The sequence below is a fragment of the Ceratotherium simum genome, chromosome 10 (assembly GCF_057802395.1).
Source record: "Ceratotherium simum simum isolate JZ-2026a chromosome 10, ASM5780239v1, whole genome shotgun sequence".
Lineage (NCBI taxonomy): Eukaryota > Metazoa > Chordata > Mammalia > Perissodactyla > Rhinocerotidae > Ceratotherium > Ceratotherium simum.
The window spans coordinates 6,384,331-6,528,509 of NC_141909.1; the positions used below are offsets into that span (position 1 = coordinate 6,384,331).

The window sequence follows — 144,179 nt, forward strand, 5'->3', positions numbered from 1 at the left end:
TCCCTAACTCATTCTACGAAGCCAACATTACCCTGATACCAAAACCAGAGAAGGACAACACAAAAAAAGAAAATTACAGGCCAATATCACTGATGAACATCGATGCAAAAATCCTCGACAAAATACTAGCAAATCACATACAACAATACGTTAAAAAGGTTATACACCATGATCAAGTGGGATTTATTCCAGGTATGCAGGGATGGTTCAACATTCGCAAATCAATCAACGTAATACACCACATTAATAAAATGAAGAATAAAAATCACATGATCATCTCAATAGATGCAGAGAAAGCATTTGACAAGACACAGTATCCATTTATGATAAAAACGCTGAATAAAATGGGTATAGAAGGAAAGTACCTCAACATAATGAAGGCCATATATGACAAACCCACAGCTAATATCATCCTCAATGGTGAAAAACTGAAAGCTATCCCTCTAAGAACAGGAACCAGACAAGGATGCCCACTCTCACCACTCCTATTTAACATAGTACTGGAAGTCCTAGCCAGAGCAATCAGGCAAGAAAAAGAAATAAAAGGGATCCAAATTGGAAAAGAAGAAGTGAAACTCTCACTATTTGCAGATGACATGATTTTATATATAGAAAACCCTAAAGAATCCACCAGAAAACTTTTAGAATAATAAATGAACATGGTAAAGTTGCAGGATACAAAATCAACATACAAAAATCAGTTGCATTTCTATACACTAACAACGAAGTAGCAGAAAGAGAAATTAAGAATACAACCCCATTTACAATTGCAACAAAAAGAATAAAATACCTAGGAATAAACTTAACCAAAGAGGTGAAAGATCTGTACACCGAAAACTATAAAACATTGCTGAAAGATATTGAAGAAGACACAAAGAAATGGAAAGCTATTCTGTGCTCTTGGATTGGAAGAATTAACATAGTTAAGATGTCCATACTTCCTAAAGCAATCTATAGATTCAATGCAATCCCTATCAAAGTTCCAACAACATTTTTCACAGAAATAGAACAAAGAATCCTAAAATTCATATGGAACAACAAAAGACCCCAAATAGCTAAAGGAATCCTGAGAAAAAAGAACAAAGCTGGAGGTATCACACTCCCTGATTTCAAAATATACTACAAAGCTATAGTAACCAAAACAGCATGGTACTGGCACAAAAACAGACACACAGATCAATGGAATAGAATCGAAAGCCCAGAAATAAACCCACACATCTATGGACAGCTAATCTTTGACAGAGGAGCCAAGAATATACAATGGAGAAAAGAAAGTCTCTTCAACAAATGGTGTTGGGAAAACTGGATAGCCACATGCAAAAAAATGAAAGTAGACCCTTCCCTTACACCATACACAAAAATTAACTCCAAGTGGATTAAAGACTTGAATGTAAGACCTGAAACTATGAAACTTCTAGAAGAAAACATAGGCAGTATGCTCTTCAACATCAGTCTTAGCAACATATTTTCAAGCTCCATCTCTGACCGGGCAAGAGAAACAATAGAAAAAATAAACAAATGGGACTACATCAAACTAAAAAGCTTCTGCTCAGCAAAGGAAACCATCAACAAAACGAAAAGACAACCTAAAAATTGGGAGAAGATATTTGAAAACCATACATCTGATAAGGGCTTAATCTCCAAAATATATAAAGAACTCATGCATCTCAACAACAAAAAAACTAACAACCCAATTAAAAATGGACAAAAGACCTGAACAGATATTTCTCGAAAGAAGATATAGAGACGGCCAACAGACACATGAAAAGATGTTCAAAATCATTAACTATCAGGGAAATGCAAATCAAAACTACAATGATATATCACCTTATGCCCGTCCGAATGGCTATAATTAACAAGACAGGAAACAATATGTGTTGGAGAGGATGTGGAGAGAAGGGAACTCTCATACACTGCTGGTGGGAGTGCACAACTGGTGCAGCCACTATGGAAAACAGTATGGAGATTCCTCAAAAATTCAAGGATAGAACTACCATATGACCCAGCTATTCCACTGTTGGGTATTTATCCAAAGAACTTGAAAACACCAATGTGTAAAGGTACATGCACCCCTGTGTTCATTGCAGCATTATTCACAATAGCCAAGACTTGGAAGCAACCTAAGTGCCCATCAAGGGAGGAATGGATAAAGATGTGGTATATATACACAATGGAATACTACTCAGCCATAAGAAAGGATGAAATCCAGCCATTTGTGACAACATGGATGGACGTTGAGGGTATTATGCAAAGTGAAATAAGTCAGAAGGAGAAGGTCAAATACCGTATGTTTTCCTTTATTAAATAGTAGATAATTACAACAATAAACAAACACATAGAGATTGGATTGGTGGTTACCAGAGGGGAAGGGGGAAGGGAGGAGGGTGAAAGGGGTAATTCGGCACATGTGTGTGGTGATGGGTTGTAATTAGTATTTTGGTGGTGAACATGATGTAGTCTATGCAGAAATAGAAGTATAATGATGTACACCTGAAATTTATACAATGTTATAAACCAATGTTACTGCAATAAACAAAAAATTTTAAAAAAAATTATTTCACTCATTTAACACCCGACACTAAGTTATTGAACTTTAAAAAAAAAAGGGTTCATCTTCACTAGTAATCAAAAACATACAAAGCAATGGAAAAGGAAAAAACCATTTTTGTCAACCAGTTTGAAAATATGAAAAAGATAATACCCGGTGTGGTTCACAGTCAAATGAAGTGAGCACTTTCATGTGCAGCCGGTGAGAAGGCAAAACTTTTGCAGGGCGACCTGGCCAGTGCCTCAGGAGTCTTTACAAATGCACTCCCTATGCCTCAGTCACTTCACTTCTAGAAATCTACACCAAGGAAATAAACTGGCAAACATATAAGTATTTAACTACACTTAGCTCCACTACATTTTTTTAAATAGTAAAAAATTATAAACAGTATAAACGCCCAAGCAGCCTAAATAAGGGATTTGTTAAATAAATTGTGGTACATTTGTAATTTCTTTGCAACCATTAAGAATAATTATATAGGTGTGTATTATTGACACAAATGATACCCACATATATTTTATATATAAAGAAAGGTTGCAAAACAATATAGTTTCTATTTTAGTTAAAAACCATATTTATGTATTTTCTAAACGGAAATAGATACTCTAGGTACTATCTGTGCAACTCATGTAAATCTAAAATTATTTCAAAATAAAACTGCTAAAGAAAAAAACTGATTTGTTAAGGACTTCTGTTTGCTAAAAGAGCATATGAACTCCATAAAGTTAAATTTTAGATCAGTACATAAATATGCAGAGTGGACTTTGAGACCATCAAAGGTAGGACGAATGTAAAACTGCAGTACCTGTAATCTGGGGGCAGCCCCTGCCTAATAAAAACACACGTAACTGCCTCCCACTCTCTTCTAAAGCCACCTTCTTATAAAGTCGGGTGAAACAAATACACCTCACCTTTTTATATAGAAATGAGATAAAACAAAACAAAAATTGAAAAGCAGGACACAAGTTCTAGCTGGACAGAAAATACCTTTACTTAAAGTAAAACAACAATCCTAGGCACCATGTCCTAATGCCAGAGAATTAGGCTGCGGGTGCAGAAGACAGGGCCTGATAAGGTCAGAGGGGAGGTCATGGAGAGGGCAGGCTTGAGCCTGACTTAAATCACAGGTCAATAATAGGAGGAAAGTGTGAAAATATATTTCAATTAAGACACGTATTAAGAAAATGAAATTGTGGATAGTGAGTTTAGGAAAAATTAGGAGACCAATTGAAATGAAAAGAATGCTCTTGTAGAAGAGCTGTGAGAGATAAGGGTGGAAATGTTTAGACATCACACACACACTCAGACGCACACACACCCTACACACATACACACAACACACACACCATACACAACACACATACAACATACACACACATTCACATACACACACAACATACACAACACACATACAACATATACAGCATACTCACACACATTCATGCATACATACTCCTACACACACACACAACATACACAACACACATACAACATACACAGCATACTCACACACATTCATGCATACATACCCTACACACACACTAATATACACAACATACACAACACACATACAACATACACAGTATACTCACACATTCACACACACACACCCCTACACACAGAACATACATACAACATACACAGCATACTCACACACATTCACTCACACATACCCTACACACACAACATATACAACATACATACTACACACAATATACACAACACACATACAACATACACAACACACAGACATACCACAACACACAGACACATACAATACACATGCACACCACACACACCACATACACATAAAACACACACAACACACACACAATCCACACAGCACACAATATACACACATCATGTACGTAAAATGAGAGTAAACGCTTAATTCCTTGATCCAAAACAAGTTATATTATGGACAAAATTACATTTAGTTGTAATGTAACTTAATTTATTCATATTTATGGAGACAAAATATTTGTCTCCATCTGTCATGTTTCCGCCCTGTCCCTCCCTCCGCTGGCTTCGCCTCCTGCAGAATCTGGCGGGCTGGGTGCCTGGTGGTGGAGAGTGAACGAGGCAACCAGCGATGCAACTGTTCTATACTCAGACTTGCAGCATTTCCCTCTCCTTTCAGCCCAGGCCTGTCAGTCTGCTACCACACCTGCAGCTCCCGCTGGCTCGCTTCTTCGTGTTATCCTCTTCTAGGAATGTCTAGATTCCAGGTCCCGCCCCTCTCCTCACTCAGCTGGGTACCATTTTGCTTCCACTTTCCAGCTTGTAAAAACATTCTGAATTCATCACTCAACTGACATTGTGTCTTCTATTAATTTTGTCTTTGTGTTTATTGTTTATACTTTTGGATTAAAATTACTTTTCTGTCATTCTATTAGGGTTTGGGCAGGGGATGGAGATAGTTAATTACCTGTGTTTACTCTGTGTTTAAATGAAAGTCCCTATAAAAGTTATGATTGTGGAAATGAGAAAGCGGTCTGGATAACAGTGATGATTAAACCTTATTCTCTCTCATCTGAGATAAAGTTTTGCTTTTAATCCAACCTCTAAGTTTTTCAAAATAAATGCACACAAAAGAACACACAGGCACACACCTCCACCCCCACACCCACACACAGCAGGGCTTCTGAGACCAACCAAGGAGCATCACATTTAAAATAAAACCATCGCAGGCTCTTGGCTGTAGGAGTGCTCAGCATGATATACAGCCTGTTTAGGCAAAAATAATAATAACTTTTCCCACAGATATAAATTGACTCTAAGCATGCATGACTTTGCATTTCAATCCTGTTGCTATTGGGTAGAACCAACTTTTATGAAACAAACTTAAACAATGAAAAGAAAAGTCAGTTATTTAAAAATGAGCTGGAGTTTCTACTCATCCAAACAAATAAGAAAATCATAGACTTAAATTTCTGGATAGCATCTGTTTTTCTCCAGCCTTCAGACAGCTAGCACACAAGTGAATCTTTAAAGCAGTATTTCCTGCCATGCGCCAGGCTTTTAAAGGATGAGGAGAAGATTGTCAGTTTTCACAGGCTGCTGATGCTAACATAAATTCCAATACATTGTGCCTTTCTCGCAAACCACCAATCCCAGCCTCCAGCCCCTCTGCAAACACACATCCCATTCAGCAATATGAGAAAGAAGGTATTGACGAGCCAGTAGAATTGGTTTTAGTGGTGCTGCTGATAGGAAATTTAAACGCTCTTTTTTAAAGGCAGGATTGGTATGAGAAGGGGTGTTACAAAGATAGTGTCCAGGAAGCTGAATTAAAAAACACACTAATTATTTTTGAAAAGACAATGAACTTGAACAAGAACTCCGGGATCCTCCAACTCTAGCCCCAAAATGGCACTCCCCAGGTAGAATGGCTTCTGAGGCCAGGGGCCTTGTTGTCTTTGTCACTGCTTTGTCTACAGGATCTAGCACAGGGCAGACACATACATCTTTGTGGAATGAATAAATAGAATTATTAAAGGAAAATAGTTCAATAACAATCCTGTATATGTACTCTGGATTATTGTGCAACATTAAAAAAAATGAGTTAAGTGTATACGTACTGAAAAGCAAAAACTCTAAGACATATGGTTGTCTTTTAAAAAATAAAATAGGGGCTGGCCCCGTGGCATAGTGGTTAAGTTTGAGAGTTCTGCTTCAGCGGCTCAGGGTTCGAAGGTTCAGATCCCGGGAGTGGACTACACACCGCTTATCAAGCCATGCTATGGCAGGCATCCCACATATAAAGTAGAGGAAGATGGGCACGGATGTTAGCCCAGGGCCGATCTTCCTCAGCAAAAAGAGGAGGATAGGCAACAGACGTTAGCTCAGGGCTAATCTTCCTCACAAAAAAGAGAGAAAATTAAACAAAATAATATATTTGATAAGTATAGGAAAAAAGTCTAGAAGCATATGCAACAAATAGAATAGATGTTATTTCTGGGAAAGAGAATGGCTAAGGAAGACTTTGTTTTATCCATATTATATGAATATTTATTTTCAACAAGAGCATATTCATGTATTACTTGGGTAGATAAAAAATAAAACAAATGTTTCCGATTGCCAACTGATGTTTTTATGTTTTGTGTACTTGTGGTAAATTTTCATCTCTTTTATTCCTCTTTTAAATGTCCTGTTTAATTTTCATTTTTTTAATTTAAAATTTTAAATTAATTTTTAGAAATTCCTATTTTTCCTATAGATACTATTATTTTTACTGTAACAACATCTTTTTTTTAAGTTATAATCTTATAAAATAACACACATAAACAAATACACACACTTAACAAAAATTGAACCAAGCTATTTTTCAACCTGCATATTTTTTTCTAAACATTGGATCTTTTGATATAAGTATTATACATCTATATCAGTATTCATAATGACTTCATTTTATTCCTTTGTACAGATGTATTATAATCCTACAACCCCTTTAAATTTTGGATATTTATGCTATATTCCAATTTTTTACTGTTACAAACAGTAATCCTAAGAAGTATAAATTTGAGTTTGATTTGTTTGCATTTTTAAAAAAGCTTTAGTAGTGCCAGTTACTATCCAGAAAAGTTGTACTAATTTAAACTTGTATGTGTAGGAATGCATTTTACTCTACTAAGAGAAGGATTGACTTTAGTGTTTAAAAAAAATCTTCATTATACGATAAGAGAAAAATAGAATCATATTGTTTTAACACACAATTCTTTAATTATAAGTGAAAAATGTTAATATTTGTCTTTATTTCTTTAGTGAAGTGCCTGTTCATGCCATTTGCCTACTGGGACATTCATTTTTCTTATTGATTTATAAGCTCTCTTTATATATTAAGGCTCTTTGGTCTTTGTAGCATACATTGAAATCTTTTTTACCAGGTCATTTAACTTTAAACATTGTTTCTAAAATTTTGTCATAGGACACTTTAAGTTCTTATTTATTAAAATTTAGTAATCTTTTCTCTTATTGCTTTTTCCTTGGAGTCATGTTTAAACAATCACCCAAAATATATACGTAAGAAAATATAAATTCTTAAAGCAATAATATAGTTTTGTTTTTTACCCTTAAATATTTAAAATATGAATAAAAAGGAAAATGTGTACCAGAGTATGCAAAACATAACAAAATGAATTCAAAACATAAGTTTAAAACTTTAATTCATCTGGAATTTATATCTGTATTTATTTATATGCATAAGGGTAGGAAATGAAATTTATTTTTCCCCAAATTGTTAGTTAACTAATTATCCCAATACCAATAAATATCAATTATTTATCCACTGTAACGTAATACCACCTCCATTATATACTAAATTTTTATATAAACTTGGGTTTGTTTCTGAATTTTCATTCATTCATTCATTTATTCATTCAACCAATCTTTATTGAGCAAATACTATGTTCTAGGCACTGTTTTAGGCACAAGGGACACAGCACTAAATGAGATGGACGAGACCCCTGCCTTTTGTAGCTTTTGTTCAAGTAGTAGGCACAGACAATGACTGAACTGCGAGAAGCAGGAAGAAGAGAAGCAATGCAAAGTAAAGCAGTAGAGTGACCATACAGAGGGCAGGAGAGCTATTTCAGCAAAGTGGTCACAGTACGCCTATTTGAGTAGACACCAAAAAGAAGCAAAAGGAATATGAGTAATGCAAGAGTCCCATATGTAATGAGGAAATAAACTTGTGAAATTCTGGGGGTAGAGGAACAGCAAGTGCAAAGACCCTGGGGCAGGGACGGGTTTGGTATTGTGGGGGGGGGGGGGAGCAAAAAGGCCAAAGCAGCTGAGCTGAAATAAATGATCAGAGGTTCAGAAATTTAGACGCGGCTCTTTGCAGGTCAGGGATGAAGATTCTTTAGCTAGGGAGTGTGATCTGATTTACAGTCCTTAAATGAGCACCTTTGCAGCTCTGTGGAGAACTGACATAGTGAGACAGGGATAGGACCAGGGAGGCCAGCAAAGAAGCACCTGGAGTCATCTAGGAGAGACTAAGGTGGGAGTTACCAAGACGGTGAGAAGGGACTGGATTCAGGCGATGGAGCTAAGTTAGAGCTTACAGGACTTGGTGATTTATTGGACATAAAAAAAAGGAAGGAATTTGGAGATGACCTAAGTAACTGAGGTGATAAAAACTGGGGATGTAGAAAGTTCCAGTAAGGAACATCAAGAGTTTTGTTTTGAACATGTTAAGGTTGAAATTCTTGACTATCCAAGTGGTTGGACCTCAGGGGAAGGTTCAGGCTGGAAATACCAGTTTGGGCGCGTCATTCGCACTCAGGTGGTATTCGGTGCCTGGAAGATCTCCTGGGGAAAGGGTGTAAATCAAGATGATCAGAGGGCCCCAGGGAAGAGGAGGAGAATGCAGAGGAATGACCAGTGAGGGAGCACGGGGAGTGGTGCCCTGAGACCAAGAGAGGGAAGTGTTTTAAGAAGGAAGGAAGGATCTGCTCTGTCAAAGCTGCCGAGGGGTAAGATGAGGACTGCAAATGGACTGTGGGGCTTGGTGAGCTGGAGGTCGTTGAGGAGCAGGGCTCTAGCTGAGGAGAGTAAGTGGGAAAGAGAATAGGTCTGAAGACATAGAAACAGTGAAAACAGAAATAAGTGTTTGGAGAACTGCTTGGAGAGTGTGTAGAATCAGGGAGCTTGGCTTTTCTTTCTTTACTGGGAGCTAATTCAGCATGTTTGCACACTGATAAACTAACCCAGGAGCAAGAAAAAATGACCCACGCAGATGATAGGGGACAAAGGCAGGAACCAGAGGGGACAGGATCCGGGCCCAATGCAGTGGTTGAGTGCTGTTCGGGGCAAGGACAGTTCTTCCATTTCTATTCCAACCCAGCCATCTGTCTCTCCCAACCTTGGCCTAAATCCACTTAGTTCTAGAAATCTATGACAGATTGTAATGTCTGACAAAGTAAGGGATATATTGCTGACGTTATTTTTAATTCTTATTTTAAAAAATTATCATGATTATTTTATCACATATATATTTCCAGTTAACCTAAGTTTTTAGCATCAAGTTCATTTCATTTGAACTGATAATACTTTCATATCCCTCAATATTCAAAAGTTACAAAAAGCATACAATGGGAAAAAAAATCTCCCTTTTGCTAGTATCTCCCAAACACGTATTTCCCCCACCTGGAGGCCCACAATGTCACCATTTCCTGAACATTCTTTCAGAAATAGTTTATGCATATATGAACACATTGATATTTCTTCTTTCTTTTCTCCTTTTTAGACAATTACTGACACACAGTTCTGCCTTTGCTTTTTTCACTTAAAATATATCAGAGATTATTTGGTATCAGTAACTAAGGAACATTCTCATTCTTAAAAAAGAATTCTAAGGAAAAAGTCTCTATGAAAAAACACCTCATAAGAGAAACACAAGAATGCAAGTAAGAAATGGCAAGACAAGACAAAACGAACATAAAAGGAAAAATCATACAGAAATGAAGATAAATTGGAAGGTGAACAAGGGAAAAGAGATACTGTTGAAAACGCAGTAAGAGAAATAGAAGATAGAAATGAGAAAAGTGAATAATGGAAATTAAAAGTTTAAAAGGATTAGAGAGAAGATAAAAGATATAAAAAACTATAAAGGAAAACAACGTACACAAATAACAATAATAATAACAATAATAATGAAACATAACATAGATTTAAACACATAATTTTTAAAAAAAACTTCCCTGACGAGAATATGTGATTCTAAATGAGAAAAGCACACACTATGTCTGAGAAACTGATCAGAATCTTCAACACAGATGCATATTCTAGTCAAGTTATCTGCCCTCAAAGATAAAGAAAGACTTCTTTGGGAAAGTAGGCAAAAAGATCAGCCTGACTTCTTTTTTGTGTGTGCATGTGAGGAAGTTCAGCTCTGAGCTAACATCCATGCTAATCCTCCTCTTTTTGCTGAGGAAGACCGGCTCTGAGCTAACATCTATTGCCAATCCTCCTCCTTTTTGTTCCCCAAAGCCCCAGTAGATAGTTGTATGTCATAGCTGCACATCCTTCTAGTTGCTGTACGTGGGATGCCTCCTTGGCATGGCGGGAGAAGTGGTGTGTCGGTGTGCGCCCAGGATCCGAACCCAGGCCGCCAGTAGCGGAGCGCGCGCACTTAACCGCTAAGCCACGGGCCGGCCCCAGCCTCAGCCTGACTTCTGATTTCTTCACAGCAATGGTCAACACCAGAAGACAATGGAGCAGTAACTCTAAGATTAAAAACAAACAAACAGCAACAACAAAAACCCTCACGACCCAAGGATTTTATATGCACTCAAGCTGTCCTTCAAATACAAAGGTGACAGAGAGTTTTGAAGCTGCATGAACTCAGTGACCATAACTCCCATGAGACATCCTTGAGGAACTCTCAAAGAATGAATTTCAATCACAACCACCACGGAAGGTCTGGCTCTAAAGGTACTGCGATGATGAAGGGTACAGAGACTAATGTAAACACCATATGCGCTGATGATTTAGAGATGACACAACTAATGAATAGACTGGGGAAGAAAACGGAAGGTAGAGCCAATCCATTGATTGCTGGGAGTGTGATGGTGTGATTTAAAGCTGACACATCGGGTAAGAGAAGTGCAAACCAATGACACTGCTCAAATGTAAATACTGAGAAATATATTATTACTGATTAAAATCAGGTTATAGAAGGAAAAAAGAGAGGGGAAGATTCCAATGCCATCATTGTCATCTAAAAACTAAAGGAGTAAAAGTGTGTGTAATATTATACCTATACCTATATAAAAAGTAGCCAATAAAATGAGAATACAAAAAGCAAAGAAAATAGATTATATAGTGAAAGACTTTTTTTAAATACCCTAAAAACTGAAATACAACATAAAGTAATGTGACAGAGCTAATACCAAACATATCTGTTAATCGTTAAATGAAAATAGGATTAAATCATTTATTGAAAGAGAAAGATCTTCAGATTTTATCACAAAGCAAAATCCACCTCTTTGCCATGCACAAGACACACACCCCATAAAAGTGATTCCGTTCACATGAAAATAAAAAGATGGGCAAAGTACAACTAAGGGAATACAAACAAAAAGAAAGCTGTGGTCCTGATATTAAAATCAGACGGAGTAGAATTCTGGCCCCAAACCATTAAAAGTGACATGAAAGGCATTTTAAAACGCACTAAAAACCCAGCAGCAATATTCACAAATAAATTGTAGGAGAGACAAGGAGAAATAGACACAACCCACTAGAAGGAAGAGATTTTAATTTACCTGTAAGTAAATGACAAATTCACAGGACAAAAATAGATAAGTATCAATAGCCAAAAGACACAGGAATATCAATAAATTAGGGAAAAAATATTTTCAGTCATGTCCAAGACAAAGGACTGAGCTTCCTGACGTAAATGAGTTCCTAGAAATTGAGGAGAAAAACAAAAACTTAATAAAGCAAAAAAGAAAGAAAACACACGCAAAGGACACCGACTGTTCACAGAAAAACTAATGTGAATAACAATTAAACATATGAAAAAATGCTCAACTTCCATCCAAAATAAGAAAAATAGTTAATAAAACTATCCTGAGATACACAGTTTCTCAACAAACAGAAAAGCAAAAAGCCCCCAAGTTTAAAGCATACTGTGCAGCAGAGGCTGCTGGTTCTTAAACCGGCCCCCTGTAGATGGAGGGCAAGGAGAGACTGAAGATAGAGGCGTCCACTCCGGGTTGGTAGGTAGCAGGTATAACAAGCAAGGGGGCTTACATACGAGGCTGTCTTGGGTGGCTGCAAAATGAGTAGATCTCTACACCCAGATGCTGGAATATTAAAAGTTTACATAGAGACCTTAACTGGGTTCTGTCACGTATCCAGTACAGACAGTCTCAACAACACCTTGCTCTCTCAAGCCGTCCTTGAAACGGCTGCTGGTGTGGGAATGGTGGGTAGAAGGTACATTCAAAGGACAGGGGAGGAGGTGAGGAGCCTCTGATTGCCCAGGTCCAGCTCAAGGGTCAATCAGCAGTCAGTTCTGTTGATGACGCCTCCCCGAACAAAGGTATTCTCTTACAGAGCTTGTAGAGTGAACTTCAGAGGATGAACAAAAACAGTGTTCCAAGTGGAAGATGCCAAGTTGGCAAATCTGAAGGGATTTTAGAGTTGTGTGGTGAAGAATAATGAGCAGGTCCCAGCAGTTCACGAGTGTAGCAAAAGTTTCCTTGACAGGAAGAAAAATGGAAAGGGTATGTCATTAGTGTCGTGAGACTTAGCAAATAAAAATACAGGTTACCCAGTTAAATTTGAATTTCAAATAAACAACAAAATTTTTTAGTATAAACATGTCACATGCAATAAGTATGTTCTATGCAGTATTTGTGACATACTCCCAATAGGTCTAGTTAGAGTTTTGTGGCAATGTACTTCACATAGGACTTCAGTTGGTCAGGTCAGACACTCCACCCCCACCCTCCACCCCTCCCACCTCCTGACTGCTTTCTATTGTGATAACCACACCAAATTTGCTTCTGATGCTCAATAGCCTTGATCCTGGGCTATTCTACTGGAGGCTGAGAAGGTGGCCATCACAGTGAGGTGGTAGGCCTGGGCAGACCCCCTCAAAAGGTATCTAAAGAAATACTGAGGCTAGGGTTGCTGTGAGCGTGGAGAGCAAATGAGTCAAAGAAATGGCAACTAGCAGTTGTAATAAACGGTAGCTACATCTATTAGTAATCACAAGAGGAAGAACTAGAATGGAAGGATTGAGATCAGATGTGTTTCTGCTTCATTCTGCCCTAGACAGCTAAAAGTGGCATAATAGCTTCATCTCAGATAAATGTCAGCTGTAAAATTCAAACTAGAACCTCTAACATTTTGATTCATACAATTACAGGAAGACCCATAAAATCAGAGCTCTGCAAAGGAGCTGTGGAACCCACCTAGTGCAGCCTTTCATCCTGTAGTTGAAGAAAGTGAGGACTAGAGAGGTGCACTCTCTTACTCAAAATCAAACAGAAACTCGACAGTATCTTCCAACTAGAATGCAGCACCATTTTAATTACACGTTACGTGAAACATTTATTCATGAAGGTATTGTGATAATTTTTACACACTCTGCATATTCTTTGAACTCTCATGGAGAGTTCCAGCTCTCACCAAGAAGTGGTATCTAAGGCTCCTCCCATTAAATCTGGGCTTAAGTTAGTGACTCACTTGTAACCAATAGAATGTAGCAGAAGTAAGTGACACAGCTTCTGAAGGTACATGAGAAAAGGCAAGAGAGCTTCTGCCTCTCTCATTCTCTTGGGTCACTCACATTTGGAGCACTGAGCTGCCATGAGGCTGCCACATTGTGAGGAAGCCCAAGCCACATGAAGAGGCCACATGTAGGTGATACAGCTGATAGCCTCAGCTGAGGTTCCAGGCAAAGGCCAGCCTCAACTGCCAGACATGTGCAGCCCCTGGCCATTGAGTCATGGATCTCCTTCTGCCTTCTGCCATTGAGTCTTCCTAGCTGAGCCCCCAGACATTGTGGAGCAGAGACTAGCCACTCTCACCACCCTGTCTGAATTCCTGACCCGTGGAATCTCAGAGCATAATAAAACGGTTGTTTTATGCCACTAAGTTTTGGGATGATTTGTTATGCAGCAGCAGGAATATGAACACCATTTTTTTCCCTATTACTAAGGACCTTTAAGTGGGGAACAAAGAGGAAAAATTCATTCCTAGTCTATTTTATCTTCACTCAAAGCCAACTAAAGCCAAAATACGGTATTTGATTTGAGAAGAGAAATGAAATAAAACCTGGTTCTGAATTTTAACTTTCTGCAGCACAGATTCTTTGAGGAATAAATATAAGGCAATCCCAAGAGGTTTTTCTTTTTCAAATGTCACGAGACTTTCATATGATAAACACTTGCTCAGCAATACAGTTCCCAAGCAAATATATAGGCAGTTCACCACATGTATACAAGATTTTTTCCTGTGAAGAAAATTTTTTTTGTTGAGTAATACAGCTTTACTTTTAAAAGTATTTAAAAACAAAGCAAACATGGGGCTTCTCTGCTCTAACGTACAACATGGTTGATTTACTTTCATAATGTAAACACTTTTTTTCTCTAATTTTCTTAAGCCAGGTAAACAACAAAGTGGGATGAGGGCTTGTGTTGGTGTAAAGTGCTCTCAGCAGCCACTGACTGTGCTTGATGACAATCCAGCAAGGCAGACAGACACATTCAGAAACATGGAAAACCTAGGAACTGTGTTAAGTGTTTCCACTAGTTTCCTAGGGCTGCCATAACAAATCACCTCAAACTTGGATGCTGAAAACAACAGAATTTTATCTCACAGTTACGGAGGCTAGAAGTCCTCAATCAAGGTTTTGGCAGGGTCACATTCTCTCTAACGGCTCTAGGGGAGAATCCTTCCCCGCCTTTCCCAGCCTCCGGTGGTGGCCGGCAACCCTGGGCATTCCTTGGCTGGAAGCTGCATCACTCCCATCTCTGCTGAGTCTTCACACGGCCTTCTCCTCTCTGTGCGTCTGTGTCACACTCCTCTTCTTATAAGGACACCAGTCATATTGGATTTAGGGCCCTCTACTCCAGTATGACCTCATCTTAACATGATTATATCTGTAAAGACCCTATTTACAAACAAGGTCACATTCACAGGTATCAGGGGTTAGGACTCAAACACATGTTTTGGGGGGACGCGATTCAACTCACAACAGTGTCCTAAATAAAGGACTATAGCTGTGGGGAAGACAAGGTAACTAACTGCAGGGCATCCTTTGTTACTTCCTTTGTAGTCTGAAGAACCTGGATTTAAATACTGACTAGCTGTGAAGCTGTGCAAAAGCCATTTCACCTCTCCAGTCTCAGAGTACTTATCTGTAAGTGGGGATTAATTGAGACACGAGTGGCCACAGACCTAAGCGTCATCTCGTGAAAACGCTGAAAACTCAGGCCCCACCCTATACCAACTGAGCCAGAATTTGCATTTAAGAGACCTTGCATTTTAGCCAGATCTCTAGATGATTCAGGCCCACATTAAAATTTGAGGCACACTTAGCAAAGTTCTTGGAGCATAATAATTTGCCATTAAACGCTAATCCTCCCTAACCATAAATACCACAAAAGCACTTAAAACAGCTGAGTTTATATTTAGTTTAATAACTGTGGACTAAAATGAAAGAGAGAAGGGAGGAGAGTAGGCCTTTTTTTTTTTTTTTTGGTGAGGAAGATTGGCCCTGAGCTAACGTCTGTGCCAATCTTCCTCTATTTTGTATGTGGAATGCCACCACAGCACGGCCTGATGAGCAATGTGTGGGTCCACACCCGGGATCCAAACCTGCGAACCCTGGGCTGCCAAAGTGGAGCGAGCAAACTTAATCACTACACCACCAGGACAGCCCCAGAGTAGACCATTCTTAAACTGCTTCATCCAAAAAGAAATTGGTTATCTAGCAATAGGCTGGTAGTAAGACACTAACTTTTGGGACTCTCCTGAATATCTCCACTTGTTTTTTTTTTTTAATTTAAGGAAAGATTGCTCATAGTAAATGGGGAAAAGAAATCCAGAAAGGGGACACAGCTCAGACACATTTTTTAAGATTTTATTATCTGAAAGAAACAGGTGAATTCAGAGATATACTAGTGTGTGATTCTTGTTGGAATTTTTTAGAAAATTAAATGTAAAAACAAACCAAAACAAAGATATGGAAGTCATATCTCGCCCCCTCAGAACAAGAAAAAAGCTCCACAAACTGAAAATCAATGACTGTTCTTAGATCTATTAGAGAAATGAGTCACAGGATAAACCACCACCCTAAAAACTGAAGAAACAGATGAATACAGACAATATAGACCAGCTTTCCTGAAGCAGAAGCCACCAGAGCCAGGAACAGGTAGGAGCACGTAAGTGGTACCTTCAACAAATTGCTGGAAGCTGAGGGTAGACTAACTTGAGAATTAAAAACTCCCAGGGGCCCAGTCTAAGCAAGGATCCCCTGCATTTTCATGGGTTTTCCCCCAGCACTCCCACCAGGCTCTCACAGTGAAGAGAGAATAAAAATCCCCTCGTGTTTGGCTGGGGTTGGGGAGTAGCCATTTTGAAATACATCACAACAAATGCCAGCAAGAAACAAGACTTCACTAGTGCCTTATCTAACCTGGGGTAAGGGACATCAGCCAACTCCAGCCCCCTCTAGCCATCGTATCTCATTGGAGGGGAAGGAAAAGGAGCTGAGAAATTCTTAGGAAGGTCACAGCCCAGGGGTACTCATTGAAACACTGAGACCTAATTATAGTCATGCACCACTTAACAACAGGAATATATTCTGAGAAATGCATCATTAGGCAGTTTCATCTGTGCGAACATCATAGAGTGCACTTACACAAACCTAGATAGTATAGCCTACTGCACACCTAGGCTATATGGTACTAATCTTATGGGACCGCAGTCACAGATGTGGTCCGTCATTGACTGAAACATTGTTATGCGGCACATGACTGTATCAGATTATAGAATGATTCCCCTTCCCAACACCTTACCACCAGATTAATAGGCCTCCTGTATAATAACAGGGGATTACAGCTAAAAGAACTGCAAGGCCCTCACTCTATTTAAAAAGGAGTTCCTAGAGAAACCCAAAGACAATGGGGAGACAAAAACAAGGACACCAGAGGAAATTGAAGACTCTGACACGTAAAGCTACAGTAAACAGTGAAAACAGCATAACTCCTAGCCAGATAAACATAAAACCTCATACCAAACGCCTATCTACCTCAGTTCCTATTACCCAATACAGCATGTCTGGCTTTTAATAAAAAGTTACACGGCATGCCAAAAAGCAAGAAAAAACACCATCTCAAGAGACAAAGCAAGCATCAGAACCAGACCCAGATATGGTAGAGATTTGGGAATTATCAGATTGGGAATTTACAATAACTATGATCAAGATGCTAAGCACCCTAACGGAAAGAGTAGACCATATGCAAGCAGAGAGATGGAGACTCTAAGAAGAACTCAAAGGAAATCTTAGAAGTCAAAAACATTGTAACAGAAATGAAGACTGTTTTTAATGGGCTCATTAGTAGACTGTACAAGGCTGAAGACTGAAGCAGGGAGCTTGAAGATACCTCAATAGAAACCTCCCAAACTGAAATGCAAAGAGAAAAAAGAATGAAAAAAAACTGAACAGAATATCCAAGAACTGTGGGACAATTACAAAGGTGTGATACAAGCTAATGGGAATTCTAGAAGGAGAAGAGAGAGAAAGAAGCAGAAGAAATATTTGAAATAATAATGTCTAAGCCTTTTCCAAAATTATTGACAGAAATTAAACCATATCCAAGAACCTCAAAAAATACAAAGCATGATAAATACTAAAAAGTGTATACCTAGGCGTATCATACTCAAACTGTAGAAAACCAAAGAAAAGAGAAAATCTTGAAAGAAGCCAGAGGAAAAAAGACATCTTACCTACAGAGGAACAGGGGTAAGCATTACACCAGACCTGTGCAAGCAAAAAGAGAGTGGGGTGAAACATTCAGTTTTGGAAGAAAAAAAAATCCACCAACTTAGAATTTTGTACCCTGCCAAATTATCCTTTAAAAGTAAAGGAGAAATCGGGGTCAGCCCAGTAGCATAGCAGTTAAGTTCGTGAGCTCTGCTTCGGCGGCCTGGGGTTTGCATGTTCGGGTGTGGACTGACACACTGCTTGTCAAAGCCATGTTGTGGTGGCGTCCTGTATAAAGTAGAGGAAGATGGGCATGGATGTTAGCCCAGGGCCAGTCTTCCTCAGCAAAAAGAGGAGGATTGGCAACGGATGTTAGCTCAGGGCTAATGCTCACAAAAAAATGTAAAGGAGAAATAAAAACTTTTTCAGATAAACAAAAACTGAGAGAATTTGTCACCAGTAGACCTGCTTTGCAAGAAATGTGAAAAGAAGTTCTTCAGAGGGAAGGAAAAGGGTAAAGGTGAGAGACTCAGATCAACATAAAGAAAGGAATAGAGTCAGAGAAGGAATAAGTGAAGACGCAGGTCGTCCTTGGAAGCCCTTACAGCAGGCAGTGTTGAATGTTACCTGAACGCCATGCTCCTGAGAAACAGCGAAGACTAAGAAATCTCCCACCCTTTGTGTTCTGGGAAATGGCTTACTGCAAGGAACTCCTCTTCCCCAAATCACTAGATAAGACTCACAGGAGCCCCCCCTTGATTACCTAGGACAAGGCCACACACAGACCCTCCAAATTCCCATTCTTTGCCTCATAAATGAGCTGAACGATTTTGTCCCCACTGATCAATGGGAACAAAATGCATGTTAATCAGACTTTGGTTAAGCTTCTCTCCCGCCCCAGGTACCTAAACTTTGGGCCACCTCAGCCTGAGCCAGTAGACGGCCCCTCCTGGGTACAGGCTGACCTCTGAGTAAAACATTCTCTGATCTACATCCGACCATGCCCCCTCTCACCCCACTCCCCACACTGGGTCTTTCTAGCCTTATTTACTCCTCTCTACAAAAGGAAACCCCTTTTTGCCTAACTCTGGACACGCCTGCAGATCTTATGGATGTGACATTCTCCCTATTTCCATAGTCCCCCGCCCCCTATTGCAATAGGCTTCCTTCTCCCCACCCCACCCCCAACCCCTTGCAATAATTCTTTTGAATAAAGTGTCTCCTTACTATGTCCAGATATGCTTCTCATTTGACACTAAATTTGGCTTTCCGCTTTGGACTGGCTCCACGTGAGAGCCTGCCAAGCTCACACTCCCATCTCACAGAGATCAGCTCTAGTCACCGCCTAGTCTGAGCGAGTTTCCGGAAGGGCTTCCTCTGCCTTTCTGTGCTCACAGCACCAAGACCTTTTACTGCCTTGCTCTCCAGAAAAGACATAGATCTCTGCATTTGTTGCTGCTGGGTCTATCTGTATGTACTTATCTCAGGCTGAAAAGACTTTTTTCTGCTTTCTGAGTAAAGGATTCCCTTTCTGTTTCTTAGACAAACATTGGATTTTTTTCTTTTTCTTTTTTTTTTGCACAGAGACACATTTACGATTTTACAATTAACCTTGCCTAGCATAGGGCCTCCTGACAATAGTTTTAGATGGAGAATTGAAGTAATATTTGTCTTAGAAAAAAAGGCTATATGTTTTGTATAGAACTGAACATTTTGAATTGATTCAAAAGATAGTTTTTGGAGGCTAGAGTTTTACTGATTTTATTGCCAAAGCTGTGATGAAATCTGTTTACTCTATGTTCAAATTATGTAATATTCTCTAATTTTGAATTGTCTAAAGCAGTTTTAAAAGAAGCTATGTTAAGGTTGCTAGGGGAAACTAGACAGCACATCCATGTTTATTTAGCCATTCAGATTGTTTTGTTGAATGCTTCCCATGTGCAAGGTACTAGGCCCAAGATGAGCATACAGCAGTGAACAAATCAGACATGGTCCCCCCTTGAAGAGCTCACTTTTTCAGAAGAGAGATGGATATTAAATAACTAATTAACATTTTTTAAAAAATTGCAAATATGAAAAGTGCTGCCAAGGACAACTAATCTGCCAAATGGTAAGGAATTGAGTAGGGTAGGGAGGGCTGGCTATCAATAGGGTCTCAAAGAGTCCAGGGAAAATTTAGGGAGATGATCTTCTGAGAAACAACAAAGAAAACTGATCAGCAGATAAGTGAGATTGGTACCCAGTGCCCAAGGGCTCCATCTGTACTTTAAGTGTAAGTATAAATCTATGAGCAACTAGCACAGTATTTTGCACAAACCAGGCACTCAATAATTGTGACCCGAACAAATGCTGCTTCATTAACATGTTACAGAATACATCTCAAATTCTGAAAAGTTGGCAAAAAAAGGTTGAGGATTAGTAATTTAAGAATTAGGAGGAAAGATATATTCAGGAAACTCGGTGGTGTTTTTTACACTAGAAGATTGTTCTTCAGAATAATCTGTTTTTGAATGATCTGTCATTTATATATGGCTATTGTAATTATTCAAAGAGGAACTGAGGAAACACTTTTATTGGGAGAAGGGAATGGAGGATGGGAGGCAACTGGAAATTTAAACAGTCTAAAAACTATGTACTAGATGTACTAGAGATATTAATGCCTTGCTAAATATTGCAAAGATTTTCTTCCAAAGTCTTGTCTTTTATTTACAAAGACAAATAAATTAACCTATTCATTTACACCAGTGTTTCTCAAACTGTGGTTGGTGGAATGCCTACAGGAGAATCACATGGGGTGCTTGTAAAAAACGGAGATTCTGGGGCCCAAGTACTGTATAAGAATCTCTGGGAATGGGACACAGGATTTTGTATTTAAAACAAATCTCCAGGTGGTAGAACAACTGCTCCATAGTCTCTTATTTTTATGTCTTACATGATTATAAAAAATTACTTGCTTTTGAATATATTTAGATTTCAATCCATCTTAAATTTATTTTTGTTCCTGTTATGATGCAAAGATCTAAATTAACTGTATTTTATTTTAATTTTTTTCCTCTTTTTTTTTTTTTCTGAGGAAGATTTGCCCTGAGCAAACATCTCTGCCAATCTTCCTCTATTTTGTATGTGGGTTGCCACCACAGCATGGCTTGATCAGTGCCGAGGTCCGCACTCGGGATCTGAAGCCACTGCAGCAGAGCACATGGAGCTTTAATCACTTGGCTGGCCTCTGTATTTTAATGTCTTCATTTTAATTAAGACAGCAGCATTTATTAATAAACCATTATTTTTCCGCTAAATTAAAGCATCATCCTTATCATGTATCATTTTGCAGAGTTTCTCACATTCCTGTACTTTTTAAAAGAAACTTCCCTTTATTCTTTTTCTAAAATATCATACGCTTATTATAAAGAACTCATGAGGGCCGGCCCTGTGGCTTAGCGGTTAAGTGCGCGCGCTCTGATGCTGGCGGCCCGGGTTCGGATCCCGGGAGCGCCCCGAGGCACCACTTCTCCGTCCAACGCGAGGCCGAGTCCCACGTACAGCAACTAGAAGGATGTGAACCTATGACGTACAACTATCTACTGGGGCTTTGGGGGGAAAAAACTGAATAAATAAAATCTTTAAAAAAAAAAAAAAAAAAAAAAAAAAAGAACTCATGACATGCAGAAAAATACTAAGGAAAAGTTTTTTAAAAATCCAACGTGTAAGTAAGTTGAGTGAACTTATTTGGAAATAGAGTCTTTGCAAATGTAATTAAGTTAAGATGAGGTCATACTTGATTGGGGGGTCCTAATTCAATCATTGGTGTCCTTATAAGAAGAGGACAGATGCACAATGAATGGGATGTGAAGACAGAGACAGAGAGTGGGAGCCAAGGAGTGCCAAGGATTGCCAGCAACCACCAGAAGCTAAAAGAGAGGCATGGAACAGATTCTCCCTTAGAACCTCCAAAAGAACCAACCTTGCCAATATCTTGATTTTGGACTTCTGGACCTCAGAACTGTAAGTAAATAAGTTTCTGTTGTTTTATACCACCAGTTTGTGGTGCTCTAGGAAACCAATATGCCAACTAATTAGAAATAACTATCTTTAACATTAGATGGGCATCCTTTCACGTGTGTGTCTGTGTGTCTGTGTGTGTATGTATACATATATTAGACTGACAGAAATATTTCTGGAATAATTGGGTAATTCTATACATCCTACAGTATTAGATGTTTTTTTACTTGAATGTATCTGAAGAAAAATAATAGGTCTATCCTTCTATTCCACTGATTATTTTCCTGTGTCTGTGCTAATACCTTGATGTTTATTTTATTTCATTTTTTTATAGGGCAAACCCTTACTACTCTTCTTTCTCAAGGGTTTCCTGATAATTCACAAGTATGTGATCTTCCATACAAAATTTTAAATTATGTAGTTAGTTCTAACACATCCCCAAGAGAATTTGGGACTCTGATGGGAATTGTGCTAATTTTATAATTTGACTTGGGAAGAATTGGCATATTTTTGATACCAACTTCTCATCCAAAGATACTGAATGTTTTTCATCTACTCAGGTCTTTCTGCCTTTCAGCAAAGGTTGAGAGATTTCCTCATTAAGATCTTACAACTTGTTAAAGTTTATTCCTAAGTATTTTATAGTTTTTGTTGTCATTGAACATAGCTTTTCTGGCCAGGGCTTGGTGGGGTTTACAGGTGATGTGCAAGGGCTTTTCACCATAGGTACACACCCGTGCTCTGCCACCTGCTACCTGTGTGACCCAGGCAACTTCTTTACCCTCTGGACCTCAGCGTCCCCGTCCCGAAAATCAGAATCGAACACCAGTTAATAAACGCAAAGCGCTTAGAACAACGCCCGGCCCCTGAAGCCCTGTATTAGGCATTGGCTTCCATTTATCAAAGCCTGCTGCACACTTGATCTCCTGTAAGTCTCACAAGCACCTCACGAAGCGTAGGTAGTAGCTCCACTGCACGAATCAGGAAGCTCAGCCCAGGGAGGCAAGTGATCTGCCCAGGGTCACTCTGATACAATTTAGGGCTGCCTCACAAAACCAGCTCCCAGAAAATAATGCAGTCAGTTCGTGCCGAGGCATGATTTCATTCGCATCAGAACGTGACAGGTTCATTCTTACGGTGTCGGCAAGGTTCATCCTTATGATGTTGGCATTTCACAAGATAGCAAGAGCGTACTACAGCAGACGCGAAGGACTTCGGCTCCCGCGCGTCAGGCTGGGGGCGGGGGGGGGAGTTGGCGGAAGGAGCCGAGCGCGCTCGGAAACGTTCGCCCCTCCTTCGGCAACAATCGTCTGGGGGCGGGGCGCGAGCCACGGCGCGTTTCGCGCGGGGCATTGTGGGAAGGTCGGCCGGTGCAGCCGCGGCTGCCATCTTAGCAACTCCTGCCGTTGCGGCCTTTTCGTGGAGGCAGCCTTCGTGGCGGCCCTCGGCCTCAGGGAGCGGTAGAAAGTCAGCGGCCTGACGGCTTTCCTTCCCCCGGCCTCGACAGGACGGTCAGCCCGCGTCCGGAGGCGGAGGCGAGGGGAGCCGGGCGCGTGTGGAGCCTGAGGCCAGCGGTTAGTCCCAGCGTCGCCCGGAAGGATGGGCCGGTCTCGGAGCCGGAGCTCGTCCCGCTCCAAACACACCAAGAGCAGCAAACACAACAAGAAGCGGAGCCGGTCCCGGTCGCGGTCCCGGGACAAGGAGCGTGTGCGCAAGCGCTCCAAATCCCGGGAAAGTAAACGGAACCGGCGGCGGGAGTCGCGGTCCCGCTCGCGGTCCACCAACACGGCCGTGTCCCGGCGCGAGCGGGAGCGGGAGCGCGCCTCGTCCCCGCCCGACCGCATCGACATCTTCGGGCGCACGGTCAGCAAGCGCAGCAGCCTGGACGAGAAGCAGAAGCGCGAGGAGGAGGAGAAGAAAGCCGAGTTCGAGCGGCAGCGAAAAATGTGAGCGCCGCGGGGGGAGCGGCAGCCGGAGGGGGAGGTGGCCGGGCCGGGGGGTGGGGAGTGGGAGATGGCGGGGGGATGCGGCGCCTGGGGGGCAGGGGGACGGGGAGGTGGAGGCGTCGCAGGAACCTGCCCGAGAGCCTGCAGCCCTGGCACGTGGGAAGCCTGAGGCGGGACAGACCCCCGAGTTGGTTGGGAAGGAACACAGTGGGGCTGAGGTAGGAAAGGCTTACAGGGAGAAAGCGATTTTGGCGCGAGAGAGGAGGAGAGTGCCGGAAGTGGGGGGCGGGGTTCCGAGTGGGGTTGGTGAGCCGCGTCGGCCCGAGGAGCCAGCTATCCTGAAGATGTGGGCAGAGAGCGTGTGCTGGCCGCTGGAGAAGAGCAGAAAATTAACCCGTGGGATGCGAGTCGCTGCTGGCCAGAGCGCTCGTGGATTGCAGCTTAAATTTGGGACAGGGCTTCTCGGCAATAAGACACTTTAGGTGGTCCAACAGTACACCCCACAAAAATGCGTTTCACTTTAGTGTAGTCCTCTTGTTAAAGATGTCGCGGTCACTTTTATTTTCTCGGGACTGTTCGGTTTTGGTTTTTGTTTTTTGAGGTGTAAAAATGCGCAAACCTTAAGTGTACAGTACGCTGAATTTTGATGCTCGGATTCACCTGCGTAGCTGCCATCCTAATCAAAGCGTACTCTTTTTTACTTTCTATTAATTTTGGTGTACATTCTTCTGTAGCAAACTTCGCTGCAATTCTCTTATTCGTTTCTCCTTGTAGTGTTCTTGTTTAGAAAACACTTGACTATTTGCTTTTATTTTTGCATTGCTCACATACAGAACTTTTATGTAGGGAAAATCAGTCACAGTAAGGTTCTGACTTGAAATACCGTTTGGGTAAAATTTATTTCTGAAAAGGAGTCACCTCTTAATTAAGTATTTGCATCTGAGAATAGGTGCAAATAATCCCAAGGTAATGAACCTTTGGTTTTAAAATGTAGGATTTTGTTTTGGTTTAAGACCATGGTACTCTGATGCTCTGTTCGTTTCCCACAGCCATGTTGAAAGGTCAAGTTAGACAGATGTGCTAACTCTCCCTATTTAACCAACCTTCTTCCTTAGTACTTCATTGCATGTTTAGAAAGTGCTCACGAGGCAGAAAGTAACTGAATTTAGAATTTTCCTGAGACAAATTTGTGTGTACTGAATTGTCTAGGGGTTTTTAATTTTTCTGCATTTGGGTTGGTATTATGTAGATTTTCCAGCAGCGCTTGTTTCTAAAAGAAAAGTTATTAAGAGGTGGGGGACTGGAGCACTAACTATAATGTTACAGAGGAAGCAGTACCTGGAGAACTATTTTGCTGCATTCCTTTAAAACGTGCACCACGCTTTCATTTTTCTTTTACTTCTTAGAACTCTCAGTGGTGTATATATATAAAAACCAAGTATAAGTAATTGTTTCACCGCAAACCTTGATTTTCCGGAACAAGATTCTTAACTGTAAAGGTTTAGCTCAGAAATAAGTATCAACAGATGAACATTTTTAAAAATTCCATAAGAAGACATCTCTGAGATAATTTTTCCGTTTGAAAACAAAGGAGACCTCCAAAGAGTAATGATTTGCCATTCACTAAAAGCTAAGACTTGTAGGAAAAGTGAAAGGAAACTTGGTATGCGAAGAGAAGCTTTTAGCAAGCTACACATGAATGGCAGAGAAGAAATCCAGGGATGAAATGAGAAAATAGAGCAGCTGTATAGTTCCAACTTGATAGAAGAACTAAACTATCATTAACATTTGTGAAGGGAGGAGAGAGCAGAGCTAGTAGCCACCTGTATACTGAGTTCCTGTGTGTCATGTAATAGGCACTATTTAATATGTTCTAATGCCTTGGAAATAATGCGAAGGAAACAGTGGAAAGACCTTGGTTTTGGAGCCTTGGGAATGGGCAGAAGTAGTCGTCTGTCTACAAATCCCTGTTGGTTAGTTCATTCATTTATCTAATATTTATTGAGCATTTAATAAGTGCCAGGCACTATGCTGGGTGCTGTTAATATGATTGACCCCTCTCCAAAATCTTTTCTAGCTTGAAGACAGCTAGGTAGGTAGGAAAGTAATAATGCAGTGTGGTAAATCCTGTGATAGTCATGTGACTGTAAACAGGAAACACCCTAGAAGGGTAAACACCTTAGATCTTGGAAGGAGTGAGTGGCAGGTAAAAATGAGACTGTCAAGCTTGGCGTGGGAGGATACATGTGGACCAAAGGAGAGAGTCCCCTCCACCGCTGCCAGAATAACGGGAGAGGGGCAGAGTGGTCTTCAAGTGGAGTAAAAAGGTGAACGTTGACTGGAACATGCAGTTCCATAAGTACTAAAGTCAGGTGACTGGGGAGGTAAATAGAGGCTGGAAATCATGAGAACGGTCTGGTATGCCATATTAAAGAGCCTGGATTTCATTCTGAAAACAGGCAAGATTTTAAGCAGGTAAATGGCATGGGGCCTTTTAAAAAAAAAAAAAAACGGGGCTGGCCCGGGTGGCGTAGCAGTTAAGTCCTTACATTCCACTTCTGTGGCCTGGGGTTCGCCTGGTTTGGATCCTGGCTGCGGGCGGACCTACTCACTGCTCATGAGGCCGTGCTGAGGCGGTGTCCCACATAGAACTAGAAGGACCTACAACTAGGGTATACAACTGTGTACTGGGGCTTTGGGGAGAAAAAAAGAAGAGGAAGATTGGCAACAGATGTTAGCTCAGGGCCAATCTTCCTCAAAAAAAAAAAATCACTGACTGCTGTAAGTCCACACAGTAGTGAGGGAGCAGGTGTTGGAATGGAAAATGGGACGGATTTAAGAAACATTTAGGGCAAATAAAATTGGTTGTGAAACAGAAGACATTAATGTTGGCTCTTATGTTTATATTGTGGCTATTGCATCTCAACCACCAAATGTTTTAAGTAAATACGGTGTCAGACACTGGTTAAAATGTCAGAAATGGGGTGGATGGGGAAGAGGGAAAAATCAAGGGGAGTTTCCTCTTGGCACTGCGACTGTGGGCACTAGTTTTTGGATATAGCGAGTTTATCCAGGGTTGACATGGGGGAATGAAGCCTAGGGAAAACCTTGAGAGTAGATAGAATGACTCAAGAAGAGTGTGGAGGGAGAAGAGCAGTTAGTTCATGGACTGAAGGAACCTTAGGGGATGTTTGTATTTATAGTTGGACAGAGGAAGACAAGCACATGGTGGAAGCAAAGTAAGGAGTACCAGAAGAATGCAGAGTGTACCTTCAAGAGGTCCAGTGTAAAATGGAGAGAGACAGGAAAGTTAGAATCTTCTTTTGGGCCTAACCAATTAGAAAGTCTGTGGTAAGACTGGAAACCAGATTGCTTTGCCATTCGCAATTCCGAGGGTTTGAATAAATCACCTGCCTGTGAGCTTGATTCCTTTCTTTCTTTTTTTTTTGTGAGGAAGATCAGCCTTGAGCTAACATCCATGCCAGTCCTCCTCTCTCTTTTTTTTTTTTTTTTTTTGCTGAGGAAGACCAGCCCTGAGCTAACATCTATTGCCAATCCTCCTCCTTTTTTTCCTTTTTTCTCCCCAAAGCCCCAGTAGATAGTTGTATGTTGTAGTTGCACATCCTTCTAGTTGCTGTATGTGGGATGCCGCCTCAGCATGGCTGGACAAGTGGTGCATCGGTGGGCACCCAGGATCTGAACCCGGGCCGCCAGTAGCGGAGCTCACGCACTTTACCGCTAAGCCACGGGGCCGGCCCTGAGCTTGATTTCTTATCTGTGAAATGGAGGTAAATGTCTTGCTTATTGTGAAGGTTAGAAATAGTGCATTTTAAGTATCTAGACTATGCTTGGCATATAATGGGCCTCAATAAATAATGTTATTTAATTTATATACGTGCATCCAGATTGAGCCTGGTGAATTTAGGAAGTGATCTTACAATGCAGTAAAAGACACACCTTAAAATTTTTTTTCTCATTTTTGATTAGCTACTTCACATGGTTCAAAATTCAGTTCAGAAGTTCTCCTTCTCCTCTTTGTGTCCCAGCCATTCAGTGTTTTTCCCTCTCTCCCCTCCCCTGCACCCTTATTATCATTTTCATATGTATTCTTTTGAGATGCTTTATGCATGTTGTATTAACTGTTGAAAAAAAGGGGGAGCTAAAAATGACTTGGAGCAAATCAGAAAAATGTTAATGGCGTGGTAACTTACTGTAGCCTGTGATATTAAGGTTCACATATAGTTAACACTTCACATATAGTTAAGTGTTCAACTGCAGATCGAGAGCCTTCTGAATTAGAGTATCTAAACTGAACTGGAATCTATATGAGTGATTCTTAGAAGAATGAAAAGCTCATTGTGAGAGCAAAGGGCAGCTTTTATGAGCAACTTCAGTATATGGAACTGTGTATTTCAGGCAGAGGAGGTGAGGGTTTTGAGACAGAACATTAGGGCCTGAGATCTAGCTGATGTTGATAAGAATTTTATAAATTTTTAATGCTTTTTTTTGGTAGTTAAATCCTTGTGCATGGCTTTGCCTCTCACATTGGTCCTGGAGAAGCAATGTAGGGTAGGATAGTACTTAAGGTCATTAGCTTTGGAGTCTACCTATGTTGAGATTCACCTCTCAGCAACATGGAGTGACCCAGAGCCCAGCTAGTAAACTGCTTAGCCTCAGAGATGTAAATGATGACATGGTGTGTAAAGCTATCGGCACAGTATTTGGTACCTGTTCAGCGCTGTGCTGAGTAAATGCTACTTGCTGACATTATGAAGCGATTCCGGAAAGTAAGCTCCTAGGGTTGAGTTCATACGTTTTGAAGACATTTAAAAGTAATATTGCCAGTTGTTCTTTACAAAGTGCTGCTCGTTTACAGTGCTGTATTGCTGTTTTGTTTTAATAGTTGCCCTTTTAGAGTTGATTGTGACTAGGGTCACGATCAAATGCCTGGGAGCATGGAGAAAATGAGGACCTAATGTTATACCATTTCCACTGAAAAACTTGAAGATTTTGATTCAGCTCTTTCATCAGTGGCACAGGTTCTTGGCATGGGAATGGATTCAGCAGAGGTGCCTGAAGATTAGAGATAAAAGAACATCAAGACAGTGGCAACTCCTTTGGCGAAAGTTTTAAGGAGTGGATAGGCAATGATACTAGATGATACATCTTTTGTAAGATACTAATGACCAAAAGTGTTTGTGGTTTTGTTTTTGTTTTCAGTGCCTCTTCTGAAAGTTAGCCTAATAGCTGCTTTATCATTGATTATGGTAATAAATTTGTCATCAGTAAGGATGAATTCATGCTTAATTCAGTTGTACATGTGCCCATTGGTTTTCTGAATTCAGTGTGTGTAGGTAGGGGAATTAAAGCAATATTGAGCTTTAACTTTTTCAACACTGGATCTAAAAATTGATTAAAAATTTTTTTCTGATTACTGAGGTAGCAATGTTAACCTTAGCAAAAATAACAGCAGCAACAGAAATTATATTCTTGATAATACTTGTAGGGGAACAGTTCTGCTCTGGCGCCCTGACCTTGTCTGTCTCCACATAGGACACAGCAAGGCTTAATTACAGTCATGGTGGATGCCCTGTGGTTCCTCCAGGAACAAAGGGAGATAAGCAGCCTAGTGAGAAACTCTACTAGGCCATTTCTCTTCTGGTTTCAGCTGAGCTTGGGACTTTCCACTTGCCCTCCCCTTCTGAGCTATAAAAATGCTGAGCTGTAGTCAGAATTGACTCCTTAGCAGCAGAGCAGCCCGCCGCCTGTGCCTCTACTGCCTGTCATCTGGCTCCTCTGTTTGGTGTCCGTCAGTGGGAGCAGAGACATAGGGAGCTGACACCATGCTGATCTGGCTTTTGTTGTAAGTAATAAACTAAATTGGTTGAGGCTCGCTTTCTCCTTACTGACTGAATCTATGGAAATGTGGCCCCATTAGCCGTTGTGCTATTGCTGTTACTTAGGAACTGCTTGACAAAAACCCTGAATATATATCAAGTCTCTTCCACCTTTACCAAATTCCTCGGTTAATTTGGCAACTTTTCTACTGATAAGCTAACCTAAAGCTTTGTCCTGTTCTTTTTCCTCTTTTTTACTTTGTGTGGAAAGTTTTAATTGGAACTATTTACAGTCTTTCAAGAGTTAAATTTTATCATTTTTGAAATTTTAAAATAAAGTTTCTTTTTAGGCTTCTCTGCATTTACTAATTTCTTAAGAACCAATTAGCAAAAGTATATGTGTGGTTGTATATACTTTTAAAACTTTGTATTATAAAAGCTTTCTAGTTTATACAAAAGTAGAGAGAGTATCATAATCCTAACATACCCATCATCCTGGTTCTATCTCTTATTTCTCTCTTTCTCTTTGGATGAAGTAGAGAAACAAAATTTTTATATTTGATGTATAGTTTAGTTTCCATTGAAATTGCTCCTGATTTCCTTTAGATATTCCTGATGATTCATTTTTCATGTTGGGGTAGGTATCTGTTCTCTTTTACTGAGCTGCTATAGATAAAGGCTTATTGAAACTACGCTAATACTGAATTTTACTGGAAGTTAAAAAAGAAAAGGAGCGTAGTTAGAGTATGTGTTAGGCTTTCATTTCTTTTTTTTAAATAAAAATCACCTAGGGGCCGGCCCAGTGGCATAGTGGTTAAGTTCGCATGCTCCTCTTTGGCGGCCTGGGGTTCACAGGTTTGGATCCCGGGTGCGGACCTAGGCACTGCATTATCAAGCCATGCTGTGGCTGGCGTCCTACATGTAAAGTAGAAGAAGAGGGACACAGATGTTAGCTCAGGGCTAATCTTCCTCATAAAAAAAAACAAAAAAAATCAATAATTTTGTGTTGGGGAGGAAATAGTTAAGAAACAAGCAACAGTCTTCAGAATGGGTATTGCAGATATCTAGAACCTAAAAGAAATTATGCTTTCTCAAGTAGCTACTATCTCCTTGACAGAAAAATGTAGAGATATAAATGCAGAAACTGAAGTGAATCAAAATGTTAAAGATAGATAGGTGTTAGTATGTTATCACTGTGAATAAGTAACAGGAGTTGAGAATGAAAGCACTTGAGTGGGAATTGAATCTTCCCCCAAAAAAGAGTTGAATTGAAGTAGATTGGGGTGTTTAAAGGTCACTTAGAAACTGTAAAGTCTTTACTAAACAGAAAAATTGAATGACTGTCTGATACATATGTATGAGTCATCAAAAGATATAAAGGTTACAGGTTTTATTTAATTTTGTGGGTTGTGAAAAAATTGAAGCATTAATAAATTCACCTCTTAGGATTTAGATATACTTCCAGAGCCTCTGAATTTGTTCATTCAGCACAAATTATCATCTCAAATAGTGCTGTTCAATAGAAATATAATGTGAGCCACATATGTAATTTAAAATTTTCTAGTAGCCACATTAAAAAGAAACCAGTAAAGTTAACTTAATATAGTCCCAGTCTATCTCAAAATATTGTCATTTTAACATGTAATCAAATAAAAATATTTGAGATTTTTTTATATTTTCTCTTCATACTAATCTTCAGTTCAGACTAGACACATGTGACTAGCGGCTATCATATTTAATATCAGTGGTATAAAATGTGCAGGATTTCCACTATAGTCCCTTGATAAATGTCAGTATTTTCAGCACAGAATTTCACTTTGAGTAAATAATTTGGTTTATAATATCTGAATGGAATTAAAATAATTAAATTAAAACAGTGTCACGCTTTATTGAACTTGTTATTAGAATTGATAATAAAAATATATTTTCATCAACTTTCTTATCTCTAGAAGAGCTTTTAATTGAAAATCAATTAACAAAAGGAAGAAAAGTTACAGTAAAGGGTATAAAATTCAGAACCTCAATAAATTGGTCTGTATTCTCACTAAAAGCTAACTGGTATTGCCTTGGCGGTCTTAATCTCTTTTGAGTCTGTATTTATTCTGACTTCACTTGGGGGGAGTGGGGAAGAATGAATTTAGCAGGTCTAAATTGCTTGCTACGTAATAGTTTCTACTGACTTCTCTGTAGCTCAAGCTTTAGACTGAGTGGAATAGCACGTGAGCAAACTACATATTTAACAGCTTGTTCTTTCCTTACGAAGTTGATAACAAAAGTAGATTTCCTTTTTCATATTTACAGTTCCTAAATTAAAACTAATGAATTAAGCTCTTTGTATATACTAGTCTTTTTGTATTTAGAAAGTGACAGAGGGAACACAACAGATGATTTTATATTTATTTGAATTTCTCTATCACTTAACATCTTGGTATCCGTCATTTCCTTGAATGTTACATTAAAATGAATTGTAAACTCTTAGAAATATGTAATCAGGCTCAGTGTTTTACAGACTTTTAACTAGTTTTATTTCAATTCTTGGGTTTATTTCTTATACTGTCTAAATCATTTTTTCCACTTTGTTTGCTAGTCGGCAGCAGGAAATAGAAGAAAAACTCATCGAGGAAGAAACAGCACGAAGAGTAGAAGAATTGGTGGCAAAAAGGGTAGAGGAAGAATTGGAGAAGAGGAAGGATGAAATTGAACGAGAAGTTCTCCGAAGGGTGGAGGAAGCCAAGCGCATCATGGAAAAGCAGTTGCTCGAAGAACTCGAGCGACAGAGACAAGCTGAGCTTGCAGCACAAAAAGCCAGAGAGGTAACGCTCGGTCGTTTGGAAAGTAGAGACAGTCCATGGCAAAACTTTCAGTGTCGGGTGTGCCTCCTGCTCAGTTCAGAAAGAGATGGAATACACACTAATTCCTTTCTCATCTAAACTTAACATTGCTGCGAAAGTTAATTTTTTAGCCTATTCAGAAGTGCTGACTGATATTTAAAAGTTATTTTCATAAAACATATTCAAGGATACTTTTTGATTTAATGGAACTGGCTTACATATTTGAGAAGTGTTTGAAACTTTTGCCATGGCTGCAGGACTTACATTCTTTTTTGGGAGGGTTGGGGGACACAGGGAGTGGTAAAGGGGAAAGGTTAAAAATCCACTTGTGGTTATGTATTCTTCTTTTCTGTTTATCACTCTTACTACCTAGACTGTGAGAGGCTTTTTGCCTTCAGTCAGATTAAAAAGAGCAGGGCCTAACATTGAGTGACAGCACCTGCTTTTGATAAATAGGTTTTCTTGCTCTTCTTTTTTTTCCTTCTTTTACCCCTTACCCCCTACCCCAAATCGTGCTTCGACACAATGGACTAATTCTAGCATTCTGATCATAAGGCCCTCCATTTTCCTAATGTGTTTTAAGGACTCTTTTTAGGAAAAATGTCCAGATTATTCATCCACTTTTTTAGTATCTACTAACAACTCCTTTTTTTCTCTAGAGAGTTATGAAGGAACAGGTTGTCCTTGTCTGGAGTCAAGCTAAACACATGATTTGTTTTATCAGCAGCTGGAGCAGAAGTTGAAAATGTCTTTCTGTGAGACAGTAATTTGCTACTGAAGCTTTATGGCTTATTTGCACTAATTACTCCAGGATCCTAAAACTTGTTGAAAGTCACTGAAACAAACACTCAAGGCAAATTACTTTACAATATTGAGTGTCCCTCAACATAGTTTGCATAATGAGTATGAATTCCGTTGATGTGTACCATAGGAAATCCTGTCATTATATTTTCTTGAACTTAAATATTTGACTCAAAATATATGACTCATTGTCATTTTTAATCTTGGCATTATTGTGGACAAGTTGACATCATATTAAATCTCTCTGTTTTCCAGTAAGCTTAGCTTTTCAAATGCATTTTCCCTTGTGCTGTCTTTAACTAGATATACATGTCTATATTTGGTAGATATCATAGACTATGCAATTGAATGTATGAAATTTTTATATATATCTGTGCTTTTAATGAAGATATTTTTGGAGTAATAGTGCTGTCTTGTAGCGAGTTATTAATCATAGGAAGATTTTTTTCTCTTCATTTGCTTTTTGTTTCGTATTAACAATTTTGTTTTTCACACGGACACAACCCTCTGACAGTCTTTCCAAATATTAAAATCATTTGAATATGTATGCTGTGATCTGAACACTGCCCAAACCATCAAGCAATCTTCATATAGTTTGCATTATAAAATCTCATTAAATTCTCCAAGAAAAATAAATTACAGAATTTTATTTCCTGACCATGCACCCCCTGGATTCCTGAATTTCAGTTCAGACTGTAGATGACAAGATAAGCTGCCTTTAGAAATTGTCAACATCTGAATGTTAAGTCCATTTTCCCCATGGAAGAAGCCCTTAGTTCCATGAAGTATGGATTACCATTTGTATTTTTCACTAACAGTAAATGTATTTTTCTTATTAATTGTTTGCCTTAGGAATGATGAATTACATTTTTTGTTCCTTCTTACCATAAACATCTGCATTCCTCAGCTCAGCCTTCCTTGTATGTTGTTTCTTTATAAATGGTTGAGCTGCTGATGCAGGTATTGCCAAGCTAACAGTACAAATCATTTTAAAGAGGAAGCTGGCGCGTATGGCAGCCGAGGAGCACACTCTGCAGGACACTGGACAAGACAGTAAATATTCAACTTTTAATGCTGATTAAAGGAGTATAGGTAAAGAATACGTAGGTATACATAATTGGTGAGACAAATATTCACTTTATTTATATTTTATATATTATTTTTTTAATTTGGTAAATACTATCCAGTTTGTAGTTGTCCTTGTTGATTTGTGTGATATTAAAGTATTAGTAATAATTACCAGGAAACTATCATTAGGGAGGGTTTAGTCGGTTGCTGTTTGGACTGGGAGGGATGATTTAAATTTAGTGCTAGAAACAAATTTTAGTGGCTGCACAGTTTATCGTTTGTCAGACAGAAGGTAGCTATAAAGCTACCCTGTGAGTCAGATCAAAAAAGTTCAGAGGAAGATTAGTAAATATTTATCAATAAAAATAAACATTTTATTTTTCTAACATCTTAACATATCCTCCCCTTTAGGAGGAAGAACGTGCAAAACGTGAGGAGCTAGAGCGAATACTGGAAGAAAATAATCGAAAAATTGCAGAAGCACAAGCCAAACTGGTATGTATAAAGCATGCATGAAAAATATTTTGTATTTGCTTTATTTTTTTCAAATTCTGTGGAATGATTTTATGCTCTGTAACTGACTTATTTTTTAGAGTTTTCAGGGTTATTTTAAGAGATTTGAGGCAAGAGTAGGAATAGTTGACTAGATTTTAGCTACTGTCTTCCAGAGAAATCTATTTGGGGACAATCCAGAAATTATAATTAATCTGGAGAAAATTCCAAAGTTTGCAGTGGTTTAAAACAGGTTTCCTGGGGGAAATTGTACTATCCCCCTCTCCAGTTTTTTCTCTCCTAACCTCATTCACACTTCTCCTATGCCTAAAAAACAAATAAAAACAAAAGCTTGGTGGGGGCTGGCCCCGTGGCTTAGCAGTTAAGTGCGCGCGCTCCACTACTGGCGGCCCGGGTTCGGATCCGGGCACGCACCGACACACCACTTCTCAGGCCATGCTGAGGCCGCATCCCACATACAGCAACTAGAAGGATGTGCAACTATGACATACAACTATCTACTGGGGCTTTGAGGGAAAAAAAGGAAAAAAGGAGGAGGATTGGTAATAGATGTTAGCTCAGAGCCGGTCTTCCTCAGCAAAAAGAGGAGGATTAGTACGGATGTTAGCTCAGGGCTGATTTTCCTCACAAAAAAAAAAAAAAAAAAAAGCTTGGAGGTATTTAAACCAACTAATACTTAGCATTTCACTTTGTAGTAGTTGCCTTATTACCAATTACTAGGCGGAATAAATAGGTAGTATATATTTGATAGTAAGTGTACCAAATTAATAAATACTTTTTCTTGTTCCAAGTTTATAATATAACAAGGAATACAGAGACTTGAATAATTGCGATATGATACAGAGATGTAAAAGGTAATACAGGGCAATTTTTAAATTTTAACAAAGAAGCCAATATAGGAATATTGAAGTAATTTTTTAATAATAGAAAAAAATCTGTATCACTTCTATTTTTTCTTTCAATTCTGTTTTTTAGTACTTCTCTATTTTTTTTAAGCACCTAACTAGCATTTAAAGTGGAATAAAACTTTTGGTTTTTTCACTTAAGAATGTGAGTATATTTTGAAGCGATCTCAGTATGATGAAGAAGAAAACCAGAACTAAAGGACTATGGATATAAATAATCCAAAAAACAGAGGAGGATAGTTAGGTGTTATGAGGAAAAACTTCCTTTTCCCCATGAATGTGGCATATAGGAATTCTCCTTCAAAGTAAGAATATAAATCCGAGATGGAAGGAAATTTACTTAAGATCAATGGTGAATAGTGGTGTTTAGTGCCCAGGAATGAAGACATGACCTAGGAGAGACTCTTGGTTGTAGATATCTAAAAAAGCTTTGTTTAGTTAGAAATGTGTTGAGAATAAAACAACCATAGGAAGACATTTGCTACTAAATCATACTGTTGACTGAGGAAGAAAAGCAAGTTGTACACTCCACTTAAGTGTTTAGAAAAAACAAATTCTATGACTGTGTTTATAAAGGCATGTAAAAAGACCTGGGAGGGTCTAAGTAATTGGATCCCGTTGACAGTAGGGGTGAAGGAGAACCATAAATATTGTGTCCTGCAGTTGATAAGAAGGTAAAAAGTTAAAACTGTGGGGCGGTTGGTTCTAGAGCAGGATCTCTTAAAAGATAATGTGCCCCAGATAAGAGCCGATACTGGAACTATCCTAAGGAACTTAGTGAGCTTGACATAATGAATTCTTAATTATCACTGTCGCTATTGTGAAGTCCATAATGGAAGGGGAAGACTTAATCCTGCTTTCCCAATGAAAAGATCTTAAAATCTGCCTAGGTAGAAAAAGTGGTATGAATGTGAACTGGACAAGTAGTCATTTTAAGATATATCACTACATGCTCATTAATAAGTATGTGATAATGCTTTTTTAGTCATTCCATGTAAGGAGAATATCTCAGTGCAGGTAGGAGGAAGTAAGATGGAAAGTGAATCTTAATTTGAGTTTTGAAGTTTGAGCTTTGAAAGGTAAATACGGCCTGGTTTGTAAGGCATGGATATTTCCAGAAGAGAGGAACAGTATAATTGGTATTTAAAACATTGAAGCAAAATTATCAGGCAGGTGGGAAGGAATCCTCTTAAGACATGATAAGAGATTGGATAGTGAGTTCAGTTTGTGGGTGGCCTGGAATGCCAAGTTGTGACTCCTACAGCAAAACTCCTCAACTTGGTATGCCTTGCCAAGATCTTGATCCCTTCTAACCTTGGGGTGGCTGGCTGGGTGCTTAGGGATAACTTGGCTGCCTTATATTTCTCTAGCAGCCTTCTTTGTTTACCCACATGAATCATAAAAATATAACTTTCTTTGCATCATTACTGGGAAAAGATTAGCAAGCATATTCTAGAGCAGTGCTCCTCAAGTGGTGGTAATTGGCCAGTATTTTTGTCTTTTAATCCCAGTTTGTCTCAGACCTCTCCTTTTGCAAAATACATTTAAAGTGAATTATTAGAAAAATGAGGTCAAATTGCTATGTAAAAGCTTCTAAAACACTTATTCTTGGTTTCTACATATCTTGTAGATCAGTTACAGTTGGCAGACTGTCACTGGTTTATGGACTGTACTTAGACTAGCGCTGTTCTAAAACGTTTGAGTTTGGCCTGACAAACAGTATTCTGACACTATTTTGACTGTTATCACTAAAACTTCCTGGAAAAGATGTCTTAGGGGAAAAGAGGCTTGAATTTGAGAAAATTTGGTAAGAATTTGGACGTAACTTATTTGCTTCTTGTGTTCAATAAAGTTGGAAGCATAAGAAATTATTGTTGATGTTGGAGAAAATTAATTTTTATTTGGTTTTGTTGGTAGTCACAGGCTTTCAAGGAAACGGAATATATAGGAGACAAAAAAATGTTATTGTATAAAGATACAACGCGCATATTGAGGTTTCTTTCATTTTTGTTGTCTTTTCCTCTTCCTCTCAATTTTGAACACAGTTCTTTAGTCCTTATACACGTGCATTAGGAAATACTACCTGGAGTATATTGAAAGTCCCATTAAAATAATAGATATTTAAGAAAGAAAGGGGAGTATAATAGAGTGGTGCAGACAACATGGGACTTTTCCTGGCTATGTCAGTAGTGGTAGTTTAACTTGTTATGGTTCTGTTTGCTTCATGACGTAACAAATATGCTAGAAATGTGGACCAGTTCATTGTTCTATATAAAGCAAGAAGAATGGGATGCATTCTTGCATTTATAGAAAGTGAGAGAGGAAGAGAGAAGGGCCAAGCTTAGGAGCTAACTATTCACATAATCTCTACTGAGAAACTATTTTGTATAAAAAACAATTTTGAGATAAAAATAGACAGGACATTAAGTTCTTTTAAAGAATTGAATGTATTAATTGTAGAGACAAGGACAACTGCAAGAAAAGTTAACTAATAATATGGAAATATTTGGTAAATGGTATGGACAGTGTGAGATAATTGACCCACCTGGCGTGGCCTGGGAACCTTCCTGGAACAGATATCCCTGAGCTGGGCCTTGATGGATAATTAGAAATTGAATTTAGGATGGGGACAAGAGTGTGAAGAAATGAAGTAGGGCAAAGGCCTTTCAGGAAGTAAAGTTACAATAAAGGCAACAATGTGGGATCTCTCAGGATAGTGGGGAAAGTAGTAGTAATTGTCGTAGTAAACCCGCTTTATGTGTGGTAAGAAGTTTGTGTGATAAGTAATGGGAGATGAGGTTTTGAAAGACAGGTTGCAAAAGAAAGTACCCTGGGGGAGATTTTTTAAATGTAACCGTGAAAGAATAATACAACGATCTCTTACAAATCAATAAAGAAGACCAACTCCCTAGTAGGAAAAAAAATAAATAAATAAACGAGTGAGAAATGTACAAGAGGTAATTCACAGAAGTAGAGCAAAAAGTAGCTGTGATAAATTCCTGAAGATATATTCCAGCTTGAAGGAAATGCCCCTCTCTTTTCTTTTTCTCTAATAAGAAATACCAAATTAGAAAAGAGTTTTTCCTTTCATTAGTACCAAGTGTTGGCAAGGATATACTGGGAAGAGACCCTTTCTTTATATGGTGATCCCAGGAGTTTAAGTGGGTATGGCCATTTTAGAAAATAACAGTAAATTGGTAAATATCAGGAACCTTAAATTAGTTCTGCTTCTAAGAATTTGTCTTGGGGAAACTGAATCGGATACAAATAAATTTACATGCAAAAATGTTCTTCTCATATTATTTATAATAGTGAAAACTGCCCGGATTTTTAGATAAATTATAACACATGCATACAGTGGATTTTTCTGTAGTCAAAAAGTATTTGATAATACAGGGGAAAACAGCTAAATAGAAAACTTCTATGTACATTATGATTGTGCTAATTTGCAAAGTATATTTGCACATTTTAATAGACAGCAAAATATGCCAAAGTGCTAAGAATAGTTATCTCTAATTAGTAGACTTATATGGACATTTATACTTTTGTCTAGTTTCTACATTTTCTGCAAGTAATGTATACCACTCTTATAATCACATAAAAATAATTAGTAAAAAAAGTAAATTTGAGCCAAACTTTAAGTAGGTCCTTGTGGCAGAAATTCAAAGCTTGGTTCCACTAATGAGTATAATAGGAATGCATTAGCTTAGCCACATGGGCTCTCTCATATCTGAAAATAATGTTAAGTGCTCTAGACCAAGGGTATTTTTTGCTTGTCTCAATTCCAAATTGTTTGTCAAGATATTTGATTTTGTCTGTCCATAAGGAGGCAAAAAAAATTAACCAACAGATACTTGATTTATAAAATTAAACAAGAATTAATCCCAGTGTGGCTCAGCTCGACTTGGCTTGGCTTTTTGGCAGATTAGTTCCTAGTTCTTGGGTTAGTAGTGGCAGTGCACAACTGTCTTTAAATATTTGAAAGGCTGTTGTTAACACAGTGGAGAATTTTAATTTTCCTTAAAATGGTAAAGGTAGTATTTAAAAATTTTTAAAATTCTTCTTCTCTATAATTTTTTTATGATGTACTTGGGAGAAACCCAGATATTATTCTGAAATGTATATGAATCTTATTTATTTAGAAAGGAAAACAGGCTAAGAAAGGTGGTAGGTGTTGCTGAAATGTTCTTCCAGGAGGTTATATCAGTAGGAAAAATGACCCTCAAACTGTCCCCTGGTGAGGATGGTAGTAAAATGGAACCTGGTTAGTTAATGTGGATGTAAACACCTAAACTGTAGTAAGAGTTAGGCTGACAGTTTCTAATAAAATTATAAACATGCTGATAAGAAGAATGACAAATTAATTTTAATTGGGGGATGTTCTTTGAAGTTTTAAAATATATGCAAATTATTTGTTCTAGATCTACAGGATATTTCTTCTCTTCAATATTGACATAGTTTTCCCCTTACCCCTTGCGAAATAGGGAAATTTACTGTGTTAATCATACTATAGCACTGAACCTCACCATTTTGAGACATGAAAAAATAGTACCATGTTTGAGAGTTGAGTATATATGAAATGTGTTCCACATACAGTTGGCCCTTCGTTTCCACAAGATCTGCGTCTTTGGATACAGAGGTCCAACTGAGTGGCTTGAGCATCCTCAGATTTTGGTATCGGAGAGGGGTCTTGGAACCAGGTCCCTAGTGATACCAAGTGACGACTGTACTTAAGTTTAAAGTAAATCAGATCTCACTTTGCAGTTAAGAGGTAGCTCTGAAAAGAGTTCTTAGAAAAATGTAAGCAAGTGTTTTTTAATGAGTTGATGTGGGAGGCTTAAAAATACCCCCACCACCAAAAAAGATATCCATGTTCTAATCCCTGGAACCATGGCAAAAAAAAGAGCTTTGCAGATGTGATTATGTTAAGGATCTTGAGATGAGGAGTTTATCCTGGATTATCCACTGTGCCCTACATGCCATTACATGTATCCTTATAAGAGGAAGGCAGAGGGAGATTATTTTACCACACAACACACACAGGAGAAGCTGAAGTCAGCAGAGAGCGATTTGAAGATACTGGCTTTGAAGATTGGAGTGATGTGCTCAGAAGACAAATCCTGGCAGCCACCAGGAGCTGGAAGAAACAAGGACTGGACTCTGCCCTAGAGCCTCCAAAGGGAGGGAGCACAGCCGTGCTGACACCTTAATATTAGTCCAGTGGTACTGATTTTGGATTTCTGGCCCCCAGAATAATTTTGTGTTGTTTTGAGCTACCAAGTTTCTGGTAATTTGTTACATAGAAATATGGAAGTGATTTTGGAATTGGACAGTGGGTAGAGGCTGGAAGGATGTTGAGGCACATGATAGAAAATGCCTACATTACTTTAAAAAGACTCTTCATAGAAATATGGACTTTAAAGGTGCTTCTGGTTAGAGCTGAGAAGCAAGTTCAGAACATGTTATTGGAAACTGGAGGAAGGGAGGTCCTTGTTAATAGAGTGGTAGAAAACCCAGCTGAATTGCGTTGTACAGTTGTGTTGAAGGCAGAACTTATAAGTGGTGAACTTGCATATTTAGCTGAAGATATTTCTAAGTATTGAAGGTGCAGTCTAGTTTCTTCTTGATGTTTGTAGTAAAATGCTAGAAGAGAAAAATTGAGCAAAGAACTGATAAGTAAAAAAGAACAAACACTTGATGTTTGGGCACAATTTCGGCTTATCTAGGTTGTAGAAGATGCTGAAATTAGGAGGTTCACTGTTAAAAAACTTTCTCTGGAAGGAAGGCCAAGGGTATGACTGGACAACCTTTTGCTAGTGCTGAAGAGATTGTGCCTGTGACTCATAGGTTCCCTCAGCCATTTTACAAAAGCCAGGATTAGGTGAGATTATCCAGGAAAAATCTGTGGAGGAGCCTCTTATCTAACAGCCTGACATACATGGGAGACCCACAGTGTTTTTGAGGATGTTATATTAGCAGAAACACTGCCAATTCGGACTGAAAGGGACAGAGAAAACGTAATGATGGAAGGCTGTCAGGCTCCCAGTTGACTCCATTCATATAGGAAAAGGTGATATGAAGACAGAATGGAGAGAGATTTGAAGATACTGGCCTTGAAGGTTGGAGTGATGTGTCTACAAGCCAAGAAACCCTGGGAGCTGTCAGAAGCTGGAAGCAGCAAGGAACAGATTATCTCCTGGAACCTCCAGAATGAAGGTGGCCCTGTTAGCACCTTGATTTTGTTTCAGTGATACTGATTTTGACTTCTTGCCTTCAGAATAGAATATGTTTTTGTTGTTTTATGCTATCCAGTTTGTAGTAATTTGTTACAGTGGCTACCGGAAGTTTAACCTAGTTGGAAAGAGAATGGGGGCATTTATAGTAGAGTGAGCTTACATAAGTAAAAACAGCACAATACTTAGGATAGCTAATAGTGATATATTTACATATTTTAAGAGACAGAAAAATATGGTATGGCACCAAATGTGAATGTCAATTAACTGTTTAGTTTGAAATGGTGGGAAAGTTAGGATTTTCAATCACTGAGAGATTTGTTCCCAATTGGTAAGGTAAAAAGCTGATTTAAGATGTTAATATATTCTAGACAACAATTAAAAAAAAAATTTCTGGACATGAACGTATTGACATTGTATAAGGTGTTGAAGGATGGAGACTGAAAACAAGAAAGCCACTGAAGGCCAAACAGAAGATGAGGGCTTGAGTTGGTGTGGTGGCAGTAGGTACTGTAAAGAGAGACTAGATAAACTTGGTGAGTGGTAAGGGTATACAGAGGGAGGAAGAGGGAGAAAAGGGGAAAGAAAGTCTGTGTAGGACCCAGAGAAGACCTGATGTAATCATGCTGACGGCCAAGGAGCACCAGGCATTTAAGGAAAACTTCCACAAAAAGGAATGAATGACCAAGACAAGCAAAAGAATTCACCTGAAAGAAAAGAGAGAATTTAGAGTACAGAAAATTAAAAGAACCATGTCTAGATGAGTACAGATTTTTTTGAAATTTTGGGACATGAATGATAAAATCTTGAAGGTATCAGATTTCTCTTTTGCCAGTATTACAGAGGAGTCTCTCCAGAGCTATATTCTGTATGAAGCTCAACTATCATCAGTTCTTTCTTGAAGCAGTTGTCTCCACTTTATATTGGATCTCAGGAATTAACTAATGTTGAAGTTTCAAAAACATATTGAAGGTTAGAAAGAGAACAAAAGGGGAATTAAAATGAGAAGAAAAAGGGCTAGAGGGAGTGGGGTGGTGGTATGAATTCTCTTTAGATGGTAGCTAATGATATCTCATATCTCGTAATGATAGTATATACCCTAAGGAGGTAACTATCAGAATAACTAAATTGCCATAAGCCCCTGGGGAGTAGGGAGGATTGCTTTTTTTAATCCTTCTGTTATTTTTTTTAACCTTATATATGAATAACTTGAGAAAATTTTACTAATGTATAGTTTGCTAAGGGTCAGAGCTAATTACGTCAGATTTCTTTTTAATAGTTTATTATTCGTTGTTTGCCTAAAGTGGGATATATATAATACTTGTTATGGGAGGGAAGAGGAATCAAAGAGTTAAAATTACACATGGCAGAGTGGAACAGGGGTGTGTATCCTGGAACGTTAAAATGCAGAAATCCACATTTCTGAGTAGTGGCATGATTCCTAATTGTAATGTTTTTCATTCTTTCCTATCATTTCTATGATCACTCCTGATAAAAGAGATTTCTATCTTCGCTTTTTTTTTTATTTTGTAAAATTTCATATCTATTTCAAGTAGAGAGTAGTAGATTTCAGTATCCCTATTTGCTAAAGAGATTGCTGCTAATGATCATCTTGATCTACAATTATAAACAGTGTAAAAAGGAGAATACTTTGAAAAGAGTAATTTAAAAAAAAGGCAGGAGGACCTCTAGGCAAAGGAGGGTGGGACAGAAGATAAGAAAGAGGGATGAAAAGGCTCTTCTTCTATAATGGTATATTTTGCTTTTGTGTATTTCATCTCACTAATCACTCTTTCAATTGGGTGCAGGATTGAAAGCCACCTGTGTGAGACAGAGCACAGTCCTGGATGTAATGGCTAGGAAGGCCCACCCTCATGTAATGGCTCCAGTATTGTGCGTGTTAGCTTTCTCTGGCCTGCCTGAGGTCCTCCATGTAATCCTTGTAGGAGAGTTCAGTATTGTTTATCTGTACGGATACACATGCACATACACTCCCCCTGTTGAGAATAATGCTTTCTTTTGTATAAATTTGAAACAAAAGAAGAGGGGAGAGGAACGATGGATGTCCTCTGGCAAGTGGGGTCATCAGGAAGGAAGCAGCATGTCAGGCAGTTACGGCAGAAGGTGGTTAGGGTTTAGAAGAATACTTAGAAAGTTAGGTATAGGGTCATACCACACTCATAGATGGGCAGAAAACCAATTTTTCATCACTTGAGAGCCACTATTTTAAAATGAACCGGCTTTGGTTTTTGCTCGACTGGTTTTTTTTTTTTGCCAAGCTGTAATTGAATAACATTTATCCTTAGTTTAAAGCTATAATAGAACAAAATACAAATATTTATGTGTAAAGACAGGAAATTCACTTGCTCAATTCATTTTTAAAATCATTCCATTATCATGTACTTCTAATAGGCGCTATATGCTTAGCACTAGGGATAACACTGTTAGCTATAGTTCCAGAGAAATTACAGCTTCCCCTCTACACACATACACACTTTTATATCTTATGTTTGTAGACTTGAATGAAACTGGAACTTTTCTTTTTCTTTACCCAATCTAAAGGTAATTTCAGTGCAGTAGAATTAGTATTTTCTGTCTGTGAAGGATGTTACTTTAAATATCTTGTTTGCTTTTAATTTTTTGATTAGGTATTGTGATCACATGATTTAAATTTTTTTTAAAGAAAAATAAACAGTGAAGTCTCTCTACCTTTTTCTCCCATCCACCTACCTCCCATCCGCGTCTCCAAAAGGTCTATTCAATTATGGTTTTTGTTTATTTTTCCAGAGTTTAAAATGCATATTGAGGCAGATACAAATACCTTTATTTTTATTCTCCCTTTTTTTGCAGAAAAGTAGGGTACAATACATACTATTTGATACTTTGCTTTTCTCACTTAATAGTATAACTTAGAGATTTTTCCATTTTGGTATATAGGGATTCCTATCTTTTTGTTTTTGTTTTTTTTTAAATAGCTACACAGTATTCTGTTTTATAGTTCTTCCATAATTTATTTAATAGTTCCAAATTGGTGAATATATGGGGTTTTCTATTCTTTTACAAACTATGTTGCAATAAATAACCTTGTTCAGTTTTTTCATGTGTGCAAGTATATTTTTAGGATAAATTCCAGAAAGTTAAATTGCTGGCTAAAGTAGTATGAAGATGTAATTTTGGTAGATAGTGCTGGAGTACTCTTTATAGGATAGCATTTGGTATTATACTTTTGAATTTCTGTTAATATGATAAGGTAAAAAAATGTTATTTCTGTAATTTTAATTACATTTATGGGTTGAGGTTGTGATGTTCAAACCTTTCACTCCCTGGGGTTCTAATCTGCTTGCCTGGGGGCTGAGTTACAACCTTAGGGGAAAATGAGTCTGGGTGTTTATAATGGCAAGCACACGCACACACACTAAGAGTCTTTACTATACGTTGATTCAGTTGCACATACCAAGCTGTGTGATGATGATTTGAAATGGATTTTGATGTATAGGTAGGATTTCAGTAGGAAGAAAGAATGGCATGTGAGCAAAGGAGAGAGGGAGGCAAGATAGAAAGAAAGGAAAATTTAAGAGAGAAAAGTAGAAACAAAGTTGAGCCAGATTATAGAAAGTCTTAGAAAGTATGCTAATGTGGCAAGTTAAGCCCTATTCTGTGCGCAGTGGAAATCATTGGAAGTTTGAGGGCAGGAGAGAGCAATCAATACTCAAGAGAGGTGAGACTAGCAGCATTGTGTAGGGTGGATTGAAGGGCAGAGACTGGAAACGAGGAAACCATTTTAGGTCTGCAAGAGATGTGGGGCCCTGAACCAGTATGGTGGCAGTGGAAATGGGAAAGAAACTCTAGGTGAGAGAAGACAAAGGAAGAGAGAATATAAAAGGAGAATTAACAAACATGATTACTATTTGGTTGTGTCAGGGGAAGAGGGTGGAGATAAAACTGTAGGATGTGGATGGCAGTGGGGAAGGTAGAACGGGCTGTTTTATTTTAGGGTTAGACTTGAGGAATTTAAATCTTGAGCGTGTAGAATTTTGAAAGTACTCAGGTCTCCCAGCTGGGTGTACAGTGGAAATGTAGCTTAGGAAAAAGGTCTGAGAGATAGAAGATATATTTCAGCTCCCTGTGGGATTTTCCACCTTATGAGAATACAAAGATATGAAAATCCACTCCGTTTCTCCATCTTGCCTACCCACCAAATTCCCACTGTTTTTTTTTTTTTTTTTGGTGAGGAAGATCAGCTCTGAGCTAACATCTATTGCCAATCCTCCTCCTTTTTTTCCCTTTTTCTCCCCAAATCCCCAGTAGATAGTTGTATATCATAGTTGCACATCCTTCTAGTTGGTGTATGTAGGACGCCGCCTCAGCATGGCCGGACAAGCGGTGTGTGAGTGCGCTCCCGGGATCTGAACCCAGCCCGCCAGTAGCGGAGCGCACGCACTTTAACCGCTAAGCCACGGGGCCAGCCCCCAAGTTCCCACTGTTTTTAATTCTGATCTTCCTCATCTCTGACCTTACTTGATTTCAGTGGATTTGCCCCACTGTCCATCTTCCACCTTTTAGTCTACGCCCCTCCACACCTTGTCTTAAAGTAAAACAAACGTTTTGTATTACTTACCTATTTAAAAGTTGGGTTTTTTCTACCCATAAGATAAAATTGAAAGGAACATTTTGTGTTGCATATCAGAATCTGTTACTTTTCCCTCTTCTGCCGTAAAGTCTGTAATTTAGTCACTGAATTTTACTATTCCCAAAGCCTATAAGTGGAGACAAACAGGACTAATCAGGTGGAGGACCTTCAGTGTTTTGAACCTTAGTGTTTCGTATTAAAAAATGTGTGGGAGGAGAGAAATTTTTTTAAAGACTGAAGTTCAAGTGAACAGAAGAATGAATAAAGAGAAAGGGCACTAAACTTTTTAGTTTTTGACCATCTAGAAAATAATTTCAGTAGAATAATGGAGATGGAAGCAATGACTTTTTAAAATTTGACTTTGGGAATAAAAGGGCATTCAAAAGATGCAGAGACTATTTTAAGATCAAGGTCAGATAGGATAAAAAGGACAATTTAGTGATAACTGAGATTAAAAATTCAAGAGTTAGAGCAAATTTTCTCAACCTTGGCACTATTAACATTTGGGGTTGGATAATTCTTTGTTGTGGGCGGCTATCCTGTGCATTGTAAGATGTCTAGCAGCATTCCTGTCCTCTACCCATTAGATGCCAGGAGCGACTCCTTAGTTGTGACAGCCAAAATCACCACCATGTATTGCCTAATGTCCCCTGGGAGAGAGGAGTAAAATTGCATCTGGTTGAGAATTAAGAAACTGAGCATGGTATCTTTGGGAAGGAGGAAGGAGAGACTTGATGAGGAAGGAGCCCATGAGAATGGCCTGAATTTTCTTGGTAAAGAGAGAAAAAATGTAGAGAAAACAGGAAATAAGTTGGTTGCTTGAGACTAAAGGAGTTCAAGGCACTGCAGGAGTTAATTATACCAGTGTCGATTTGAAATGATCAGATACCATTTTACAGTCAGCCAGGCCAGTAAGGTTTCTGGATTTTTTCTTCTCTAGAGAAAGGGGTCTTTAGTGTTTCTTGGTTGTATATTGATAATATAATGTAGCCCCAGTGGGGATTTTTCCTTAATTTTTTGTATGCCTTTCTAATTATAAATTGTTATAGCAATTGGTAGATAACATACTCTTTGAATAAATCCATGCCTTGGTTCATAATTGATAATCTGTTAATCTGATGCATTGAAGATATAGACAAAAATAGGTAATAGGACAAAAGCTACACAGATTTCAAGATATTTGTAGAAATTTCTTTCCATTTTCAAAATGTGTAAGTGCTTTCCTACAATTTGTTCATATATTTTTCTTAAAAAAACAAATTAGAAAATAACAGGAATAAGTAATAAGGAGTTGCTTTCTAATTCCTCAATATTTTCCTCTATCACTTTTTGTGTGACCTTAGGCAAGTTTTATTAAATATACTATTGATTGTAAATTGTCACCTGATTTCCCAAATAATACTAATAGAAGACATGAAATTCATAGAAAGTTCTAACTTTTGCTTTTAACTTTCAGGCTGAAGAACAGTTGAGAATTGTTGAAGAACAAAGAAAGATTCATGAGGAAAGGATGAAACTAGAACAAGAGCGACAACGTCAACAAAAAGAAGAACAAAAAATTATCCTGGGCAAGGGGAAGTCCAGGCCAAAACTGTCCTTCTCATTAAAAACCCAGGATTAAATTGCAAACTCTGAACTTTTTACCAAGAAAAATGGAAAAACTTTGTATGGTAGCTTCATGTTGAAGTGGTTTTTTTGTTTTGTTTTTGTTTTTTTAATTTGGAAAATCTGGAAAGTTAGCTTGTTCTAATAGGGGCTATGCTCTGCAATTCCTTTCTTTTTCCCCCTTAACTTTTATTAAGTCAAATCCTTATCAGATCATTGTTGTCTTCTAAAAAGTGATATATTTTTCACCTGTTTGGATTCTGTATTAGTGGTCTGGGAAGAGCAGATCACTTTGTAAACTACGGATGGTCTGATAAGGTTTTTACTCACCCACTGACTTCAGAGTTATACTCTGTTTATTACGTCATAATGCTGGTTTTGCTGACTTTTTGTTTTTTTATATATTTATAAAAAAAGAAAAAGTTGGTAATTGCATTGGAAGCTCCCAGAGTGTTACTGGACCTATGTGGTGTATTGTTAAACCAGTGTCCTCGAGATACTGTTGCTCTTGATGTTCCCGATACAGGTAAGGAAACAGTTGGTCAGCTGTGATACAAAATATATATACAGTCAGTATTGTCTCTCTTCCATTTGTTATTTCATTGACAAAATCAAACCAGCATTCCCCACTGTGTAAATAAATGATTTTGCTGAATAAAGTAAAGTCTTAAATTCGTATGTTGAAGCAATTTTTTTTAAAGTTCTGTTAAGTCTTAAAGAGGGTGGTTTACTTTTTGATGGTCAACAATTTAGAAATCCTAGAGCTCTGCTATATTTCCCTTCATTTATACTTTTAACATAGGATTTATATATACATTAAATATACTTGTGAATTAGTATTTAACAGCTATTTTTACAGATATCTAATTTATGCTAATAGAACAATTAGGACATCAGTATTACCTTTAAGAAAGACTAAGCATCCAGAAAAAGATTTAAATTCTCAATCCTGTGCCTCTGTTTTAGGATATAAGTATTATCACCACAAATTGTACTTAATAAAGACTAGAAAAATGCTTCTAAAAATTTATAGAATCTTAGATTATTTTCAGAGTGGGCCATCAGAAAGAACTTAGCTTTCACAAAAGGCTAAGGTCATCAAATCATCTTCAGTGTAGGGTACCTGCACGTTTATTTTTGGGACGAACACATTTAAACTTCTTAGGAAGTTTTTGTTTTTGCATGTGATATCTTATGGATGACTCTTTTATACACTAGAATCTTCCTCATTTATCTTTATATGTGTTTAAGTCTACTGGTAATAAAACATTTATTCAAGAAAAGGATATGGATATAAAAATGCTACCTAAGATGCAGAAACATGTCATCAAAGTAGAGAAAGTGTTCTTCAATATTTTCAAGTCAGTTTGATCACTCTTTAAAAGTGAAAACGTAAGTTAATGAGATGACTAAATGGTAGATTATTTTGTGTGTGCATGCTAAGAAAAATGCTATTGCTTTAGTTTGAGCTCTTCAATAAGTCTAATTGTGGTAAGGAACAATAAAATCAGTTTAAATATCGTTAAAGATAGAATTTTAAATAGGCATGAACTGTAGTGAGAACTGACTTTTAGTAAACAATGATACCTATTACTCTAAAACATTCACTTTACCTAAAGAACATAGGTTGCTTACGAATCTTTTTTAATCTCTAAATATAGGTTAGCTCTAATTATTTCGTGATTCTTACACTTTTTTTTAATGTAACTTTTTTTGGTGCAGAACCTTTGTTTCTAAGTTGTGTACTCAAGTTTTGGGAAATGTCTATTTAAAGATTGTTTTACTATACAAGTGTTTCTAAACATTGTATCTAAGAGAGTAGCCTGGACTTAAAACATTTGAAATCAGCTTATGCGTGCCTTTTAATTTTTTAAAAATTTCTTATTGCCACGTAAGATATAAGATGTGAAATCACAGTAAGTTGTTTAGTGACATATTGCAGTTATCTGCTTGCTGTTTGGAGCCTCACATCAGATATTGGAATTGTTCCTGTGCCAGGCTACAGGAGAGAGGATGTAATTGTTAATAAAATGCACCCAATCTTTTCTGTGCTGCAACAGTGTGTAGTAATTTGTTTTCTTCATTTGTTTCCACTGCCTTTGTGTACATATTATAGAAGATCAAATTCTCTCCCAATCTATTAGCAGTTCAGCTGTTCCCTAATTTATTAAATGCCTTTATTCACAATTTGTTTTTTAGCTTATTCTTAATGCATTATAGAATTAACTGACTGTTTATTTTTATTACAGTATTTAAAATATGTAGTTATTGCCATTTATATTGTGGAGTTTGCAGAATTATGAATTGTATAAACTAAACCTTTAAATTAGCTTGGTGTGAGTACTCTTTAATGCTTGCAAAGAGGGATGGGGTTTGTAGTTAAAGATTTACTGCTCTAGTTTCCCTTTTAAAGATGTAAATTATTCTCTGTCCTCAGTAAACTACTGAGTTGTTACTTGTGCTAGTATATGTCCATAGCTTTTTTTAATGGTCACCAGAATCTTAAGAATTTTCAGTGGTTTTGTACTTCTTTTTAATTTTCTGAAGTAAAATAAGCGTAGAATCTTGGCTGATCGAATTCTGTATGTCATTTCTAATGCCTCATTTTATGTTAAGTATCCTCCACTTGTCACTTAACTAAAATTTCTCAAGAGCTGTTACTGTTAACTAGATCTTGCTGTCAGTTGTCTTCGTTTTCTGCTCCTTTACACCCAGAACCATCCATCTGTTTTGTATTACTGGCCATAACAAATTCTGAAGACAAGGTATATTGGTTTTTGAGACTTGCCACTCCCTCCAGGAGCTTATGAACAGTCAAATACCTACCAGAGTGTTATTAATTAGTGAAAGGACCTAAAAGGACCACTGAAGGTAAAAAAGAAGAGCCTCAATCTAGAAATGTAGAATGGGTGTTGAAGGCTGAGCAAGTAGGCCCTACTTTTTCGTTTGTTGACTTGCCACTTACTGGTTGGTTTGATTCCTTCACTATCACCTTTGTTATTCAGTTTTTTGTTTGCTCTTGTGTTGTTGTTTTTTTTTGACATTCAGTTGTCCATAATTATGGAGTTACTAGTGGTGTAGTAACCTGGATTTGCATTTGCTAATACACTGCGCTATACATTTTGTAGCAGATAAGCCATGGTTGATTTTCAGATGATTAGATCATGTAGCTTGATCTGTATTGTGTAGCTATAGTTACTAGAGTACTTTGCAGCTAGGAAACAATGGAAGAGGGATATGTAGGGGACCCCATATAAATTAAAATGGTGGTGGGGGGTGTGATTGAACTTCATTGGAAGTCATTTGAAAAGAAGATTGTTCTTTTCCTGAGCCTCCAGTGGTTAGAGGATGTTGAAACAGTTGTATTTTCTATACATATTTAGTCTTTTATGTCTGAAGCCAGTAAGTTAAAGAGTAGAATCTTCAATGATCCAGCAGTCTCATTATCACTCAAGCAAAGGTGTGTGTGTAATAGTGTTGGTATATTATCTAAGATGGGTACAACTCTTGATTACTAATCCTGGCTCATTAGGGTTGGAAGAAAATGGGGTTGTTCTTTGCATACTTTTAGGTAACAATTCTTTCCTTCATTTTCCAGGCTTTCACTATGGATTAAGTAAATGACAAGTAACAAGGAATTAACAAAGGAATATATAATTGCAGCTGGTTCTAAGTGCTGTTGAATATCTTATAGTAATAAAGTGGCATAAAGAGGGAGCAAAAATGGTTTTATGGTCCCATAATAGATCCGTTATCTCCTATTACTGCTGTCAGTAATATCCCTTATGTGTTTAGAGCAGAATTTAACTTTTTGTTATACAGTATGTCTGTATCCTATCAGTCCTTAAAGTGGGAATCCTGTTTGGAGAGGTTAAAGTATTAGAATTAATGGATGATGAAATCAAAACTGCACAGCTAGCTGTTAACTCCTAATTTTACTCCACCAAACTACCTAATCCCATTTGGAATGGTGACTGGAGCTTGCTTGGCTGGTGCACTAAACCTGTTGGTTTGTAAATAAGGAAATGAGGTTTTGTGCCAAGTGCCTAGGCTAGTTGAAGCCATAACTATTCTTTGCACATATGCTCCTTTTGCATTAATGATGTTATAAAAGCAGTGATAAATGAGCTACAGTTAATTTAAATGACTACTATAGTGGAAAATACTTTGGTTCCATAAGGAATATGTTGTTATGGTCTATGAGGTAATGAGTTGTCACTCAACTTCCCAAAGGGAAAAATGATTTTCTTTTGACTAGGAGCCCAATGTAATAACCAATACTTTTTCTACCAAACTCATATAGGTAGACACTAAAATAACTTCAGTGTGTAATAATCTGAACTTTAAAAGCAGATGAGGGAGGAGTGAATGGCAAAGTTGAGCTAAGAATTGGTTTTATTTTACTCTTGTTTCTAAAGGTCTTCCCCTCAAGTAAATTGAGCAAAGTGCCATTTGCAGAAGAATTCTAGAAATATCAGTGACTTGTATGAAATAAACTACACGGAATGCCAGGAAACAAAGATAATAGTTTTAGTAGAGGCTTTCTGCTCCAAAGAAAGTTCATGGCTTCCACAGACAACAACTAATCAACATACGTATATCAAATTTCAGTAATTTTTCTGTAATGTTACTTTAGATAAGGCTTTTGTTCTTTGTTTTTACAGAAGCTATGTTAAAGATGTCTTTTGAACTACGTCTTAAAATTGATGGATTACTGTACAAGGAATATATAGAAACGACCATCAGTCCTCAAGACCACAGCATGGTTAGGGATTCAAAGGGGCATGATCATGAGTATTTAGTAAGGTGCATTTTCTTGGGCAAAATTGATTGCCCTCTTATTTTTTAACCTGGAATTATCCAACTTTTATATTTGCCACTTCATTCTATATTCAAATTTATACATCCATCACCTTTTGTAATTGACTATCTCCCAAATTCCCCAAATTTTTATTTGATTTTTAGAAACTTCTTTCTTAACTCTAGAGACACTTGAAGTAATTTCCTCTGCTGAAATGAAATCTCAGTTTTTAATGTGAGGTTAAATATGTGCTAGTAAAAGTACAGAATTTCAAAAATAACCACGTTTCTTCAACAATTTAATTATAAAATGAAATCCAAATACAAAGAGGTAGTAAACTGATGTGATTGGTTCTCCTTGGTTTGGAATGCTTTAAAATGTCAACTTTGTCTTGTACATGCTGATGTGACTTATCGTTTTGTCTGGCATGATATATGTACAATAGTAGATACAAGTGACTTGAGGTGATGCTTTCAATTACTGAAATTATCATCTAAACAGCAGTGGAACATTACCATGTTGAAGTTGCTACTGCTGATGCTTTTCACAGTCTACAGCTAATTATTCCCTCTTTAAGTTGATGCATATTCACACACAAGTTATACAGTAGGAATGTTTGTGTAGGATTTTATTTTTTGGTCAAAAATACACTTTGTTTTAAAAAAGAAGCAATTTTTACATGTAATTTACATTTACATTGGATGTGAGAATATCTGATTTACTAAAAATGGAAGCTAGGGTTATTTTCAGACAATGCAACTTTCCTTTATTTCCTCTAGTTTACTTGGAGAGAGGATGTAGGAGCTAAGAGGTCACAACTTAAATTTCACAGTATAAGTCTGCTAAATATGAAACATGGTACTGAGATACTCAGTTCTTTTAAAAGATCACTAAGCTAGTAGCTTTATATTTCAAATGAATTCCTTCAATAATACCACCTGCCCCTTCCTGGTATTTTAGTACTTCTGGGAATTGACCGATGTCTTCGAGTCATTTTACCGACGTTGAGCCTTTTAAAAAATTTTTCTTCAAATTGAAGGCTTTATGGGGCTGGCCCGGTGGTGCAAGCGGTTGGGTGCGCGCGCTCTGCTGCGGCGGCCCGGGGTTCGCTGGTTCGGATCCCGGGCGCGCACCAACGCACTGCTTTGGCGAGCCATGCTGTGGCAGCGACCCATATAAAGTGGAGGAGGATGGGCACGGATGTTAGCCCAGGGCCGTCTTCCTCGGCAAAAAAAGAGGAGGATTGGCGGATGTTAGCACAGGGCTGATCTCACACACAAAAAAAGAAGGCTTTATTTAAAACTAGCAATTGTGGAAAATAAAGTTTTCTTCTTCTCAAAGATCTACTTAGAATAATATGTATTCGGTACCTCGCGTTCCTTAAACAGTGTTTTTAATCTTAAACTAGTCCTTACAAATTTTTAACACTCGCAGTTGAAATGTGCATTAATGTTTAATGTTTCGAAAAACGAATATTTAATGCACCATAAAAATCTTCAAAAGTTGTTATAAAGAAGAGCGAAAGAAACACTAGTAAATGTCTGAACTAGATGTTTTTACCATATATTTTCTCTTAAATTTAGCTTAGTGGATAATTTGGCTAAAGAAATACAATTTGTAGGAATACTGTCCAGTTCGTTGGCGTTTGAAACATTAATCCTGATAGGATTTTGATAGGATTTTTTTCTTTTTAAAGCATGTTGTGAGTATACGACATTTGTTTTTCAATCTGTGAATTGTACATTTGTACTGTGCCTTATTTCTGCCGTGTTCTCTCTGCTTTGGTCATTTAAGAAGATTCTTCTTTGGACTTGCTGCGTGGTTAGATTCGCGGGGTTCTGGTTCCGGGTGCGTAGACCACTGTGCTCGCGCACGCAGAGAAGTCCAGCCGGTCGCTAGTGGGCGCTGTGGGTCCGTGGAAGCCGTCGACGTGGTGGCGCTCGTCCAAGCCGTTCTGCGGGCGAGCATTTCGCCGAGAATCCAAGTGAAGAATTCCTGCCACTTCTCCATTTGGGCGCTATTTGTCACCGTCGCCCCTAAATTCCCGGTCACCTTGGGGAGGACGTGAGTGTGTCCCGGAGCCTAATTAAGGAGGAAGTCCCGCGGCGGGCGCGGGTGTGCGGGCGGCACTTGCGGGACAGTGCTGCCCTCGCGGGAAGCGAGGCGCGGAGGGTGCGAGGCCGGGACGTCTGCGCCCCAGTGTCGGCTGCCCCGCCGGCGCCGCGGCCCGGGAGTCGTTCTGCTTCTACCGGCCCCGTGGACTTGGGTCGGGCCTCAGCTGACGTTTGGAACCGAAATCAGGTGTGAAACGCATCACTGAGGGGCCTGGTGGGGGCAGCGAAGGGATGCCCGTGCGGGGTGTGAGCCAGTCCCTGCAGAAGTAACCTTTCATTTTAAGGAGGAAGACCCGCCGGGAAACCCGCTGCCTTCGACTCCGCAGGGAAAGTTTCGCCGTCGACGTTGTCCCTCTGTTGAAGTTAGGACACTTGCTGGGCAATGGAAGGCGCGTGCTGGGCGCGGGGACAGGTGGCCCGTGCTGTCCTTGCTCCCGACTTGGCCGTCCCTATCAGCGTCCCCACCCCGCCCCTCGGGGGGCGCGCGGTGCACGCGCAGAGCACCCTCCTGCGCCATCTCCCCTGCGCTCGGCTCGCGCGGCCGCCCGGGGCCGGGGGCGGGGCTCACCTGTCAGCCGGCGCCCCGCCTCGAGGCGCCCAATGTCAGGAGGGGGCGGCTGAAGGACGGGCCGACCGCCCAACCGGCGCGCGGCTGCCTTGCGGCGGGCCAATGGGCTGCGCGGTGCGGGGCGGGGCCCCGCGTTTATAGTGCTCTGACAGCGCGCCGGCGGCGCTGACTCTCCTCGGCGGGGACGGCGGCGTCGGCTGGAGCCAGGAGCCGCGCGCAGAGCCGGTCCCGGCGCCCTCCCCGCACACAAAGGCCCGCGCGCGTCCGGCGCCCGGGCGGGGACCGAACCCCTGCTGCCTGCTCCGCGAGCCGGGAGCCGCGAGGACTGAGGAGGCTCCCGCGCACCCAGAGGCGCCCCTCGCCGCTCCGCGCTTCGGGACATGGAACCGCGCCGCGACGGCGCCCGCGCGCTCGGGCCGCTGCCCGCCCCCCTGGATCTATAGTGCGAGGCAGCCCCGCTCGGGGCGCACCGCCCGCCGCCCGCCCGCGTCTTCTCTCTGCCTTTGTGTCCCGGCCGCGCGCCTTCCCCGCCGCCCCGCGCCCGGCACCCTGGAGCCGCACGGGAGCCGGCCGTCCGAGCTGCGTCCGGCGCGGCGCCCCGGAGCCCCGAGCCCGCCGCGCCGCCGCGCCTCGCGCCTGCGCTCCCGCCCCGCGCCCTGAGGGCCCCGAGGGGAGCGCCCCCGGCCTCGGCGACTGCTGGAGCTGCTCGGCGCGCCCCGGAGCTGCCTGCCGTCTCCTCCTTGTCTGCCCGGAGGATTGGGGCTCCTAGCCCCGCGCCCCATCCCTCCGCAGCCCGGAGTGCGCGGAGCTGGGCGCGGCTTGGCCATGGCCGCGAGGAGGGACTCGTTGTGGAAGTACTGCTGGGGAGTTTTGATGGTTTTATGCAGAACTGCGATTTCCAGGTCGATAGTTTTAGAACCCATCTATTGGAATTCCTCGAACTCCAAGTAAGTGGCGTCCGCGATCTCCTTCGGTCCCCGCCCCGGTCCCGCCTCGCCGCGCCGTCCGGGCGGGAGGAAGGGTCGGGCCGCGGAGCCTCGGAGCCCTGTTTCTGGAACCTGGGTTTTCTCCGCTCCCCTAGTTCTCTGTCCCCCACCCCCGCCACATTTCACTAGGTGGAGACTCCTTGCTCGGCTTTCCAGCCGGAGCGCCAGCCCTAACGCTCCCCGCCTTCCTTCCCCTAGGCGCTCCCGGCGCTAAAACCTCCTGGCGGCTCGAGGGTCCTGTACGGGAAGGTGTCCGATGGCGATACCCGACCCTCACTTCTTTTCGAGGACGGAGAACATGGCCACAAACAGGGCTAGCTGGCGCGTGGGGCTGGCGGGCTCTGGAGAGAGGCGGGGATGCTGCGTTCCGGAGGAGCGCCGGAGCTGGGTCCGGGCCCCGCGGGCGGGCGGGCCCGGGGCAGTGGAGCGCACTCCGGAGAGGGGAGCCAGTGGTCCCTGGGCCGCCCGCAGCGCCCCGGATCCCGCGCGCCTCGGCGCCGCGCCGCCTGCCCGAGGGTGCGCGGGGAGCTCGCCTGTTCCGCCAGAGAACTCGGGCGGCGAGCCCTCTCCTCCCAGCCCGGGAGACGGAGCTTAGTCTTCTCCCGGCGAGCCCTCCGCACTTCGGCCTCTCCCTTAGTTTCTAAACCAAGGGCCCCAAACTGTGCGGTTCCGATAGCTGACTTGATTTTTAGGACGCCTCCTGCAAAAGCTTAGGGCCCTGCCCAGTCGGCACTGCTCCTGAAGCCTTCGCGCTTGGGCAGCCTGGGCAGGAATGGATCCTTGGATACGACCTGCTTTTATCAAACAGTGCAGCCGGGAGAAAGCCAGGCCTTCTGGAGATTAACTTGGAGTGTGAGCTACCAGAGTACATTCAGAATTTAGAACAGGCGATCCATCCGTAAATATAAATGGCCATGATTCGTAATTAGTCATTTGTGCTTTCAGTATTCGATATTACCTCATTCTCGGGATACGTTTCGAATCACAGCCAAGAAAATTTACCGAACCATGGAATTTTAGCCTTGGGAAACTTGAGGGAAAGTATGGAGACATTGGCTGGTTCTTGGAGTAAGCATGTGAGATCAGAAGCAAAATCGATGGCCTAATTCAAGTCGAGCAAGTTCGGCATGGATTTAGGAGTAGAGATGAGAGATTGATTTAGAAATCACATCTTAATTAAAGGATTGTGTCCAATCTTTAAAAAGTGGTAAATTTCAAATTTACCGACATGTTAATCAAGAATTCTCTATTACACAGGCGAGCACCGCAATAGCTGTAAATCGGAGTAAACAAATTCTTGCCTAATGCTAGGTGGCACTTTCCAACACTGTTCATATTTAAAAGTTACTTAATGCATCCTCCTTCCAGGTAGCCTGATCTTGTATGGACTTCTGTTTTTCTTCATGTAAGATATTGTATTTGCCGAGAAAGTAGTGGCAGTGACATCTTTACACGGATCCCGATTTGGGAGGCACCAGGGGGTCCTGGGCTGGGACCTGCGCTCAGCGGCCGGCGTCCGGGCGAGGCGGGCCGGAGCCGGGGCTGGGCGAGCCGGGATGAGGCCAGTGCTCGATTTGTGCCTACAGAGGTCACTCTACCATGCACAATGCTCGCGGCGCCAGCCCTCACCTCCTCCCGCAGGCTGCCTGCTCCGCTCCACTTTGCACTTTCACTGATGGACTGTCTTTGGAGGCTGAATTTTTTTCCCCATCAAGATTTAAATTTATATTTAAATCTTGTTTAAAGAAATTCCCATTAATGCCTCCAGCGTTTGGCTCAGTATATGTATCTTAGCGTTAACTACTAGTTTGTGTGTATCTGGGAGGAGAATTAGAAATACCTACTTGGAAAAAAAGGTAGAGCAATAATTATTACCACCTAAGGTTTAGACATTAATATCTTCTTTTCCTAATGTGTTGGGGGGTGTGGTCACTGATATTTACTCACCATCCTATTGATTAGGATTGGTCTGTTTTTCTGAGCTATGATCACAGAGTTAGGGACCTGCTGGAGGCTTGTGTTCTGGAGAATCCTGCCTCCCAGCACTGATGATGTTGCTGTTGATGTGATTGCTCCAGTCCTCAAGAGCAGAATTTCATTTAGAATTCTCGTGATAATGGCTTGCCTGGAGGATTGGATAATTTGTCCCTGGAAAAGGTCTGCTTAACAAAGTATACAGCTGAGTGCTATCTTGAGAGATCAGGAAGATTTCTTCCTGGAAGAATGATATGAGTCTTTTCTAAGTTTGAGAATGAGTAAAAACCCCTGGTGCCAAGGAGTTGCTCTATTTGGGGAAGTTGCATATTTATTTCCAGAGGAAAGTTTCAGTCAGTAAATGTGATGTGGCAGGAAGGTAATCAAATGCATTGAAGTTTCACATCAGTTCATGTGAACTGCGGAACAATTCATTTGTAGTGAAGCAACCATCAGTAATTAGATTTGTTTCATTCGTAGGTCAGCTTTTTTAGCAGGTGGTCGACATAGGGAGCCTGCAGCAGCTGTTTGGACACAGAGTCCAGAAAATCCTTTGTAAATTCACTGTCTCCATAACTACTTTAATCACACTGTCTGCTCCCGTCCCTGAGAGTTTATGCAGTTATGAAAAGAAGTTCTATACACTGAAACATTAGCAACTGCCCTATTAGATTCTTCACATTGCATTGATAGGCTCTGGTAGAGTTGCGTCGCTTGTAGCCATTTAGGTTGTTGAGCTATTTATTTTTTAACTCAGGAGAGAGTAGCAAAGCCTGGCTTTCATTTCTAATTACCGTTTCAGTAAAACAATTTTTTCCAAGCAGGATGTTTTTGCCAAAATAAAATAGTTGGCTCTTTTTAAAAAAAATGTTAATTTCACTTTAGGGTGAGCAAGCCTGTATTGGTATGGTATTCTAGAGTGAATTACACTGACTGTTGGAAATTTCAGTCGAGCATTAGTTTCTTATGTCTGGCAGTGCTGTTCCTGACACACCACATATTTGTTGGTTAACAAAGCATTTTGCTTTTCCCATGGTTTTTCCCTTCATAATACTGAATTCCTGATATTGATTGACTTGATACAAAAGAATGGCTGGATAATATCCAGATAACGTATAATACATGGGCCCCACCGCAGTCAGGCTCTGAATAAATACGGAGCTGTCAGAGATTGATAAAATAAACTACAACGGATAGCGCTGTTTAAACAGTCCATTCAGTACCATATATAAGCCAGCCTGCCTTCCATTGTGTCTGAAATTCTTATTTTTGTAGGTAAACAAATGCGCATTCAGCACAGATTGAATAGCCCCTTGAACTATGCTCCACAGTTTGCATTTGGGTTAATCTTGTCGGTTTTAATACAGAGAGAAAAAAGCACAAAGCACCAGGGTGGAATTGTTAGTGCTTTCCCGTCCACATTCCTCACATTTTGTCAGGATGATAAACGTAGGTGATGGACTGTCGTCGTTCTACAGGACAGCTGAGCCAGGGGAGCACAGATACGAGCTCGGTGATATCTTACAACATGCTTGGTAGCTTGCTTTTCAGAGAGAAGAGAATTTATTTGGGAATCGTGTGTCTAGGGACCGCACTTTTTAACCTCGGCAATTACCGCCTCAAGCCTCAGAAACGGGAGCCGGAGGTTAAGATGATTTGTTAAGCACTTGGTTCTAAATCTTTCACAAAGCATAGCTGTTGACACTTGTCCTACCCATGCAAAGAAATGCAAATGACTCCAACATTGCTAAATGCTTCTGACTCCCAGGCTAAAGTGAGAGGACAGGTGAATTAGCTATCATCACCAGAACAGCTAAAAATGACATTGCAATGGTTTCTCCATACAGAGTCAGCTGAAGAATAATCGGTATATTTAGATTAATTAGCGTGAAACCACTTATCTGTACGTTTACTGAGATAAATCCGTTGGTTGGTGGATCTGCACGACAATTACCTTCAGACCCACATTGCAATTCGAGCTACTAACTCCTTGCTCCCTTACCTTCCCCTGAAATGCTTCAGGTAGCTCCCGGGAGGTCGAGTGTGACACCTAGCTTAGAGCGACGTTTCCCGGTGCGTTCACCTAGTGGGAAACGACTTGAGATCCCAGCACGACCACAGTGATGCGTCATAGGAATGGGAGTGGCAGGGAGGGAAAGACAGACTGGACCCTCATCCAAAAAGATTTTTTTAAGAGGGATATTTCTTGAACATGTTATGAAAACTTTATTCTTCAAGTCTTCTATTGCAAATTAGACAAAAAGAAGTGCTCTTCTAAGAAAAATAATAGTTAACATGGTACTCCTGTCTGCCTAATCTCTGCCTTCATTTGTTGCTGACATAAAGACCTGTTTTTCAGGTCACTTATCATACATCTACATAGATTTGCTTATGAGCTCACCCTTTGTGTGGTGGAGCAGAGCCTTAAAAAGGAGTGTTCAACTGTTTAAAATATTTTGATTAAAATATGCAGAACCCATAGAACTATAAGCTTCTAGTCAGGAATTAGCTCTTTCAGAGAAGAGCCCCCTCCCCACTTTTTTTAAGGCGAGGAATTAGAATGGAGCTGGGAGAGGAATATAAGAAAAGCAAAGAAGGAATGATGGCGAATGGCACAGTGTTCCGAACAGCTTGGAAAAACTCCTGTGGCTTCATTGTCTCTCTAAAGCCAACGAATACAAAGACATAAGCAATTCAGCCCTTCTCCCATGATGGAAAATGTAAACCGTTGACATGGCTCCCCTGTTTAACTTGTTTAATTCTCATTTTAAATTCAGTACTATACTAGCCGTGTGAACTCTGAAGATTTCTTTAGTAATCCATTTTGTAGTTCCGAATCAAAAACAAAGTGAAAGGGTCTGACACAATTTGCTTTTATTTTTAGGCAAATCAACCCTGGTCATAGTTAATAAGGGGATTACAACCCAGACTAGGTCTTTACAGATGTAATGTAAATCAAGGGCAGAGTATAAAGAAACTGATCCCTTTTGATTGAAGTATGGTAAAAAGGCATAGAGAAACTAGCAGCAGTAATCTGATTGTATGGCAATAAAACCACCATTTTCTGTCTTTCAGATAAAAATAATGTGGTAAATCCATGCAGTTCATAAGATGTAAAGGCAGATAAAGGGTGAAGCCATGGCAACATATAGATTAGCTTGATGTTGGAAATGACACGTCTCTGAAAAGAGAGTGGAAGCGAAGGCCCTTGCTCCAGGCTGTTGGCTATTATGTGAGACGCACACAGACTTGGAAACTGGGATTAGAAGGTATGAAAGCCCTGCTTGTGGCCTGGGGATGGTTAGAGCAGGAAAGAAAAGCTGATCAGTTCTTGCTCACTGGTGGTGGATAATATAGCAAAGGTAGATTTCATTGACGGCCTGTTTTTAGAGACTGAGATTGGGGCTGATTAAAAGTTCAGATCAGTGCAGTTGTGAAGGCCTGCGAGATCTCCCTTTTTAACTCCTGGCCTAACAGCGGCAGCTATTCTGTAGGATTAACTGCACTTGGCGGTCCTTGCCTTAGTCTGTTTGGGCTTCAGGCAGGGACATGCTGGGAAGAAACAGACCAGAGGGGATAGGTAGAGCTGGAGTTATCTGGAAAGAAAAGAGAGACCTTTGATTTCAGCCATCTTTCAGACCCAGTGCCATCTCACGCCGGGTGAGAGAAGCAGAGGTAAACATTATGTATTGTCCCTCGCCCTCAGTCAGATAACTCTTCTCTGAGTTTTGTCTTTCCCACCCTGGAAAAAAAATCTAATAAAATAAATAAAAAATGGGAATTGAGTTTTCATTCAAATCAGTACTAATTCAATATGCCAAACCCATGGGCTCTATCTAGATGAAATTTTACTCATAAACGTGAGTCTTAGCCTTTGCGTCGAATGGGATGGGTGCCATTCGTGTAAACTAGAGGATTGTAAACATGTTAGCGCTGCCCAGCTTTAAAGTTAAAAACGAAAAAGAATCACCATGCTGTTGAATCTTATTGCCCTCTGTCCTGAACAACCTTGTAAATAAGCTGGACTTTTGTTTTTGCCTTCCACACTTTGCATTTTAGTCATTAAACAAAATAAGCCATTGAAGCCGTGCTTGGGTTACATGCAGAGAGACATCCGCAATTAGGTCAAGCCAGAAAGGAAATATTTGCTTTATTGCCTCCTATTTGGTGTTGCAGAAAAGTCTCAGCACTTCTTTAGCAGAGTCTGAACTCTTAAGACATTGGCAATACTGAAAGCTACAAAACAGCCCAAGTGTCTTTCTTGATGGAGTGGATAAGGGATTCTGTGCTGTGCTCCTAACAGTAACTTGGGGCCTTTCTAGAGTAACATGTTCTGTGAGTGTCTGAAGATCTACGTTAAATCCTAAATATTCTATTTCAGACCCATTTCATTGATTTTGTTCCTAATTCTCAGCCGACTCCACCATCTGTTTCATTCGATTATAGATTTATTACATTTGTTGCCTGTTTTTCTGGTCATTACTATGTAGCTTTCACCGATTAAAAACATTTAAAAATTATTGCCAGTAGACCTGCCTTACCAGTGCCTGCTACTTTACCTTCCTTTCTAACATAATTCAGAAATCTGTATCAAAAGATCCATTGCACTTATCTGTATTCGTCAAAGAGTAGGGACACCCTCTAATTTACAAGCTGGTCGCATCCGAGCACCTTGCATTCTACATTTGACAATGATTGTTAATGGCCCATTCAGCTAAAGTATTTTCTTGTTAACAGGGAACAGAGCATGATAAATGTCCAGCAAGCTTGCGGCCTCCTTCAGCTTTTCAAATGCAGACTGGTGCATATTTATGGCAGGCAAATGACAAAAGAAGAAGCTGAATTGCCCTGGCCTCCAGCTTTCTATTAAGAACAGGGTTAAAGTGATTAAAGAAATGATGCAGGAAATCGCTGCCACTTGTTTGCTAACGTCATCCACCATTTAGCTTTGCGTTCTACCTGTGTGAACTTATTTTAGAAGCCTTAGAGATAAGGATGGTTGGATCTGGGAACCAGTGAAAAGAGAGGTGATCAATTATGAAATGTTTTCCTTGCCAGGTGAACTGAATGCCAGGTGAACCTATTTCTGTTGCTCCTGCAGAGAATCAGCAGTGGCTCTTTATTTTCGTTTTCATGTATAAATTCAAATATATAATTCTAGTCCAAAGCATTTTGTGGCTGGTGAGTGCATACTTGCTGATTTCAAATAAAAAAACATAGTAGGAGAAAGGTCCGTTAAAGGAAAACAGGTTGTTTCTGCCCTTAGTAATTCTCTAAACAAAATATGAACAAAAAATTGGCAGTCATGAAGTATTAATAGTTTGCTATTTCCACTCTCTAAAGCACGGATAGGGAGACGTTCTAACGTCTCAGTGATGGGCAGACATTCAGAACGCTATGAATGAACCACTGGTGTTCTGCCTTGCTCTGAAAACTTCATTTTCTTCAGTACTGTAGATTCTTCATGTTTTCTATATAAAACTATTAAAGAATTCAGTTCATTTTCTCAGTTTAAATTGGGTTGCATCCAGTTTTAATTACAGTCCTTGTGTGTTCTTTCAGTACTTGCTAGTCAAGTCCCTACTGCCCCAGAGGCGTTAATCTGTGCTTTTCATGTACTGATTACTCTTGTATCACTCCAGAATTCTTATGAGTGCTACCCACATTTCTTAAACTAGTAGGATCGGTGTGTTTGTGTTGAAGGAAAACAGGTGATTACAGACCATCCTAAGGCTTCAGCTTGTTTGGTAGGGGTGTGAGTGTGTGTGTGTGTGTGTTGAGTGCAACTCCCTACTGTCTGCCCACTCGACTGTTGCTCCCCAGTCCACACTCCCTGCAGGATACCTAACCGTTGTGCATATCAGAATCTCTGACCTCCAGGGCCACAGTGTCTGAAATGCCCTCTCCCAGCATCTCTTCAGCCTCTCGTGTTCCAGCTGAGGAACCTGAGGCACAGCATGGTGCCACCCACCTGATGAAATGCTTTTAAATCTTGCTCTTTGCTCTTTCCACCAGTGAAGCTGGCTCACTGTGGCCTGGAAACGTTTGCCCTGAATTGAAACTGCCTAATGAGTGAGTGGGGCTGGGCCAATTATGTTCAAGGCCGGCTCAGAATGTATCTACCTGCAGAAGAAGTTAGAAAATATCAGTTTTCATTTAACCACCAGAACTATATTTTGGGTACGTCGTAGATAAAAACGATCTCTTGTAAGCCCTGAATCCCCCTTTGTCTATGGGAAAATGAATCTTCATTGTAACAGACTGTCCAATAAAGTTCACAATTTTCCCTAGGTGAGTGCCCTGTCTTTATGACAGAGCAAACGTAATTTCTTTAAATCTTTTCTCTGTAATCCCACAGCACGTTAGTTAAACATCTAGGGCATAAAAAGAACCTTATACTGTACACTGCACTGTCATGATTCATATGTAAGTCTTAGTCCCCTTCACTTATCCCTAAAAAGGCAGGGACAAGAATTGCTTTATTTCATCCATCTCCACCTGCTAGCTAACACTGACGTTCGCTAAGTATTAGTCGAATGAACAGACACAACCCAGATGTATGTTTTTGGCTGCCAATGTTATGTTAACATACCACCTGCTACGGGAGCTCTACCCTCCAGACCAGCAGCTCTAAAACTTTAGGGCATCAGAATCACCTGGAGGACTTGTTAAAACAGGTTTCCTGAGGTCTGGGTGGGACTGGAAATTTACATTTCTAACAAGCTCTCTGCTGGTGCTGATGCTGGTCTGAGACCACACCTTGAGAACTATTGCCCTAGATCAAATTTTTTTGGAAAGCAACTCGACATTAGATCATCATCCTCTTAAAGGCTGTTTAAGAATCTGAAGAAATCTGTGGTGCTTGCCTGGCTGCTCTCTTCCCCCATTCTTACCTTGTTGGAGACCATAAGGGATCATCTAGATCATTGACGGTGGATAATTCACTGATTTATTCAACAGCATTTATTAACTGTGAACAAACAAAATATGAACAAAATATGTTACTAGACTCAGAATACGAAGAGGAACAGTCTCTACCCTCAAGAGACTTAAACCCTAAGGCAAGTGGAAGGAATTCCTGGGGGAAACAAGTGCATTCTGTGCTGTGGTGTGTGGGAACTGTGTGCAGGGGGAACAGAGGAAGGGGATGGCATTCATCCTGGAGGGCTGTCGAGAAAGCAGGCCAGGGGAGAGGAAACTGAGTCTGGGGAGATAATGAGCATTTCTAAGCAAAGTCACAGTAGATCTCCGAAATAAAGAAAACAGTAAGCAAGTCAAAGTGATAACATTTCAGCTAAAGGAAGTGTGTGTCTACAAAGTGTACATCTGCCAGCATCTAAATTAGTTCATACATCTGACCATAGCTCAAAGACAGATGCCACAAATGAAACAAATAGACCCTGTGGGATGGCTAACCCAATGATTTCAGCTACCTTTTTAATATGAGAATTAGCAGTAACTATTGGTTTTCAAAATGTGTGTGATGATAATGGAAAGGTCAGGCAATTTGATTTAGCAAGCTGGGCAAGTGCTATTTTAGTTAAGAGTACATGCTTTGGAATCTGTCTGTATGGCCCAATCCCAATTTCTCCATATTTTAGCTGTGTAACTGTGGGAGCAGTATCTTCTCTGTCTCTCAGTTGTCCCATCTCTAAAATGGGGACAATAATCTAATAGTACTTAATAAAAGAGTAATAAAATTGTGGTCAGGATTAAATGTGGTCAGGATTTTAAGAGCAAAGCTCTGTGCTTGACACAATGAAGCAATAGATGTCAGCTCTTGTTAATAAAAATTAAGTGAATATCTATTAATTGAATGTCTAATATCTTGGCTATGGTTCAGTTTGCTTTCCACATGCAAACGCAGAATAAATAAAAATAAAATGTTAATAAAGATTATAACATGGTACTTTCACCTTTTAAAGTCTCTGATGTTATATTGTATCTTGCTTATCTGCCAGACTTCTATTCATTCTTGAAGACTTCTCTGCTGTATGAAGCACTTTTTATTTCCGTTCTACTACAAGTTACATGCTCTCTCCTCTGCTTCCTACCCCTGATACTTTGTTGTGACATTTATTACCCAGGACATGCTCATTCAGCTTCTCCACCACGGACACAGGTGGCCTGGGCTGAAGCGACCTTGTGTGTTCTAGTACAGGGTACAGTAAGAGGCTGGGTTGTTGAACGAATACACAAATTCAACCTGTAGGGATGGGCAATGTAGCATTTTTTGCATTAATATTACAAGATATTTCTTATTTAGAAACCTATGTACCTGGTGCACATGGTTTGTTTTATTTAACGACAGTTGTATGTAGCTCTGACTATGTGCCAGCTGCTGTTCTAACTGCTCAACAAATACTGCCTCATTCATTAAATCTTCCCAGTAATCATCTGAGGGGGGTACTTTTATGATCCCCATAATATCAGTGGGGAGACTGAGGCACAGATAGGTTAATTAACTTGCCCAAAATCATATAGCTAATAAGTGGTACAGCCTGCATTTGAACTGGATTACTCTGGTTCCAGGTCCCTCCTAATTCTCTGCCTCTTTCTTACACCATTGCGTGGAGTAACTAGAAATTTACAATTTCTAGAAATTACAGTTAGAAATTAAGCATGCCTTTCCTCAAAGCAGTACCTACAAGGTGGATAAAAAGAAAGTTTTGGATATAATTCTTCTCTTGTCCATCTTGATTTATAGTCTTTCCTATGATGGGCATGCAGTTCTAAATGGATCCTTTGAATCTTTGATATAGCAAGGTTCTACCCAGTGGAAACTAGGCACTTATGAAAGTGTATAATGTTAATGCACTTATTGAGTGTTATTTCTTTGACTATTAACATTTTCCTTTCAACAATTTAAATATTTAATTCTTTGCTGGGAGAAAAAGAGGTTAGATTTTCGAGGAGAGTTACATTTGGTGAGATGCTGAGCGTGTGTCAAGCTAAGGAGATAGTATGACATCTTTTTTAGAGTCTAGTCACAATTAAATGCCATTTTATTTTGGATTTTGGGATCTATGCCAGCTTCCAGCTTGTCAGAGCTGAGAAGACTCAAATCAAGTCCAGGCCTATTTCTACAGCAAACTGGGATGCTGGCTTCTTGCCTGTGGATTCATTCAGTATAGCCCATCTGGCTTTCGATGTTGTGCAAGTTTGGAGCAGTTTGTTTCAGGAAGCCAGGCGATGAAGATCGGTGGTCCTGGGCTTCTCTTGACTCCACAGTGAGCCTCCGTTTGCATTTTCCCTGGGGCTTATGGTCTGCTTACCTGCAGCCCAAGCAGCCAGCCGGAGGTCTCAGCCAAGCTGATCTTCATTCCTGTTAGAGCTCAGAACCCCAGGGCATCCTCAGATCTCCTCCTTGTCCGATTGCCTGGAGTTTAGTTCAGTAGCAGCCTGTTTGAATAAATTACAGGATTTAACTTTTGGTGTGTTTTTGTTTTTTGGTCAAGGTAATTCCAGGCTGCTTGTGGTGACTGAGCAGGAAATAAATACATTGTCCACAGAGTTACAATGGCACGCTGTTCACGTTTTTATAAGATACACAGTTTTGGGATGATCTGTGTGGACGTCAGTAACCCGATCCGGTTTTACTCCTTTTTAATGTTAGCAGCGCAGACCTGGCTGCTGTGTAGCCTGCTTTGTTCTTCTCGCCTCTCCTCTTCCCGTGCTCTCCGGGCTGTTGCAAAATGAGAGGTGCAGGAAAATGTCTCCTGTCCTACGCCCACAGCAGACCTCTTCCCGACCCTGCTCTGGAGCCTGGGAAGAAGGAAGTGTCCAGGGGGCAGCCATTTCCGTGGTTGTAAAGCGATCGCACACAGCCTTACAGATTGTGTTGCTAGACTTCTTATGCTTGACTAGCAGGGAGAATCTCCTCTTATGTCAAGAGAAAACTAAAAGAGTTTTGTCTCTTCTTAAACTTTGCTTATTAAAGTGTTCATTCTATAATTAAAGAAACATCTATTGAGCAGCGCTGGGCTGGAGGGCTCGGGGTCCAGCAGTGAACACAACAGGCTATGTCCTGGGGTCACACGCCAGCTTGAAGAGCAGGAATCGGATCCCCTTGGTGTACACTCTTTCTTTCAGTGCTATTTTCCACACCAAGGGGGAGAGGTTTCGTTCACCCGTAAAACATGAGCGAATTGTTTTTCTAGATAGGCAAAATTCTCTTAAATTAAAAAGATGTGATGATGAGAAGGAAAGGGAATAGAAAGTCTTGATAGAAAAGATACACCCAGACTCTAGATTGTGATATTGGTATGCACTAGGATCTTAATTCCATTTCTCTGAGTTTTTAAAATGCCAACCCCTTCCGTGTATGATTTATGTGTGCCTTTCATCTCTGTGATTCTCCCACTCAGGAGGATGAGCAAATGGATCTCCACACTGAAATCTAAAACAACAGAGAACCAGCTGGAAATGCCCTTTGAATTTCTTTCCATATGAAAGCCATTCTTTCTGGTGCCTCACCTATAAATAACAAGAGTTCCACCTTCCTTTATAGACTCTTGCTAAAAGCATGGTTTGGAACAAGACTGTACAGGTGCAAACAAATTACAGTTGGGACAGAAGCTTGCACCGTGTCCTGCCTCTGAGGGTTATGAAATACTTGTTTCGGTAATGGAGCTGGTATGGTGGAGCCCGCGTGACAAAGGTTGGCCTTAGTGATTCACTGGGCTGCTCACTTTCCCACCGCACATCACAGCAACCCCGTCTTACTTTCAGGTCCCCTAGTTTTGCCTTACCTAGCTACAAAATACATCGGATTTTTTTTTTTTTTTTTTTGGAAAGTTTTGAGGGAGGAGATGGTTTAGATCAGTTCCGTAAATAAAGGCCTCTATTTTTTGTTTTGCCGTAAGTGGTTGATTTTTGTTTTTAATTCCGTGGCAAAGATCAGCTAGTCTCTGTGAACTTGTGAAGAGGAAAATGGTATCTCTGCATCACACACTTAAAGTCTGGCTTACAGACACAGACATGTCTTTCCACCTCAGCTTGCTCTAGGCTGCCTTTCTGTGAACTGGAGGTTTTTATTACTGTGAAAATCATGGTATGGATAAAAATTAAATAAATACTTGTGTCATTTTCCTGAAAGAAAGTGTAAACTATGAGAATATTATCTTTGAGCATTTTCAAATAAAATTTACTTTAGCCACCAGTGTTTTGAGCATTATATCACAAATAAAAAACAAGATTAACATCAAAAGGAGTCAGTTTTCATTCAATTGTGCAGCACTGTAGGCTGTGAAATTTAATATTATTTTGACTTGTAGGGTAATTGTAGAATGACAGAGGGAAATGTATTAAGTTTGAATAAAAGTGTACTCGGCAGCACACACAGACTGCCAAATGCAACTTGAGGTCATTGGGCCAAGAATGGGGCCCTCTAGCTCTGTCATTGCAGATCAGAATTTTATAAATAAAACTTTCTTTTAGACTCTCGTTTAATACTTCCTTCCCACGAATGCATAGATGAAGAGGCACCCACCCCTTAAAGAGTTGCTGAACTGGTTTGTGCGCCCATAGGCTCACAGTCCATTTGAATTCTGTGCTTCTCATCTTTCCTGTTCTTGAAAAGATTTTCCTTGTCGTTGGTGTGAAGTTTGAAATGCACACCCCCCCATTCTGAGTCTCGGATTTATAACACTTTAAAGGTCCCAAATTGTATAGCCTGCTTTTATGCCTCTTTTCTTTTCCTTGAATAAGTCAGGTTCAAGTTGCAGATGCTATTTGTTTTAGAAAAGTGTGAAAGAAGGGGCACCTGTGAAAACAGGCTGTTGTTCCAGCACACATCCACTCTCGAATTAAAGCAGAAAATGTCAATTAGAGCCTCCAATTACTACCTTGTTTCTGGAATGTTTAAAGCCACTGAGAAGATAGTGGAGCACCCATTGAAGTTTGAAGATAATTACTTGTTACTCCAAGCAGTGGTATCTGGTAACCTAATTCCGTATAAACCTGATACCCATAGCTACACCCCACTATCTCTCTGGTTTCAGAATAAGTTTATGCAGAAACCTGTTCTGATGTTAAAGTGCAAAAGGGGGCAGTAAAGTGCTATCCACAAAAAAGGAAATATTTTTTCCCCAAGTGTTTCTTATGGTAGATATTGCCTAAGACTTTCTTGGGCCCTGCTTTTACTTATTCATTTTATAACAAACGCTTCTGTTTGGGGCATTTAGAGGCTATCTTATTAAGCTGTAGCTGCAATCTAAGCATTCAACGGAAGTAATGCAAGACGGAATATCCTGCCTGTGTATGAAATTTGCCATCAAATTCACATATGCACGGATTTAAGTCGTTCTTCTGGGGGCTTTATATTCCTAAGTGCACAGAGCGTGTCTGAAAGGAATCCTGGGCTTTTCTGCGCTAATGCTGTTCTCACTCCGTGTGGACGTGGAAGGCCCCAAGTGCATGGTGAAGCCAGGGGTCAAGGGTTTGGGCTCATGCAGAGCAGCGTGCATCCTTTGTCAGGAGGTAACTAGAAAGACCAGCCAGTTCCAGTGAAGCAGCTGAGTGCGTTTCCCCGTTCAGAATTTCAGACTAACCCATTTACAAACTGAGTGCTCTTCTTCCCTACAGCCTTTGACATTTAATTAAAATAAAAATAAAAGCTCTTTTATGAGAAAAGTACATGTTTTTCAAAATGTGGTAAACTCAGAGTGTGCTTAATACAGAAAGAACTCTGGCTTGTGAATAAACCTATTATGTGATGTGATTTTTGGTGTACCAACTGCTAGGGTAAACCTGTTCCTAAAGCTGGGACTCAGATTTCCCGAAATGTTAGCCAACTCCTAGATTTGTGCAGTTCAGTGATTAAGCATAAACTGCATCCCATATTTTTCGTTTATTTGAATAAACTCAAATGTTGTACATTATTACAGCTTTTGTGGATTCAAGAATTGATTTATTAAATAGGCCACAATTCATATTATAATAATTTTATTTAATTGCTTTCTAAGGAACTGTGTCAAAAAAGTTAAAAATCTGGCCTTTAATTTTATTTATTTATTTATTTTTGGTGAGGAAGATTAGCCCTGAGCTAACATCTGTTGCCAGTCCTCCTCATTTTGCTGAGGAAGATTGGCCCTGGGCTAACATCGGTGCCCATCTTACTCTACTTTATATGGGACTCCGCCACAGCATGGCTTGTTGAGCGGTGCATAGGTCCGTGCCTGGGATCTGAACCTGCGAACCTTGGGCCGCTGAAGCAGACCATGTGAACTCAACCACTACACCACCGGGCCGGCCCCCTGCCCTTTAATATTTTAAATGCTTATTTTTTAAACCAGAGTTGTGATAAATTGCTCAAGAACATGATACAATTTGTTTTCTGAAACTGTACATTAGAGCATAATGTTCCAATCTGATCATGAAGGCATTTAGTGTTTATTGCAAAAAATTCTGAAAAAATACAGAAAGCTAAAGATCACCCTAAGTCCACCCTCCAGTGCCCAAAGCAGCCTCAGGTAAAGGCCCTGTGTTTGACCATCTGTGTATGTTTTCTCTGTGTCATCAGCAAAATATGCAGAATAACAATCCACATAATTGTGATGTGTGTATATTTTCAACTGAAATTAGCCATTTACTTACAATAATCATGTACTGTAATGATGTAATTTTGAAATGAAAGGAAAAATAAAAGCAATTCTCCATGAAGAAAGTAATGTCTATTCACGACTCTTGCTTTGCTTTGCCATGTGCTCCAGAGATAGAAGACCATCACCTGTAGGTCTCCTGCCCCCTCATTTGCATATTGTCAGGATTTGCACTGGTCCTGTTACATGAGTAACATGGTCTTATTTCTTAGATGGATGATACCTGCCATAAATATGCAGAAATATTAGATATTTAAATAGATTTTGATGTACGTAATAGTACATAGGCACGGCTCTGGAACTGAGCTGACACTGTTTAAATTAGAAGCACTGTCGTCATGTCTGTCTGGAGGGGGTTTGCCTGACCCAGTTATTGGTTTGCATACAGAAACTGGTCATTCTTGTCTACATCTTTTTATTTTGTGTCAGCTTGATATTTTTGCATTCAGCTACAACATATTGATTTGTCCTTGTTTATATGGTACTTTTGCATATTCTTCGATCATTTACCTCCACATATCACTTCCCTCAGGAGAACCAGGTCTTCTGTATTTCGTGTATATTTTCACAGACTGTCTCAGCGTGAAGAGGCCGCTTAGTGATTTGGCCATTTGTCTAGGTTAACCTACACAGTTTTGGCCAACCTTGAAGAAGAGTGTAGGAAATCCTTGGAGTTTTGTCCTAAGGTGCATGTGTTATGGTCAGGGGCAAATGCAGGAGCAGGTAGGGGAGAAAAGAGAAGCAGGGAAAATGGGGCATCCCTGGGGGTGTTGGGGTTCCCCTACGCAGCTATCCCTGAGCATCTCAGCTACTGGCTTCCCATGGATCCTCCTGTTCCATCGGGCCAGGTTCAGAAGGTGAAGGCAAGCACTGCCTCCCTCTGATTTACCCTGCAAGACCTGGTAATGCAATACTGGTCAACAGAAGACTCCAGACTTGAGATCACAGCGTGTGATGCTCTGGTCTGTCAAAGAAAATTGCGTGTCATGACCCCTGAATTCTTAAGTGGCTGGTTTAAATGCATTCTGCTAGTTTTTTAAACAAGCATGGATTCCCATTGTGGCTTAAAACATTGAGAAATATTGTGTCACACAATGGCTGTAGTATTGAAAAAGTTTCTACAATGATGAATATGAAGTTGAGATATCTAGATAATTAGAGATTGAATTTTTAGATCTAATATTTAGATTATCAAATATTAATGTCTAGTTTAGGTTATTGGATTGGTCCAGAGTATTCCCCTTGGAAATATTAGAGTCTATTTTGGTGAATAACTTTTAAAAACTTGGATGAAGTTTGATAAGTCATCAGAAGATAAAAACAGATGCTGACATCAAATCATTTCATTTCAGGCAGGTTAACTTGGAAACTCTACTTAGAGTTTCCATTTTATTCCACAATATATATTGTTTCTATATTTGATTCAAAGTCATCACCTGTGTTGTCTTGCTTAGCAATGATTCATTGGGAAAAACCGTAGGAGCTGCCTATTTCTTCTCAGCATGCCCCACTCTTGTGGCATCCCAAGGAAGCCCTCCAGTGAGAAGCACGAAGCCACAGCTCCAGTGCGCAGGAAGCAGTTCTGAGCCCCAGGTTCTTCTGCCTGGGAGGAAGATGTGGCTTTCCCCTTCAGGAAGACAGCAGGGTGACTGCTCTGACTTGGAGTAGCCTGGATCAGAGAGGGCGCTGGCCTGGCTGTGTTCTCTCTCCCATCCTGGACAAGAAGCACTGTAGGTCTTTGTCTTTTGTTTTGGATTAAAATCCAGCAGACTTTATTAAATGACACCTCTAACCACTTTTTGTTTGAACGTAGTATAACAAATACAACCTCATTTGTGTGGTATGAGTTGTAACTGTGGGTCTTTTCCACTGTGCTTCTTTTAGTTACAAGATGAACATTATCTCATGACACAGAAAAATATCTGTTTTTGATGTCCACTATGGAGAGTCAGTTTAGTAATTTAAAATCAGCTATGTGTCACCACTGTAATTATTCTTTTTCTTTAATACTTCCAAAGTCAACTTAGGTTAAGTATATATTGAATATTACAAAGTATTCAGGGCATGGGTCTGCTGTGTAGTCTGACTTATTAAAGTGTCTAAGCAATCGAGGTAAAAAAAGACAAATATAAATGACCTAGCTTCAAAAATAGAACTCAGTAGTTACTGACGTGATTTTAACATATGGGGCGCATTGTTTTCCATTCAAAAATGGTATTATTAAGAAATTCACCCCATTTTCTTTTCAGGTACGTTCTGCGATTCTCATAAATTGTTTGGAGTCCATCTGTAATGTTACATTTAAAACACAAATTCCATGTTGGTCTGTTTCTTCCTCACCTTTTGGCTCTTAGCCTCCTGGGGCAGGGCAAGGACAGCAAAGTCTCAGGTGATTCCCTCAGAAGCAGCCTTGGCTTTAGGCACAACTAACGTGTGTGGCGTGGAGCTGGACTCTGATGCTCACAAACCTGTGTGTGGATTGACTTGCTTTTGATTTTCCTTAACTTCATGGCGTATCTATGAAAAGCTCAATTTAGAAAAAATGCACTTCATAAAACCAGATTTATGCTTTAATGTGATGCAGTGAGAACTGAAAAGTGTGCAGGGAAAGGGGCTTTTCCTGTTGTGTCTTCTGTTTGGCACGGGCGTGTCTTCATCTGTTTTGCATGTCATGTACGTGTGCAGTCATTAAACGAAGATAATGTGATGTAAGGTGCTTTGATCAGTGCTTAGCAAAGAGTGGGTGCTCACAAGCAGCAGTGTTCTTGTTATTAGTAGTTCTGGAAGTGGTTAGTTGCCTTGCGTTTTAAATAGGAAGGGATCGTGGAGGACTGCTAATAGTCATACACCCCCAGAGAAAACGGTCCCAAACTCCATCTGCCCTCTCCTTGCACTCCAGAATCACACACTCCGGGATGGTGTCTTCTGGAAATCCCTTCTCTGCTCTCAACACACCCCTGTCTCAGCTCTAGGTGGTTCTATCTTCAGAATTCCTTCCCTGCCTGTGATCTGCAAATAGTTTGTGGCAATTGACTTAAATTTAGTTCTTTTATACCTTAGCTTCCCTTTGTTCTTTCATATTGTTTTCAACTAATACGTTTTTTATTGCACATCTACCATATGTCAACCCTCGGGCATTCAGAACTGACTCAGGCATCCATGGGAGGTGCCTGCCCTCAGGAAGCTGGATAGTCCATTCCTGGTGATCAGGATCTTCTATGTTTCTGTCACTCAGAGCATCTGGCACAGAATAGTTTGCTTTCGTTGTTACAAGCACATTGCTCTTGTTTGCTCCCATGTTGCCTTAGAAATTGTGAGGGCTCCTGGGAGGCAAAGGGGCTTCTGGGGCTCGACTGCACATAGTGGTAATGTGGGCAAGAAATCTGCTCTCGACTCAACCACACCCTTTGCTCAGAAACCATAATCTCATCAATTAAAGTGATGGTGTGCTAACAGGCTTATTTATATCTATAAATACTTAAAAAGTAAACCTCTAAATCATTCAAGTATTTGGTCCTTTCATATGGATTTAAAGAAAGAAGCAATAATTTTTTTTAAAGAACTCTTGGAACAATTACTTTTTTGGAACAATTACAAAGGATCAAATTCTTGCCTTACTTTTTTGCCACTATGTATTCTGAAACATGAACTAATTCTTTTTGAAGCGTGAGGAATAGTGGGTTTTGTTGGGATTTACTTTGATGGACATATCAAATATGCTTATTGAAATCTGAGATTCCTCCCCTTCCCTTCCACTTTGATAAGCCATCCCGTGGGTGACCTCTCCCCACACATCACTCCCCCATCGCTGACCGGTATAGCTCTTTATGTAATTTGTGCCTTCTGAAATGTGGAAGTCCTTGTATGTGGCCAAACCAGCCCATATGTCATTCTTGACCTCAGCCCATCTGCACCAGCAAAAGCTGGAATTCGGATTTGATGAGTGACGAGAGAGTCATGCGGAGTGACTTACATGGGCTGGCAGGAATCTCCGGTGAGTCTTTCATTAAGCAGGGGGAAAAAAGTCTTCATGAAGGGAACAGGATCTTGGGAGCATTTTGAATGAAGAAAGAACTTAGTGAGCCGAACTTTAGACATAGGGTGTGATGTGGGAGAGTTCTAAGATATGCAGAGGTGAGATACAGCTTGTGGGTGGGGGCAGTTCCAATGCATTTTCTTAAAAGAATTGACTGTATGGACAAGAAAATTGGTCCATCTGGCTGCTAAGAATTGTGATCTCTGCAGCCTGAGCAAGCCCCCGGGAAAGTGGTCCATGTGAAGGTTGATGGGTGTGAAGATCAGAGCTCTGAGAGGAGGCAGGAACGAGCATCCAGGCTGCAGACCTCAGCTCTGATTTACGAGTACTTCTAACAACACCTGATATGCGGTGCTCGCTCTGTGCCAGCTACTGAAGGAGCAGGTTTAGGATAGAAAATGTTTCGAGTGGGGTGGGAACCCCCAGGCAGGAGTTGGCCTCTGGTTCTTGGCTGCAGTGAAGATTTCCTAAGAAGGTCAAGAAGTACGACGTGAGAAAAAGGATGTGTCAGGAAGGTGAGCAATGTAATGCTCACGGTATTTCATTTGTACCTCCTGCCAGGCTTCTTGCACCTGCTTCCTAAACACAGCCACACATCAGAATCACTGTTGAGGGTGGGGGGAAAGACTAAAAAGCCCTGTCCACAAACGTTCTGATTCAGTCCTTCAGTCTGCCCACCAAAGCCCAGAGTTATGTTTCATGCACAGAGAAGGTGGCCTCGCCTAGAGAGAATACGCAGGCACTCAGGAGGTGGAGGGAATGCATGCCCTGGGAGTCCGTCAGTCCCCTGGAGGTGAATTTTCAAAGCATGTCCCCAGAAAACCGGGGAAGAAATGGCCAAGGAGGTCACAGAGAGGTTCTTACTAAGTGGTGATCTACGTTTGTCAGAAGTTCTAGAGAATTCCTCAAGGGTGCACACGTGGTTGTAGGAATTTTTTCATTGTTATAAAAAATAATCATTTTGAGTTCTTCACAGAGAGATTTTGTTAGATGATTCTTGTTCACTTTTATTTTTTCTTGAATGAGTGAATGTCGCATGTCCTTGCTAAAGAAGCTCAATGGGAAAAAAAAAAAAAAGACCATCATTTTTGGGGGTATCTACGATTCATTGGGATTATAAAATAACATATTCCCAAAGAATAGTGACAAGCTACTGTGTGCAGCGTGCATATTTCCTGCCATAAAGAGTATTAGTTTTTAATATAAATCTATCGCATAATTTCTGTGGGGTTCTGTGATGCTTCATAACCAATCTCATGCACTTTTCAGAAAATTAACACCATTAGTGTATATCATAACCTGTTCCCTCAGTATGGATTTGAAATTGGGGGTGCCGCATCATCCTGACTTTCTGTCTCAGTGAATTATGACCCGTTAATCAGCATGGCTGGTGGGCTTCCCTGGTTAAATAAAGGGTTGGATGGAAGGATTCAGACGTGATGCTTTGTTCTCGGGCTTTAATATTTTAATGAGCCTGCAGGCTTGGCTGCTTATGGAGGAACAAGATGGGATTTCTAAGTGTGTTGCTAGTGTTAGCACTTGTAGAAGGGTGTTCATTAGGAAGCTCTTGTTTCAGTTTCTCAGAGAAACTCCCCATTAAGAAAGATCTTTCAGCAGCGTGGCTAGCAAGGAGAAGGGAGGAGGGAAGCTTTTAGCTTTAAGCATTAAGGGGATATTGTATCGGTACTCTTAGTTCTAAAGATTTGCCTCTAAGAATTAATTGGAGCAAATACATCTCAAGAGGGAACAAAAGGTTTGCAGAGCGAGGACAGTAGTTGCTGTCCCTGCAAGTCGGGGACTCTTCATCTTGCAGCTGAATCAATACTACGACTAATTATTTCTGGTTATCTTTTATGGGTTTGTAAGACATTTCTTTTGTTCGGTGTAATAAAAAAGCCATTGTTTGATCAGTGACTGACTAATTATGATAAGTAATTTGAAACATTCTTGATGAAACTTGTCTGTTAATTAACATCAACAGCAAATGGAAACTAACAGGACAACAAAGTATTAGGGCATCCACTGTTCCCTGGAATTGATGCCTGCTGCCTTTCTGTGGCATGCCCAATAAACTGAAGCTGCCAATGGTTAAAAAATAACAAACAGGTGGGAAGGTCTGACTCACCATGGAGGAAAAGTTATTGTAATGAAGTACTGAAATATTACAAAGGAGGGGGGTGGAGAAGAGATGTCAGCAGGTTGACTGATCCTACTGCATAGAGTAAGCAGAGTGGTTTCTTTCTTTCTTTCTTTCTTTTTCTTTAAAGCTTAATTCCTAAATACATTCATCCATGCTGATCTGAACTAAGATACTTTGGTAAATAAAAGTGTGGATCTATAAAATAGTAGTTTGGAATTATTGACATTGTCAAGCTATATTGTAATTATCATTAATACTGTTAATTTTTATCAACTCAATGGCTTTTTTTTTATGCTTTTAGATTTCTACCTGGACAAGGACTGGTACTATACCCACAGATAGGAGACAAATTGGATATTATTTGCCCCAAAGTGGACTCTAAAACTGTTGGCCAGTATGAATATTATAAAGTTTATATGGTTGATAAAGACCAAGCAGACAGATGCACTGTTAAGAAGGAAAATACCCCTCTCCTCAACTGTGCCAGACCAGACCAAGATGTAAAATTCACTATCAAGTTTCAAGAATTCAGCCCTAACCTGTGGGGTCTAGAATTTCAGAAGAACAGAGATTATTATATTATATGTAAGTATAATTCTATTCATTTATTTTATAGAAATTAGGATAAGATAAATAGGTTTGTATTGATTTTTATTTCTTTAAAATTATTATGTGGCAAGTATTTGGTGAGAATCTTTGCTGAAAATTGTCCATTTTTTTTGAAGAAACCTTAATTGAATGTGGGACCCTGTGCTAAGTACTCATTAAATATAAATATCTAAAGAGAAAAAATCTCCTAAAGTTTTTATACTATTGAAATAAATAGATATATATGAATATACTCAGCATCTCTACTGACAAAACCATTTTTAAGGACAATTGGTGAGATCTTGATAGGTGAATCTTGTGTGATGACTTTTCTCTTCATCCATCCATCCATCCATCCATCCATCCATCCATCCATCCATCCATCCATCCATTGGCTCATTCATTTAGTATTTCCTCTGTGCCAGACACGGTGCCTAAGGGCCTGGGATTCAACAGTGAACAAGATGGTATAACGAATGGTAACCTTTCCACATGGAGGTATCAATCCCAAGAAGATAGAGCTCAGAGGTTCAAAAGATGGGGGTTATAGGCAAACCACAGTTATACATGGGCATGTTCAAACCAGATTTAGAAGAATGAGGCAAACTCCGGTTTGCTCAATGAATTACTTTTTTTTTTCCTATGTAATAATTTGACATTGTTTCAGGAACAGATACTGTGTATCCTTTGGGTGATATCTGAGCTACTGTTCACTCATGAGGCTGTGAAGTCAGGTGAGACATCCCCTGGAACACATGCCTACTAGGTGCAGATCACATGCTGGCACAAAGCTAGGATCCTTCCAGGGCCAGGGTTTTGTCAGAGTGCAGTCTGAGTGACTGAGACTGCTCTTCATATCACTCAAGCAATGAAATATTTTCTTTTAATTTCTTTGGTGTAAAATTATACTCATACCTGGGTTGGGGTTTCCACTCATTTGTTATAGGCTTCAGTTCACCAGGGAGCGCTGAACTGCTGTCCGCGGCCTGCACTCTCCTGTCTCGTGGCGATCTTATTGAAACTCTGGCTTTCCCCTCCTACTGGCTGCTCTTTAGAGCACAGAATCAATAGTTCACCGAATACCTATTCAGTGTTCAATAGTATACTACATTTTACTAGGTTAGTAATTGATACAAAGATGGTCATAGCTGTCTAATTATCTTGTGGTCCTTTGCTGTGAACCTGAAATGCCGCAGAGATTGAAAACCTATTTTTAAGCCAACTTGATACACAGAGAGTGGCTTAGCAAGAATAAGTAAAAAAGAAAAAGAGAAAGTGTTAAATTATAGATTTAAAGGAATAATTATCATAAAATGAAAATAAAAGTATTCTCAGGGATGAAACAAGCAGATGGGGTGGTAAAGTGTACAAAATAATAGAAAAATCTTTGGAAAGATAAAAGAGGTATTTGGTAAAATAAATGGAAACCTTAAGCTTTTTGTAAGTCTAACAGTGTATTAAAAAAAAGAAAACTTCTGAAGTAAGACTCTACCGAGGACGCTAATGTTTGGCATACCATTTATAGGAACTGAAACTGACCTCCAGTGAATTCTTGAAGAAGGTCAATGCCCCGGGTAGGGTGGGAGAAAGAATGGGGAGGGTGCCTGAAGAGTGGGGCCCTAGAGTATCAGATGTTGCTGCAGTGTTAAACGTATGTCGCTAGAACTGTGCACGCAGCCTGAGTCCACGAGCTAGCTCTTCCGTGGAGATAAGCCAACAGACCCAGGTTCTCTCCTGTAACTTTAGTTTATGACTTTATAAAGACGGCTTTGTAAATTCTAAGTTCCCACTGAGTGCAAGTGGGATTTCAGCAAACGTGGGTTTAGCCTTTCGCCTGAGATAATGTGCAAGAAATGCAAATAAATACATAGTTTATCAACATCTTTTTGTTTAATGTAGTGAGCATTTAATAACTACTTGTTATCAATACATGACAGATTTGTATTTAGAAGCACAACTTAATGTATAGTTATAATATTAATCTACACAATGATGGCATCTCACTTTTCTTTTTCTAAAAACGTATATTAGGTTCAGTAGCAGGTAGCTGAGCTGTGCTGGCCTCCAGAACTCTCCTTAGAATTATGATTTACAGTCCAAAAGCATGTGGTAGCCTGGGATAAAAGAATCTTTCTTAAAATAGAGTTGAGGGTTTGGAGTTGAAACAATGCGAGGCTGTTTGGATGCTGGCAGCTAGGTGACTGTCACAGGGCTGGGGAGAGGGCCCAGGGCGCAGGAGTTTGCTGGGAAGTCCAGGGAGACTTGCAGCAGAGACTTGAAAGACTTCCACCCCATCACAGACATAGGAAGACACTTCAGATTCTGGGAAAATGCAGATGCTGGGGTCTCACCTGCCCTGCAGCAAAGCTCATTGAGGTACAGCTTTCCCTGGAAAGGAAATGAATGATGAGAAGAACAAATTTTAAAATAGTTTAAAAAGTTAATGTTGACTTTCCATTGCTTCTTCAAGAATCCCAAGATTTTTACAAGTCACTAATTTCCACATCAATACCTCACACACACACACGCACACAGAGTCACACGCTACTTAAAACAGGGCTGTACTAGGTAGCATGATAGAAAGTATTCAGATTTACAAATTTTTTTGTTTTTTTTCCTTTTTTTTTATTTGTGAGGAAGATCAGCCCTGAGCTAACATCCATGCCAATCCTCCTCTTTTTGCTGAGGAAGACTGGCCCTGAGCTAACATCTGGGCTGATCTTCCTCCAATTTATGTGGGACGCCGCCACAGCATGGCCTGACAAGCGGTGCGTCGGTGCTCGCCCGGGATCCGAAACCGGGCCGCCAGCAGCGGATCGCACACACTTAACTGCTACGCCACGGGCCCGGCCCCTACAAATATATTTTTAACACTTCAAATCACTGATTCACTTTGAGACAGTTAATAATATTGGTATTTGAGTTGCTATAATGTGTACAACATATTCAACTCCAAATCTTAGTGTCTAGTTAGTGAGCACCTTCTTAACCAAGAGTATTAGTGTGAACATCATCATTATTGTGTGCTGGTTTCTTTCCATGGAAAGCAAAAAGAGAAGTGATAGTGTGGAGTAGTGCTTCGTTCCCCCAGAGGGGAACGGTCCAAATTACCAGTGGACTGAATTGGTGTTACATAATTCCCTAGATGAACTGACTCCAGGAGCACTGGGCCAGCAGCCCAGAGCCCTGGGTTCTAGTCCTGTCACCTGAGCTTAACGAGTTAGAAAGTCACTTTATTTCTTTGAATTTTAATTTCTTTTCTAGAAAGTGCTTTTATTGTTGTTGTTGTTCTGGCCGTTGATGGAGTTATGCAGTTTCACGCCATTTTATGGTTGGACGTACACATCCAGTATAGGACCTCTGGTTAATGTGTCTCTTCTCCAGTTGAAATGGACAGGATCTGCTGTACATTCTTTAAGGACATTTAATTTGATTTACAGTGTTACCAAATTAAAATATAGTCATCACACCTTTGAGTTTCAGAAGTAAATATTAATTTTTAATTGGAAGTGTATTTTTAAACCTACCCAGTATGCACTAAATTCCCTTAGGAAATGACATGACAAAATGATATGCATCCTCATTAACTCTTCTCATAGATGATTATTTGCTCTGACATGTGGCAAAATGATATATATGTGTTTTCTTAATGTTTAGAATTGACTTTTTCAAGTGACCTATTTCAGTAATTAGCCTTGGGCCTGATTTGCGTAATAAAATCTCCTCATGTTAAATGATCCAAAGGTGGGGATGTTATGACCATTTGGTCTGAAAAAGCCCCGTGTTCTTCATTACATTCAGATTCTTAATTGCCTTAAAAACATAGTAAGCATTTTACGTTATCTATAGTTATTTTTATTATGTCTTTAAAATTTAAAAAAGTTTATGAAGTAACTATCTGTTCTGAAGTTGCCCATTTTCAAGGGAAGCTTTGTCTTAGTAAATACTCCAATTAATATTGGGAAAGCATTGCTAACTGCGTTCTCAGCCTTCATCCATATTTGTGTCACAGAGTTTTCTTGTAGACACTTTCTATGCTGGCTTTACAATTTCTTTTTAGAAGTGATAACCCCGAGCAGAATGAGTCGGCAGTTTTGGTGTGTTGACCTTTTGCAACATCCAACCTTATGAAGCTTCTGTGGGTTGGTTGTCCAGCCTCAGCAAAGAACCTTGCACGCTACCTACAAAGAGGTTTTCATCACACTACCAAAATTATGTGAGTCAGAGATGGATGAGAAATGAATGCCACTGTGTTAATACCTTTTAAGTGAACAGTGGCCATGGCAGAGCTGTTAGACGAGGAGCACCACGTGCACAGGGCACCTCCCAGTTTAGCTTTCTGTTGCTTTTATGTTATTTTTCTTCAAATCCGTAGCTAAGACATGGACTTGTGGAATGTCTAGAAGTCATCATTTCTAATGATTGATTAAAATTGTTCTATACTGTACCCTCTGCCGTGTTCACAGTGGTCCTTCCGCAAGCTGCCCCTCCCTTTCCATGCCTCAAGTCTTCCTTGAGAAAAACACTAAATGAATTTGCATGAGTCACCATTTCTTAAGCCCTTCACTGGTTTAGTTCTCTAAGGCATTTTTTTTAAATCAGAGCATATAAAATTGGAAGGCTCCACAGTCAGCTTTGCTATTTTTTAGGCATAAACTCCACTTCTGAACAAAATTGCAAAATAAGTCAAAATGCTTGCACACAAATATAATGAAACACTATTCTTAATAAGCAAAACAGAAGAACAGCAGATTCCATTCCTGTGTTTTTGTTGAGCATATATATATGTTTGTTTGTTTTCCTTTTGGGTTTTTTTTCCTTTTCTGTTTTTGACGTGCTAATCCTGGGGAGTAGATATGGCAATTGGCACTAAAATATGCTGAATGTACTGGGACCTCTTTCCCTAGCAAAATAGTTGTGGGAGCTTTCAAATGTCCTTTTCCATATAGATTTCTTTCAGGATATATAAGAATGTGCGGCCTCTGTAAAGTGATTATGTGCTGTATTTTATGAATTAATTTATGTGGTAAATGTGGCAAAGCTACATTTCCATCAAGTTTAATGATATGGCAACATCAGCCTGTCACTCATGTCCTCTGACTTTGGGGTGAGGATTTATGTTTGATACCTTGCATATAATTGCTGAATTCAAGCATTTAAGCACATTTTTACTTTTAGCCTACAGCTGTCATCTTTGTAAGAGAATGTTCATCAGAATCTTGGGTGGTTGCAGGATATATCTACACACCACTTAGAGCGACAGATCAACATAGTAGTTAAGAGTCTGGAGTCATACAGACCAGGGTTCTTGAATGCCTGTCAACAAGTAACTTAACCAGTCTCTGCCTCAGTCTCTTCCTCTGTAGACTGGGGGTGATGACAGTCCCTGCCTTCTCAGGTTGATGTGAGTTTAAATGGGGTAATGTGTGTAAAGTGCTTACTTCCATGGCTGGCCCCTAGTAAGTACAACGGAGGGCTGTCTTTGGGGCGGGGGAGGATGTCTGAGGCAGAAGACTGAAGGCAAACCTATGCTTTCCTGCAAGCTCGCTGGCGGGGAAGGTGGGCTCAGAATGTATCATTTATTTTGAAAACCATCCATAAAATGAAACTCCGGAGAGTTTACAAGTTTCCATAGTGCTGCATAACTTAATTATAAGATCTTCCCTCTTTGTCTTCCTGGAGTGTTATAAAAGTTCTTTTGTCTTTAGGCTCCCTTACCAAGAAACATGCATTTATGTATCTTTTAGTTGGTGGAATTGCCCAAGCTTGTTAGCAGATCCTCTTAAGACCCAAAAGAGACAGACTGGGAGGAGTCTTCCCTACATATAATCATTTTCCCCACTTGCCTTTCACCAACCTGGCCAGGGCTTTTTCTCACTTCCCTGGTACACAGAAGAAGTGCTGTATTTTTATTGATAATTTCAGCAGCATCCTAATGTAGTATAAATATTCTTCTAGAGAAAAAAATGCGTCATAGTTGCTTTGTCCCTGAGACCAGCTGGAAAAGTACATCATTTCATTGTCTGATAATTAGAAGAATCGTTTCTATTATTTTTTAACAGAATGTGAAATCCTTTTCTGACTGTGTTGAAGGCTCTCCCAGAGTGTATCAGTAAGGCTCCTTGTTGAATTTAATATGAATAAAGCTTGCATTCTTTACCCTTAAAGAATAAAGTTTCAGCTTCTGCTTAACTGGTGATTGTGTTGAGAAACTTCTGGCCTGCGGGTCTAATGGACTCCTTCCCATTGGGATATTCATCCCAGACCCCTCGGAGTTTAGGAGGATAGGGCTGCTGTGGGTTGAAACTCTGTTCACATTCACTGGTGTCACCTAGGCAATAGTGACAGCTTATCTCATTTAAAGCTAGACAGGACAGAGAGAGTCCTGTGAACGCTGTTCCTTATTCCCAAAGTAACCAACCAAAGAATAAGATGACTCTGGTGCTTAAAGCTGAGGGGAGAAACTGAAAACCTCATATGCAAAGTAAGAGCAGAGCAAAAGCAGATGAGAAATGAAGGAGATCACTTGAAAAAGAAAAAGAATTATTTAGGAATTGCTCAGAATAAAACTGCCTTCACTGTTTCATGCAATACATCTCAATATCTTTAGCATCTATATTTATAGCTTTCTAAAAGTTCACATAGGTTTATAAATACTTGAACAATATTGGAGACCTAATACAAGCATGAGAGAGAACAAGTTTCTTTCTTAATAACCTTTAAATATTCATCATGAGGATCAAAATGTAAAGCAAAATAAAACACTTTATAAAATAACCAAGAGGCATAGACAGACATGAAAAGATTACTTGGAGAAAACTTATTTGTAGAGTTCTTAAGAATCACACATTGTTCCTAACATTCTGAAATCTCAGGCTGGGTGTTTGATCACTTAGGGGCAAGTGTTATGGCCTTGCATACTTTGTGTCACTTTGCAGTCTCCAAACACAGGCGATAGAGGATTTTTTATCACTGTGAGAAAACTGAAGCTTAGAAAGTGTGAGTAGTTTGGTAACAGTTCACACAACCATGAAATGTCAGAGTCAGAACTCCAGCCAGGGCCATCGGACCCTTAGATCAGCGTCATTAGTTTATGACAGTGCCTCCTGGGTCGCCACGCACGTAAATGCATACACAGCGAGAGGAAAGATAGTATAGTACCTATTGCATCACACACAGAGTACAGTAAAGAGAGTGTACGTACACCATGTCACATACACAGTGACAGGAGAGAGAGGATCGTACATACACAGCAATGACAGAGAAGCTACGGATGCCTAATGAGGTCTGTGCTTGTATCAGACGTGTTGGGCCTGTTGCCCTGTCCTATGTAGTCTAACATGTAACTAACTTCAGGCATGTTCCCAAAGTTGAGCTAAGAAAATCCTACAGAGCAGTAGGAACGGAGAAAGGGCCATTGGGAAAAGGTGGTTGTAATAGCAATTTGTCAGATCTTCTGAATTTTCTTTTTCTTTTTAGATCTACCATCTATTAATCAATTTCATTTCTTCAATAAGACTATGCTATTTTGTGTTTTTAAAAGGTTATTAAGTACTTTGAGCTCCTTAATAGAAAGTTGCAAAATAGTAAAATTAGAAAAATAAAAATCTCTCAAATATACAAATAGAGGCAATAAGAGACTTCAAATTTCCTTAGCCAAGTACAAGTGCTGCAGTTTGGATGGATGGATGGACGGACGGACAGACAGACAGATGGGCAGACAGAACCTCTGGCAGGGGCATAATTGATCACTTCATGGAGGGGCCAGACTAAAAGACAGACGTGCTTCGCAAATGACTTTTTTTTAGTGAGGTAGCCCAGTTTTGTTTCTCCTAATGTTAAGCCTGGAGATGAAGGTATTCTTTTATTGAAGCAAACATGTGGAAAATTGCTCTGGATTCTTTGAGTACAGGACATGTCCCCTGAACGGAATAAGGTTCATGTGTAGGGCAGATTCAGACAGGGCACTCCACTGGGGTTACCGCTGGTCTCCAGATGGTCAAAGCAAATAATGTCATGTCCATCTAAACTATTATGCCACGAGAGTGGCGCCTTTTCTCATCTGCAGTGTTATATTCTAAACTGTCAGCAAACATTAATTCAGTCACTGGGGAAGTCCTACCACCCAGAGATGAACTCTGTCTCGGATGGATGTTTTCCACCTCAGTGCTGCGGTCTCGCAATTACTAGGTCATTAATATCATTGCACGCGATTAGTGACAGTAGGATGAGCAAGAGGTTTGTGGCTGTGCGCCCTCCCCACCATGAGCTTTTTACTCTGACTCTTTGCTGTCCAGATATTTCCATATCTCTACAAAGATATTTTAGTGATTAAGACACTTAAAATCTCGGGAGTGGGCAGTAGAGAGTGTGCTAGAAATAGTTCACTCAAACACATGCTTCTTCGTGGTTTGGAATATTTTCCTTAGATATTATCACTATCTCTTGACTGGAAAGTCTCATTTTTAAAAATCTGAATGCTAAAGTAAAGCTAATATAGACAATAGGGAATTATGTTTTATCTTTAGAACTCTTACATCATGCTTGTTTTGTTTTTTTCATGTGAGTTTGGTCATTATATTGAAGTGGTCATCTGACCACCTATTTTTAAAGCACAATTCGTCTTTCTTAGTAGGTTTTGGCCCGTATTAAGGTTGACTCTCATGTGTGAAGGCGATTTTTCTTTTACCGTTGCCTATCACATTCTCACAATGTTAACTTTGTCTAAATCACTGTGACAATAAGATAAACTCTAGTAAAGCATACTAAATGAAAAGCTTTTTTATGAAATCATGTTGAAATTTTTTTACCAATTGAGAGATTCCACCAGCATAAATCATGATAATTTTTAGCAATAAAATCTTAGACTTTGAAAGGATGTTCTCCCTCAACAGAATTCATTAAAAATCAAGACACCAAGGTATTGCAAGCAATATTTTGAGGGGAAATAAAGTAAACCACTCTGTAAATAATCTCATGTGTTTAAGCATGCCTCTAGTAAAAAGAGGGACAGGTAGTTTATTGCCAGGACTGTTTGATCTTTCTCAGAGAAGTGTCAGTGTACCGGGTTGAGCCTGGAGGGTGTTTCTTTTACATCTTCAATGACTGTCGTTTACTTGATCTTTGTATATAGTTCTTAATGATTAAAAGATTTTAGGGCCCAGCCCCATGGCCTAGTGGTTAAGTTCGGCATGCTTCACTTTAGCGGCCCAGGTCTGGTTCCCAGGCGTGGACCTACACCACTTGTCGGCGACCATGCTGTGGCAGTGACCCACGTACAAAATAGAGGAAGATTGGCACAGGTGTTAGCTCAGGGCAAATCTTCCTCAGCAAAAAAAAAAAAAAAAAGATTTTATGGTTAAACTATGATAGAATGTCTTATGTCCTAGATGTGGTGTTTATTACTTTATATTGTTACTATTCTCTTGATAGGTTGACCTCCCTCAATGTCCACATCTCGTTTGATATATGAGATATGGTAATATGTATTATATTGGCACCTTAAGACTCAGTTCTACATAGTATTCTCATATCTCCCCTCTTCCCAAAAAAGTAATATAAAGTGGCAAAGTAGTATATGTCAAGTCTTTTAGTGAACACACAAACAAAACAGTTTACTAAACTGTTTCAAGGTTGTTACATTTTTAAAAACGCCTCTTATTTCTGAACTGTCAATAGAATATCCTGTCATTGTTCATGATGAACATTTGAAATTGAGGAAATAAAATTATATGGTTTTATTCAAGATCGTCCATTTATACTCAATCCCTGGTATCTTTACTCATATTTTAATGCTAGAATACAGGCGGGAAGGTCTAAATTGTGACTCATTTTAAAATTCATTTTCCAAATCATTCTATCTAGGGGAGAAACTAATTAATTGTGTTGTACAGAAGTCACTGGGGCTAAGCCAGTTATTACTGCTTAATGCATGATTTACTGCTTCAAAATTTCAAAACACAACCATAGTGATGTGGGTTTAAGTCAAGTGATTCTTCTCATCACACTGTAACAATGTTTCCTTGGGTGAGAAACACACGAATCCTACATCTAGTAGCTTGTACAGTGTTTCAACTGTGAACAATTCCCCACACTGAAATCAGTTAAGCAGATGTCGGTGAGAGCCATCTCATCAAGTAGAGATTTAAAAAAAAAATGAAAACTTTCTGTGAATGTATGTTTCTTTTTGAAAATATCTTCCTTTGTATTTTTCTTTCTTCAAATTGAGGCCATTTTAAGAAGTATTTATAAAACTTTTACTCTAAGGTCAGGCATTATGGGATGAAATGCCATATGATTTGAAATAATGCTGAACTTTTTTTGATAATGCGCCAAGCAAAAATAACAAGGCCCTTGGAAAGTCATGATGGAATATTCCTCATTTCTTTCCCTGTAAGTCCACAGAGCAAAACACATAAAAAGGAAGAAGTTAGAAGAAGTGCATTTTTCTTCTTCCTTTTGGCACATTATAACAGATGTTTGTTTCAGAAGTTTTTATTAATTAAAGGAAAAGGCAGGGGGCCGGCCCCGTGGCTTAGCGGTTAAGTGTGCGCGCTCCGCTACTGGCGGCCCTGGTTCGGATCCTGGGCGCGCACCAAGGCACTGCTTCTCCGGCCATGCTGAGACCACGTCCCACATACAGCAACTAGAAGGATGTGCAACTATGACATACAACTATCTGCTGGGGCTTTGGAGAGAAAAAGGAGGAGGATTGGCAATAGATGTTAGCTCAGGGCTGGTCTTCCTCAGCAAAAAGAGGAGGATTGGCATGAATGTTAGCTCAGGGCTGATCTTCCTCACAAAAAAAAAAAAAAAGAAGGTGAAATCTATAAGATTGACTGGGAGAGCAAAGGCGAGGAGGAGGTGTCAAGGATAGCAAGTTTAAAAAAAAAGGAAAAGGCATTTATTTTTGGCATTCAGTGAACATTATCATTTCCGTGTTTAGAATTTTTCTCCCAAGTTAGTATCTTAAAGGATAATCATGATACTCAAGGTATTAAACTACACTGAGTTCTAGAAATTGGATCCCTGTTTCTGTAGCACATATTTTGAATTTGCACCACACATTTTGAATTTGAGTGGATGTCAGGGTGTTAAGTAGATCTTAGCTTCCTGGATATATGTTCACATATTAAGTAATTACATTTTTATCAACCTCCTTATTTTTCAACTTATATATCTCATTCTATTTTTTTTTTTCTTTTAGACCCTCACAGAGTTGCTAGCCCTGGTAGAAGAAAACAATAACCTAGTTTGTATGTCATGTTTTTTTTAACGTCACTTGATTCTGCTTCTTTTCGTTCCCCAGTTGGCCAGGTAATAGGCTTCTGGTTCTTCAGAAGTCTGTGTTGAGCTTAGGGAAACTGATACGTAGGAAGGCTGCCCTAAGAAATCACAATTTTGGGGGCTAGCGTGTGATGACATGGTGGAAAGGAATACAGTCACGTGTTACTTAACAAGGGGGACACATTCTGAGAAATGCGTCCTTAGGTGATTTTGTCGTTGTGCGAACATCATAGAATGTACTTAGACAAACCTAGATAGCGTAGCCTACTACGCACCGAGGCTCTATGGTACTGATCTTATGCGACCACCATAGTATATGCGGTCCGTTGTTGACTGAAACATTGTTAACGCAGCGCATGACTGTAGTACAAAGAGGATGAGATTGATAGAGGATTTTCATAAAATGCTGTTTGTTTCCTAATCAAATAAGAGAGAATTATGTCATGGGCAGCTTTATATAAGGACAGGGTTTTTATTCTTACTGGAAAACTGAACTCTGTGGCTTTCCTGACTGTGTATGCTTATTATCTCTCTCCCTTTGGTGCACTTCTTTGAGGTTGATAGAAATATTTGGTTTGAGTGTCCATTAATCCCCCACCCCATTCCAGCCCTATCCCAATAAGGTACATTTTAAAAGAATTTGAAATATCCTCCATAGTATCAGTATATGTTGGTGTTTCATTCTTTCCATCATAATCTAAGGATTTTCCTTCATAGTGATGCTATTGTTCTGTAGAATTTTTTTGTGCTGCCCTCATTCTTAACCTCTTTGTGAATGGGACCCATATATGGGCACAAATCCAGCAGTTGAATTCTCCATCTGATTAGCACAACCTACCGATGCGATAGACTAAAAACAGCCACGATCCAGTGCAGCAACTTCGTCTCCTGGGGTGCAGAGCAATAACAATCAAATGAAGACATGTGAAAATGCAATATTACTTCCTCTACGTGGGCACCATCTAAAACACAGCCAGAACTATTCTTGCCCTGTAGTCTGCTTTACTCACTGGCTCTCCTTTTTTGTAGTAACCAGTGTACTGTTCCCAGTGAGTACAAACTGCAGATACATTCGTGTGCAAATTCATGGGAAACCACAGAGGTTGGCTGTGTAGTTTTCAGATATTAAGAGAACATGCGGGCGATGTGAACTCAGGGTACTTTTTTGCTGAGCGATGATGTCCACCCACTGAAGGTCAGGCCCTGGGGGAACAATGCAGTGATTTCAGGACACTCACTACAGGCACTTAGATCCCTGAAGCAAAGGCTTTTAAAGCAGGCTATAAAATGCCCATGTGTCTTTATTAAACTTATTTCCTAACTAGATGGAGAAACTTTTCTAGTAATTTTTAATTTTATAAAGTCTGTTTTTGCCCTGGGCCCAGGAAAAAAAACTGTCTGGGCACTAAAAGCTTTGGTATAACAATGTTATTTTTTCTCTCTAAATGATTAAATGCAATTTCATCCATTTAGTAATGCCGTGTTTGTGGGGGCAATAGATAATGCTGGTAGAGAGACATCAGGAAAACTAAGTATAATGCAGTAACAATTTATTTTTACTCTAAGTTAAAAATTCTCAATACATTCAAGTCAACAAGAGAAATAATCACAAAATTATCTTCTGAACTGGAAATAGATTTTATTCCCAAGCATTAGCAATTTCTTGTTGTTTTTCAAAGTCAGCTGCTAAGCCTTTTAAAGCTTGTTGGTGACTAACTGTTGTGGCAGAAATCAGAATATTAATCTTGTGGCTTTATTTCAGAGTTCACTGCTCAGGGCGGGGCAGGAAGCCCTCTAGAATTAGACCCACACTCCCTGATAAGGAGGTCGTAGGGAAGGGAGAGGTTAATTTTCACTATGGGGTCAAATATAAAATAAGTTAAAGTCACTCCGAATTATTTTATAATTTCTATAAAGTTTACCTTCTGAAGATTCACTTGGTACTAACTTTATTACAGGGTTTTCCATGATTGACAGCTTAGATCATTCCTAACTTAGGGCAAAAATCTTTCATGGCAGAACATCTAACTGTATTTTCAGTTTTAGCCTCTTTTTAAACAGCCAAGTGTCTGGGATGCTATTTTAACTTTGGTAATGAATTTTTCAATATCTTCTAGTAGCCTTTGCAACTTGCAAGTTGACTTAAAGGGGAAAGAAGCAGCATCTGGAATGTAGTGGAACAACTGTCTTCACTCACAATGTTCTGTCCCTTGACCCGCCCTCGTCCTTCACCCGACTCTCCCCTAAACCAGTAGCCTCTGGCGTCCCAAAACTCTGCAAAGGCAGCATCTACGGATTTCCCTCGCTGCATCTCCAAGGCTTGAAGGCTTTTTTCTCCCCAAAGAATAAAAAATTTTCAGCCATTAGAGATGCAAAGGAATTTCATTCTCATGCTACACAGTTGTCCTACTTTCTTAGAGTCTGTGGATGTTAAATTATAGATTGCCATTTAATTTGAATACTTAAGAATTCTTTGCACTTGGGGATTATTTGGACGTCATTTGGGGTAAACCTGGGGAGCTCTGCACAAAAGGCATTGGTATTCAGAAAAGGCAATGACCTGCAAATTAAAATCAAAAGAACAAGTCACTCAAATTATGTGCACCTCTTCTGCTTCCAATTGGCAAAGTATAAGTAGCCAGTAGTTTCTGCCTCTGCTGGTGCAGTTTTGAATTATATTTGCCAGCAACTCTTCTGCACCAGGCCTTGTCTTATCCTTTCTGGTATTCATTTATTTATTTTTTTCTTTCAGACCTAAATCGTTGAACTTTTTTCCTCAAGATTAAAACAAACAAAATCTGTATTCTTCCCCCTTTTTTTTTCTGTACATCAGCCTTCAGATCTTATTTTTATCATTTGTCAGCTTAGTTAGTGTCAAGCTTTTAACAGGAAAAAGTTAGTCATTTAACTTGGAGTTTGGGTACACTTTGGCATGTGGGTGCATTTATGTGTATATGAATTAGAAAGCATTGAGATTCCACTTGAATTAAGTAAACTAAACTTTGAAACCAGCAGCCAAAAAAAGACATCAGTTTTCTACTTTTTCTGTATGAAAACATGTCCTAATTTTTGAGAGAGATCAAATGAGAAAAGTCTAAATAATTAAGTGAAGATTATAGAGCTGCTCTGAAATTATCCAAAAATAGTGCCCTTCATAGATATCCATACTGTTCTAAGCCTTTAGGAGAAAAGGATAGTTTGAAATTTAGTCACATATTTGGAGAAGGATGAAGAAATGAGGAAAAAAAGATGATTTTTTTTTTTTTAGGTTCACAGAAGCATGCGAAGTTTTTAGGTATTTGTTTTAACTTATCTGCCAAACATTTTTCACAGCAATCTACAAGAGGATACTATCTACTTTTTACCACCCAAAAATTATTATGGCAATTTTTGCCGAGTTTCCCAGGAGAAACTCAGTGTCAGCAATAGCAAAAGAGTGAGATATGATTGTGAGACTGGGAACCTAAAGGAAACACTCAGATAAGCAAGGAGATATTTATACACGTAAGAGGCAGCCATTGTTTTTAAGGAAAACAGTGAAAGTAAAAGTTGGTAACTCAAGAACACAAAGACAAGTAAATAAGTGATCTGTTTTCCAGCTCATATAATTATCTATGGTGTGCATATTTCTATACATGCTGGTAGAGCCTGTTTGCTGACCCACCATTTGGAAAACAAATAACCCATTAAAAGAATGTTTTTTGGATTTATTTTTACCAGAAAGTCTGTCCCTTTTTCAGTCCCCTTAAAAGTATAATTTTGGTAGACAAGACTTTGGTTATCAAAGTAGAAAATGATTTATACTGCAGAAAGGTATATGAAACACTTCTGTTCTTTGCCCCTTGAACTTTAGAGGAATGAAAACATCTAGCACTCTCCACTTTCTTTTCTGGAACTTGACCTGTAATGTAAATCCTGTTCCTCAGCAAAGTACCTGGCAGCCTATATTTTTACAGCTTCAGTTAACCACGCTATTCAGAGAACTCACCGTCCTAAAGAGATAGAACAATAACGTGTTTAAACAGAGTAGAGCATAGACTGTGTAAAAAAAGACTAAAAATGGTTGAATATTCTGCCCTTCCTCCTTCTCTCCCTCTTGAAGTGGAAAGGTAATGAAGTTGGTGAGCATGAGGCTGGTGGCTGCTGGAATCTCACCTTGTATCCCAGGTTGCCACAGGACCCTAACAGAGCAGAGGGCCTGTGTGGTCCCCTGTGTCCATCAGAGTTGTCCTACAACAGGTAGCTTGTTTGAAGAGTTTGACTGAGGTCGATCGTGGTAATAACAACACACTCGTTCTTTCTGGTTTACACTGGTTTACAATATGATGGAGACAACCTTCAGAATTTGAAGACCTGAATTGTAGTACACTTCTTAAGCTCAAATGAGGCTGGGGAAAGAAGAAAAGGGGTGTGGGAGTCTCCTCTCTTAGTGTTTACACAACTTGGATGCTTGACAAACAGGGCGCATCAAGCTGATTGTTCCTGAAGCAGGAAATCTGCAGTAGAGGAAGCAGGTGTTGTGTGATGATTACCACGTTTTGAAATGACTGTATTAACTGTTTTGCGCTGTGGAGTTTGACCCCAAAAGAGTCAGTAAGCTTTTTGGAAGATGCTGTCCCTTTTATCTATAGATTAAATCAGTTGATTGTGAAGGAAGGAGAAAGTACTTAAGTAAATTTGAAACCAGATAACATACATGCGGCAGTCTTGACAGGATCCATTTTTCTTTATTTCTTTTTTTTCATTTTTGGCTTTCAGCATCCCATACGTTCAGAGAACTTGTGACTAAGAGTGAATTCTTATTTTTCAAATTGTTTTCAGACATTTCATGTTCATGTAAACTTGGCTTATTGATTTCCTGATTTTTCTTTATTTTTTTGTTTTGTCCATTTTATTTTTAATCAGCTACATCAAATGGGTCTTTGGAGGGCCTGGATAACCAGGAGGGAGGGGTGTGCCAGACAAGAGCCATGAAGATCCTCATGAAAGTTGGACAAGGTAAAGACCATCTGCTGCTTCGTGAAGCCACTGTAATCTGGTTGAGCCCCAGCTATTGTGGCGCCAATGTTGCTAACACTCACCTTCATTCATGCTTCTCTTTAGTTTTGAAAGCAAACCTTTCTCTGCACCTTGAGCCACTGACAGATTTCCTCAAGTCAATGGAACAAACGTCTTATATTAGAGATATCTCTAAAGGTTAAGGTCAGCCAGGTAGACTCTCTATTGCTATATACGTATATATATATATTTTTTCTTCTTAAAAGCAAAATACCTCTTTGGTTCAAAATTAAAATGTCCAGAATGAAAACTAAATTTCTGCAGTTTTGCCCCTTTCTGCATCTTGACTACAGAAGACTTTTGTTTGCTGAGCCTTTTCACGTATAGATAACCTATTGTGCAGAAAGAATTATTCTTCTAATTAGAAATTGGTATAGTAGTCAATCAACTCGCTCAGTTAAATTGAAGTGTCATCTGTAATGCTCTGCCTGCCAAATGCAAGAATCCCTATAGTTTCCACAGATGGCCTCCCAATCTAAACCTCTGAAATAACTAGTGTAACCGTTTTGTTTTAAAAGGAAAATTATATTCTCGTATCTCACAGTACTTTGCATAAGGAATCTTATGTTCATTGCTATTCATGCCTCTTGAGATATATATCCAGCTCCTAAAGCTAGAACTTATCAGATGTCTGCGCTGTAAGTAATCATTTATTTTTCGTATAGATGCAAGTTCTGCTGGGTCAACCAGGCATAATGATCCAACAAGACGTCCAGAACTAGAAGCTGGTACAAATGGAAGAAGTTCAACAACAAGTCCCTTTGTCAAACCAAACCCAGGTACAGCAGCATGACCTGTGTGTGTAGGTTGGTGTGCACTGTACACTTCGTATCTCAAGAGGTGGCACAGAATCAAAGTCCTCTGACACCAGTGGGGTTAACTTGTTGTTACCAAAGTCAGTAATCTTTGCTCTCAGTTGGTTATTATTAATTAATAAGAACAAAATAATTCATTCCCACAAAAGTCCTGCATTCAAAAGAGTAGAATTCATCAGATTTAAGTGCCATTTATTAACACTACTCTCTCAGACCAAAGTTGTTTTCATTGGCTGACACTTTATCATGCTGGTTGCAATACTGGCTTAAAGCCGATGTTAATGTACGTATAATTAATGTTCTAATCCCTAATTATATCTAATCCACAAAAAGCCTGATTGATTCTCTTCTGCATTTTAGATGGTAATGTCTTAAAATATTGCATAATGCCATGTTTTTCAGGTGGTTATTGTCAAAAACTTTTTTTCACTTTAAAATAAAATATTAAGCAGATCCCTGGTAAAAGTTTAGAATACCAGATAAAACCAGCTATCATTTAATTTCACTTTCTTAACAGTCTTTGAACAAATAGCTATGTATTTGTTACCATGCTAATGAATGTTTTATATGGTGGCTGTTGAGCCGACGTCAGCAGTTTTGTATTAGGACATGTAGGCCTGGTTGGTAGTCATGTGAATTTAGCATCTGCAGAATATTCCATCTCTTTCCAAGCGTCAAGGAGGGAGGTTGTTATTTCTAACTTTCAATGACAAGATGTGTCAAATTCTTGTGACAAACTGATAAATGGATAATATAATGATGCCAGGCAATTTTTTAGTGCTTAACATTTGGGTTGGCAGTCTGTTCAGTGTGAGAGTTTCTGCTGCCTTCCAAATATATTTTAAGTGTAAATCAAATAATACAAACGAGTTACAAGTAGAATGTTTTCCCAGGCCCCATCACTCCTTTCGCATGCTTGTGCCGTTCTGCCAGTAGGCAGGGCTTGTCTTTAGAAGGCAGGCTGTTGGGAGGCCGGTGAAGCCACTGTACCTAGAGGAAGGATGGAGAGCAGGACTGCATGGGCAGTGAGCGCTAACCTGGAGAGCTGGCTGCTTCCTTATTCCTCCCTGCCGTGGCCTCGGGCTGGCTGACATGGGTTCAGACAGGGCTGGCTGTCACGACCCATCCACGCAGCTGCTGGATGGTGATATCTGAAAGGGAAACCATGGGTTTGGGAGCAGCAGGAAAGTCCGACCTAGAGTCGCATCTCCTTTCCTATCCATCACTGACTTCTGCTATTTGCATTTAGCTATTAAACGAGGTAATTAGTACATCAAAGTCTAGCTGCCAGTAAACTCTTTGGCCCTGCTTAGTTTTCACATTTGAAGGGCCCTAAACGCAGCTCATCAGCACTTGGGACGCTGATAACCGTTCTGGTTCTTCTGTTCTTCCTCAACTTCTGCAGGTTCTAGCACAGACGGCAACAGCGCCGGACATTCGGGGAACAATATCCTTGGTTCCGAAGTGGCCTTATTCGCAGGGATTGCTTCAGGGTGCATCATCTTCATCGTCATCATCATCACGCTGGTGGTCCTCCTGCTGAAGTACCGGAGAAGACACAGGAAGCACTCACCGCAGCACACGGCCACACTGTCACTCAGCACGTTGGCCACGCCCAAGCGCAGTGGCAACAACAACGGTTCGGAGCCCAGTGACATTATCATCCCGTTGAGGACTGCAGACAGTGTGTTCTGCCCCCATTATGAGAAGGTCAGCGGGGATTATGGGCACCCAGTGTACATAGTCCAGGAGATGCCTCCCCAGAGCCCAGCGAACATTTACTACAAGGTCTGAGACTTGGCAGTGCCTTCGCTTCCCCGGAGGAAACTTACTGTCCCGCTGCCGCCCAGAGGGTTTGATGACCCCCTGTGTCTCGAATGGACTGAAGCACAGCGGGGGAGAGGGAGCACTCCTTCTCAGAAGAGCCCTGTTGAGTTGGACAGCTTACCTAGTCTGTAGCTTTTCGGCCGTGGTGATACAGATGCTCACCGACAGCTGGAAGACTCGTGTAGAAGATGCCCATTCGGACTGCGGCGCTCGCCTCACACCGCTCATCCTCGAAGCCATGGGCTGTAGTCACTCAGGCCTACACAGAAGCCAAGGGAAGGCAGAGTGGTGGGTGGACGAGAGAGAGAGCTGTGAGCATCCTGGGAAGGTGCCCCAGGATGCCACGCCTGGAAACGCCGTCTTCTGCCTCGGGTGTGTACCTCCGAGGTGCATCCCGGACTTGTCGCACAGACTCTGGCTGACTGAGGCTTTAAAGAGAGAGCTCTAGCTTCTAGTCCTCACTGTTGCACACACTCCCTCTGTTATCCAGGGCTCTGCAGTACTTCACATGAGATTTCCTCACTCCACATTCTGCATCACTAATGGAACACTAATGTTTGGAGTCTCCGACTCCATCCATTTGCAACAACAGCTCCAACTGAATGGGTCACGCATTTATAGGAATTGTCTTTGCTAATGAGGAGCCTTCCAGCCAGACACTAGGCTGTCAGCCGAGGAAGACTAGGAGCCTGTGGAAGGGGGTAGGCCAGGGGAAAGGGCTGTCTGCAAATGCAGTTCAACGCTGCTGCCTCTGAAACCGAAAGTTGGAGGGAAAAACCCAATTAGGTAGCACAGCACTTTGGTTTTACTAAGATTCTAAGAGGCAAGTAGGAGACACGACAACACGTGGTGGATTAGGGTGCATTTGAAGGAATTCACTATCATTATCAAATAGCAATGTGCAGGAAGAAAGGTAGTCCCTCTTCGCTGGGAGGCACAAAGGGGCATTGTTGGTAGAGGAGCAGGCTGGGAGGGAAGGGAGAAAGTAGGCCGCTGGTGACGGATTCGGGCAGGACTGTCGTGGTACTGGCAATAAGATGTACAGCTCCGAAGCTGTAGGAGAGTCAGTCTGCTTTGGATGACGTTTAAAGCAGACTCAGCTGCTATACTTATCACATTTTATTAAACACAGGGAAAGCATTTAGAAGAATAGCAGAGAGCCAAATCTGACCTAGAAGTTTAAAAGCCAAAGGTCACACAGGCTGTAATTCCATCATCATTGAAGTTATTAAAGAATTCTCATATAGAAAAGGTAGGTCAGATCCCTGTCCCCACAGTGCCCCTCCCTGCCCTCCTCCCTGATGGAGCCCTAACGACCCTTTGGTTTATGGCGGTGCTGTCCCGGCTGCGAGGCCACGGGGTAGGTACTGAGTGAGGCCGCCGCCACGAAGGGGCTCTGGGTCAGGGTGAAGCACATATGGCAAACCTCTTAGAGTCCTTAAGACAGAAATAAATTATGATGTCGAGGGGGAGAAGGAAGATAGGGCGTATTTATAATAGCTATATAGAACACAAGGGATATAAAGTGAAAGATTGTTACTAATATATATTTTAAGATTGCACACAATACACACCAGAAGATGTGAAATTCATTTGTGGCAATTAAGTGGTCCCAACGCTCAGTGCTTTAAAAAAAAGAAAATTGGACAGCTACTTCTGGGAAAAACAACATCACTCCAAAAATAACAATAATGAGAGCAAATACAAAAATAACCAAGCCCTCTGAAGGCATCTCACGTAACTGTAGACTAGGAAATGCAAGCCCCAATACCAGGAAATCGATGTGACTGCATCATATATCTAACAATGACAAGATGTTCCGGCATTTATTTTCTGTGCTGTGTTTTCCCTTGCCTTATGGCTGAAGTGTTCGCTAGAATCCACCGGGTCATATGGAGGGGGTTTCAGCTGAAAGTTTAGCTGTAGCTCCCTCCTCCCTCCCCCTCCCGTGCCCCCTCCCTTCTGGGAAACAAAAAGAGTAAACAGGAAACCTACTTTTTATGTGCTATGCAAAATAGACATCTTTAACATAGTCCTGTTACTATGGTAACGCTTTGCTTTCTGAATTGGGAGAAAAAAAAATGTAGCAACAGCATTTGAAGGTTCTCAAACCTCCAGTGAATACCTGCAAAAATGAGTTGTCACAGAAATTATTCTTCTCTATTTCCTGAACCTGAAAATGATGTTGGTCCAAAGTGCGTGTGTGTATGTATGAGTGGGTGTGTGGTATACATGTGTACATATATGTATAATATATATCTACAATATATATTATATATATCTATATCATATTTCTGTGGAAGGTTGCCATGGTGACCAGCCACAGTACATATGTAATTCTTTCCATCACCCCAACCTCTCCTTTATGTGCATTTGTACAAGATTTTCTTGTAAGCCATCAAAAATTACCTTTAGAGTGGGGGAGAGGGGCAAGAAGGGGAAAAATGGGAAATAGTCTGATTTTAATGAAATCAAATGTGTGTGTCATCGGTTGGCTACATTTTGGTTATATGCTAAACTGTGAAAAATCAGATGAATTGATGAAGAGTTACCTGCAACCAATTTACAAGTGTTCTGTCCGTCTGTTTTGTGTCTGGTGCAGAATATGACAATCTACCAACTGTCCCTTTATTTGAAGTTGGTTCAGCTTTGGAAAGTTACTGTAAATGCCTTGCTTGTATTATCATCCCTAGTCACCTGACTTTGGAATTTGCACCATAATGTTTAAGTGAAGATGCTGTAAATAGGTTCAGATTTTACTGTATATGGATTTGGGGTGTTACAGTAGCCTTATTCACCTTTTTAATAAAAATACACATGAAAACAAGATAGAAATGGCTTTTCTTACCCAGATTGTGTACATAGAGCTATGTTGGTTTTTTATAAAGTCTAAGCAAGATGTTTTGTATAAAATCTGAATTTTGCAATGTATTTAGCTACAGCTTGTTAAACGGCAGTGTCATTCCCCTTTGCACTGTAATGAGGAAAAAAATGGTATAAAAGGTTGCCAAATTGCTGCATATTTGTGCCGTAATTATGTACCATGAATATTTATTTAAAATTTCATTGTCCAATTTGTAAGTAACACAGTATTATGCTTGAGTTATAAATATTTTTTCTTTCTTTGTTTTATTTTAATAGCCTGTCATAGGTTTTCAATCTGCTTTAGTTCCACATTGCAGTTAGCCCCCAGAAAATGAAATCCGTGAAGTCATATTCCACATCTGTTTCAAACTGAATTTGTTCTTAAAAAAAATAAAATATTTTTTTCCTATGGAAAAAGTGCCTTCAAAGTATTTTCCTTTCCTTCTTTTTTCTTTTCATTTTTCTTTCTTTTCTGTTATTTTAATTTGCCTTCTACTCTGTTTCTCTATAATTACAGTTATCTGGAGCCTTCTGCCTGTGGGCGTCTGTGTCCATTTTTCAAATCAGGACATGCACATGATGTGAGTGTTAATCTTGTGAAGAGCCGTGAGCCCATTGGTTTCCCCATAAAACTACTGAACTCACATTTCACAAATAACATTTTATCATAAAGTTTTATGAAACCCTAATCATCCTGAACAGACAGTGTCTCTAGTTTCACCTGGATTGCACAGTCTAAAGTCAGCTGTGAGAGGAAAAGGAGGGAAATGCACTTTTATTTCAACACTTCCTTCCAGATTGATCTAGTTTCCATTCAGGCAAAGAAGCTTGCTATTGACAGCCTCATTTTTCTTCACAGAATAATCTCAGGAGGAAGGGAAAAGTCAAATGTTCGTAAAAATTTAACATTGATGAAAGCACGTTTTGTGACACCAGATTGAGGCAAACCAGAGGCCTGTGGTGTATTTAACCACATTTTCAGTGCTGGCCTTCCTGGGGAAGGTGGCCAAGTGCCTTGAGGGTTGGGAGTGTTGTCCCTTGCTCTTGTGGTCTTTGAGGTCTGAGACTTCCCACCCCCGGGGGAGATCTTCATCACCTGCGGGATCTGAGGGTAGAGCTGTCCGCAAGACAGGAGCAGCTGCTAGTCACCAAAAAGTGCTCAGCTCTCTAGCTATGTTATCTTGAGTTAATCCTCACCTTAAGGAGTGGAGCATTTTAGGTAGAGAGGATGAGAAAGTCCCCTGAAGTGAGGAGCCGGAAGGTTCTCCAGGCCAGACTGACTCACCCAAGATCACAGCCCCAGTAAGGGAAGAAGTCACGTATGTTTCAAAAGCTCCACAGGAGAGTCTTGTGAAAGGCGGGTTTGGGAAGCTGGGGTCTCTGCAGCATCCACCTGGTGTACTTGTACTAAAGAAATGTTTGTCAAATAAGTGCTCTGCTCACACACACATACACACACATTCTCCAGAGGCGCACAGTTCTTGATGATGCTAGAATAGTAGTTTCATCTACTCCATCATTTTATTCCGCTGCACCTAACTGCCCCTCCATCGCAAATCCAAGTTTAGGGGCACAACTCACTAAGCCGAATGCTGGGCCCTACCTACCAAGATCACTAATGATGAGCCGGGGTTAAAGAAAAGAACATGGGAGGACTGCATTTTCGCTTTCACTAGGTGGCCTCTGTTACAATTTAAGTTACCAAATACACCATGTCGTAGTTTCCACCTTGTTTCTGAAACCATGTTTTCCAAATTAAGTAAACCAAACTCAACTAAGAGAGAAGTAGAGTGTGCCCAGCTGTTACACTTTTCAACTGGCCAGAAGGAATCTCACACAGAAACTTCTTGCGGAGGTTGTTGGACAAGAAGCTTCTGGTTCTGTCTGAAGGGTGAGCCTGCTGCTACATCATCACTGCACCGGGTCGCTGAGCATTCTTGTGGCCCACCGCCGGCCCGCGCAACTACGGGACAGCTCGCACTACTGTCAATTAATTCCCTTTTTGGTATAACAGTCGCCCGTTCAAACACCGCGGTAAGGGTTCACAATGGAAATGAGGAAAAAAGTCAATAAAATATCAGTCACTGGGTAACCGCTGTGCAGCAGCTGTTAGTCTCTGGACCTAACCGAGAGAAGAATTAGTAAAAGAAAAAAAGTCATAAAAGCCAGGGGAGTAAAACTCGCTTTTCCAACGTGTGTACAGAAGGATGACTACCCTGCTTTTTCTCTGAGCAGCAAATAGGTCTTCAGGTGGCTCAAAAGGAGACAATTGCTACTGTAGCACAAAGGACGCTAGGCGGGGTGTTCTGCTTCTTTTGTTTTTGTTTGCAGTGGATTTGGGATTGTTTGTGATACTACAGTATAGATGTGCTTGAAAGCAAATTTTCAGTGTCGTAGTGGAAAAGAGTATTGTCCGTCCTGCTCATTGTCATTGGTAGAGAAGCATTTATCAGTGGTTGGAGGGGTACTAAAATGCTATATTTATTTGTAATAAAACATAGCACACCAGGTAGATGAATCAATTTTTTAGTGATTGAACTGTGTCCCCAGATACATTCATCTCAAGATTTTTATACTATGACAAACTGAGTAACGAAATCTCTTAAAAACAATTCTTCATATGAAGTTAATTATATTTTAGGAAACAACCAACCCACTCATAAAAAATCTCCCTATATATTAATACACAGCACGAGGATAATAATACTAATAATACCACCGCAGTTTATGGCCAATCATAGCTAGTAGCTAAATGTGTTAAATGAATGAAAGGTGAGACCTGGCTTCCAGCTCTATTTCTGCTGCTGATGGCTCCTTGGCTTCCAGCAAATCTCTCCATGTCCTATGCCTCAACAGTATCACCTTTAAAGTGAGAGAGTGGGACTCTAATACATTGAAGGTCACTTTTAACTTTTTACAGGATTTGAAGCAAAGTCATCAGCATTTTCAGCTCTACAAAAGCATCTCCATGCAAGCTTCTCTTTGTCCTGGCATCCCACAGGCAAAGCTCTGAAGACCTCTAGATCGGTTCACAGTCAACCCCCGGCCTCACATTTGGCTGCACTTGACCGCCCACCACCATCTCCATCAAGAGCCGAAATCCGGGGCTCAGAGCTCTGCTGTCCTCCACCCTTCCTAGCATCAGAACTCAAAAAATCCAATAACTAGCAATTTATACATATGATTAAACTGGGGGCTGTGCTCTTGTGTTTTCAGCCTTTTATCCATAATTGTTCAGTAGATCTTTTTTCTTTATTTACAAAACATTTTCAAGCAAGCAGGGCCTCGGCTTCTATTTAAAGTTTTCGTGAAGGCCCCCTGGCTCAGGCAACATGTTGGGTGTTGGCGGTGGTTCTTCCACCAGTTAACTCAGCCCAACTTACTTTGTCTTCCTGGTAGACTTGAGATTACTTAGCATTTAATTCTTTTCATGCTGGTATCTGGAATACATCCTTATTATTTATTTATCCTTTATTATTTATACCTCTGATTCTGTAGTCTGTGGCAAAGAACTGTATAACTGAGAAAACATCTTTTAGTTGATAATAGAGCTATTATTTCCTAAATGCCGTTCATGCTTAGTGAAGAGATTAGAGTTTTTGTGTGTTTTGTTTTCAAAGCCATGGTGACTCTTTATCTTAAAAAGTCCAAGAACAACAGGGGAGATAAAAGTCATCAAAGAAAATTGCTTAAAATCAACCAATGTCTTAAGCCAAACCCAACAAGATTCCTCTTCAGGTGTATCATTTTTGTACAATGGCTTCATTAACGCAACATTAGAGGAAGAGCAAAAACAGTGGTAGAAATTAATGTCTGGCTCTAGGATCCATCAAATAGGGAAAGAAAAAAAGCAACGCTACAGGAGGAGCTCTGGGCTTGCTACATTTTTCATTCGGGTCTGAAGTATTCAGTCTCTTAGTTCTTTAACATCTGGGTAATCTGCATGTTACTCAAGATGCTGAGAAAGATGTGAGAGGTTTCTATAAACATAACTGCAAATTTCTTTGTTTTACGTGTATAATTTAGTGTAGATTGGACTCCTTTCCATCCTTTTGATGAAGTGTCATTTGACTCAGAGAAAGCATCCAACTCCACGGAACCTGGGACACCTCTGTCTGGAACTTCCGGCTCCTCGTGTGACCCGAGCAAACCACGTAGCTGCTCCTTCCACCCAGGGCAACCACCTGGACATGGGACCTTTCGGACACTCACAGAGACTTCCTAAGGTTTAACTCAATTTTGAAGTGTAGCTTCAAATTTTGAAGTGTAGCTTATAAAACAACAAATCAAAAAATATTATCCCTGTAGCTTATCAGCAGGGAACACTTACGAGTTAGCAGAGAGGAATGACCTAGAGGCAGAAGCAGCACTGGTTCAGCCGTGCTCAACCAGGACCTTCTTTGGTTGACTGGTCCAAAACACTGACAAGGAGCCCACCCAAGCAGACTCATGCTTATCTACAAGTCTAGAAGCTTCTGTCCAGTGAACACACACATACACAAACGCACACACAATTTGTTCACTTATCCAATGCACATCTATTTAGCACTTAATATATGCCAGGTGGTGTGCCAAGCATTGGTGATGGTGCCATAAAAGAAAGATTCCTCCTTCTGGGGAGCTCACAGCCCAGTCAGCAACTCAAAACTTTCACAAATAACAATTAAGCATCTCAGCTGTGTGTATTACAAGCACTCTATGTTTTATTCCTGGAACATCTTTTTAAAAAAGTATTTGTCTGTTAGTAGCCTTCTTTTCGAACACCTATATCTTCTGTTGCTGTGGCTTGAATTTCTTTCCTTTTAAATCTTTCATTACATATATGCCAACTGGCTGGTGAGGATGCTAAATTTAGAATAACTGCTCTTCAAAACATCTTAGGAGTTTGCCTTAAGTGCCTGCCTCTGGCCTTAAAGGGCAAATCAAAACGTTTCCAGTTGGTTTCCAGTCCACATTACAATGTGTATGTGTATTTGAAAGACTGTTTCTTGGCTATAATTGGTAGTTTTCTTGTAGCTAGTTCAGAGGAAAGAATTGCAGAGAGCGCTCTGTCTGCTCACAGGAGTTAGTGCTGAGCTCAAAAACAGCAGGAAAAAAATGAAGTCTGAGTGTCTGGGATGTTTGCCAGAATGACCCACCAGTTACGTGCAGCAGAAGCATTTCAGAGGAGCAGACACAGGGCCCCTCCTGCAGAAACCCAGGGCTCTGCCTTTCAACTTCCCTCCTTGGAAAGGGGAGAGGAAAGATAAGGGGCTCCTACTAACTCCCTTAAATATTTTAGATAAAAATAATGACCGTTAATCTCACTTTAACTTACACAAATTAATTCCTCCATACTGCTGGCTGAGCATCAGGAAAAGACTAGAACACACCATTTTCCAGCAGCACATGTGTCCTCTTATTTGTATGTAGCAGCCACATACAGGTTCATAAAAAATGTCTCCGGGACGTGGTAGAAGCACTATTCACCATTTCCAAAGAGGAAGCTGTGGTTTACTTTGTCAAACAATGGAAAATACACCTTGATGGGCCCTTCTCTCAAGCTCTGTCACTGCACCGTGGGGACGGGGTTTTGGCTGCGGAGAACTGCGGAATGTGGGAAACATCAGAGTTTGTGTATAAAGCAGTGAGCAGGACTCAGAAACCTTTGTGTGTGGTGATCATTAGCGACACTGGGAGAGGCAGCTGTCAACTGGAATGGGAGCCTACCTCGCCTCCTAAAGAATGACCTGTAGGGACATGCTTTCTCCCTGAGTCACCACCACCTCCAGGACGTGAGAGAGAATGGATTAAAGTCATATGGCTTTGCTTCCCCCTGTGCATTGTTTTTAAGAGTCTCATTTATGCTAACTTAAAGAACAGCTTGCAGAAAAGTGTTTGAAATATGGCAACAGAATTTTTTAAACGGCATCGCCAGCCAAGCAGGTATGGTGATTACGACAATGATCAAGGAGATTAAAGTCTGGTGACACTTAGTAAGGCTGTCCAGCTTTGTATAGGCCTGACAGAAAGCCTTTTAGGGAACTCGTTCTGCTCCAGCCCATCGTCACCACTGTTTTCTGTGACGTGTCTTGATTTCAGATTTTGATGTCCGATTTCTGACGTTTTAATATGGCTACCTCCGAACCCCTCCCTCAACCCTGCGGTGGAAAGACGGGAGATGCATGAAGCTTTCTGCTCTTAGGTGATATGCTTTTTATCATTTTGTTTCATTTTATTTTTCTTAGCTTTTTACTTTGAAAATTTTTAAATATACACAAAAGTTGAAAGACCAGAACAATGAACTCCCATGTATCTACCATGTAGATTCAACAATTAACATTTCACACATGTGTGTGCCTGGGGTGTGTACACACACACACACACATTCTTTGGCTGAAGCATTTGAAAGTAGTTGCAGACGTCATGACACTTCCTGCCACGTCTCAGCGTCTGTGAAGAAGGAATTCCCTCATCTAACCACAATACCATCATCAATCTTGAGAAAATTGACAAGAATTTCATGATATAATCAACTAGTCTGTTAAATTTATCTTTTTTGGCTTTTATTTTTCATAAAAATAGTACTGTACTTGCATCTGGTAAAAATAATTATAAGTTTCTTTTCCCATCCCCTCCTCCATCCCTCAAAGTAACCATCATAAACAGAATCTTGTCTATCTGTTCAGAAAAATATTGTAGGCATATACTGGCACATGAATACACGTTTTTTAAAAAATAATCTCTTGGGCTGGCCCTGGTGGCCTAGCGGTTAAGTTTGGCATGCTCTGCTTTGGTGGCCTGGGTTTGGTTCCCAGGCATGGACCTATACCACTTGTCAGTGGTCATGCTGTGGTGGCAGCTCATGTACAAAACAGAGGAAGATTAGCTACAGATGTCAGCTCAGGGCAAATCTTCCTCAGCAAAAAAATAAAATAAAATAAAAAAACGATCTCTATAGAGATCACACAATACACATTGTTCTATGGCAGGTTTTTGGTAAATAATACATCCTGGAGATCTTTCCTCATTGGTACATTCAGACTGACTTTTTTTCTAACGACCATCTAATATACTACAGTTCATTTAAAACATCACCCACGAGCAGAATTTGGTTCTTAAGCTCCTACTCCACAAGCCATCATGAGGATGTCCTGGTTAGTGGCAGAGACAGGGGGCTCATTAGGTAATTTATTACTCTCCTATTTCTACAGCCACACCTGCAATTAGGTTGAGGGCCATGGGCCACAACGGGAATGATGTACGGAGGATAAAAGAGCAGGTGTGGGGTCCCCATGCTCCTCTCCTCCTCTTCTGTGGGGATGAGGATGTCACAAGTTCCAGAGGATACAGCTCAAAGATGGTGCAGGCTGGGCCAGCCTGGGTCCCGAGTGACTGTGTGGGGCAGAGCCTCCTCCTGATCTCTGTTACTTACTCTTCTCTTTGCATAACTCAAATTGACATGTTAAGCCAGAAGACTGGGGGGATTGTTTGTTACCACAGCATGAGCCTACCTACCCTAATTTATACCTGCTTAACACCTTGAGGTATTTTTCCAAGTGTACCCTGTGCTCCTAGTGGTGGAATTGCTGTATGAAAGATGATGCACATTTGAAATTTTGAGAGGTGCTGCCAGAGTGCCTTCCAATATCCTTCCTCTTTTTTTTTTTTTCCCCTGGTTTAAATATCTAACTTCTGCTCCACTCCATTGCCTCCCTTCTCCAGTTTGTTTACATTTTTCCTCTGTGATGTCTTTTAAAACTTACAAGAGGCAAATAGGATGAACAAGATTAATATTAACAGGAGCTTTTTGTTTGTGTGTATTGCTGTGTTTAATAAAGTACCATCTCTTTAAGCAGCAATTGTTAGAACACTGGGTATTACTTTGGTGCCTAGCTCTGAGAATTAGAAATGTCGCATACATAATTATACACACACACACACACACACACACACACATATATAGTGTATTTGAAACTAATACGAGATCTAGTATCTGCTAGCGTGCCCAGAACCTGTGGGCTTGAGCCGAGATCATGATGCAGAGACACTTATATTTTGTTCTAGTAGAGAAGATGCCTAGGTATGAGTCACTTACTCACAGTCAGTTATCTTACTAATGCAAATTATACTAAGTATCCAAGACCTAATAGAAATTTCACCTAGTGAGATTTAGACCTTGCAGGACATTTGGTCCTGTCCAAAACGTCCATGATGACATGTGGTCCATGCCCAAATTTCCTTGATATTTGGTCCTGTCCAGAACCATTTGGCATGGACCAAACATGCTCATGGACATTTGGGACAGGACCAAATGTCAAAGAACTTTTGGCGTGAACCAAATATCTTATGGACCAAATGTCTTATGGACGTTTTGGACAGGACAAATGTCTGCTAATCGATTTAGCCGGTATAGTCATGACCCTTATACTGACATTTCAGTCAATGATGGACTGCATATATGGCGGTGGTCTCATAGATTAGTTACCATATAGTCTAGGTGTGTAGTAGGCTATACCATCCAGGTTAGTGTAAGTGCACTCTATGATGTTAGCACAACTAGGAAATCGCCTAACGACACATCTCAGAACGTGTCCCCATCGTTAAGCAACACATGACTGTAATTCTCTCATAAATTGGATATACTTCGTTACTTCTGTCTCTGTTCTTACTAAATGCACGTGGACTGGGATCCAGAACCAAGAAGGGGATGTGTTAATAGTTCCACAGAAAAATCATGGGACATGGGCTTTATTTAGTTCACCCCATATTTACTGAGTGTTTCCTCTAAATGACTCTTCATCTGCCTAAAATTGTGCTGGAAGCTTTGAAGGAGAAATAGAAAGCACCCGAGATAAAGCTGCGGTTAAGTAGCAATCACAGCCCAGTACTTTAATCTTAGTTTTCAAGAGGCACACATTCTTGTTAGGAAAATACCCTTTTTTTATTAAGAAAAATAAAATTTTAGGAAATAAAGAATTGTTCTAAGAATGATAACTCTCTACTAAAGTAGTTCTGTAAACTGTGACACCCCGTCTTAAAATAGAGCTCCTAGGACAATGAGGACGGGAGTGTGACCCACAAATCCTTGTCTCCAACAAGCACGGAAGATTGCTGATGTATAAATGGCTGATAACAGCTTGACGTTTTCTCTCTCATGGGGGTATTACCTTTTGAAAGAGTGCTCAACCTCTTCAGTTGAAGGATGTAAACTCTCTAACATAATTCCAGTTATTAGATCAGAAGGAGGAATGAGGATGAGGAGATATGTGTGTGTGTATATCTTTTTCTTGGACAATAATTTAGAACTGCTTGGAGCTAGAATAGAACTTAGATCTGGAACCCCCTAGATCACACTACATGTGTGGTTGTCCATTTCATCTTGGATAAGGCTTGTTCTAATCCTCCCAAGTCTCCGTCATGGACAGACACCTACTCTCTAGGTCTCCTCAATGCCCATCTGGACCTTGCTTGTCTGCACATATTACAGATGGTTCAGAAATAGAGATGAAGACAACAGATCAAAGACTTTACACAGAGGGCCTGGCAAAAGGATCAGCCCTTAGAAAAATGGCAAAGTTGTTTTTGAATGAGTTTAATGCACTTCTGCCTCATTCTTCCTCCCACCTACCCAGGCCACATGTCCTGGGGCCTCCTGAGTCACTTGGGCATGCATCCCTCCCGGCTGGCCCCTTCATCCCATCCCTAGGCTGCAAAGTTTGCTTTGGCATGAACCACACCTACTGAAGTCTCCCTGTTTCGTATCTGAGTTCCTCCACCCCCAAATTTCAACTGTCTGATCTGATGAACAGTTTCTAAAGGTTAGAAGGCCTTGCTCAGGAAACACATGGTTTATTTAACTTGGGCCTTCCGAAGACAATGCCTCTGTTTTTCTTATTTTTCCAAATAAAATGTCAGCTCATAGCAAGTCAATATAGAAATATTTTTTTGGCAACGAAAGCTTCTCTGTAATGTTCAAACTATGCCTTCTCCATCCAGATGTAGGATTGGCTTTGGCCATAGTTCCCCAGAACAGTAAGGACAAGCCTAATTTGTTTTTCTTTTCTTCCTTCCTCTTTTTCATACCATGAACACTCTCAATTTTTTCTTATAGGCATTGAGAAGCTGGGCTTGGCTTTTAATTATTTCAGAAACACACACAATCAATAGCTAATGGTGATAACCAAGAAGAGAGAATATGGAGTCCATTTGTTTTCTTTTAGGTTCTTTCCCTTTCTTTTTTGCCAATTTCCACATGCAGGGAAATAGCTCACAGGGCTTGTGCTCTGTGGATCTGAGCCACAGGAGGTTTAAACAGAGCATTATCAAAACACATTAGAAAAAGATCATGTTGACCATATCATATTGACTTGACCAGCCGGTGCTGTCTCCCCCTGAGTTTGGAATCCATTGGTATGCAAGTCAGTGCAATGTTGCTCATCACCACGACTTTCCTACCTCCTGCACTATGCAAAATCTGCAAGTGGTGGCCTTCCTGTTCAATCCCAATTATGCAGTATTTGATATGTAAAGGGGCTCATTCAAAAATGCAGTGCTATCAGAGTCACAGCTTTCAAGAAAGAGGGCTGAAGGTGCATTTCTGGTGGCGACTGATGGCAGTAGGAGTCTGCTCCTGCTGCTTTTCGCTACAAGTTCTTGAGAAAGCTACTTAACCTCCTGGAACCTCAGTTTCTTCATCAATGAAGAGGTCTACTAACACCCACCTTGAAGAGCTGTTGTGAAGATTAGCGGAAATAACACACATAAATGGCCCAGAAGATAATAGGCTCTCAATAATGATCTTTGAATGATGTTTATTTGAAAGAGCTGATCTCCAGACTTGGCTTTGTGAAAGGTTTTACTCTTGACCCCAAGTAATCCCATGTTGCTGATTTTTTTTTAAAGCTATACCTCTTTTAAGGGACATAAAAAGCATCAATATTAACAACATTACATTACATATACAGCATCTTTAGATGTCTCTAAATGAAGGGAAAACCATTAGAAATTTTTTTCCAGAGTAAGGAAAGAATAAACCTTCTTTTCACATGACTGTCCTGGCTTTATTGTTTAAGCCAATGCTTAACACCAATATATACTTTATATTAAAGTGCTACCGATTCAGACCTAAAGTAAAATCTTGCTTTTCCGGGTTTACACAATCAAGCAAAATACATGGTAGCTGTAATAATATAAAAGTGTATATTCAATGTGTCATTGCTAAGGTTCCTGCTCATATCCGCATTCTACATTTGCTGGCTGCAGCCAGAGAAGAGAACTTTTCCAAACACAGGTAAAGGCAAGAGTGGAGGTGTTCACAAGTAGCCACTGAGTTCCAGAACTAGTGGGATGGTGATGGGTCTGCTTCTGGACATTGCCACGGTAGTGTCTTTCTCATAAGTGGGCAGAGAATCTGACCATTTTCACAGTATATTTAATGGGTGTACATATTCCCCTCTAACAAAATGTTATGGGCTGAATTGTGTCCTCTCTCAAATATATATATTGAAGTCCTAACCCCTAATAACTCAGAACGTGACCACATTTGGAGACAGGGTCTTCACAGAGGTAACCTAGTTAAAGTGGGGCCATTAGGGTGGGCCCTCATCCAACATGACTGGTGTCCTCCTTATAAGAAGAGAAAATTCAGACACAGACACACACAGAGGGAAGATGATGTGATGACACAGGGAGAAGATGGCCATCTGCAAGTCAAAGAGAGAGGCCTGGGACAGATCCTTCCTTCACAGCCCTCAGAAGGAAGCAACCCTGTTGACACCTTGATCTCAGACTTCCGGCCTCCAGAACTGTGAGAAAATACGTATCTATTGTTTAAGCCAGCCTATCTCTGGTACTTTGTTACATCAGCTCTAGCCAACTAATATACCAAATATCTCCCTCAACTAGTGATTGGTCTGAAAGAAATCCCTAGACTCTTTGTCACCTGCTTTCCATAACATATGAAGCCATGCACTTGAGCTGGTATGAGAAAAAAAGATGCTTCTGTAGAAAACTAGGCATTATCTAGAGCAGGAGTTGGCAAACATTTTCTGTAAAGGGCCAGATAGTAAACATTTGAGGCTTTGCAGGCCATCCTGCTGTTGTAGTGTGAAGGCAGCTATAGACTGTAAGTAAACAAATGGCAGAGGCTGTGTTCCAATAAAACTTGATGGAAACAGGTGGTGGGCTGGATTGCAGATTCCTGGAGCAGAGCACCATCCAGGTTATCCCATTCATGCTTTTCTGTGCCTTTGAATTAGTTTATAACTCTGTAAGTTATAGATAACTGACAGCAATGCACTCTTGTCTAAAGACATGGAAATAAATTCTATCTGGTAGAGGTAGGAGTTCAATGGACCTTCCTCCCCTGCTCTGGAAGAGGCTGGTTTTGCCTTCGTCTGCACATTCATTTCAATATTCCTGATCCAAAATTGTGTCTGTCCTTTGTATTCTCTTTTAAACCGGTTGTTGCACCTTATCAGTTCCCTCATTAATGAGTTAAGTAAAATCTTTAACATGTATCCATTTTTATTTTGGTTTGAGAGTCATAATTTGACCTATTTTCGGAAAATTATGCTTTAACACTGGGTAAAGCGATTATGTTATCTGAGCAGATTATGACATTGCCTCTATTGTCCTTCCAAGGCTCTGAGAAGCCCAAGTGTATGAGGCAGTGAATAATAAAGTTTTAATGTAGCAGGCTGTTCTTTGTCCTGGGTTGATGGGTGCCAGCCTGGAACCTGGGCAGCCAAACATGGCGATGCAGAGCTTAGAGCAAGGGCCTGGGCTTGAACAGATCTGGGCCTGCATTCCAGGTGACAACTTAATTGTTGGTGACCTTGGGCATCTACTTTAAGCTATGTAGTCCTAACTTTTCTCAGCATAAAATGGGCATAGACGTATGAGGTGTTATAGGACTCAAATGAGACAACAACTATAAAAGATTTGTCAGAGTGTGTAGCACATTCTAAGAGCAGGACACATAACATGCTGGCTAATTAAATGCAGGCAGTCATTATTATGAAGGCAAGAATGAAGACACATAGTGAGTTTGAGGGGATATGCAACAGAGCAAGGAAAAAATTTTGCCCTACCCTTAACTTGGTCTGGGCACCAGCATTACATTTTTAGAGAGGCCTGTGAGCAGAAAGTGGTGCTGTGGCCAAGAGTATAACTCTTTCATATCTCCCAACACGACAATAGCCAGAAATTTCCTTGGGAATTTTCTGCCAATGATTCATACTTGCAAATTTTATGATAAATAGGTAACAAAAACACAGTCACAAAGCTGTTCCCACAAACGACTGGGGATGGGGACAGGCTGTGCTGCTGTTGGATCCAGCACAGCCAGAGAAGTTTCTGAGTTCATCAAAGGATGAGTCAGACTGCAACATTAGGCTGAAATAATGTGGCTTCAGAGGCCAGGAGTTTTGTCTTCTTCGGGGTTGCTTCATATTTCTTACTTTATTTTTTTTTATTTTTTATTTTTTTTAAAGATTTTTTTTTATTTATTTATTTTTCCCCCAAAGCCCCAGCAGATAGTTGTCTGTCATAGCTGCACATCCTTCTAGTTGCCGTATGTGGGATGCAGCCCCAGCATGGCCAGAGGAGCGGTGCGTCGGTGCGCACCCGGGATCCGAACCCGGGCCGCCGGCAGCACAGTGCGCGCACTTAACCGCCAAGCCACGGGCCGGCCCACATATTTCTTACTTTAGATCTATGCTGATTATGAATGCATCAAGTCTCAAAACATGGTATGTCTCTGTTACTTACTTTTCATGTATTTCTTTGAAGAAGTTGTTAATTTTATTTTTAAATGGTTCTGTTCAAATTATGTTTCAAATGTCTGCACCCATCAATAGCAAAGCCCCTCAAATTCAACAAATGTGCAATGATGTGTAACTACACCGACTTCTAAGTCAGGAGCATGGGGGATACGGATGAAGATGGCTTAGCCAATCACCAAGAGGCTTTCAAACCTCTTGGTAGGCAAGGATGCTCCTAGTTATAACCCAAGGGAGAGTGAGGCAGGGCCTCCATTAGCGCTGCCGCTCCTGGGACAACATCCACCAGTAAATTACTCTGACAGAGGCTCCTACACTCCCCTCTCTAGTTGCCAGGTTAGTGAAAGTTACTCCAGGGAATCGCCTATGCAGATCTGCTCAGGAAGCGAGACCAGAGGGAGAAGGGCAAGGAAGCCCTGTTGCCATAGCTCCTGTGTGATCATCATCATAGGTGAATCACGCTGTGTGAGGCTTTATTTCTTGGGGTTCTATGTTTAGCTCACGCCATGAAGATAATACACTACTTTTGCTCTCACCATGAAAGAAACAGACAGATAGCTGTCACTGTGCTCCAAAGGCAAAGGGATATGATACCTTAGCTCCGATCAGGACCGGGAACCAGCTAAGCGTTTTTGGGAGGGTCCAGTTAACTCAGCAAGAGCTCAGACCCTCACAGTCCCGCCTCTGGGCTGCACACAGGCTGGAGACCGTGCTTGTCAAGTTCTTTTGACTGTAACCCGGTTAAACATTACACGGTTACCTAGCACACACACACACCATACACACATACACACACACCACACAACTGAAACCAAAGTTTCGTGAAACATTTACTATCATCCTATGTAACATAACCTAATATTTTGTATACCTTTTTTTTCTATTTCAGTTTAAAAAAAAAAACCCAATCTAACTCATTACATTTATGGCACAACTTTTCCCAACTTCCTATGGATCAAAACCCACAATGTGAAAAACACTGGGAGAGGAGTTTTATGATTCTTGAAAGGAGGTCGGTGTAATACGGGCATTAAGTTAAGGCCATTGAAGCAGTCAACAAGTGACGAAATATTCTTGCATCCACACAGTTACACTTAAAATCTGGCCACACAGTGAGTGCCGGTTTCTAAGTAAGTCTGTGCCTCAGTTTCCTCATCTGTAAAGTAGGCACACTATCACTCCCAGTCTCATAGTTGTCATGATGGTTAGATGGGTTAATAAAAGTAAAGTGCTAAAACAATATTGTCTCTAGTAAGGTTGCTAGCTTTTATTATTTTTGTTGTTTTATTTATATACAGCAGATTTAGTGAATGGGTAAAGATATGAACAGTTTTTTAAATGATTATTTAAATTTATTTATTTATTTATTTATTTTTTGCTGAGGAAGATCAGCCCTGAGCTAACATCTGTTGCCTAATCCTCCTCTTTTGCTGAGGAAGATTGGCCCTGGGCTAACATCCGTGCCCATCTTCCTCTACTGTATATGTGGGACACCTGCCACAGCATGGCTTGATAAGTGGTGCATAGGTCCATGCCTGGGATCTGAACCTGCAAACCCTGGGCCATTGGAGCGGAGTGCACAAACTTAACCACTACGCCTCTGGGCTGGCCTCTGATTATTTAATTTTTTAAAAATGGTAATCGAGGACGAAAGCTTTTCTTCCTTGCAGGTCTCATTTTAGAGCAGCCATTAAAAATTACAATTACAATGCAGAAGAGCAAATTAGCAGCTCCCAGGGAGTTTGTCTTAATAATCTTTACCAAGTTCCAACTGACACCATTTCCAAATCATCTATTATTAGCACAATATGCCAATGAAAAGCATACTCACAAACCTTTATTTTATGGAAATCACAAGTTCTGTCTCTGTTACAAAGACCTCCAGAGGCTCAGCCGACTCTGTTCTTTTATTTAACTGGACTTTAGGATAGCTAGAGGCTCAGCTCCAGGGTTGGGCTCTGTCACTCATGCATGAGGTGGGATCTAGGCCTCCTGTGCCTGAACCCCATCCTCACAGGATGCCCCCCGTCTGGGGCTGCAAGAGGATCAGGGCGTAGGCCTGCCCGAGGCTTCTGTCTTCGAGGAACTGAGGAGTTTACTGGGAAAGGATCACTGGAAAACCAGAAAGAGACAGGGCTCATCAATTTGATGCAAGGCCATGAGCCAAGGTCCCAGGGGGGCCTGATTCAGAACGTACCATTCTGCCTCCTCCATAGCCCCAGGCCCAGTCCTCACATGCTCGCATCAGGGCAAGGGCAAGGGACTGAAATCAAAGCAATGTGCAAATTAGAAGAGAAATTTTACCCAAATCTCTGCTGACTGGTGAGAACACAAAGTCTCACTTCAATTCAGAAAACATCTTCGCGCACGGACCACCAACCAGGCCCCGTGTCAGGCTGGCCTCTGAAGGTATGGCTTGGCACTGTTGGGACAGCCACCTGGCACAAGCAGTAGAGCCTTCCACGCTGGGGGTCGACAGCACAATTGGGCCCATCTCATGCAGCAGCCATGGTGGTACCACCCTGTGCAAGAATGTCACGGGGGTGGGGACTTCGGAGGACCCTGGGTAACTCAGCAACAACGGGAAGCTGTTTCACAGTTAGCTGGAGCTGAAGGAGGGAAAGGGAGATGATGTCCTGGTGGTCCAGAGGAATTTGTCGAATGCACATCAGCCCTCCCGGGGAACTCCTACACTCGCTAAGGGGAACTTAAAGGAGCTTGAAAGGGAGGTAGACGAGCTAGAGACATGCTGAGTCATCAGCCGGATCAGGATCTCATTACCCCGAGATGAACCTGATCCCGGAAACTCGAGTTACCTTTCTGATCGTCCACGGCGGATCTGTGAACCCAAACAGAAAACAAAACCAAACAAAACCCGCATCTTTATTTTCACTGACCTCTAATTGCAACTTAGCATTTCCTTCCACTGTGAATGGAAGCATTTTGTTGTCAGCGGCGTATTTTCCTCTGCAGGAACGACTTTATTTACCACCCCTCTCTGTCACTTCAAGACGTTGGGAAGCAAAGAGATGGGCCAGGGGCGGGAGGGGTGAAATGGGTGAAGGGGGTTAAAAAAACGCAAACTTCCAGCTATAAAATAACTAAGTCCTGGGGGTGTAACATACAGCATGGCGACTATAGTTAATAACACTGTATTGTATATTTGAAAGTTGCTAAGCAAGAAATCTTAAAAGTTTTCATCACAAGAAAAAAAGTTTTCTAGCAATCTAAGGTGATGGATGTTAACTAGACTTATTGTGGTGATCATTTCACAATATATGCCAATATCGAATCACTCTGTTGTACATCAGAAACTAATCTAAATAAAAAAAAAGAGAGGACATGTTGGCCTGGTCAGACAGGTCCTGTCTAGAGAGATCAGCTGAGTCAGGGGGCAGGCAGGTAACAGGAGCTCTGGGAGCCGGGAGTCAGGCCCCGGAAGATGAGTCAAAGCAGAGATGGGAGCTCCAGACATAAGAAATCAGGATAAATGAGTCAAACGGAGTCTGGGAAACCAGAAGTCAGACTTAGATAAGGAAAAATTCGGGAGGAGCCTGGGGTTTGTAAAGGGAGGCGGGTGTTCCTTATCTGTCAATGCCCATGGCCTTGGGCACAGCTGACTCAGCCCCTGGCGGGCAGGGCTGCCTCCCGGGTGAAACCCAACTGATTCCAGACCCGGCCTGGCCCCACCCCTCCGGCCACAGAGGCCTGCCTCATCTATATGACATGCACTCACCTTAGTGAGGGAGGAGCTGGTTGCCCATTTTCAAGAAGATTGCCTGATAGCTGAGAAGGAATGATTTCTGTACACAGGAAAGGCAGTAAAAGAGGAGTTCTTAACTAATTTTTGAGCCAAGGTCCCCTTTAGCAATCTGGGGAAGCCCAAGGACCCCTAGTAAGAACAGTATTTTAAAACCCATAACATAAAATACATTGGACACCAAAGAAATTATATTGAAATAGAGTTATCAAAGGAAACCAAATATCTTTCTTTCTTTTTTTTTTTGGTGAGGAAGATTGGCCCTGAGCTAACATCTGTGCCCATCTTCCTCTATTTATATGTGGGATGCCACCACAGCACGGCTTGATGAGTGTCACATCTGTCGGCACCTGGGATCTGAACCCACAAACCCTGGGCCGAGGAAGTGGAACACGGGAACGTAACCACTACTCCACGGGGCGGCCCCAACCAGATATCTTGAAATGGTTATCAGCATATTAGCATAATCGAGATAGAGTAATACGAGTGCCTCTTTATTAACTCATTAAGTAGCAATATCTGCATGTAATTCAGAAGTAGTGATGAGTGGCAATATTTCAAGGTATTTGCCAAAACCGAGACATGCTGTGGAAATACCTACATCTCCTGTAGGCGGTAAAGCGACGCTTTACGCCACACACACTTTCAGAGACAGAATGGTGGGTTTCCCTGAGTCTCATAACACAGTCTGGTACCTACAGGAGGGACTTCACTAAACAAGCAGTGTTCACGGATGCTGCTGACGCACTTTGTGGAGTCCACCTTTCCATTTCTCAGACTCACAACTGTGGGGAGGAGGCACGTTACCATCCAGCAATATTAAAAACGGCTGAACACATTGTTTTGGTTAAGAAAATGGGGTTTTGCAGTCAGACTGATGGCGGCAATCCTAGCTCAGCCATCTACTCCCTCTGTGACCAGAAGTTCCTTTACCTCCACGAGCCCCAGTTTCCCCTTCTGTTATAACAGCTCCCTTTAGAGAATTGTTATGAGGAGCACATGAGACCGTGCTCCCAGGTGCTTGGCACAGAGCTGAGCACATGCTACATACCCAATACGTCTTAACTTCACAGGCTCAAATGAGCAAGAATTTAAGGGGATTAAGATTTGCTTACAAACACTTAAGCGGGTGTTATTCCTAAATGGACTTGACCAAAATCGGTGTTAGGGTATTCATAACGGAACGCCAGCGAGGGGGAGTGGTCTTTAGGAAACAGAGGCAGATAGAGTTCAAGGGAGGGAACGGGCGGACGGGTGGGGCAGGAGCCTCAGTAAATATCAAGGACCTGCGGGGGCTGGTGCAGCCGTGAATCCCAGCAGATGGTGAAATATCTGAGGGCAGAGCACAGCAAAGAAAAAACAGAGAAACTGCAATGGTCACTGGCAGAATTGGAAATAAGAGAAATTCTATTTTTCAATGAGAATATTTTCTCTGGAAATAGGAAAAGGGATGCTTGTAAAGATAATGCATTAACTATTTTCTTTTTTATTCACTTTAACGTATTCAAAGCAAAAAGTGTTTTTATTTGACTTTCCTCAAAACAATCCATAAAATTAGAAAAAATTGGGCATAAACAATTGGGAGTAAACTGAATAGGCTCTCCCTGCATTGCCGAGCTTTGCTTTCTGATATTCCCAAGGCTCAGCCATCTAAAAACATAAATGGCGTTAACATAAGGTGAGACATGGTGGGGGTTTTGTTTGTTTGTTTGTTTTTATTGTTGTTGTAGTCAATAAGATTTTATTTGGAACTAAATAAACTATCTAGTAATTCTGTAAGTTTGGTTTAAAAAGCTCTTCTCAAAACTGAACTTATATGGAGAGGCAATAGACCCAGAATAGGCAACACAGCATTGAAGGAGAAGAAGAAAGTTGGAGGACTGACAGGACCCTACTTAAGACTTATGATAAAGCCACAGTAATCAAGCCTTATGATGGAATACTACTCAGCCATAAAAAAAGATGAAATCTGGCCATTTGTGACAACATGGATGGACCTTGAGGGTATTATGCTAAGCGAAATAAATCAGAGGGAGAAAGCCAAATACTGTATGATCTCACTCATAAATAGAAGATAAAAAGAACAGCAAACAAACACATAGAGACAGAGATTGGATTGGTGGTTACCGGAGGGGAAGCGGGGGAGGGAGGAGGAGGAAACAGGTGATAAGACACGTGTGTGGTGATGGATTATAATTAGTCTTTCTTTTGGTGGTGAACGTGATGTAATCTATACAGAAATTGAAATGTAATGATGCATACCAGAAATTTATATAATGTTATAAATCAATGTTACTACACACACAAAAAAGACTTGTGGTATTGGTAACAGAACTGACAAAATGGTCGATGGAACAGAATAGAGAGCCCAGGAATAGACCCACATAAAGACAGTTGACTGATCTTTGACAAAGCAGCAAAGGCAATACAATGGAGCAAAGAGAGTCTTTTCAACAAATGGTGCCAGAACAACTGGACTTCCACATGCAAAAAAATTAATCTAGACACAGACTTTATACCTTTCACAAAAATTAACTCAAAATGGATCACAGACACAAATGTAAAATGCAAAACTATGAAACTCCTAGAAGATAACACAGGAGAAAACCTAGATAACCTTGGGTATGATGATGCTGTTTTAGATACAAAACCACAGGCACAATCCATGAAAGAAAGAATTGATAAGCTGGATTTCCTTAAAAGTGAAAACTTCTGCTCTGTGAAAGACATTGTCAAGAGGATGAAAAGACAAGCCACAGACTGGGAGTAAATATTTACAAAAGACACATCTGATAAAGGAATGTTATCCAAAATATAAAAAGAACTCTTAAAACTCAACAATAAGAAAACAAACAACCCAATCAAAAAATGCGCTAAAGACCTGAACAGACACCTCACCAAAAAAGATACATACAGAAGGCAAATAAGTATATGAAAATATGCTCCATAACATATGTCATCAGGGAAATGCACATTAAAACAAGAAACACCACTACACCCCCATTAGAAGGGCCAAAATCCAGAACACTGACCACACCAAATGCTGGCAAGGACGTAGAGCAACAGGAGCTCTCATTCACTGCTGGTGGGAATGCAAAATGGTACAGCCACTTTGGAAGATAGTTGGCACTTTCTTACAAAATTAAACATACTCTTTCCATACGATCCAGACATCGTGCTCCTTGCTATTTACCCAAAGGAGTTAAAAAACTGATGTCCACACAAAAACCTGCACACAGATGTTTGCATCAGCTTTATAATTGCAAAAACTTGGAAGCAACCAAGATGTCCTTCAGTAGGCGGATGGAGAAATAAACTGTGGTACAAGCAGACAATGGAATATTGTTCAGGAATAAAAAGAGCTGAGCTATCACGCTGTGAAAAGACACGACAGAAGCTTAAATGCATATTACTAAGTGAAAGAAGCCGATCTGAAAAGGCTACATACTTCGTGATTCCAACTATACGAAATTCTGGAAAAGGCAAAACTATGGAGACAGTAAGATCAATGCTTGCCAGGCATTGGGGCGAGTTGGGGGGAATTAATAAGTGGAGCATAGAGGATTTTTCGGACAGTTAAAATACTCTGTACGATACCATAACGACGATACATGTCACTACACATTTGTCCAAACCCATAGAATGCACAACACTAAGAGTGAACCCTAAAGTAAACTACGGACTTTGGGTGATGATGATGTGTCAATGTAGGTTCATCCATTGTAACAAATGTCCCACTAGGGTAGGGGGTGTTTATAGTCAGGGAGGCTGTACACATGTGGGAGCAGGAGGTATATGAGAAATCTCTGCACCTTTCCCTCAAATTTACTGTAAACATAAAACTACTCTAAAAAGAATAAAGTTTATTTAAAAAAACAAAACTTAGCTTTTCTTCTAGAATATTCTCCTTGAGATTTTTCTATTTCTGCCAGTGGTATGAATATTCTTGTAATTATGCAGACTCAATACTGTAGCCAAAGGACAGCACAAGGAAGCAAACACACAAATCCAAAATGCAGGGCCTTCTACAGGCTAAGCGACGGGAATTTCTACACAAGTCAATGATATGAACACACAAACAAACAAAACCCAGGGGCGATGGCTCTGGATGACATGTGACTTACAAGCCATAACAATCGGATACAACATATTGACCTTGTTTGGGTCTGATTTGAACAAGCCCACTGTCAAAGGACATTTTTGAGATAGTTGGGGAAACTTGTGTATGGACTGGGCATTAGATAACTCAAGAGACTATTGTTAATTTTGTGGCGTGTGATAACGGCCTTATAGTCATGCTAGGGAATCAGGGTGCTTGTGAGAGATCCGAAAGAGCAGTGACATGCTCTTCAGGATTTCCTATAAAAGACTTGAGAAAAGAAAAAAAAAAAAGAAAAAGTGCAGATAAAGACAATACGACAAAAATCTTGATAATCATTAAGTTTGTGTGATGAATATGGAAGTTCATTGCACTATTCTATTTTTGAGTACGTATGAAAAGTTATATAATAAAAACTTTTTAAAAATTCTTCTTTGATTTTCCCTCTCTGCTCAAATATTTCCCACGTTCCATCAAATTTGATGCCCTGAAAACCTGGCAAATTGTGCTCTTCTTCCTCCTTCGCTCCTGTCCTTCCTGACTTGTCTGGGCTACTGCAGGCCCAGGACCAGCTGGTGTCCCTCCTCTGCCCAGCACTGTCCCCACCTCTGCCTGAGAACCCAGCAAGGCCCAGCTATGATCTCGTCACTCTCCTCTTCAAAGGAATAAAAACAAACCTAAAAAGCAATCAAACAAGCAGAGACACATTTTCTACGTGTTCAGGGTTTCTGAAAGAGAAAAGAAGCCTGTATTTGTATGTAGAATCTGGAGCGCAAGTCTGGACTTTAAAGCAAAATATGCTGGAGAGCTCGCCTTAACCTGAGAAAGCAAGACCACTCTTGAATTTCCTGTTTTTCACCTTTGAATTCTTCAGTTTGCTCAAAAAATGAGGAGCTGAATAATCATACAATAGGTTTGGTCAGTGTGGGAGTCATTACAGGCCGAGCCCTCTTCAGGGCTTTCATTAGCAGCTTCTAATTCACCCCCAATTACTGATGGGATCCTCCACTCTTGGCTCATGCTGTATCTCGGCAGGCAGCCTGCAAGAGGAGTCACCTTGAGAGTCGAATGGAGGGTTTCAGAAGCTCTGCACCAAGTTAGAAACGTGAGTGTCTCCACATATTTATCCAGGACCAGCTTCCACCCTGTTATGAAGATCAGTAATTGTTTGTTATCAAAGTGATTTCTCCACGGTAAAATCATCTCATGTTGTGGCTGAGCTCTCACCTTGGCCGGTGCCAAGGGCTGCAGGTGGGTTTCAGTGAAGGGCTCCATGCCTTTCATGTGCCGGCATGGATAAAGCCCTGTGCCCAGATTAGATTTCCAGAAGCACCTGTGAATTCTGCCCACACACCTGCAAGGAATCGGTGTTTTCTCTATGTGCGCATGAGGATTACCTGCATCCTCCATTGTGTGCTGACAAAACGTGGCAAAAGTGCCTCGCGCATGGACTTCGGTTTCCTAAAGAAAGGGGAGATTTAACAGTATAAGATTGTGTCTCCACGGCAACATGGAGAAAGAAAATTGCAAAGAATCACGTCAGTAGTTGTTAGGGTAATTTGTTTTTAACAATTCGTCAACATTTTCTAGTCTAAAATATATTTTGTCTTGGATCCCAAACTATCAAGGTGTCAACATGACTATTTCAGAAACATACAGGGGTGGTAAGGTAACCATATTTAAGATCAGAACACAGAAGGATGAGCTTCCACTTTTTATAGAAAAATCAGGTCTGAACTTGCCCTCTTACATTCCTGTCATGTCCCACCTGTCGCCGGAGGCAGGAGTTTAGGGATAGCTCGCCTTGTCAGAGTCCCTGCCCCGCAGTCTCCCGGTTCCTTTCTCGGATTCCTTTTTGTTGCTTCCCCAGTTAACTTCTGTCTCTTTTCCACGTACTTGGCTGTGTTTCCCCGTCTGAGGTAGCTGATGGGCGGCCTCTGTGCCAACTCACAGGCTGGCCAGCTCGGCAGAGCAAATCGCTAATTGAAAGGTGCCGTCCTCACCCAGGGCTCCCAGTTGCCTCCTCTGGAGGGCTGATGCTTCTGACAATGTTATCAGCCAAGGCTGCGGGCCCAGATTGGAGCACTGGGGACACACGAACCCCCATCTTCATGTTGGCAGGGACGCCTGGCATTGGTTGCAAAGCCAGGAGGTTGGCACATGCCTGAGGCCACTAAAAATCTGGCATTTTCACTTGCGATCCAATTCCGATAGCTTTCTGGGTCGAGGAAACACTTTGATCCTAACCCGTGTCTCTCTGCTGAATCATTGACTGAGGCGGCTGGGTTTGTCCCCTTAGATAATATAGGGGAAAGTTAAAAGAAAAAGCTCTCCGTGCATTACCCGGGGGCTCCCAACTCTCGTTTGGCTTCTAAAAGAACAGCTTTGAAAGGAACTAAAAGGGAAAGGTTTAAGGTAGCCACCTCACCGCCTCCCCGCAGAGGGAGATGCCAGCCCAGCAAAGGGCAGGTCAGAGGGGTCACTGGAGGTAATGGAATTTCAAAAACATTGTAAGGGAGCTGTCAGGCCCGGACACGCTGTGAGGGAATGAGCTCGGCTCCCAACAATTTGATGTCCAGGAGTAATGCAGTGATGAGTCTATTTCACACAATGGACCTGTCAAGAAAAATAGTGTCACTTCAGAGGAACCTTGGAAAGCTCTCCTTAGTGGCCTTCAAAGTATCAATTTTCAGGTGCTAAGTGGTAATTAAAGTTAGCGAGTTATAGTAGCATTCAGTGAAATTAGATCATGTCAAAGACCATGGAAGGGGTCAGGATTGGTGTTCATTCCCATGGATGGAACATTCCAACCAAGCTGATGTTTATAACACTAGAGAACACTTTAGGTTGAAAAGGGGAATGCATCTTTTTATTTCATGGAAACACTCTGTTCTTGCAGGTTGACATTCTCCTTTGAGAAATGTGTCTGCTTTATTTATCTTTTAATACGCAGAGTTGAGTATTGAAGGAATAAAATAATTTCCTCATTAAGTCTTTTATCTTTTCTTAAAGTTCAATAGCAGAAATTTTTTTTCTCCAAATGGACTAATATGCTGTTTTTATTTTATAATTGTCACATAACTTGTATTAACTCATAGTATCATTTTTTCTGCCATGATTGCTGTGAAGCTCAGAACTGTTAAAATTACCGTTGAAATAAATATGTGTTAGCCTCAGGTTTTTTTGGTACAATTATCCCCCACCTTCATTAGTTGATTCTTACTCTATTTTTCTTATTTTAACCATTTTACTATATCTATGAGTTTCTTCTGAATATTTGTTTTAGAGAAAAATTGAAAATAAATGAGCTAAATTAATAAATAAGTGAAATAGTAGTAATAAATTAATACACATTAAACTTTGGCAGCAAAGCGGGTTAGGCCAGGCCCTGCCCATGAGGGTCTGCTGATGGGAGGATGGGCCTCAGGGGCCAGCGGACTAGGATGGGTGTTGACGGGAAGGCTGTTTGTTTTATCGAAGAGTCAGAGAAGAGAGATGAAAGCCAGGGGCTGAGGTTACAGACTAAGAGAAGGTGGATCATGCATCAAATTGGAATGACAAGGAAAGGTATAAACAGAGATTAGACCAAGAGAGCGGTAGCAAAGGAGGATGGAGAAATGGAACGAGGAGCCAGGTGCAGACTGTGTGACATTTGACAGTTTGGGAACTAAATCTTCGAATGTTAGGCATCCAGTTGGGCAATTCTTTTATGTAGACCAGGCCAGATAACATCTGTATAATATCCTAATGCTGGCTGGTCGGAGAATGGGGCTCCCAGGGGCCAGCTGGAGGGATAAATGAGGGGCTGGAGTGGCCGCAGGTGCATCCATCATGTGGGCGGTAAGGCTGCGTGGACAGGGAAGTGCACACTCCATCTACTGGAGCCACCCGTTGGCTCCAGCCTGCGGGTGCCTGTGGGAATGGGATGCTCAGTTGCCAGAAATACAAATTTTCATGGGAGTGTTCTGAATTATTATTGTATATTGCCGTGAACTAATGAAACTGTGTAGGCCAAGAAAACATAATAAAAACAACGTCTATGGACTGCATATGGCCCCTGGGGACCAGTTTACACCTCTACATCACAAAGCTGTGTTTTAGAGTTGAAAGAACCCAAGTTCCAGTCTCGTCTCTGCCACTGACTGGCTGTCTGACCTTGGCAAGGACAATGGAGCCCACGGCCACCTGGGAATCCTCTTTATCTGCATCCCTTGGTTTTTATCAGTACGGCTGCACGCTTCCCCATACGTTCCTGTGCAATTTGCCCAAGGGCGTTTTTGAGGTCTGGGGAGCCAGGTCCTGTGGTTTCATTTCTTTGAGTCTCCCTTTCACACAACACTATAACAAACACATAATAAGAGCTGAACAAATATTTAGTGCTTAATGGATACCTGTGTGATTGGCAGAGAGTATAGAGCCATTCGTTTTGTATCCTTTGTAACTTAGCTTCTCCCACTCCACAGTTCCAGAACTCACAACTGTGAACAAATGTCCTCTGTAGTTTTTCCTCATTTCTAATTTCTTATTTTCTAATTAGGTTGTTTTCTTAAATATTTCCAAGCTGTGCATCTTGATCCTTTTTAAATGATAGTAAATAAAATACTAAATTATAAAATCATGTCTCATCTTTTAATTAAAAAAAGGACACAACAAAATGTGTTGTGACATTCTGAGACGATAGAACTGTTACACATTGCTCCAGACCTGAAATCCCGAGTCTTAAGTTAAAGAATTTTCAGATGGGAAGTTTTCCAGGTATGCAGTCTACTTCCTATTTTTCTCCCAATTTCGAAGGTGGGATTTTCCCTGCTTTCCTCAGTTATACATGGTGATTACAGGGAATTATAGAAGTTTTAAATCTCCGATAAAAGAACACTGATACAACACAGCATGTCAGTGTCGCCCTCAAACAGCAATCAGCAGAGCCCCAGAAGCACTTTTCCTTGGTGTACAAAGTTACTCGTGCATTTCATTTCACTCCAGCTGCTGCCACGCCTGCTTCTCTTCCTTCTGCAAATGTCTGTGACAGTTGGGACAGGCACGGTTATGCTGCAACAATAGTGACCATGCCATCTAAGAGGATTCCAACAACAGCAGTTTGTATTTCCTGCCCACTTTGCGTCCTTTTAGGGTTGATTGAAGCTCTGCTCCCTGGTGCCTTTGTTCTGGGACCCGAATTGAAGAAGTGGCCGCTATGTGGAAAATTAGAGAGAGACATGGGCAAAGGGAAGAGAGAGATGTGGGGAGCCACAGGTTAAACATCTTCTCGGAAATGACGCTCATCACTTTCTGTTCATATTTCCTTGGCGGGGGCGCACAGGACCAGAGAACCGGGAGTCTCCCACAGCGAGGGCCACCACAAGGAAGTTCCTGCAGAGAGGGCTGCCAGAACATCTGGCAAACAGTAACACAGTCAGTCACAACACCCTTTGTGCTTTGTGAGGCCTTCCCTTACACTAAGTCATCATTCACAAAAATGCTGGTCTAAATTGTCAGGCATCCATGAGATGTGGCCAACAGAAGGGCCAATTCTCTTTTTGTTAGGAATCTCCAAAAAATACTGACATGTTTTGTTGGGAAGAGAGATTGATTCAATATCTTTAAAGAGCAAATTGGCAGTTGTTGTTAAAGTTTCAGATATGCAATTCTGCTTTGAGGCGTATATCCCAGACAAATTTGTGCTCATGCATAGCAGACATGAACAAGGGAATTCATCACAGCCCTGTAAAGGGATAACAAAACTGTAACGTATTCATATAATAGAACTCAAATGAATGTACAGCAATTACAATGAGGGAACTAGACATGGTACATTCATACAATGGAGTTGAAATGGGTACACAATAATTGAAATGGATCAGATGGATGTGTGTCAGCATGAATCGGTATCAAAAACATACTATTGAACTCAAAGAGTAAGATAAAGAATTATACAGATCAGTACAATGTTATAAAAATGTACACTTAAAAAAGCAACACTACATAATTTGTGCATGTGTGTACAACATGGACAAGAAATACACAATGGTTGTCTCTGTGGAGGTAGAGAATGAGAGAAAAGATGCAAAAGAGAAGGATGGTTCACATTATCAGGATGTTTTATTACTTTCTTTTAAAAAAATTAAAAACTACAATGTTGGCCTTTGTTGATTCTGGGTAGCGGCTATACAAGTATTTGTTTTGTCATTTTCTGTACTTTCCTGCAGTTTCTTTTTTTTTTAATACTATCTATTTATTTATTTTTTTGTGAGGCAGATCAGCCCTGAGCTAACATCCTTGCCATTCCTCCTCTTTTTGCTGAGGAAGACTGGCTCTGAGCTAACATCTATTGCCAATCCTCCTCCTCTTCTTTTTCCCCAAAGCCCCAGTAGATAGTTGTATGTCATAGTTGCACATCCTTCTAGTTGCTGTATGTGGGATGCGGCCTCAGCGTGGCCGGAGAAGTGGTGCGTTGGTGCGCGCCCGGATCCGAACCCGGGCCGCCACTAGCAGAGTGTGCACTTAACCGCTAAGCCACGGGGCCGGCCCTCCTGCAGTTTTTTTAAAACATAAAAACAAGTTATTATATTTGCAGATATTCCACATTTCCATAATAATATTTCTCCGATGTGTTGCCTCCTCCACCTGAAGTATTTTCAAAGTAGACAGCTACGTTTTTCTCCATGGATTTCCACTTTTCATCTGCATATCCTCAGTGAACTCACTAGTATTCATTATCCAGAATGTATCACCTGCCTTTTCTTCCACTGTCTGAAACATTAGCACTTCAACCCAGGGGCAGGGCTGGCAAACACTCGCTGTTACCTCATCTCATCATCCACGGTTACCCATATTTCATTCTCAAATTGCATGGTGTTTACCCCTAATCCACATCTACTCTTAGAGACCGAAGTGAAATACGTCAAGAGTTGTCAGATATATTTATCTGTGGCCCAAGTGACAAAATGATATCATGTTTTTTATACCCATCATGTTTCCAAACGTGTAAAATTATGTCACTTTCCCAATCTCCCCACTGCGCACACCGAGCAGGAGGATTCTGGGATTCATGCCAAGAAAGCACCGCCACGCTTTAGACAAATACAGTTTCTCCATGTGCCTTCACAGGTAGCCAAAGCGATGCAGGAGGATAAGAACTAAGGCTTGCGTGCTACTCACCACTTTAATAAAAATCTTCATTTCTTCCCTATGTTGAGGCTAGTCAACAATACTCTGTCTGATGAATGTCTGGGTTTCCCTTTCAACTCTTCGGCTGCTCTCAGTTTGGCAATACAAAATGAGCCCATCACCTGATCTGCCACTTTCCTTAGCCTAATAGATGACTCTCTGCAGCACTCCGCTTGTTAAAGTCGGCTTCGAAACCTTTTGGCTTTGACATTGCTATTGAAACTCCTGCAGGTTACTAGTAACTTAAGACTCAAAGCAAGAAAGCCAAAGAAAAAAGGCAGTATAATAAAGATGCTCCTTCACATATTGACTAGCTATGGGGGGGAAAAAGAGTCAGAAATGTGAGCTGTTGGCTCATTCAAAATCATTTTTCCCCATCTTTACCTTTCCTATCAACCAGCAAAACTGTCTGTGTTAACCAGACTTTCCCTCAAAGCAGTCTGCACCTTGGATAATCGAAAGTTCCCCATGAGTCTTCGAAACTCTAGAAGTAGCCAGCACTGTGTCCTCACTTCTGGATTATGCCTTCGACCCCGTGGCACCAAGCGTCCTGTTCAGGTTCATGACTTGAGCCAAACTGTCTCTCCAGAACTTCAGATTTCGATACCCAGCTGCTGAAAACATCTTCACCTAATGGTGCCACAGGCACCGCAAATTCAAGGAGGCCCAAATTCATCAGCTTTCTACCCCAACCGACAAAAAGCAAAGCAAATGAACAAGACTGGCTCTATGTTTTGAACTCTCTACCTCTGGTGGTGGCCCCACTCATTGCTGTGACTCCCCCCTGCTCCGCCGTCACACCTGCATTCAAGCAAGCACGTGATTATTTTCCTTCCTAAAGCATGTTTCCAACCCTGCGCCCCTCAGGCGGGCATCGTCTCCTGTCTTGTCTGCTTAGGAAACAGACTCTAACTGCCCCTCCCCCACCCACCGCCCCCCCCCCCCCATCCGTACTTCTTTGGTGGCCATAGTAATTTAATTAAAACTCAAATCTGTCCACAGCGAGCACTCTTCCTAGGGTCTCCGCTGTCTAGGGGCTGAAGTGTGTGGTCATTAACACGTCATGAAAATCCCTCCAGGTTTTCGGTATCTTTAGACCTCACCCCCTTCAGAAGGTCTTCCCAACCCCGTGAGCTGGGCCCGGGTGCTTTTTTACTTTTTTCTCCCCTAATAACACTCCCCTTACATTGAAACTTCTCTAACACTTTCTCTCCTTTGTGTTGCTGCATCCAATGGTTTAGTGCCATTTCTCCACCTTTTATTAAATTCTCAGCACCATTTAATGAGGTGGCCCACTGCCTTCTTCTTGAAACAGTTAATACCCTTGGTTTCATGAACTTCAACTGTTCTGGTTTTCTTTCTGCTTCAGTCTTCATAAATTCCCAGTCTAATCTGCTGGCTCATGATTTCTGCCTCAAACATTAAGTGTGGGGGAGGGTTCTAGGATTAAATCATAGTCCCTTTCCTCTATCTCTATGCCCTCCCTCTAGAGGGTCTCATTCCCTTCCTTGGCTTTAAAAAGGGTTGTATATCTTCATGTGAGGCTGCATTGTGAGCTATCTCCTTGCTAGCACATCTACCTCTCTATTTGACATCTATACTGGTGTGATAGTTAGCCTGATGTGTCAACATGGCCAGCTATAGAACCCAGTTATTTAATCAAAGACTAACGATGTTGCTGTGAAGTGTTTTGTGGAAGTGGGTAAAGCAAAGCCAATTACCTTCAATAATGTGGGTGGGTCTCATCTAATCAGTTGAAGGCTTTAAAAGCAAAAACTGAGGTTTCCAGGAAAGCAAAGAATTTTTCCTCAAGACAGTATCGTGAAATCCTGCCAGCCAACCTACCCTACAGATTTAATTCCTGAAAGTAAATTTATCAATCTATCTGTCTGTCTATCTATCTATCTATCTATCTACCTACCTATCTATCTAGGTATCCATCCATCCAACTATCCATCTATCCATCCCCCTATTTATCTATCTCTGTCTTTCTGGTTCTGTTCTCTTGGGAATCCTGACTGATAAATGGCTATCTCACCACCACTTCAAACTCAACCTGCCTCAACCCCTGCCAGCCTGGTCCACTCCCTTCTCCATGTCAGCAGTGCCATTTTCCCAGCCAAAGCAGGAGTCATTCCTTATCGCCTCTTCCCCTCCTCTGCCTGTGTGCGGGTTTGCCTGGGACAGTTACTGAGGCTTGTTGATCCAGGGTATTTATTTATAGCACCCCTTTCAATCTCAAAATTGTCCTTGTTTGGACGATAATTCACACACTCTGTTCTATCAGCAAGTTCTGCAATTCTCCCCCCAAATTAAGTCCCAAAGCCGTTTCTCTCTCCTCATCTCTCTGCCACCTCTCTAGTCCATGGAATTATCATCCCTTGCCAGGCTCCGGAGAGAGACTCCCCAGGGCTTTCTCTTCCTTCAGGCTTGCTCCCTAACAATCCGTTCTGACTCAACAGTTTGCCAGAATGACCTCTGAAAATGCAGAGCAGATAATTTTACCCCTTCCTTAAAATCTTCCAGCAGGCTCCCGTTATACTTAAGAAAATGAAATCCAAAATTCTTACCCTGCAAGGCCTTCACTGATCTTGGTCTGACCACCTCTTGGTCCTCATCTCCTTTCACTCTCCCTTCAGTCATGAAGCTCCAGCCACACCACGTTTCCTAACCCGGCCAAGACCATTCCCAATCTAGGGCTGTGTTCTTGCTTTGACTCTGCTTAGAACACTCTTCTCTAGATCTTCAGTTGGCTGTTTCCTTCTTGTCTTTTGATTCTAGTTCGGGTACCACCTCTTTAGAAGTGCTCTGTCACAGGCACTGTTCACTGTCGCCCCAACATCCGCTCCCTGCTCAACTCTAGGAGTTGGAGAAGCCAATGGCTCACTCTCCCAGCTTTGCTTGTATCTGGGGATGGCCACATGCTGTGACTGTGGTCAGGGGGTGCAAGTGAAAGCTTGGAGGGTGTCCCCTCAGGAGTGGATGTCACACATGCTGTTGTTGTCCCTTCCTCCCTGCCTGGAGCTTCGGCCGCCTGTCAGTCAATCCTTAAATGAGTATCAAATGAATGAATGAATGAATTAAATTGGTGGAAGAACATTGTTCTCTCGTGTATTAATTGGCCTGTGCTCTCTCTGGGCAGAGAAAACAAGTAAAAACAAAACAAAGCAAAAATGAAAAATCCACTATTTATGGTTAATGCCTTCAGAGGCTGTAAGCTGTTTCAATTTAGAAACAGTGATCTGCTATCTCCTTCCCCCACCCCCAAGCCCCGACATATATGGACCCCATGTACATCTCAACATGCACGAGATCACACAGTTCTCGGGCTCCGTTTTCTGCCTGAGCGCTCCACTACAGTTCACTATTCCAGATCCTCGTCACGGAGCCTGGGCCGGCGTTCCTCAGTCAGGCTAACTTAATTACAGCCGGAGAATGCTCTTCTCCTCACTCTGATTGGGCCATCTTCAGCCTGGGGCCCTCATGGATAGAGGCCTGAACTGCCTCATTAGAGATAATTATAATGCTCTCAATCTTTTAGACTCTCATACCTTTTTAAAAACTTGCCAAATTTTGTTAAAGGAACAGAGAATGTTTTCTCTCTAAATTTTCCCGTTAATTAGGGCTGAAAAGCCAACTGATATGGGACAGCTTTCACCTTCAGCACACGCCTGGAGAGCTGGAACGAGGCGTTATGATGACCGGGGGCTACGAGGTCTTCATGATTGTTGGGTGAAGCAGAGAGAGCAGGTGAGATCTGAAATTTCATGTGCTCTTTTTTCTCTCTGTGTCCTCAACTTATAAAATCTCTGCCTTCTAAAGCTATAAACTGCAAACACCTGTGTTTTGAGTGAGACCCTATGGGATAAGCATACCTAAAGCTACCTTACCTATTACCTAACCTTGCCTGTGAACCTTGAACTTGTGAGTCTAATGAGAAAGGAATTGGAGCTTTGCTCTGCTTGGATGCTAGTGGCCAGTAAGAGCTTCAAAAACTGACCTCAATTACAAGCAGATTCGATGGTGGTCTATGCAGCATAGTTTGCAGAATGCCGAGTATGCCCCTAAACACCTTTCCAATTCCCTGCTGCAAAACCTGTCATATTTCATCACAAGGTTTCACACCGCTGCAGGAAAACACCAATTTTCCAAAATTTTAATATGAATGAATATTAGATTATTTCCTCTTCAATAAATAGCTAGTTTGGGAATTGGAAACTTACATGAGAAATGTTTGTTGACTTTAATTATGTCAAGATGTAGAGACTTGTTTCCTTTTCTCATTATTTGTAACAAACTTATTCAGAATGAGCACTTTTAGAATAAAGAAACATTAAGCTGTTCTAAATCATCATGAGGGAGTTTTTTTGTTTGTTTTCATTGTGTTTGTTGCTACTGCTGCTACTGTCATAGTGGTTGTCATAGTTGTTCAGGAAGAGTTTTGAAGCATGGGCCACATCCAGGCAGGGAAGGCCTGTGTCGTGGGTTGAATTGTGTCCTGCAAAACGATGTGCCCAAGTCCTAACCCCTGCTACCTGTGGATGTGACCTTATTTGAAAATAGGGTCTTTGCAGATACAAACATGTCAAGAGGAGGTCATCAGGGTGGGCCCTAATCCAATAAGACTGGTGCCTTATAAGAAGAGAAAATGTCGTGTGAAGACAGGGACACACAGGGAGAAGGCCATGTGACAGCAGAGGCAGAGATTGGAGGGGTGCAGATGCAGGCAGAAACACTGAGGATTGCTGGCAATGCCAGAAGTTAGAAGAGGCAAGGAAGGCTTCTACCCAGTGTCTAGAGGGAGCGTGGCCCTGCAGACACCTTGATTTTGGACTTCTGGCCTCCAGAACTGTGAGATGATAAATTCCTGTTGTTTTAAGCCTCCCAGTTTGTGGTACTTTGTTACAGCAGCCCTAGGACACTGATGCAGCACGATTGGGATATAGAATGGCAGCAGAAAGGCAGTGGCCTGTGGTCCTGCACACTGGAAAAGAAGAAGAGAGATGGAATGGCTGGAGGGTTGGGGGGATGTGATATTCACTTCTGCTTATTCTAGAATCTTGCGTAGGATTAGCACAGCATGAAAGATTAACTGGGAGGTCAAAGACTGGATGTGAATAGATAAGAAATTAGTTAGTTTTTTTCATTCATTCATCCATTCACTCAACAAATACACTTTCAGTGAGTGACAAGCACATACCAGGGTGTTGTACATCCTTCTTTCTCTTTGCTTGACTTTCTTCTGGGACTGCAAGGTGGTGGTGGAGAGAAATAGTGGGAAGGAAGTAAAAGAAGGAAGTAGGTTAAGAGGGAACTCGTACATCAGGTGTGTACAGGGTGGATCCTTCCACACTTAACATGGTGAACACAAGCTCCCCAAGGAGGGGAGTGTGGTCAGCGGGAACAACAGGACTTGGAAAATTCAGTAGCTCTAGATATTTGACTTCAAGAAAGGGAACTTGTTAGAAATGTTTAGTAGAGAAAGACACGAGGAAAAATAAATTGTCCGCTGTTCTCAGTCAGATGGTTATTTTGCATTTATGTCTTTAATAAAATAGAAATAAAGATTTAAAAGTTCGATATGTAAAGATGTTAATTTATACAATACATTTATAATAGCTTAAAAATTTTATTAGACTTATTTTTTAGAGCTGTTTTAGGTTGGCAGCAAAATTGAGGGGAAGGTAGAGATTTCCCATATACCATCTGTACCCCCCCTTCAGCCTCCCCATTATGAACATCTCCCACCAGAGTGGGACATCTGTTACAACTGATGAACCCACACTGACACATCATTGTCACTCAGAGTCCATACTTTACATGAGGGTTCACTCTTGGTGTTGTAGATTCTATGGGTTTGGACAAATGTATAATGACATGTATCTACCATCACAGTCTCATACAGAGTATTTTCACTGCCCTGAAATCCTTTGTGCTCCACCTATTCATCCCTCCCTACCCCCAACCCCTGGCCACCATTGATCTTTTTACTCTCTCCGTAGTGTTGCCTTTTCCAGTATTATAATTTTAATACTTCAAACAAGGTAGCAAATAAACAATGCCGACTCCCAAAGCAAAGTGAAATTTTTATAACAGTTGATATTATATTAAACAATAATCTTTCTTTAAGCTCCACTCATGATAAATTTTTATAGTGCAGGATAACAGTTTCACAATACCACATGGGAAATAAATTGTGACAAAACTTTAAAAATATGTAGGTATATATGTATGGCTAATAAGGATTTGTTTCCTTTTGTAATTATTTTGAACAAACTTGTTTAGAAAGAAAACATCTGACAGAAAGAAATTTAAGTTTTTCTAAAGCATCCAAACATCTAGTTTCAAATTTTTCCTACTTTAATTCAAGACATTTGTACATGTGGTTAATTTAGACTCATTAAGTAAATATTACTTAATCTTATTGTTTTCCAGGTTTCTGCTCAATATTTATTTTCAGATACCAACACAGATGTTGATTGCCTCCATAGCTACTTTCTAAAAATTAAATTTAAAACTTGAGTACCACAGTAGTTTCATCTACTAGAAAAATGTGTTGTAGGAAATACAAATTTACAAAAGAAATAGGGTTGACTTTAGTAACGTCCATATATAAGGATTCTTGTTAAAGATGGCTTAGTGTGATTATCTTCATAGTAAGATTTCTTTTTTTAATTAATTAATTAATTAATTAATTTTTTTGTGAAGAAGATCAGCCCTGAGCTAACATCCATGCTAATCCTCCTCTTTTTGCTGAGGAAGATCGGCTCTGAGCTAACATCTACTGCCAATCCTCCTCCTTTTTTTTTCCCCCCAAAGCCCCAGTAGATAGTTGTATGTCATAGTTGCACATCCTTCTAGTTGCTGTATGTGGGACGTGGCCTCAGCATGGCCGGAGAAGCGGTGCGTCGGTGCATACCCGGGATCCGAACCCGGGCCGCTGGTAGCAGAGTGCACGCACTTAACTGCTAAGCCACGGGGCCGGCCCGTAAGATTTCTTTAATTGGGTTAATATCATTAGCAAATAACTACTTTGAATTTCTCCTTCTCCTTTATTGTAATCTTTGCCATCAGAAATATAATAGCTTAAACATTGTATTAACTAACTAATATACTAAATACTAATATACTAATACTACACTTGGTGTACTAATATACTAATATACTATACTTAACCAAAACATTTTTTATTCCCTTTCTTGGAAGAATGTTTATTATATTGCATACACAATGAAATCCAGTTTGATTATTAGCCATATCCTAAAAATTAGATCTGAAATGATATATAATTAGTTTCATTTGTAGAAAAAAATGTGTTTAAAACCCAAGTTCTAACTGAGCACTTATTTTTGCAGCATTTATGTGGTACTTTTGCTGTCCTTAGTTTATTGTGATGACATCACTGTAACATAATAACATTATTTCTGCTACGCATTTTACGGAGAAATGAAGGCAAGTTCAATGATTTGCTCATTGTAACAAAAAAGTGTTAGAATCAGGCATTTAAGTCTTTATTTTCATACTACCATCCCAGAACACTGTCCGTACGATATCACTTCTAGTTTATACTTCTCAAAATGTGTACATGGATGTACCGACAGCTTATTAATATAAATCATTTGTTACGGCTTTACTGAAGCTCAAACAAGCTAAATATGATGTTTTTTTATGTTAGAAGATGCATTTTACTAAAAATTGCTAAAACGTTCCTTAATTGTTATATTTTTCCATCTCCTATTAATGTGTTTAATGGAACATTATCAAATTAAAATGTTATCCTAGGGTTTGGCTAAAAAAATAAGTAAAATAATAAACAGCAAAGTATTTAGTCATAAGGATATTTTCCAGCTTTTCAGCTGATAAAATAAGTAAGCCTGGAAAGTAGATTAAGAAAATAATCAAAAGTATAAAAATAACAATACACATATGAGAAGAATTAAACATTCGTGGGCCAGTGTAGACTTTCATTTTAACAACTATCTAGCATGAAAGAGAAATTGTTGAACTGATGAAGGATGTGAATTGCTATTTCATCATTGCCAAGTTCAGTTCTGTAGTCTGTTGCAACAAACTATTACACCTTGAAAAACAAGCCTGCCATTTTCCAAAGTAAACTAGCACTTCAGTTTAACCTTGCTCAGTGTGCGTCTAATATTGATGTCCCACTGCCTAGGGCAAGACTCTTTCATTATTCTTTAATTATTCCAAGTTCAGAAATTTTGGTAGACCACTACTTCCTAAGCAACTTTGAAAAAATACTAACGACCATTGAAATTATTATACACTACAACATGCTTTACACTTGGAAGGAATTTTATAACCCTGTATTATTTCTCCTAGCAGCCGTCTGGCATTGGGTGAAACTTCCATCTCTATGGAACAGTTGAGAAGACTGAGCAGGATGGAGTTCACTCCTGTGTCCACAGTCGATGGTGAGGGAAGATCCTAGCCCGGGACTCTGGCTCCGTGGTCACAGCAGAGCCAGGCGCGGATTTCAAGGTGGAAGTGTACACTGCAGATCAGCATCTTGTGGAGTTGGAGGAGGCGCCCAAGCTATCTGGGAGAGACGTGCCCGCTGCAGCTCCTGTGGGAGCCCTCCCTGGCCCCCAAACCCCTCCTGCCCCACAGGTTGTCTGAATCTTCCTGCTAGGCCTGATGGCAGTGAGGGCGTTATGCTGCCAGAGAGAGGATTCGTCGTGGAAGGATGGTGGAATGGCCATACAGAGGATCTCAGAACCCGTCGGGAAACAGGCAGGGGCGCATGCCTCTCCTTGGTTTCACCGGCAATTTTGGACAAGAACCTTCCTGTCCCTTTCAACTTTTATGCTGACTCTCCTCTGAAATCATCATTCTACATAGTTTAAGGATCTCTCATACTAACACTTAGGAATGCAGCTGAACCAAGTCTTCCCTTGTGGCTTTGGAAAGCAAAACATCAAACCGTAGAGGATTGGGGAGGAGAGCAATGCCTTTCTTCCTGCCTTCTAGTCGGGCAGAGGCTGTGGCTCTGTCTCGTTTGGCCCTCCTTCCATGTGTTGCCCATGGTGAACGTGTGATGCTTGTTGGTTGAACAAATGAGTAACTCAGTGTGTGAACACTTCCCTCTGCAGAATTATAAAGACCATGCGCACACTTGCTGATTAGGTCATATTAACAACGAAAAACTGCTTTGATATCTCTGTCCAGGATGTTTCGCGAACTTAGCTATCATTACTTCAACTCGCTCAACAGATCTTTATTGAGAGACTATTAAGTAGAGCATTTTTCTAGGTCTTGTGGGAAATAAGAGGGTTAAAAAGAAGGATTCTACCCTTAAAAACTTATATTCCAGTAAGGAAAAATAGACATACATAAAAACCATAAGAAGTAAATTGATTAATATAATATAACGTAACGACTAGAGGGTACTAACATATATAAATAAATAAGTGACTAAATGAATGAATGAATGAATCCTTGGGCCTTCCCCAGCTCTGTAGCTTTGACCATTGTAGATCTTCACAGCGACTTGCAGCTGCTAATAGTCTTGTTTGCAGCACATCCCATAGAGAAATGTTTTATAAAGACAAAGAAGGCTGAAATGGGCTTTAGCTCAAGAGGGAGGCAAGAAGAAAGGCATTTTTCTCCTCCCCAAATCTCCTCCCAAATCCTTCCTGGTTTGATATTCTGTTTTTAAAGCCTGAACGGAAGGTTTGGCTCATCTGCATTCCTGTAGTAAGTATGAGAGATAAACTCCACTCCGGTGTTGAGAAGACCCCTTAAACTCAACATGCCCAAAATGGTTCAGAATCTCCCAGGATTAACTATCTCAGTCAATGAGATAAGTGAGCTGTCCACCCCACAAGCTAGAAACCTCAGCCTGTCTTCCCCTACTTCTTATATCCCACTCATCAGCAAATCTTCTGGGTTTCAGCTTTCAGAAATCTCACTTATCTATTTCCTTCTCGCCTTCCCATCACCACTGCTGTGGTCCAAGCTGTCTCCCTCTCTTACCTGTACACCCACAGTGGTCTCCTAACTGGTCTCCCGGCATCCATGGTGCCTTCTTTGTTTCTTCACATGGTGACCAGAGAACTGTTCAAAAAATCCTTCTGATCGTGTCACTCTCATGCTCAAACCCTGCTGTGGTTTCCCATTGCTCTTGAGATCGCCAAGCAGGCCCTGAGTCATCTGCCCTGCCTTCTTCTTGGGCCCCATCTCCCTCCTCATCTCTGCTCTCTGGGCACACTGACCTCCATGTCCATGTCCAGGCGCCCTCTGTCTTGGAACATTTGTGACCTGGTGTTCTACCTGCTCTGAATGCTGCCAGCCCCACCTCTCCCCACAGCCCCTTGCCTGGTGAGCTTCTCTCGTCCTTCAGGTTAGGCTGATCAACTCGGTCCCAGGGAACGTGATCCCCCCAGACCAGGTCAGGACCACCTTTTATGCATATTTTTTTGTTTGGGGCAATTATTACGGTTTATAAGTACATATGTGTGAGCACTGGTCAATGTCTGTTGACCACATCAAACTCTGGGATCTATGAGGCCAGGGCTTACTGTATATTTTGCTCACTGTACTGAGTACCGTGATTGGCACATGATGGGTGTTCGACAAATATTTGCAAAATCAGACCATAATATGTTGGGGGTGAGGGAACATTATTATAGAAGCTTCTAACTAAACTCTAGTGGTCATTTAATACAGGTCAGTTAAAAAAGGCACAGAAAGATGCTTTGGAAACAACTTTTCCCTTCCTCTCTCCCCACCTCGCTTCCTTCCTTCCTTCTTTCTGAGTTCACAGTAAGATACAGGTAGGGTTGGGTTGGAGTTAGGGTTAGAGACAGAGTTAGGTTAAACATTTTCCCTGTTTCTTAAGAAATTACTCAGGAAACCCTTTGTTCCACAGACACATTGAGCCCTTTGTGGCCGGGGCTGTGTTGGAGAACAGAGGTGAACGGAATGCCGTGCCTGCCTGTGAGGGACCATCATTTACTCGGGGAGAGGAACGTAAGTCAAACATTTGCAGTGTGAATAGTCTCTGAAAGAGAGACACATGCCAGGAGCTATGGGAGCGTAGCTGGGAAAGTGCCTAATATTTTTGGGAGAGAACAGGGAAAGCGTCCCAAAGAAGGTTGATCTGAGTCTGGAATGAGGAGGGAAGGACGAAGGAGGAGGCATCCAGGCAGAGGGAACCCCGTGCATAAAAGCAGGCGGCAGAGAGGGAGGCATCTCGAAGAACTGCATTCCTCCTGGTGGAGCACAGAGGGCAGGGAGGGAGGGACCCACGCGCCTCGCTGGGGACCTTGGACTGGACGTTTTCAAATATGCTCAAGTGGTGAAGCACTGGGAGGCTTGCTGTGTTTTGTCTAACTAAGTACAATATCAGTGCATTAAGCTTAAAACAAACATATAATTTAGTGTCAAAGCACATGCCATTTTTTAAAAAATTCGAAGAAAGGCAAGTGGCAGCAGGTTCTAAAGGTTTAAGAACTATTTGTGAGAGAAAAGCTTAAAACATGTTTTTTCCCAGCTGGGGACAGTCAATGATTCAATTTTAGCAGCAAAACCTGGCGATCGGCCCCTGGGGCCCAGATTCCTGTCTAGTGTGAGACGCTCTGCTCCAGGTGGAGATGCCCAGGCTGACTTCAGGACGCGGTGTGCCCCATTCAGAAGGACGCCTTTGGTCTGACTTTGGGTTTGCTTTGTTACTTTCAAAGCTCACTGGCATTGGTGGGAACACAGCCTCCTCATCACTCACAGTCTCGCAGTGGCGCTGGGACTGCTCAGGAAAGCAGTTGTTAGTATCTCACCTGAGAAGGAGGAGACCTTCTGCAACCAGACACCTTTCTAGCACGTAAATGACTTTTTAAAAGATGCTTGAGCAATCTCACCTGTTGCTGGAAGAGACTGGCAGAGTCACATGTTGCTTAGGAGTGCTAGGCAATAAAAATGATTTCTTCTTTATTGGTTTTTTGGATTATTAAAAAACATATGCTCATTATAAAAAATTAAAACAATAGAGAAATTTGTAATAAAAAAGAGAGATTTTGGGGGCCGGCCCGGTGGCGCAAGCGGTTAAGTGCACGTGCTCCACTGCTGTGGCCCAGAGTTCGCCGGTTTGGATCCCGGGCGCGCGACGACGCACTGCTTGTCGAGCCATGCTGTGGCGGCGTCCCATATAAAGTGGAGGAAGATGGGCACAGATGTTAGCCCAGGGCCAGTCTTCCTCAGGAAAAAAAAGAGGAGGATTGGCATCAGATGTTAGCTCAGGGCTGATCTTCCTCACAAAAACAAAAAAAAGAGAGAGATTTTTCTCATACCCTGTCCTCCCCAGAGATAACCACTGTTAACAGTTAGATATATTTTCCTCAGATTTAAAAAAGTTAATTTACTAACACACACAAATTATAATAATTTTTTAACCGAAATGAAATCCTTCAACACTTTTTTATCCTTTTTAACTAAATACCTTGGACAACTTTCCATGTCAGTACATAAGTCAAGTTCTTTCAGAAACATTATTCTCTTGCTCAGGTTCTTTGACTTTTATTTGATTTTTTTATGTAGCAGATTAGTAACTGGAAAAAAAACACTGTTGCGCAACACTAAGTCTAATTTTATCCATCAAGATATATATATATATTTTGCATTAAGTCAATGGTAAGAATTGTTTTAGAAAGGAGACATTACTTAATGTTCTGTGTTGCAAAATGGTCCCTCATTGAAGGATGGTTGGTGATAGACCAGTTTGTGTTTATTTTCCAGGGAAAAGATACATTTTGTTGAGAAGGGATTTTTATGTTTTGTTGGTTTGTTCTTTTCCCTTAGATAATCTCCTAAAATTGAAAAAAAAAAAAACACACGAGTTTGCTGGTCCTGGGTGTTTTACGAAGACCTCTCATCTTGTGTGGTGCATGCGTAATTTTGGATGTTCCCAGGAGGCCCATTTGAGTGGGTGGTCCAGGCCGGTAGCCTGGTTGGGACTCACCCAGCACGAGAGAAATCGTTGGTGATGGGATGACAATAAGGTAGTAGTGGGAGGGCCAGGGAGCACCTCTGATACCAGGAAGCAGAATCAAGAACCAGAAAGCAGAATCAATACTCCTGTTGTGGAAAATATCTTTTCTGGGGAAAATGAAAGCTCTATCTATGACCTATAGCCTGCATGTGATATCTATTTGTGGGGACTTCAATACGTAGTTATAGTAGGCAAGAGGTTTATAAAAACAAAAAACAAAACTAAAAGACAACAATCATAAATAATCAAACAAAAGGCAAAATGCAGCAATTTGTCTGTTGAGCTCAAGTGAGGAGAAATACGATGAGGTGACTAGACAGGAGCCGGTGTCTGGACCCCGTCTTTAGTGGGCGCTCCCGAGCTGCACACACACTTTAGCACCTGCTGTTCTCTTTCCCTGACCTCCCTTTCCACCTCTCATCCTCAGGGTCTAGTCTAGAGATGGTCTCCTTTTGCCAGCCCCTTCCAACAGCTCTCGTGTCTGTGACCCCGCAGTGCTGGGTTACAACACCTGTGCTTTCCTATTAAGACCTCATCTCCTCCAGTGGATGGTGAGCTTCTCAAAGACAGTGTCTGACCCTTGTGCCTCGCACCAGCCATCCAGGCAGCACCTGGGACAGGACAGTGGGTGTACCACCCAAGTCTGCTCAGTGACGGAGTGACGACGTGAGGGGAGTGTCAGCTTCCTCATCCAAAATGAGGATAATAACACCCATCTCCTACTACCTCGTGGGCATGAAATAATTTCACAAAGTACTTTGAGTTCCCTGGAATAAATATAAACAAAAGCTATCATTACAGAACATATTTAAACACGTTTCGTCTTTGAACCGTGCAATCAGATGGAGCTCATGTCTCCTGTTTCTTTACCAGGTACTTTCAGAGCTGCTTCATCTGTTTTTTTTTTCAGATTCACTTTTATAGCTGAATAACAATGATCTCTTTTTGGGGACTCTATATTTCGGTGTACGTTCATTGTGGTGTCATTTATATTTTGTATTGAATTTTAATGAAAATTCTGTGTATTAATTGTTGGTCCTTTTTTCAGAAAATTGTCATTAATATGCAACTAGCTTTGTCTAGAATTGCATGTTCTGTAGGCCTCACAGAGCTCCTTAGAACATAGAAACTCAACAGGGTGGTGTTTTAAATCAGGATGAGATGCTGTATTACAGGATTAGTATGGCGAGTCTGAGATTTGTTTGTGCCTGGGCAGTTTTTTGTATACTTAGTGGTGGTAAAACCATCAGTGCTGTCAGGTCTAATCTTGAGGGCATGGGACCACTGTCATGAGGTCCTGTGACGCTTTTCTTGGTGATGTTATGCTTCCCTCTTTAGAGCATCGTGAATATTGTACCATGTTCCGAAGT

At 40.7% G+C, this 144,179-nt stretch overlaps 2 protein-coding genes across 3 annotated transcripts; both read left to right on the plus strand.

Moving 5' to 3' along the window:
* Nucleotides 1-23,345: 23,345 nt before the first annotated feature.
* On the plus strand, nucleotides 23,346-49,039 carry ARGLU1 (arginine and glutamate rich 1). 2 transcript variants are annotated; one of them, XR_015553371.1, is made up of 4 exons: nucleotides 23,346-23,938; nucleotides 32,363-32,588; nucleotides 34,403-34,970; nucleotides 48,213-48,287. XR_015553371.1 is itself a non-coding variant. In XM_004423163.3 (4 exons), exons 1-4 carry the CDS (start codon nucleotides 23,592-23,594, stop codon nucleotides 48,375-48,377), a joined length of 822 nt encoding a protein of 273 aa, XP_004423220.1. In that variant the 5' UTR covers nucleotides 23,352-23,591; the 3' UTR covers nucleotides 48,378-49,039. The 2 variants fall into 2 exon arrangements, 1 of the variants encoding a protein (XP_004423220.1); XM_004423163.3 differs by having other exon boundaries at nucleotides 23,352-23,938; nucleotides 34,887-34,970; nucleotides 48,213-49,039.
* A 6,986-nt stretch (nucleotides 49,040-56,025) lies between these two features.
* EFNB2 (ephrin B2) lies at nucleotides 56,026-101,429 on the plus strand. Its single transcript, XM_004423162.3, has 5 exons — nucleotides 56,026-56,791; nucleotides 78,883-79,166; nucleotides 95,361-95,453; nucleotides 96,179-96,292; nucleotides 97,734-101,429. Exons 1-5 carry the CDS (start codon nucleotides 56,670-56,672, stop codon nucleotides 98,120-98,122), a joined length of 1,002 nt encoding a protein of 333 aa, XP_004423219.1. The 5' UTR covers nucleotides 56,026-56,669; the 3' UTR covers nucleotides 98,123-101,429.
* The last annotated feature ends 42,750 nt before the right edge of the window (nucleotides 101,430-144,179 follow it).

Coding starts and splice junctions, on each gene's coding strand:
- ARGLU1 (XM_004423163.3), top strand. CDS start 23,592: ATGGGCCGGTCTCGGAGCCGGAGCTCGTCCCGCTCCAAACACACCAAG. Junction 23,939..32,362: donor TTCGAGCGGCAGCGAAAAAT/GTGAGCGCCGCG, acceptor TTTGTTTGCTAG/TCGGCAGCAGGAAATAGAAG. Junction 34,971..48,212: donor CAGAAGCACAAGCCAAACTG/GTATGTATAAAG, acceptor TTTAACTTTCAG/GCTGAAGAACAGTTGAGAAT.
- EFNB2 (XM_004423162.3), top strand. CDS start 56,670: ATGGCCGCGAGGAGGGACTCGTTGTGGAAGTACTGCTGGGGAGTTTTG. Junction 56,792..78,882: donor TGGAATTCCTCGAACTCCAA/GTAAGTGGCGTC, acceptor TTATGCTTTTAG/ATTTCTACCTGGACAAGGAC. Junction 95,454..96,178: donor CCTCATGAAAGTTGGACAAG/GTAAAGACCATC, acceptor TTTTTCGTATAG/ATGCAAGTTCTGCTGGGTCA.